This window comes from Rhinatrema bivittatum, chromosome 13 (genome assembly GCF_901001135.1).
Source record: "Rhinatrema bivittatum chromosome 13, aRhiBiv1.1, whole genome shotgun sequence".
NCBI classification, from domain to species: domain Eukaryota; kingdom Metazoa; phylum Chordata; class Amphibia; order Gymnophiona; family Rhinatrematidae; genus Rhinatrema; species Rhinatrema bivittatum.
The window spans coordinates 64,874,981-64,976,707 of record NC_042627.1 but is presented as its reverse complement, the minus strand read 5'-3'; the positions used below and the strand labels follow the sequence as shown (position 1 = coordinate 64,976,707).

Here is a 101,727-nt window from a genome sequence, read left to right as displayed (position 1 = left end):
TTGGTGATAGCGTGCAGTCCCCTCTCTCACTAGAGAGCCTTCAGTCTGGTAACCTTGGGTAGCATGGACTTGGAAAATTAGTGGTTTCAGGTTGAGAGAGGCTCTGCAGCGAAGCCTTTAGCCCTCTCTTGCACTCCTGCTCTCAGCCAGGGAGAGCTGAGCTCAAATACATTTATTTTATATGGGGGGGGGGGGGGGGGGGGTTAAGCAGGAACAAGAAGGAACTCACTAGTGCATTTTCTAACTGGGGCTGTTTCCCTCAGCATTTGGCCTTCTCACTCACATCTCTGCAGAGTTCTGTGAGGGGTGGAGGTAGTACAGGGACCACAGGTTGAGCAGCCTTTTGGCTAGGCCCTGCTCTTCCGATTCTCATTTTTGGCATTATGGTAGGCTGTAGCGGTTAGTTTGCATGTTTTCATTGTGTTTCAGTGCATGCCTACCCAGCTTATTGTGCACCTACTGCTACAGCTCCATTTTGGGTACATGGATGACAGGATGGCTCCTTAGAAGCACATCCTGTGAGTCCAGGTTTGGCATCTTTCTAGCTATGCACCATAGTGGCTCTGGGGTTCACTGCCCTGAGTCATCCACCTCCTGAGAGAGAAGGCACAAACATGCCAGCAGGTCACAACAAGAAGCAATCTGTAAGGTCATTGCTACTATAGCAAAGGCTTGTTTAGGGATATACTCCAGAAACTCTCCTTTGCAAACCACTACAATCATAGACCGTTAAGGTTTCCATTTAAAAACAAGGAAGCTTTAGTGCTACATTCATTCTTTAAATCTAAAATCAGGCAGAAAGTCCCCTCCATTGGGACTACAAAGTAAATGGAATATCCTCCCTTGTGAACCTCTTCGCAGGGAACTGCAGTCACCACCCCCAGGCAACGTAGCTGCTCCAGCATCTCTCAACATGCTTGTTTGTTGAAGGAGCCACACAGGGAAACTAGAAACAAATTGGATAAAGCTTCACCATGGCCCTTCCCACCTTTAACCCAGAATCAGGAGCACCCCTTTCTACTTCCAGCAGCTTCTTTACTGACCTATGATATGGGAAGGCCAACGGGGGACCCTGCATCCCATCCAGGACAGGATCTGCCCCTTCCAAATCAGAGTCCTCCTGGGAGGGATTTTAACCCCCACAACCTGAAAAGCCAGAGGTAGGAAGGCATCAAGCTCTTCTGAGGATGACCCAAAGGTAGTACAACTTTTTAGGAGACTGGAACTAGCAGATCATTCCTTTACCCACACCTTCAGCCCCTGGATCTACTGGAACATCCAGGTCAGGAGCCTCCTCTGCCCCCATGGGAGCCTTGACTCATCCTCCCTGGGCTAGAACCCAAGGGGGAACCAGCAGCTTCTGGACCAGGGAAACCTGTTTCCCTGAGCAAATTTGTTTTGGCCCTGCCCTATGGCCCAGTTGGCTGGGCCTGGCAGGACAGTGAATACCTAGCCACACAAGCTGGTTGGCCATGTAAGCCTCATGCAGCAGCACAAAACCTGTAGAAGACCTTACTGCTCCAGATCCCACAGGGAAAGAGCCAGAAACTGGCAAGGGGCCCCCTGATCATGACCAGAAACTGAACAGGCTGGAGCTAAGCATTGGGGGGAGGGGGGGGGGGGGGGGGGAGTACCCCCTCCCCCCAGTAGCACAGAAACATCTGAAAGCAAATCCAAGACAGCCACCATTCCCATGCTGATCAAGAAAGGATCAGCACCTTGACCACAGCCCCAGAGCAAAGCCAAAGCAGAAGTAGGGGTCTTCCACTGTTGCGCAACTGCAGGGTGATCAGACAAGCCCTCCTTGCCCTCAGAACTGCACAGCTTGAGCTGACTAAGCTATGACCAAAAGGATATCTGGAGCCTGCACTGCCTAAGCAGCCTCATGAAGGGGAGGGATTTGGATAGGAAAATTGGTTCTTACCTGCTAATTTTCATTCCTGTAGAACCACGGATCAGTCCAGACAGTGGGTTGAGCCTCCTGCCCAGCAGAGAAAAACTGAAAAGGTATCCTATATCAGGACAGAGTCTACCCTGCATCCCTTCAGTACAAACGTTATCAAAGCAGACAAAATAGATGAACCAGTATAAGACCAAGCAAGTAAAAAAACTCAAATTGAAATAGGAAATTCAAACATGTAGGAAAACGCTCTTACATAGCTATCAATATAGCAGATAGTATATGAGCTATGAGGCACAGGAAGTAAGGAGACATTTCCAAAAATCTGTCAATGAAAACTTCAAGCGGACATATGAAAAGTAGTAGACAGGGCAGGAATCTAGACTGATCTGTGGTACTACAGGAACGAAAATTAGCAGCTAAGAACCAATTTTCCTTTCCCCCTGTACATAACCGGATCAGTCCAGACAGTGGGATGTACCAAAGCTTCCCTAAGAAGGGTAGGACAGACAGTCCCGCTCAAAGCACCTGCCTTCCAAAGAAGCCAAACACTATCACCTCAATGTACAGGTTGCCAATGATGAGCAAAAGTATACAGAGACTTCCAAGTAGCCACCCTACATATTTCTTGCAGGGAGACAGATTGGCTCTGCCCAAGAAGTAGCCTGTGAATGCAAAGAATGGACCTTTAAGCCCTCTGAAACCAGCTGGCCCCAACAGATATACGCTGACACAATCACCTTTAGCCAACGAGCAATTGTAGCCTTAGAAGCCTTGTTTCCCCTATTGGGGCTGCTCCATAAGACAAAAAGATGAGACTCAAAATTCATTTGTAACCTGTAAATATTGCAGTAGCACTCTCTGCGTCCAGGTGCTGTAGGTCACTGCCAGGCGTGCTCGCAATGTCTTCTGGAGAAAAAGCAAGAAGCTCCACTGCCTGATTGACATGGAAGGAGGACTCAACCTTTGGCAAAAAGGATAAGGTTTTAAAGGAAACTCTGGAATCAGAGAAGTGAAGAAAAGGCTCCCTACAATACAAGGCTTGGAGCTCGGACACTCTCCTGGCTGAGCAAATAGAGACTAGAAATACTGTCTTAAGGGTTAGGTCCTTAAGAGTGGCCCGAAGGGGTTCGAAGAGTGCCTTGCAAAGAACTCAAAGCACCAAATTAAGGCTCCACGAAGGACAAGTAGCCTGGACAGGCGGGTTCAAATGCTTGGCCCCTTTGAGGAATTTAACCACATCCAGATGGGCCACCACCACGTAACCATCGTACTCCCTAAGAGGAACAGAGCAGAAATCTGTACCTGCAAGGAATTGAAAGAAACCTTTCAAGAGGCCATTCTGTAGGAAGGGGAGGACCTGGACACCAGAGCCTTATGCACAGATACTCGAGCGCAGTACACACATTCTCAAACACTCTCCATACCAGACGTGAGCAAGAGTAGAAGTCTTACGGGCCCACAACAGAGTGGATATAACCTCCTCCTTATACCCCTTCTTCCTCAGATGCCACTAGACAAAAGCGATCTGCCTCATCGAAAAATACTGGGAGGTGACAGAGGCGAAGAGGACAGTCCGTTGTGAGGTTCACCAGATCCATGTACCACGGTCTCAGAGGCCACTCTGGCGTGACGAGTATGACCGGGCCCCTGTGGAGTTCTATCCTTCTGAGTACCTTTCCCACCAGAGGCCAAGATGGGAACACGTAGAGAAGAATGTCATGAGGCCAGGGAAGAACCACCTCTTCCGAGCAGTGCTCCCTTCTGCGGCTGAAGAATCTGGGACCCTTTGCGTTGTTCAGAGTAGCTATTAGATTAAGTGAGGGATCCCCCACTTTTGCACAATCAGATCCATCGTCCCAGACAATTCCCACTCTCCAGGATCTAGACATTGACGACTGAGGAAGTCAGCTTGAACGTTCTCCTTCCTTGCAAGGAGAGAGGCTACCAGCCGATCCAGGTAATGCTCCACCCAGGAGAGCAGCTTGCTGGCTTCCAGGGCCAGCTGACGACTTCTGGTGCCCCCCTGTTGATTGATAAAGGCTACCGTGGTGGCATTGTCTGAGAGGACTCGCACTGTCTTCGACGGATCAAAGGCAGAAAAGCCTTGAGTGCCAAACAGACTGCTCAGGCCTCCAGACGATTGATGTGTCACTGGGATTGAACTGGGGACCATCGTCCCTGTGTAGACCGAGTGACACACCACTCCCCAGCCAGAAAGGCTGGCATATGTCATTACAATAATCCACTGAGGTGTTTGCAGGGGCATCCCCTACAATAGGTGAGCGAGAGAGTGCCACCACTGCATGCTGGCGATAGTAACTGAGCGCGGCAGGGGTGTTTGAAACGCCTCAGAGACTGGCTTCCAGCAGGACAGCAAAGCTTTCCTGCTGGAAGCAAAAGCCCAAGGAACCAAATCTATAGTTGAAGCCATAGAACCCAGAACCTGGAAATAGTCCCAGGCCGTGGGAACAGAGAGATAACAGATGTTTAACTTGATCCATGAGCTTGAGCACACGAGCCTCAGGTAACACTTTGCCCATGTGGGTGTTGAAGCGCGCTCCTACGAATTTGAGGACCTGAGAGGGCTTGAGGTTGCTCTTTGAAAAATTGACTATCCACCCGAGGGAGGTGAGGACCAACAAGACTCGGTTGACCGCTGTCACGCACAGGTCCTCCGATTTTGCCTGAATGAGCCAATCGTCCAGGTATGGGTGGACAAGGACTCCCTCCTGCCGGAAGGTCGCCACTACCACCATGACCTTGGTAAATGTGTGTGGAGCTGTGACAAGACCATACAGGAGCGCCTGAAACTGATAGTGGCGTCCCAGAATGTTGAAACAAAGAAACTTTTAGTGTTACTAGCAGATTGGGATGTGAAGGTAGGCGTCCGTCAAATTGAGAGAGGAGAGGAATTCGCCTGGGCGAACCACCGCTATGACCGCCCTCAGGGTCTCCATGCGAAAGTGGGGAACCTTGAGCACCTCTGACTGAGGTCCAGGATTGGATGAAAGGAGCCATCCTTTGGGGACGAAGTAGATGGAATACTGGCCGGACCCCTGTTCCTGTGGGGGGACCAGGATTATGGCTCAGTGCTTGAAGCCGGTCGAGAGTCTGGCACACTGCTGGTTGCTTCCAAGTTCTGCAGGGAGAGATTAGAGGTCCGGGAGATCCCGAGCAAATTCTAAAGCGTAGCCTCTTTCGATCACCTAGAGGACCCACTGATCTGAAGTAATTTTGATCCATTCTTCGAGAAATAGGGACAGCTGACCACCTAAGGCTGGAATGGAGGAATGGGCCAGCCATATCTCATAGCAAAGACTGTGGCGGAGCTTTGGTGGGTGCCATCTCGGAAGGGTTGTCATCCCCAAAAGGAATGAGACCATGCTTGAGATCTAGTGGAGGTGTTTTGTTGGAAAGCTCCTCTTGGCTTGTTGTACCCTACACTGCCCCCTGCAGTGAGAGTGTGACAGAAAAAATGACCTGGACTGTTTAGGGCAGTCCTCAGGCAGCTTATGAACCTTGTCGTCACCCAGGGATTTGATAAGCTGTTCCAGGTCCTTGCCAAAAAGCAACTTACCCTTGAAGGGGAGAGTGCCCAACAGATTTAGAAGAGGAGTCTGCAGCCCAATTCCTCAGCCAGAGAAGACATCTGGCAGACACAGAGACCATAGCTCTGACCTGCACCCTGAGAAGATCGTAGAGTGTCATCCCCACAAGCCACAGCTGCTTCCAGCCATTTCACCTCTGCAGACGGGAGGTCTTAGGTGCTGAGTAATTGTTGAACCTACCTGAGGCTTGCGTGCTGCATGAGACTGCTACAGTGTTGCCCGAACTCCCAGAGCCTCAAAGATCCTCTTGAGATGAAGCTCCAACTTACGATCCTGAAGATCTTTCAATGCAGTCGCCCCTACCACCGGGATGGTGATGCGTTCGGTGACCGCAGAAACAGAGGCATCTACCTTAGGTACCTTAAGCATCTCTAGACATTGATCTGGCAGAGGGTAAAGCTTATCCATTGCCCTTCCAACCCGGAGGCCTGCTTCCGGGGAGTCCCACTCCCAAAGCAGGAGCTGCATCAGCATAGGGTGGAATGGGAAGGTACGTGGCGGAGCCCTCAGTCCCGCAGGACTGGGTCCAGTGTGTGAAGTAGAGACAGTGACCTCTATATCAAGTTCATCCAAGACAAACGGAATGAGTGGATCAAGTTCTTCCCTTTGGAATAGTTGTAGGACCCGCAGGTCGTCCCAGTCAACCGGCTGGTTCAAAAGCGACAAATCTGTGTCCAGGTCTGGATCTGGCAAAGGAGAGGGCGGAGGAGGGGTGCCTGGTAAATCTGGGACTCTAGGGCCCTGCCTGGTGGTGACCCAAGGGATTTTTGCCTGGGGGGGGGGGGGGGGGGGGGGGGGAATTCACTCTGCTTCTCCAGACTAGCCAAAAAAGATCTGTGCACTTTCCCAGGCAAAGGAGGGGTCAGGGGCTGCAACCGGGGAATTCACGGGACTCAGACAGCGAAGGGTTAAAAACTGGCTCTTTATCCCCCTCAGGTCCTGGATTCACAGGGAGATCAGAGGTCAAAATGGCCACCATTCCTGCAGTTTTTCGTGAGGGAGTCTGCCTTGTGACCCACTTCACAGCCCGATCTTGGACTGCCGATCGTGCCACTGCTGTGGAGGGTCTCTCCCCACTGGGCAGACAAAAGGATGGCTCCCCGCAGGCAAAACAAGCCACTGAATGCAGTGCAGGGAGGAAAAAAAAAATCACGCTGTAAGAAAAATGGAGCCAAATCAGCTATGCCTGGCTGAAAACGAGCAATAGGAAGGGAACAAACCCTGCAATGCTCCTTCCCCCAGTGCCAGTCAAGTGCAAAACACATAGTAAGAGGCTTCAGACTTTTTTTTTTTTTTTAAACTGAACAAGAGCAGAGGAAAGACGTCTCTGCTAAGGGACCAGAGGCAAAAGCATCTCAGGGGTCACACTAGGAAGAAAAGGGGGAGTGACTGGACCACTAGTATCACCCCTTTAAGCTAGGCAGACGGTCACCAGGAAAGGGGTCCCAGGCTGAACCACTCAAGAGGAAAATTCCCCCCCGGGACCCAGTAAGAGCTATGAGACAGCACTGTCTCACCTGTTCAGAAAAGTGACTTTTTTTAAATCATATAAGTAGTACTTGCTTGATCCTAGAAATAACCCAGAGGGAAGAAAAGAGAAAATCACCAGAGGGAAAACAGATAATTCTAGGGAACTGCAGGTTCAACTGCCTTCATCTGCTGGAGAAATACTGAAGGGATGCAGGGTTAGCACTGTCCCGATATGGGATACACCCTTTCAGTTTTTTGTCTCCATCTGCTGGACAGGAGACTCAACCCACCTTCTGGACTGATCTGGGTATGTACAGGAGCACCAGATTTACACCCCACAGGCACATACAAGGGTCACCAACGCCCAGCCCTTCCACCTCAAGCAGACAGGGAAGAATCCACCAGGTTTAAAAAAAAAAAAAGTTGCCCAAACTGCAGAACCACAGGTTTTGCACCCATCTTCCACCTGCTGGAGACTGAGAAATACTGAGGAAGTGAAGGTAGCATGTGGTTAAGTAGCAGACTCAGTAAAACTGTCTCCATCTGCTGGAAGGGAGGCAAAACCCAGGAGTCTGGACTGATCTGGGAATGAGCAGTTCAAAACTCTTGGGGGACAGCCTACACACTCCCAGACTAGCTGGGTCTGGGTATGCTGAAGAGGTAGCTTGTATAGCTTCTGGGGGAAGGGAGTTCATTGAGCAACAACTATTAGCTGGATTTAGGCTCATGACTGCAGGGTTCCAGAAGGAGCATTGATGTATGGCCCCCTCCGGCTGAGGACTCACTGTGGTAAGTGGACTAAGTTGGGAAGGAATATAAAATAGTGGAACAATCCAAATGTAGCTGCAAATGAGGGTGCATGGTGCCAGATCCCAGTCTTAACTGAGCTGGAAGCAGAGGTAACAGGAGGAAACTGCTTGGCCCAAAGAAAGTTGTGTGCTCGGTTTCATAAAAACCAGATTATAAAACAGTCTAATGTGGCAATGACCACTGTACTTTAACGCATGAACATTGACTTCAATTAAACTTAAGTCTGCCTCACTGAATTGTCAATGTCGTATTGACAGATTGCCATGCCTGTTTCATTAACAAGGAAACTCCGCTGTGTGGAGATAAGTATTCATATGAAGGAGCGGGAACGCTGAATAAGCTCAGGTTGACCGCCAGGGGAGGACACTTACTTAAAATGAGAAAGATAGATACGGTTCATTGTTGAACAAGAAGTACATGGTTACATTATATAAATACAAATAAAATAAAGAAAAGAAAAATAGAAATAAAAATTTGAAGAATAAAGCCGGTAGCTATTAAGAGGGAATCAAAGTGTTCCCTCAGATATAGCAACTGCACAATACCACGCATCGGGGAGTTTCCTTGATGGTTGGTTGTTGATGTTGACAGTTGAAGGAAACAGGTTGGGTTGGTGATTGCCTGTTTCACTAGCAAAGTTTTAGAATTACCAATATCTGCCCTTAAATTCCCAAGGAAAACAAATTGTTTCACTGAACATTTCCTCAGCAGCACCTTTTCCAAACCCCTAAATACAATAGGGAACAAGTTACAGCACTCCCTGCCTGCACCAGTGGCAAAATATCAACTGGCTTTAGGCAGGGGAAAGATATTAAGTTGGAAAAATACAATCATTGACATCAATTCAGTAACTTCTCCTTCTGATCCTGTGCCAAATTTCAGCAACATGTGCTCAGTAGTTTCTGACTTCCATCATGCAATGGACAAGACACTCATTACATGTACTTATTCCAGCAAAAGCAGCATAGAAACGCCAGCGACAGGACCCTGAAATGCAACACTAGTCCTTGTGCTATAAGTAAATGCCATTTTTCTAACTTTCCTTACATAGAGTGATGCCTCTGCTTAATTGGTTATTTAAAATCTTGTCAGATTGCTTTAACACAAAACCAAAACATCTCCATCTCCCTCAGCATGCTGCAAAATAGGAAGCAAATTTCCATCTCATTGTACTGCAGCATGGGACACTGTAGTCTCCAGCCTGCACAGCATGCACCTCGAGCTGTTCCAGAGAAAGGTTAATACTCCAACTCTATTACAAAGGCAGGGAAGAACTGCAACAAACTAGTTTCACAGAGAAATTGTTCAACATTGCAAGTGTGAGAGTTCAGCAGAAATGAAGTAGCACAAGAGACTCAAAAGGCGCTGGTTGCACTTCACTTAGGTTCCAGGTACTATCCATGACTGCTGTAAGCCTACCACCAGCTGATTTAAAATGCAAGTGACTGGACAGTGTCTCATGCTGCTCACTCTTTCCCATGATGATCACAATCACATCACTTCCCTAATATGGGGAGGCACAGTCCTGAGGAAACGAATGGAAGAATGTAAAAAAGTCAGGCATACAAAAAGCTTTGCTCTAATAGGATAGTACCCATAGACAATAATTCACTAATTTCAGCACATGAACAAACTTGGGTTTAAAGGGGATTTATTTTAATTGTTCCAAATGTACAAAAACAAAAATAGAAAATAACCTCCCACCCAGCTCCCTGATGGAAAAAGTGATTCCCCCAAAACCACAAAAACTGGTCCTTGGATGTTGCCAACTAAGAATTTCATACACAGAAAGTAAACGAGATGAATATCTAAAAACATTGGATGTATCTCTTGCTGAAAGTCTCATTTTAAGATGGTCTGTTCTTGATGCCTCTCCATTCCTACCTAGTTCTTGCCCTCATAGCCTATATATTGTAGTTACTCCCAAAGTGCTCTCATTCAATTTCTGGCTCTTACAAAAAAAAACTTGGTGCTTTTGGTTGCTTGCTAGGATTTATAACTCCTGTTTTCTCTTCTTCTTGGATTTTTCTTCCTCCTTGATGTTGAGAGGGACTGTGGATTCTTTCTTCAAGTAGCTGATGAAGTCACTGATCTCACGACCACCCTTAAGTAAAATGCCAAAAAAGTTCAGTGAATATCCAGATTGGTCATTCCCCCTTAGTAAATTGTGCACTATGAGCAGAGCTCAACATTTATGGTTGAACTGGATGTGAGAAGCTTTGGGACAGATTTCATATTCAAACTGGAGAAGTCTGGTGAGGAGAAAAGCTAACAGCAGCAAGAAAAGCAGAGATGTCCCTAGTAATGGCATTCGACTAAGTCAAAGTATATTATGGATTAGCCATCCTAAAACAACCCTAGTCTCAAATAAATATTCTTTGAATCAAAGCTACTCAAAGAAAACATGGACCTAATCAAAGCACACAATGACATGCAAGTCTAGAGTCTATCTAGATTTGTACCAGGTGCCATTAACAGGTTAATTCTCATTAAACAGCTGAAAATCTACTAAACCCTGCTTTTTTACAGCCTACCCAAATTCTAGTTCATTCAATTTTCCTACCTCATATTTCTTTGGATCCTTTTTGCTACCTGCTGGAGCAAAGTAAATTGTGGGGAACCTGCAATAGAATATATTTATTATTTTTTTTAAACTATAGTTGAAATGCAAGTCAGTACAAGTGTGTATGGACATTAGCCGTGTTGCTTAAGGCAGGATTGTCATCTAGCATAAACATTTAACATTATACTATATGGTCCATATGTCTCCATCACATTATGGAACAAACCACATAAAAATATCCAAACTAATAACCAAATCCTAATAAAGACAGAAGGCTGCTCAATAAACAGAACATAAGAACTGAGCACTCTGGCCAACACACAGGGTGCTTACAATAGTAATATTTCAGTTCAAGTACAATTCTATTTGGGCAGAAACAATATTCATTTGGCCCAATAGTTTAAGTTAAAAGCACTTCAGTACTTTATATGAAAAAAAACAAGCTCATCTAATCTTAATATCTGCTTACCCTCGGACTTCATAGGGAGAAGGCACATCATTGGCTGTGGCATCCATCTTGGCAATAACAATGTTTGTATCTGAAGCAACCTGTTGGTGTATAATGCAGATCTTCAGACCAATTTACTGCAGCTGTTAAATGCTTTCCATTTCTTGGTTACTGGATGGGCTAGGTCTGCCAGGAAAAAGCTTTAGTATCTCCCCAGATTCTCCAAGTTAGATGTACTATGCTTTGTGGGGTTTTTTGTTTTTAAATATCAAATATGGAATATATAAAAATGTGCTCAACAAGGACCAGCTTTTTTCATATGCACCCTTTTCTAGCTTTTATTTGAAACTGATAATTCATTTTCCGAACTTATTGTACAGGGCTATTTTGCTAACCAAATGTTTGCATTGTTTCCTGAAAAGTGCTATGCTCAATTATGAGGGAGGAACACACTGGCAAATCAAGTCTTGTACAGAGGTTAACTGGGAAGTAGCAAGGGGGTATGGGATCTGTTGGAGATACTGACTGCTCTGGTTTCTTGGTTGAATTCACATACTAACCATGTCCAATATTAAGTTTACAAAAAAGGCTCAGAAATACTCGTCTACATGACTTTCCTATTGGAAGGTACTATAATTTTAGTCTGAAAGGTAAAATCTTTTTGGACAAGCATATTCAAGATTAAGAAGTCTTATAGTGCTTAAAAGCAGTTTTCAGAGACTTTTCAGATACAGCTTGTTAGCTGAATGAGATGATTCATAGTTTAGCTGATGTTTGCTAAACAGGAAGTCTACAGTGTTTTTGTATGAGTCACTATAGGAAAGCAGAACTTTTCGTTTTTCAAGTCAATACTTCAGCACACTTCCCAAGTAAACCCAGTCTACATCTGCCCAGAATTAGTACTAAGCAGCATTTAAGTTCTAGACCACCAATATATCCAAGACTTATTTCAGGAATACATGTTTTAAGTGGGTTGAAAGGTTCTGCAGCATGGACCTTTCCTTGAGATGAGCTTTAAGTCTAAAGTCCATTCTTATGCAGAATTGAAGCAATTATTTACATTTAATATCAGAGCAGCCATTATTGCATAGCAGAGGATTAGTGAATTTAGGACAGAAAAAGAGGGGAAAATCAGGAAAAACGGCAAACCAAGGAAAATCACTAAGCAGAATGCAATAAAAAACTGGCATGTGATACATACCTTCTCTGCTAGCTCTTTATATTTGGGTTCTAGATTCTTGCAGTGGCCGCACCAAGGAGCATAGAACTCTATCAGGACATCTTTGCTCTCATCATTGACAATGTCCTCAAAATTCTCAGCTACAATAACCTAAACATAAAAATGTGTTAGTACTAGATCAAATGAATTTTAACCTCATTTATCCTGTCCACCTACTACAGGACAGGAATTTGAGAGTTACAGTATTGGCCTACCTAGTTACCCAGCTGAAGTTCCTCCTCTGGTTTGGTACTATTGGTGAGATGTGCATTCAAATTCCCATATGTAAACACCAGCTCTCCCCCCACCCCAACTCCTTTCCCACCATATCTGTCCTAAGCATGTCCAAAATCTGCCAGTGCTGGCCTCTACCTCCATTGATATGCCATTTCAAGCCGCACCACAGTTTTTATTCTTAGACCAATACTCATGTCACCTTATGTCTTTCTACAATGTTTTAGAATTCATCCAGTCACCAAATCAGTGAAGCTGGTGTACAGACATCGGAGCTCACCATGGCAAAATTTAGTCTTACCTGCTAATTTCCTTTTAAGTTCTTCCAGACTAGTACAGAGAAGTAGGTTTGCCTCTATTTGTTGGTAGAGAAGCATGAGAGCAACTGATTTGACATCACCCTATATTGCAAGGGTGGACAATTCAGTCCTTGAGGGGTCACCAACTGGTCAGGTTTTCAGATATCCCTAATGAACATGCATGAGACATCTGCATACAACTGAAGTAGTATGCATGCAACTCGTGCATATTTTTGTTAGGGATATCCTGAAAACCTGACTGGCTGGTGGCCCTCAAGGACCAGAATAGCCCACTACAGCTAACCACAACCCCTTTCCCCTTCCTTTAAGGAGAGGGCCTTGCAGAGAAAGAAACAAGCATTGATATTGGGGGAATCAGCTGGCCAGAAGCCTAAGGCAGCCTCTCAACTGTGAGCTATAAACAAATATTTTCAGTCATACTATACTATGCTGAGATACTTACAAAGGAATATTACACAACAGGGCAACCACCAGCAGTCTGGACAGGACTCAAGGAAAGGAATTTAGCAGGTAAGATCAGTCCAAACAAGTGCCTCAGCCTTGGTGGGATACTGCTAAGCCTGCTTAAGACACTGAGGCAAAAGCAGCATTCCCTCTGGTTCACACATCCAAAGGGTAATGCTTTGTGAGTGAATGCAAGGATGCCAAATAGTTGTTCCAATGGCAAAACTAGACAAAGCTCTGCCAGTGACTCTTGAAGCAGATTTTTAGAAATGTATGCTGAGCCGATAGTTTGATCTATAGAGAAGCTGACGCTTTAGATGCTGCCTCGCTTTTTTCGCCCAACCAAAAAGGAAGAGATCTGATCTAAAACAGATTCGTCATCTTCAAGTAATGCTACACAATCCTGACATCCAATCTTCAAACCCTCAAGTCCATCTTGAAAGCAGGAAGAGACCACCTAAGTTGACATGAAACTAAGGAACCATATTAGCCAAAAAGAAAAGAATCTCAGAAAAAAAATTCTACAGTGAAGAGCCTGTAGTTCCAAAATCCACTTTGCTGAGCATATTACCACTAGAAAAAGTAGTCTTCAAAGTCAGATCTTTAAAAGGCACACAATTCATGAGGGACTCTAGGTACCGACCAAAGCTGTTGAACATCAAATTCAGATTCAAACACTCCTGGCAGGTCAAATATATTTTGCCTCTTTCAAAGGGCATGAAGTATTTAGCAGGTGAGCTGCTAAAGACAAACCTTGAAGATGACCCCCCTGTAGTGGGCAATAGCTGCCACTTGCACCTTGAGTTTCCTTAGGCCCTCTGTAAAGAAGCTAAAACCATTCCCCTTGTAAGGTACCTTTGGCTATCTGCACACCAAAAACCCTCCACACTAACGTAAGACAGAAGAGGATCTTTTGCAGGCTTGTAAGAGATGGAAACTTTGTCATAACTCAAATGTGTTCTCTCAATAGCCAAGCCATAAGACAACCAGAGCTGGATCCTTGCACAAGACCCCTGGATCTGTGGAAACCTGAAGGTTTCTCCCTCAATTCTCAAAAGATCCACAAACCAGGGACATCTTGCCAATCCAGAACTGCTACAGTAGTCAAAATTTGAATGCTTATCTGTTAGAACTGTGCAAACAAGGAGTACACAATATTCCCACAATTTAAAAGCCAAGTGGGTAGATACATTTTTCAAAATACTCAAACACAAATACATTAAATGTAAAACTTAAGGCATCAAAAAGTGCAAAAAGCGGAATATAAATCTAAATAAATCAAACATGGAACTTCAGGTCACATTTCATTCTTGAATCACAAATGACACTGAGCTGTTAACTAATTATATGTTATGAACCAGTTCCATGTTTGATGCCTTTGCAATTGAAGAACCTGTTGACCTTAAACTATTGTTTCCAAATCCATAATCTGACTTCCTCCTCCTGCCCACAATTGGGGCAAAGGAACAGAATTCCCACTCTCCTAGATCCAGGATGTGATGACAAGAAATCCACTTGAACATTCTCCATCCCTGCCATATGAGCACCTACAGCATCCTCAAGTGCTCTTCTGCCCAGATAATGTAAGATACTTCCTTGGCGACCTGAAACTTCTGCCCTGGTGACTGACATGCATTAATGCATTGTCTACAGGGAACATGAACAACTTGCCTTTGATCAATCACTCCATGAACCTGCTGGTTGACAGCGAGCTCCCCAGAGGCATGTGTCATAATACAGGCTAAGATCTTTAGAAATACCCTCTGTTTTGATTCCTCATTTCCAACCACCAATGCAAGCTGGTCCTGACATCCCCTGAAAGTGAGAGCCTCCTGGAGTATAACTGAGGTGACAAGATTGGAGAGACTTCTGCAAGGACCACATATGCACCTTGCCTAGGTTACATATCCAGGGCTGACTTGTAGATAGATTGGGGTTCGGACCCAAACTGAACTTGACAATTTTTTTCCATGGTCAAAATGCACTTACCTGTTCTTCATATCAAAGCAGATGGCCAGGTACTCCAAAGACTAATAGGTCCCAGCAAGCTCTTTGCTAAAATTTCCAATACCCATCCCAGCTACAAGTGTATTAACCTGATGGAAGTCAGACTGCCCAATGTCTTTGCTGGATTAGCCAACTGCTCAGATATGGATATCCCAAACTGCCCTTTTGGCAGAAGGCTGCCTCATCATGGACTATCACCTTTGAGAAAAGGGTCAGGGTTGTATCTAGACTGAAAAAGGCTTAAAATGGGAGGTACCACTTCATTGTGAAATACAGAAATTTTCCCATAAGACAGGGAGATCAGAATGTGAAGACAGGCATCCAGACAGGGACAAGTGAGGAAGTAGACTGCGCCTGTTCAAAGGCCTGTAGTCCCTGGAAAAACTCCCAAGAGGCGGCCATCTGGTCAATTGTCTAGCCCAAGGGGAACTGGGGTGGGCCCAGCAAGTTTCCCTCTCCCATGGAAGACCCAAGCCAAGGGGTTACTCAGATCCAGAGTACTTCCAGTTAAGGCTGCCAATCCGTCACCTGAATGGGAGGAGCCGGGCTCAGCAAAGTCCAGGGAGGCCAAATCTCCTTGAGCCGATACAAACTGGAACCCAGGTCAGGCTGAGAAGCCCTAATATGACAAGCAGCACAGAGAGCAAGGCGCTTATGTTTCTTGGCTGCCAGCGCCACTGGCGGTGGGAACTGTGCGTTCAATCAGCTCACGCTTAAAAATTTGTGCGCACAAATTCTGAGCAACTAGGCGCATGTACAGCCCTTGTGCCCAGCTTTTCCTGTATCCTGTGCTTACTTTGTGTGTGTAAGTACACGTATGACGTTATGCACGTGGCATGTGCGCAGAGCCAATGCACAGCATGTGCAGACATCCTATGGTGGGCAGTATGAGATGCACAAAGATACACATGCAAGATAGCGCCACCGGCCTACCACCCAGGGGCCACTCAACCCATTTGTAAGCCCACTTCCCTATGCCCCAACAGGAATGACTTCGGTATAGCGCACCAAGCAAGAAGACTTGAGGAAATCTTACCAAAATCCCTCTTCTCTGAAGGTAGTCTTCCTTTTTTTTTTTTTTTTTTTTAAAGCTTACCTGGGCTCAGTTTCTAATTAGTCTATCACCAAGGGGCCCTCTCCCAGGTTTAAGAGCCTCCTATGCAGGACACTATCAAAAGCTGTGCTGGAATCCCAAGTATACAATGTCCAGTTGACACCCTTAATCCAAGTCTATAGCTAACAAAAATTGATAGGATTGTATCTTGTAAGCTGTTGCCAATAGTTTTGTTACTGAATAGTTTGAGCTTTCAAAAAACTTAATATTTACAAAAATCGTTATTCTTTTGTTACCCATCAATTAATTTTTCATTCAGACCTGGATGCAAGCTCCAGGCACATAGCCTGTCTACACTGATAGCTTAGTGCTTTTTTTTTTTTTTTTTTAGTTTGATGGGAAAATTCACTGTTCTCTGAAGACAGCCGTCATCTTACCTTGACTGGCCCATCATTGTTCTCTGGGATAGGCTCAGATTTCAGGTACCTCTTCAACTCTTTATCAAAATAGCTTTGGACAAATCTCTCCAAAGCCTTCCCATCACGGCTGCAAAGCCAAATAAGCACAATTAAACTGGATCAGCAGCAAAATCCACAAATTCAAAAGCAGAATCCCAAAACACTTTGTTTACCTGGTAGATTAATAACTTGAAGAATCTGCAATTAATTACTCTGAGCAACTTATTCAATTCACACAATGTATACAGATTACCTGGTCTAAATATGCTATAAATTGTTGCTGTGAACATCAGGAAATGTGCTTAAAATTTAACATTTTCTGATAAATGACAAAAAAAATAATCAGTGGCAAGACCTAGTGATCAGATTTAGAATCCATGATTGCAAGGCTCCAGGAAGCCCTGGTACATGGCCCCCAGTCAAGGTACCCACAGTATCTGAATATAATCTGCTTTGAAGTGGCTGAAAGATGAAATACAAATCTAAATAAAAATGTCACAATGACTGGATTAAATTGAGGGAATAAATCCCTGGGAAGCCGTGAAGGTTTATGGTGCCAGATCCCAGCCTTAGTTCCGACTGAGCTGGAGGCCCAAAACAGGAACCGACGACTCAAATCAAACCATACTAAACCCTAGCCTCATCAATATGACTGCCAGGACAAAGTTAAGTTATTTTGATAATCTTCTATAGGTTTTTATGACAATGTTAAGTTATTATGCCAGACCTCAACCTTGAGTATACCTGACATTTCCTTTGAGAGCAACTAAATCAAAAGCCAGAGAAGTGAGCAACTATATAACAGCCAAGGCTACAAGGTCTATCTGATATGCCCATTTTCATGTGCTGTTGCAATACTGCAGATCTTACTGTCTTTATCCTCTCGTCCCCTGCCATGCCCGCACTGCCTCCTAGGCTCATGGAACTCCCCAGAGACATGAGCAGGCTGCTAGCCTAGGATTGGCTTTTTTTTTTTTTATAAGAAAAGTGTTCCTCTGAGCTCAGCCCTCCATGGCTGAGAACAGAACCTGGCTACAGTGCAGTTAAGTCCTCACCACCAAGCCTCTCTGCCTGCAACTGCTAATTGCATATTACAGCCAGGTCCTAAAGGCTACCAAAGTCTTTACTAAGGGAGACCACACAGTATCCCTCAGGAGGCATGCGGTGCTATATAGCTGTGTTGTCCCAAAAAAGACTAAGTTGGGTGCGCCGATGGCCTGCAGCAGAAAAGAGGTGCAAAATCATCTTGCGGCCTATCACACAGTAAAAGAAAATGCCTGGGAAGCGGGGCCTAGTCTAACAGCTGTGCCTGTACTACATCACCTCACTGAACTCCCCAGAGATTTGAGCGTGACATGTGAATGCAGAGGTAACTTGTTTTCCTCTGCTGTATTTTTCTTTTTATATATAGCTAAATATTTACCCGAGCTTAGCCCTACTGGGCTGAGCAGAAACTGGTTCCGTCTACTGGGGGAGAGGGCTAAAGCTTTCACCGGCAAGCCTCTCCCGGCTTGCAACTGCTATTGCAATTTCTGGTCTACGGCAAGTCAAGGCTACCGGACTGAGGGTACTCAGAGGATCTGAACGGTATCACCTCAGGAGGCAAGTGGTGCTGGTCTTTCCATTATCTTTCAATTGCTTTTTTTTTATACTCACAGGCACTTCCCTGAAGGGAATTCCATGTCCATCTACTGAAGATGGAGAATACTGGCAGGCTGTCAGGGGGGACTATATGGCTGTGATGTCTGCATCTCCTTGCAGAGGTACATAACCCACTCGTTAGCATTTGGGTAGGTCAACCCTAAGTATTTTTTTTTTTACTCGCTAAATGCTGTCTGAGGCACTGTTGAACAAAGCTTCCTAAAATGAAAGACTGACCTATGTAAATCTTGCTATTTTTACTTTATGAAAATTAAAAAGGCAGAGGGAGAATCAGAAGCCATTTTTTTTTAGGTGGTCCACTTGGGGGCAGTGCGGAGGATGAAATGAGGAAATAGGGCCACAAAAGGAAATCTGGAGCTCAAACCAATCCCTTGGATGCTCCCTGGTCTAAGACCATGCTCAGCTAGGGGACGGAGCACAAGGCTTTCACTGCATCCAATTCAATCCTTTTCAAACAGCCTAACTAGGCCTCATCTCAGAGCAGCAGATAGAGCATGTCCTGTGGAGAGAGAATACTGGCAGGCTAAGGGAAGAACAGGACATCAGCAAGCTTGCTAATCTCTGCCTCCATCTGCTGTTTGGTTAACATTACCCAGAGGTTTGGACTGGTCTTAATGGTTGAAGAGGAAATTGTTACTCCTGAGCCTATCCACCTTTCAGCTTCATCATGACCCCTTTTTCTAGAACTTTTTCCCACTAAAACTGCTTGAATAAGTCTGGATATCTCCAATCATGGCATGAGGGAGGGGACCTGCACTTTTACTCTAGACCTCTACTCAGCAATCAGTGCAGGTGAGGGTGTTCAGAGACCCTGCCCCCTTCCCTCCTGCACAGGCTTCCTACTAAAATCAGAAACCTGTGGAGAATGCCAAGGGCTGTGAGTATGTAACTACTGCTACTGTGGGTGAATGGGGAAGAGTGAGGGAGATGAAATCTAGGAAACTGGGCATCTGTGTGAATTTAAGTGTTAAATGGGGGTCAATACTGGATAAAGCACTGATGTAGGTTAGTTTTGGTCCCTTGTTCCCAGCTAGAGTAAGCAGTAGAAACATCACTAACTACTAGTGTCACTCTTTACAACAAAACAATGCACAGAAAAAGGTTCAGACTCACGAGAATTCTTCCTGCATGACAAACTTTTCTCCGTTAGTAGTCCGGATTGCAACGACAGGAAGTTCACCAGTATTCCCATCCAAACCAAAGTCTGAAAGCTCATGACCAAATGTTTTGCGGCTAGTAACAGCAAAGTTAAGCTTCTGTCCAGCATCAATAAACTTCTTTGCCACCATCATCACCCTGCCAAAGATAAGAGATTTAAGAACATTTAAAGACAGATATAGAACAGCAGACTGTGAGAAGGTGGGGGGGAGGTCATACCTCACAAATTACTTTAGTCAACCAAGGTCCTATCAGAGCAACTAATGGGCTCAACTTTCAAAAGGAAGCTTTACAAAAATGTGTCATTTGATTTTGTGATCTTGACCATCTGCAAGTGCATGCTTCAGTACATAAACATCTACTTGAACTTTCTGAAATGATGAAATGCACTTGTGTGTTCCATGTACTTTTTCTAGCTACTTAGGCATATGTTTTGCTCACTTTGAAAGTGAAGGCTAAGTTTACAGTTCTGTTGACAGTGCTCAAAATTCACCTGATTTTGTCATATTACCATAAAGCTTATTTTCTTAAGCAAAAATTTAGATTTATAAAATCAAGCCTTGCCATCACATTCTGACCTGTAGCAAAAAAATAAAAATCACACACCTGATTACATTTGTGAAAAGTCCCTTTGATTCTGCAGTACATTTGACAGTTAATGCAACAGTTCAACTTGCATAATAAACTTGTGCAACCAAATACAACATGATTAAGCCATTAGGGCAAATGTAACCTTTGGTTTAGTAAGTGTTTACATTTAATTCTGAGCAAGCACTGCCAGTCGAGTGACCTGTGGAAAGCAGATATGAAGAGACCTAACCTGCTCAGTATCCTTTAAACCTATGCAGAAAAAGGAAAATTGGTTCTTACCTGCTAATGTTTGTTCCTGTGGTACCTCAGATCAGTCCAGACTCCTGGGTTTTGCCTCCCATCCAGCAGATGAAGGTAGAGAATGTTTTACTGACACTGTCACTTAAATACTGAGGGACTGCAGGTGGCACCTCATGTTATCTGTACCCAAGCCAGAAATGAAAGAAGCAAAATCAACACCTTGAATAACTGACCTCCCCTGAACAAGCAGTGGGAAGAGGAAACCTTGAACTGAAAACCACCCCCACACAATACTCTGAAGAATGGCACAGGGTTATCACAAAAAAACAGACTGAGTGGACTCTCCAATATTCCCTTTCCTCCAGTGGGCAGGACTCTGGACTGATCTGTGGTACTACAGGAATGAACATTAGCAGGTAGGAACCAATTTTCCTCTCCCTGTATGTACCCAGATCAGTTTGGACTCCTGGGATGTACCAAAGCTTTCTTAAACAGGGTGGGACTGATTCCCACTCAAAGCAGAATTGGCCTCCAATTGTTGCAGGCGCTAGAGTGTCCCGCACCGCCACATGCTTGACGGGCAAGGTGCATCGGGACACCATGAAGGCATCTGAGGGGCCAATAAAATTATAACGCGTAGCCGTTCTCTTCTTACTTCCAGTACCTACTGATCCGAAGTAATCCTGGTCCACTCCTTGTAGAAGCAGGATAATCTTCCTCAGACCGCCACGATGGAGTGGACCAACTTGCCTTCATTGAGAGGGCTTAGCAGCTCCTGACCCCTGTCCAGAACCTTCTCTGGATGGCCTGTGGGTTCCCCCGAAAGGACTGCTGCCATCCTGATACTTGCTTTTGTGAGGAAGCAGACTAGGTTCTGTTGGCATGAAACCTCTCATGGAAGCGAGACCATGGCAGAAAGTTTAGTGCCCCTTATCCTCCAGCAACCTAGTTCCCTTAGAGTCTGCTAGATGCTTCATCAGTTTCTCCAGGTCTTCAAACAGTAACTGGCCCTTAAAGAGGAGATTAGCCAGCTGCGCCTTTGACCAATCATCCACTGACCATAAAAGCGTAGCCATAAAAGCAGTCTTGCAGTTACTGCAGAGACCATATTCCTAGCAGAAGTGCGGAGGATATCAGAGAGCATCTGCCATATAAGCCATGCCTGCCTCCAAGCAAGCATCCTGATCCGCTGTCGGGACAGCGCTGGCCATGTCCTGTGCCTTCTGCACCCAGCACAGACAAGCTCTCTACCTAAGGGTAGCACAGATTGCAGCTCTAAGGCTCAGAGTAGAAACTTCAAAAAGCCTTAACAGGATCTCCAACTTCCAATCCTGAACATCCTTCAAAGCTGCCAACCCTGCCTCCGGAACAGTAGTAGTCTTGGTGCCTGCACATTGCTGCGTCCACCTTTGGCACTTTCCACCGCTCCAAAATATTCTTGGACAGTGGGTACAATCTGGCCATAGCCCTGGCCACCAGCAAGCCAGCCTCCAGGGAATCCCACTCCTGTCAACCAACTTCTGCATCTGCTTCGGCAAGGGGAAAGTCCTTTGTGGTCCATGCAGCCCATCCAGAGGGTTTACCCCCTCCAGATCAGAGACTTCTGGGGCCACTGATCCCTAGCTCTTCCAGAACATGAGGGGGCCGCAATTCATCCTTGCGAAATAACCTGACCATCCTAGGGACATCTCCTTCAGCTAGAGGAGCCTCATCCACATCCTGGTCCCTGGACAGATCCTGTGGGTCATGAGTTGTTGGATCCATGCCCTCAATCTGAAGAGGCATCACCACCCCCAGGCATGTTCCAGCCCCAAAAGGCTCAAAATGCCTCCTTTCCACAGAGGCGCCATAGCCCAAGGCTTCATAAATCTACTTTGGGCCGGCTGGGAGGCTGGCCACTTCGCTGCCAGGTCCAATCTGGAGAGATAGGCCTCATGCATAAACAAAACAAAACCCGCAGAAAAACCACCATGGTCTGCCAGCTCCATGGGTGCTGAACTACCTTCTGTGCCCATTGGCACTCCCACACCCACCCACCCTGATGCCCACAGTGCAAGAGAAAGCAGGGGAGGTGAGTCCCTGCCTTCCCCATCCAAGATAGTGCTCTTGCCACGTGGAGCTAAAATGGCTGCCAACTCCTTGCACCGCCCCCCCCGCCCCCTTGGGGCCTCTAAACCAGGGCCTGCAGCACAAGTGCAAGGCTTGCTCCTGTTTGCCTTGAGGAGATTCTCACATTGAGGCGAGAGCACCTCTCCCTGCAGGATTTCCCATGTGCGCAGTGGGTTTCAGCATGGCACCCGTAGTGCAGTTCTGAGCTAAAAATAAGCTGGAGAAAAACAACCCGGCGCAGCTGTGTTGCTGTCTGGGTTCTGGGTACTGAACGGACAGCATGAGCCACACAAGCCAGCACAGCTGTCGGTAGGGGACAAAAAAAAAAAAGGGAACTCGAAGGCCCTGTCTCAGCCTCCACCGCCCCCAAAGGACACAGAAAAGGATATTTTCTGCTTCTGCAGCAGGCCAGTCAAGGAGGAAAGCCCTCAGGGGGAGCAAGGGAATCATGGACCCCTGGAATCAAGGGGCGAGCCTAGCTGGTGATATCCACCCCCCACTCGTCCTGCTCAAAGGGATGGCTCACTAAGGTGCCTAACACCTCTTCAGTTCGCTTAACTTACAGGAGCCCTGCGGGGTCACCAACCCCAGCTCCTCAAACCTGCTACCAGGGGGGGGGGGATGGTCCCACCAGGACCTGCCTACCCCCTGGAAGGTTATTCTTTGTTCTACTTGATTTTTTTTTTTTTTTTTAAAGAGGATGCCTTAACCCCAAGATCAGGGCAAGACTGCAGGGTCTGCACCACCTCCAACTGCTGGAGACAAATACTGAAGGGATGCAGGAGGCACACCAGGTTATGTGAGGGTGCCCTTCAAGTTTCTCTTTGTCTATCTGCTGGAAGGGAGGCATAACCCACAGTCTGGACTGATCCAGCTATGTACAGAACTGCTGGAGGCAGAGAAATACTGAGGGACTGCAGGTGGCACTCTGTTAAGTAGCAGTGCCTCAAAGTTTTATTCGCCTCAATCTGCTGTTAGGGATGCATAAACCCATTTGTCTGGATTGATCTGGGGTATGAACAGGATTGTGCATTTCTATACATTTTTGTATTTTGCTCTCTTCAGTATTCCACTATTCAGAGTCTAATTTCTCAGGCTATTTTGGTTCTAATCTGCAGTCTTATTTCTCTATTAGGTAAGGGTCAGCCTCCATTTGCCTGTGTATGTGACTGAAGTGCAGCATTTCTGCTAGCGTGTAGTTTCTCTATAGCAGTCCAGCTTGTTCTGTTACTCCAGTAGGTGATGTATTAATGTTCTAGGGCCTGGTGTAGTATTTGCTTTGCTGCTTTTTCATAAGGTTATTTGAATCCTGAACGTCAGTGCTGTGACTGTATGGTAAGTTTCTAGACATTCTTTACAGGAGTTTGTTTTACTTTACAAAATAGCAGTGGAGCGATATTTTTGCTGAGGTGACATCAGAATTTGAATATTTTTTTATGTTAGTTGTAATGTGAATTGTCCTAGCTCTGCCCTGCACATGTTCTGATGATTAATATTTTATTGCAGTTATGATTTCTGGTTTTCTGCAAAGAGGATTCATTTAAAGAATACATTAATTTTTGTTTTATTACATGATTGGATCAGATTGTTTTCTTTGCTTTTTACCTTATATACTTGTGCATTTATAAACTGCAATAAATATAAAATACAGATTAATAAGGAATTTCTAATGCTAAGTGTTTGAAATAATTGAGGTAAAATTTTAAAAAGTTTCATGCATGATGACGGATGCAAACCTCTTAGAAAGCCATTGCAGGGTGCAGTAAATGGCATTTATCAATAAAAATACAACTAGTAGGTCTAAGACCCGCATGCCTACAGTCCACCCCAAAAAAACCCCAAACAAACTAGTTCTGGCTATGCCAATGGTATACACATTACTGTGTGCACAACTCCTTCCTGCACTGGCAGTATATTTACATGTATAAAATGTGCACAAACTGTGGGTAAACCTTTGCACTCTGCCTAGCACACTGGCCCCAGAAGCTTCAGAGCATGGCAGGAGTTAGATTGCCACCTGCCTGTTAGTTCAAGGATTGCAAGGAAAAGGTGGCCTTACTGTGAAACAAAGATCTTCGTGCAAAATCTTAACAGGCACAAAGATCCTCATTTCACCACATATTCCTTTCTCATCTTAAAAAAAAAAAAAAAAAAAGGGGTCCTGGAAGGAGAGATTAAGCTTTAGTATGCAACTTATGTAAAACACAAACTATATTTTAAGGACTGGCAACCCAACATGTGTCATGTGGCAAATCAAAACATTTCTAAAAGTAACCCAAGGAAAGCTGCTAGGGCTGGACTAAATGAGGAACAGGAGGGGAAGATACCGCTTCCCCTCCCAAATTCTATAGTGGAAGGGTGCCATTCAAAGATAAGGCACACAGGAAGCACACATCAAAAAAAATGCAGACTCTGCTTTTGTCCAGGTGAAAGCCTAAAATTAGTCCTACCGGCACACAATTTATTCTACAAATGGGAACAAAGTAGCCCAACTGGATATCAAATAGCTCAATTTGGCAACACAGCTGATGGCAGTGAGTAAATAGGGAGACTGAATTATTGTGTTACCCATCTCCTGTAAGGATGCCAGAATGGGGAGCACTCATTACTTTAGTTCCCATTCTCAGTCCACCTGATAATGCCAAAACCAGCCTCAGTTTCTCTTGGCCTGCTTCAGGAGAGATATAGTAAAGAGAGGGGATATGCCTGATCAGCCGCTGGGGAAGTTGGACTTGGCCATTGCATACTCTGACATTCCATCCCTCCACCACCTCATCTTCATATGCAAGTGGGAAGCATGGCCAATGTCAGGCTGAGTATGGACCTGCTCAGTTCCCTCCCAAACAGCCTGCTGGAGGCCCAGGACTGACCCCTAACTCCTCTACTTTCAGAACAATGAAGGTGAGGAAAGGTCTCTAGGTATGCCAACAGCTTACAAATAGATATCAATGTTTTGGCACTGCCCAGCAACAACACCTTGCTATTTTTATCTTTGTGTAGAGGTTCCTTTCCAAGGTGAACCTCAAAAAAAAAAAAAAAAAAGAAGATTGTGATACTTTCAAACATCAGGACACTGCAGGCTAGCAAACACAAGTATATTTAAAATATACCCCTTCCATTCCCCCTCCTCCCCAAAATATATTAATGCATAGGTGACCAAGGAGTTTAGGTTTCCATCCTAACACATTGGGCTCACCTGTTTCGCCAGTAGTTAGACCCTTTGGCATTCTTCTCATAGTCCACATCATAGTAAGCCACAAGGAGGTCCTTCCCTTGGATCAAATCTTTATTATCCTCTGTTAGATGAGGGCATATCCCAAAACTAGAACAAATATTGAATGAATCCAAATTGTTACCAGTGAGCTGGAGAATGCAAGTGCCGATTTCCTTACATGCTGTAAAATATTGATTTTTGCTCATGATTGTGCTTGAGAGAAATTAGGTTTCCTAGATTTACCAAGAGCAGCATTGTGGTTTCCCTGTTAGTGTACATGAATATATAGAAATAAGTCAATTTTTTTAATTAAACTAATACATCCAACTTGTTTGAGATCTCTGCTTCCTTCAACTCACTCCCTCCTTCACTGGAGGATTTCTCAAATCAAAAGCAACATATCTAGCTGTAACCTCTCAACCATGATATATTAGGCCGTATCATACTTCATTTTCTTTAAAAAAATAATCATTAAAGAGTCAAAGTCAAGTGGCAATTGAGATTTTTGGAAGCCATCTAAATAAGAATGAACTACATATGGGGGCAGATTTTAAAAGGGTAACGTGCACCGAGCCTATTTTGCATAGGCCCAGCGACGCGCGCAAAGCCTCAGGGTGCGCGTATGTCCCGGGGCGGGACAGAGGCTTCCGGCACAGCGGCTGTGCCGGGGGATAGCGCACCGGCAGCTGGCCGGCGTGTGCAAGTTACACCTGCCAGAGGCTCCCCTAGGGCTCGGCTCGCGCAAGGTACACTATTGTGCACGCCGACCCCGGATTTTATAACATGCGTGCGGCTGGAGAAGAGAAAAAGTAGACAGTTCTGTAGATACAGAGGACCATAGTTACCAAGTGTAATCCATTGTACTGTTAAAAGTAATTGATATATTGGGCTGGGCAATAGACTCAATGACAGTGATGCATACTGCCACACAGGGGACCTAGGTTTGATTTCTAGGCCAACCAGGTTTGGGGTTGCTGTGGAGGCTGCCTTCATAGCCTTTGAGGATATGGAAAAATTCAGTTATCAAACTAGAAGCCAAAAACTTTGGGTTAGGTAAGTTCTAGAAGGGAGGTGCAGTTTGTGTCCTCTGGCCAAGGACTGTCACTGCATTTGTGTTTGTAGCAAAAAGTCAGTGAGATTTGTAAGCACTTGGCATATACATTGTATTTTGAGTTAACACTGTTTTAGATCGTGAGATACACATTTCATATTAATGTAAAAACCACAATTAACTTGTGTAATTACAATGATGGTGAAGTAGTATTTTAGTGAAGGATGCAGACTGCATGTATTTTATACCTTGAAAATTTTTTTTGGAGTTGTGCATTCATACCAGAGAGTCTCATTTTAGAGACATCAGCAATGAGTAGTTGGAACACTATACAATTCTCCCTGAAGATGATTTTCTAAACAGTCCCGTGTCAGGGAAGTAAAAGGGAAGATTATTGAAGTTTTTGTACTGGATTTAAATGCATAAAAGAAAATGTGAAAAAAGCACTCATTACAATTGTATGAGACACAGATATAGGGCTCAAAGGAAGGTTTGATTTTTCAACTTGAAATGCCCAGTATGATAATTTTAAAAATCGTTTAACATTTTGATGTTAACTGAGAAGACAGAGTGATATAAAAGGAGGATTTGATTAAATTCAACTTTGATATTTCAAACCATAGTACATACATCTCAGAAAATGGTGCTGCTGTTAGATCATGGTTGCATAGGCAGGTAAGGGAAAAAACCATTTAAGGAGGAAATTAACTCCATTATGGAAGCAGGCAACAGTGATGAGGCTGGTGTTCCTGTTTGCTCTCAGGCCAATAATACTTGGAAGCACTAGAGGCATGCCACCAGAGAATACTGGGGGGGGCAACTATTGCTGAAGGGAAGCATGCTTCATATCAAGGAGCAGCGTAGATGGGTTCAGTCTGGGAAAGCACTTCCTATCCGAGTGCATGTTGTAAGAAAAACCAGAGAGGGGGGCCACAGAAACCACCAAGTGCAGCTGAACGGGAACATTCAAATATGTCCAGTATCTCAGATTCTGAAATGTGAATGTAGAATAAAATTCGCCTACCAAAGAACCAAAATTACTTATATTCTCTATTAAACTAATCTGTACAACTCAGGAAGCTTACTGCATTTCTAATTTCTGGTATATTTTCACTTATCTAATGACCCAGCGAAGAGATACTCACATGTTCTCTTGAATGAAACTCTTAATCTTGTTATTGCTCATTTTGCCATCACTATACGAGACAGTGCTTTCTTCAAATTTGTTAGTCAGATGCGAGGGACGGAACAAAGTGATGCCCCTGCAGAAAGTAAAGAGACATTAGATACTGAATGAATGTAAATGTTACATGGCAGATGAGTACTCCATGCTTTAGCATTCAAGAAAACAAATACCAATTTTTTTTACTTGTGTTTCTGGACTGAGCGTACATGATTAGAGAGTAAATTCCCTGGAAATTTCATTAACCTGGAACAGAAGTGATGAAAGAACTTCAAAAGGAATCTTAATCTTCTCAGGTACAGTTTCCCTGCCAGAAAAACCTAGCCCCAATCACCCCAACCCCCTCATATCAGATACATAAGGTAAGAGACCCAGAGCTGTAACAAAACATTACACCAATTCTGAAAAAGATCCCAAATAGCAATAAAATGGCAGTTAACTTGCTTAGGTAATATGGCCCCCAAATCCATTGATGAAAGGAACTCGTAGTAGGCAAAAATGTACTTTTCCAACAGTTTCAAATTGTGTGACTACAAGAAGAGTTTCATTGTTTAAAAAAAAAAAAATAAAAAAATATACCTACAATCTGGAATACCCAAATGGAATGTTTTAAGAGTCCTTTACCAGTTTAACCCTAATTGCAGAAATTACTTACCTGATCATTCAGTTTTCCTTAGTGTAGACAGATGGACTTAGGACCAATGGGTTTATGCTCCCCTGGCCAGCAGATTGAGACGAGTCAGGTTTCAAAGCTGACATCACCCTAGATACATCCCTGCGGTGACCTCAGCCCTTCAGTATTCTCTTCAAAAGTCACTGGACATACTATTGAAAAGACTTGATTAAAAGATGGATAACTGCATTCAACCAAACATTAAACACTAAACCCCTTGTAAGATTATAGGTACCCTGAATGACAGTTTACCCGTAATCTCTTGAGTAGATATCCACTCCACGGGTGAATCCTTGGAACCGTTCTTGGGCAGCCATGGGTGGGATGCTGAGTCCATCTGTCTAAACTAAGGAAAACGATGTTCAGGTAAGTAATTTCTCCATTTTCTGTGTAGCCAGATGGACTCAGGACCAATGGGATGTACAAAAGCTACTAATGATCAGGGCAGGAGGCTGCTTCCTCCCGGGCCTCAAAGTCCAGGCAATAGAACCCGGAGGTGGTGTGCAACGAGGATAATGTCACCGCTCGGCAGATGTCGACAGGAGACTGAGCCCTGAAGGGGTAATGGCTTTCCTGCCTCCACACAGGCTTCTGTGATCACCTCCTTAATCCAGTAAGCTATAGCAGCCTGCAAAGCTGATTCACCCTGCTTCCTTCCACAGTGAAGGGGATCTGTTCTGAAACTTCCAGATACTGCACCAAAAGCGGTATTCTTCCAAGTTCTTGTGCTTATTTAGGGATGGCAATGAAATGGACTGATTCAAATCAAACTCAGACTACCTTGGACAAGAAGGATGGAATAGTACAAAGCTATAACACTTCAACACAACGTCTGTGGTTCAGAGATGCAACGTGCCAAGCACATAGCCATCAAGGTTAATAAATGCAAGGAGAGATTGTACAGTGGCTGAAAGGAAAGCCCTGCCAAAGTCTCCAATATTAGATTAAGATTCCACAAGGGAACCAGCCACTGTAGGGGCAGCTGGAAGTGCTTCACCCCTTTCAGAAAAACAGGCCATGTTCGAATGAGCTGACAGGCAGGTTCCATTCACCTCACCCCTAAAACAGGAGAGAGCTGCTACCTGGACCTTCAAGGAGATAGGGGTGAAACCTTTAGTCAAGCTATCTTACAAAAATTCCAGAATTAGTGGGATTTTGACCATCCGAGGGTAACACCGCATTCCTTGCACCAGGCCTCAAATACTCTCCAGACCCACACATATGATAGGGATGTAGAGAACTTCTGCGCATGGAGTAAGGTGGCAATTACTGCTGCCGAATACCCTCGCTTCAACAGGTGAGACCTCAAGGGAAAGACTGTATACAGAATCAAGTTGGATCCTTGTAAAGGACTGGCCCTGCTGTAGCAGGTCCCTGTGTGGTGGGAGGCACGGGGGGGGGGGGGGTCTCCACATGTCCACATACCCCTGACACCTGGGTCAATCTGGAGTTACTAGTAGGACTAATCACCTATGGAGCTTGATTCTGCGAATGGCCCTGTCCAGCAGGGGTCACTGAGGGAAGGTGTAAAGCAACTCTTCTTCTGGCCAGGACTGAACGACAGCATCGATCCCCAGGGACCACTGATCTCTTATGCGAAGTATCGGGGAACCTTGATATTGAGAGATGCGGCCAGCAGATCGATGGACAAGACACCCCAGTGATCTATCAGCTGAAAGGCTTTGGTCGAAACACCCACTCTCCTGGATCCAGACTCTCCCTTAGGGAATCTGCTATGATGTCTTTTCCTGCAATGTGGGAGGCTGAGATCTGTAGATGTATTTCCGCCCATTCCCTAAGGAGGTCTCTTGTGACACTTGCTGGCTTTTGGTTCCACCCTGGCGGTTGATGTAGGCTACCATTACCAGGACTGCTTGTCCATGGAGTCTGTGGCTGAATTATAGATGCCAATCTGACTGCCCGGGCTTCCAGGAAGTTGATGTTCCAAACGGCCTCTTGCTTAGTCCAGTGTCCCTGGGTCACCAGTTCCTGACAGTGAGCTCCCCAGTCCCGGAGGTTTGCATCTGGTTGTGAGGACCAGCCAGTTCGGAGAGGACAGGGGTACACCCCAGCTCCGATGAGCTTCCTGCATACACCAGAGCAGAGAGCATACTCCCATTGGTAAGTAGAGGCGAATCGAATAGTCTTGAGACTATGGGTTCCAATGTAACAATAGTAAGTGTTGAAGTGATCACATGTGTGCCCTCTCCCACAGTCCTTCCTCCAGGGTTGCTGCCAAACCAAGAACTTGAAGATAGCTCCACACCGTCGGGCGTATCGTGCTCAGATGACACTTGGGACATCAACTTCCTTATTCATGTGGTCAGAAGGAAGACTTTGCCCTGCTTGGTGTCAAACTGGACTCCCAGATATTCTAAGGACTGGGAGGGCTTGAGACTGCTTTTGTCCCTGTTTACGACCCAACCGAGTTCCTGAACCAAGGAGGTCACCTTGTTGGTCACCCAGAGACTCTCTTCCAAGGACTTGACCAGGATCAACCTGTTGTCCAAGTACGGGTGCACCAGGATTCTCTTCTCAATGCTGCGCTATGACCTCCATAATCTTGGAAAGTGTTCTAGGGTGGTGGCTAGGCCAAAGGGCAGAGCCCAGAAATGATAATGGTGACCCAGTACCATAAAGCATAGAAAAAGCTTTGCTGTTCTTGAAGGACTGGAATATGTAGGTAGGCCTTGGATAGATCCAGGAAGGTTAAGAACTCAATTATACAGCCATTATCAGAGTGTAAGTTTTCCATGCAGAAATGGATTTGTAGATGTCAGCTGACATGAGGTCCAGGATGGGGCAAAAGGAACCCTCCTTCTTGGGTATGATGAAATAGATGGAATGCCTCATTTTCCTAGAGTGCAGGTACTGGATTATAGCCCTCATCCTGAGGAGCCTCAAGAGTAGTTTCTACTGCCTGCTTTTTGTGCTGGGGAGTGGCAAGAGACATGAATACATTCTGAGGAGTGCTGTAAAATTCCAGCAATATCCTTCTCCTATGACTTCCAGTACCCTTTTGTCCGAAGTGATCTTGACCCATCTCTGGTAGAAGAGGGACAACTGACCCCCTATTTCCTCACTCCGAGGATGGGTCGGCAAGTTTTCATTGGGGGTTTGGACGAACCAGAACTTGCCCCTCTCTTGGGTTGTCAATGACGAAAGGCCCGAGACCTCTTAAAGGGCCAAGGTATCTGGAATGTCAAGTTTCTGTAGGGACAAAAGCATTGGGAGCCCCTGGATCAACCCCTTATATGTGACGGAAACTCTTATCTTTTGATAGCCAGGCGACTGGAGATTTGCCCCATTTACTGGCCTGCTTTTCCAATTCGCTTCCGAAAAGGAGTGATCTCTTAAAGGGCATCTTTGTAAGATTTGTCGTGGAGGTTGCATCTACTGACCAATTCCACAGCCGTCTTCTGGCCGCCAACACTGAGGCCACTCCTCTGGCCGAAGTAGACTAGATCAGAGCCCGCGGTGATTGGTTCCATAACTGTTCTGGAATTCACCCCCGAGTCATCCACCTCCTGAGAGAGGAGTAAATAAGAACGAGCTACCGGGGTACAACAAGAAGCAATCTAAGGTCATTGCGACAGCAAAGGCCTGTTTAAGGATGGACTCTATCGTGTTCATCCTTTAAGGCCGCTCCTCCCACTACTAGGATAGTTCGCTTAAGAGATGGGGCACACCCAACGCATCTACATTAGAGAAACAATGCTCTCTCACTGCTGGATCCAGTGGGTACAGAATTTAATTCTTGTCCCCCTTTAAAACTTGCTTCTGGGGCATCCCATTCCAGGTCAATCAACTCCTGGATGGCTTCCAATACTGGAAAGTAGCAAGAGGCTTTCCATAGGGCAATCAGAATGAAGTTCCTCTTTGGTTCTGTCAGAGTCTGCCCCAGGAACTTCCAGCATCTTCAGGGTCTGGGATGCCAGGGCAGACAATTCATCTCTATGGAAAAAATGTAGCATGGTCCAATACCATTCTAAACCAGGGGGAATTTCCCCATCTTCCAAGGAATCTGTATTCTCCATGTTGTCCTGGTCCCTCCAGGGATACCCTTGCTGAGGCAAAGCATGCCTCAAAGGCTGCTGATAGGACAGAGAGGGAGGGCTTACCGGCTGACATTCTGTCCGGAAAGGGGTGAGGTAGCAGACTGCGCCTGTACGAAGGTTTGAAGGCCCTGGAAAAATTTCATCCAAGAGAAGGCAGTCGGGTCCATGCCTAACCCAGGAGGTACTGGGGTAGGTGCTGCTGAATTTCCCTCTCCCACAGATGACCTAGTCCTGGGGTACTCAGATCCAGGGTACTTCCAGTTAAAGCTGTGGCTATCCCATCTGAATGGGAGGAGCTGGGCTTAGCAAAGTCCGAGGAAGCCAACTCTCCTTGGGCTTCCTTACAGTGCTGACAGGTTGGAATTCAGATCAGGCTGTGAAACCTTAATAAGACAAGCAGTGCAAAGAGCAAGGTGCTTAGGTTTCTTGGTTGCTGGCACCACTGGCGGTGGTAACTGTGCATTCCAGTTGGCTCACACGTAAATTATATGCACATAAATTTAGAGCGCCTAGATGGGACCCAGTGAAGCACACGCTCAGTCCATGTGCTAGCTTTTCCTGTATGCGCTTACGATGTGCATGAAAGTATGCGCTATTACATGCACAGTACATGTGCATAGCAGACGCACCTCATGTACCGACATCCTACGTAGGGCCGTACTGCACTCACAGAAACGTGCGCAAGATGGTGCCCATGAAGCAGATCATGCAGTGGGCCTAAAGTGGGGCCTAGCCTACTGGGTCCTGTTCAATCCACTCAGAAGCCCAATTCCTCTTACCCCCACTGAAGCAGAACGACATGCCGAGCACGGAGACCAGAGGAAACCTACCAGAAATACCTCCAATCTCTGGATTGGTGAATTTTCTTTTTTTTTTAAAATCTCTGGGCTCAGAGCTTAACGACTGAGTACAGAGAGTCTCTCCAGCTGCAGGGGAAGGCGGCTTTGGCTGTCACAGCTGTGCTCTGCTTCCTGCACCCGTTGCCTTTCTGCTCCTCAAGCAGCAGAGTCCATGCTGGGAACTAGCTACCAGACCAAGTCACACCTCTGAGGGATCTCACAAATTGCCTCAGGAATTCTCAAATGGGGGAGGGACCTTTAGGTATCACCGCAGGAGGACAGGCCTCAATCTTTTCTCCAATTTAAAAAGTAGAATTTTCTTCCGAAAAGGTACAGCAATCCCCATTGGGAAAGCAAGTCCGCATCTGATGGAGACAAATACTGAAGGACTGAGGTCACCGCAGGGGTGTATGTAGGGTGACGTTAGCTTTGAAACCTGATTCAGTCTCCATCTGCTGGCAGGGGATCATAAACCCAATGGTCCTAAGTCCCATCTGGCTACATGCTAGGTTAAATGTCGTAAACCAAGACATTAATTTGCCAATATCTTGCTCCGCTATCAAGGAACAAGTAGGGTAGGGCGAACTATAACTTCTGGTTCAGATTGCTCAAGAAAATTAGCTAAGTTCTGCATATCCAAGGGAACTTCATTAGAGTTCAAAGGAAGTTGCCTTTCACACGAAGCAAGAGGCAGAAAAACTACTGATAGGAATCTCAGCTTGAGGTAAATACTTTCAAAAGATATCTGCATAAAGTTAACATAGGGTGTTCCCCCATTATTCTAGGAAAATCAACCAGTCTAATATTTAGACAATGCCAACTTTCCAAAAGCTCAACCCTTCTGGACAATGCAGTTCTATCTTTGATAGTTGCCTCTCTGAACTTTTGCATTTCTTATATGTCTCCTTCCAATTTCCAGACTGAAGATTGTAAATTTTTTCATGAATTCCTCATGGGCGTTAATCTTAGAGTCCAAGGAGTTAGTAGGCAGATCAATTTTTGTATTACAGCTTTTTTTAGATTTTTTTTTGTACATATTACAGCTTTTTATAGCCTGTACGAGCCCAGCAATTAGCCCCCATAAGGTATGAAGTGTTACCACTGCTGGTTTGATGGGAGAGAAGTTCACTGGGTATCTGCATTTCTCCTTCCTTGGGACTGTAGAGGTGAAAGAACAGCTTCCTCCCTCTGTGCTCCTTCCTGTGGCACCAAAACACTGACGTTGCTCAGAGACACCGAAAGTGCACTTTGAGCAGGGTCCATCTGAGCTGATGGCATTCTAGTATATATGGGGGGGGGGGGGGGGGGTGTTTGACAGAAACCTCATCCTCTGGTGAAATGACTCCTTCATGATTCTCAACATGAATTTTGCCCTTAAGCCTTCTCCAGGTCTTGCATGACCATTGAGACTGCAGATACATGCCTAAAAGCCATTGATAGCCTTTTTCCTAGGCTCTTCTCCTGACAGTCCACCTTAAAAAAAAAAAAAAGTTTCTAGTGGATACCAGACCATAGCACTTCATTGAAGACTGCAACAGAGGTCACAGCGCACCTTTGAACCTACCAACTTCTTTAGAGCCATGTATTTAAGATGACAGCTTGCTGGAAAAGAGCAAGATTTGGCTGTCAGACGTCTCCAACTTCAGCCCAGAGAACACAGCAGCCAGTGAGTCAGCTTGCCAAGGCAGCGATGAAAAATTAAGATCTGCAACAAGGCAGATAAAAGATACAAAAATAGAGGGTCACACATCTGCATGAGCTTGGACAAAGACTGAAATGTTTAAGGCAGCATGCACAGGAGAGCCATCACATGCTCAGTAAAACTTACTGAGCTTTGAGAAGTGAAGACACCTGTGTCATGGCTATATCAGTCCTGCTTGGAGAAAGCATGAGAAAAATAAAATACCTCAGACAAGTATCTACAATCACCTCAATCTTAACCTAAAAACCTGCATCTATCTACCCATTTCCATTATAAAAGCCATCAAAATTCGTGATCAGTGGAATTTATTCTACATGAGTTGAAAGTCTAACATTATGAAAGATGAATGCCTCCTACAGAATGTTTCCCAATGCTTAGATCTTGGCTCTTAGCACATTGCATGTGATGCCCATCTCTTTCCCTACTCAGGTTTCTGCTCAAACAGAACATTTTCTGGTAAAACCAGTTAAACCACCAGCCAAAAGCTGAAACAGACTATACAAGCTAAGGTAATTTTTGGCTACCAAAAAAAGTAGAAGGCACTACAGAATGGATGACACCACAGCTGATTTGGCCAAAATACTGAAATATAATAGGACTAGGGGGCATTTCATGAAGTTAGCAAGTAGCACATTTAGGACTAATTTCATCTTCGCTCCAATCTTCTGTTCCTTTGAGAACCCCCTAGTTCTCCCCTCTCCCTGTTCCATGTAATTTCCTATGTTTCATGTAAACAGATATGTTTTCTACAAATACCAATATATAAAAGCTGTTAAATAATCGTAGAAAATTCTCACTCAACACACAATTAAGCTCTGGAATTTGTTGCCAGAGGATGTGGTTAGTGCAGTTAGTGTAGCTGGGTTCCAAAAAGGTTTGGATAAGTTCTTGGAGAAGTCCATTAACAGATATTAATCAAGTTTACTTAGGGAATAGCCACCTCTATTAATTGCATCAGTGGCATGGGATCTTCTTAGTGTTTGGGTAATTGCCAGGTTCTTGTGGCCTGGTTTGTTTCTGTTGGAAACAGGATGCTGGGCTTGATGACCCTTGGTCTGACCCAGCATGGCAATTTCTTATGTTCTTATGCTGCTTGAAACTAAAGAGCTTGCTATTTGAAGTAAAAGGTCTCATATCCGTTTGGAAACCCACTACAGAGATCCTTTACAGCTTGTCAACACAAGGAATCTTCCAGAGAATCAAGTTTAGGCTAATAAATGGATTTGTACTACAGGTTTCTTTTAGAAGAATACTTTTCCAGAAGGGTCTGTAGCTCAGGATTTAAAAAAAAAAAAAAAAAAAAGAGCCCACTATGGTTAGCTAGATGAGTCCAATATTTTAAATTTATCCTTACTCCATAAAATAAAACCTTGCTCAAATGAGAAATAGCTGACAAAACAGCTCTGCTCTATGCTCAGAACTTGTGCTACAAAACAGGTCTATACCCATGTTACTTACTCTCCATCTGGTTCGTATTTCTGCAGCAGTGATGCCTCACTGGTGTGTGCGAAACGGTACTTCTCTCTGAAACTGTCAGCTGCTTTCAAGAACTCTGTGTGAGCAGGGCCATACAAATCCCGGAAGAAGCCTATAAGGAACAGAGGGGTTGGTCTCAAGTATCTTCTTTGCATTATCAGGTTTAATATACCCAACATCTCTGCCAATCACTGAATTTATAAATTCTCATCTATGAATTTAACAAGAGGACAATCCTACACAAATGGTATTTATGATGCCCCTGGAATACACCCTCACATTCACTTACACAATTAGGTTCATAAACAAGAATAACTAGACAATGGTAAAAACAGCTGAGGTGTTAGATTCTCTCGCCAGAGGATCTGGGTTTATTCCTGAGTCAGATATTCCACTCCCTATTATACTATCGTTAAATGAGATAGGATATTTACTAAAATATGATTTCATCACTTTGTTTAAATCTAATAGATTCATAAAAGAAACCAGCAGTATACCCCTATCTATTTGTACTTTCTAGGAAATTTGTGAGGTTCCCTTGAAAGGGAGTCTCCTCAATGTTCAAATTAGGGTTTCTCTTAGGAAGAAAATAATATCTAATTGCTGGCAAATCTCTTTCAGCAAAAGACAATACTTCGAGGAACCTATGTAAAGTTTCAATTGGAACTTCACCTACTACTCTAGGAAAATTTAACAATCGCAAATTCAATCGTTTCGTATTGTTCTCAAACATTTCAATTCGCCTGGACAAAAAATCCCTGTCTAACAGCAACCTGAAATTCTACATTTTTCTTCCCCATTTCCTCTAATGATTTAATTCTATCTTCTGTATTATGTAGAGCACTCTGTATCTCAATTTCCTGATTATTTTTCCCAGCAATGACATCCATTTTTCTCTCTAACCCTTTCAAATTAGATGCCATCATGTCCCACAATAACTCCAATGTAACCACTGTGGGGCATGTCATTTATCTCATTTAACGATAGTATAATAAAGATTTTTCCTGATCTTTCAACACTTACACAGTTAAAGAGAAAGAACTTCTTGGCCTTTCGCCAAGAAGCTATTGCTATGGGATATTCGTTTATATTGCGATATCCATGTAAGTGTGTAATTAAAAAACAGCAAGATACTTTCATTTTTTGTGCCTGATCACTTGAAAATTTTTATTGAACAAAGAAAATCAGCCATAGTGTCCCCTATACCCAGTGAATAAATTAAATAAATGCAGGAAGTACAATGCAGAATTTTGCTTAGAATTTGATTGTAATAATCTCCCTTTAGTTATTATGCCTCTGGTTTCCTTTTAGATGTTTGCAAAATTCTATTGATTATATCATAAATTAGATTGAATAGAGTTGAAATTGTTATCTAGTAATTACACTATGGAATATGTATTTACTTCTGTATACATTTGAAAAATCAATAAATATATAATTGAAAAAAAGAAAAAAAAAAAGATATTCCACTCCCTGCATTGGCTGAGGATGCTATGCAAGCAACATTCACAGCCCCTGCTGGAAGACAATCTCCAATTGTCCAAATAAGGATGTACACCAGGACTCCTTTCCTCAGTGCTGCTGCCACTACCACCACTGCAATTTTGGTGCAGGTTCTGGGAGCGGTAGCTAGTCCAAAGGGTTGCGCTCGGAATTGATAGCCCAGTATGGCAAAGCGCAGGTTGTCCTGATGGACTGGGAAGTGAAGGTAGGCTTCGGATAGGTCCAGGGAGGTTAAGCATTCTCCCGGTTGTACCGCCATTATAAGAGAGCGTAGGTTTTCCATGCGGAAGTGTGGTACCTTCAGGTATCGTTTGACAGACTTGAGGTCCAGGATGGGCCGAAATGTTTTCTTGGGAACGATAAAATAGATGGAATAGTGGCCAGTATTGTTGAAGCGAGGGTACCAGGGCTATTGCCTTCAGGTTGAGTAGTCTTGCTAGTGTGGTTTCCACTGCCAGTCTCTTGGAGTGGCAAGGTGATCTCAAATTTGTCTGGGGGGGGGGGGGGGGGGGAGCTTTGGAATTCCAGAGAGTACCCCTCTCGAATGATAGTTAAGACCCACTTGTCAGATGTTCGACCCATCTTTGGTAGAAGAGGGCAAGTCTGCCCCCTATGTCTTCTTCCTGTGGATGGGTCTGCGTCTTCATTGTGGGCTATGGCCTGAGCCTGCCCCTCTCTTAATGTGCTTGTTCTGAAAGGAATGAGACCTTCCTGAAGGGAGAGATGCTTGGGACTGTGCGTTCCTGTAAGGTTTAACACACTGATCCTCTACCCTTGGTTCTTCTGGGGGAGGAGCGCTATGTTCTTTTGTTCCTGTCTTCAGGTAATCAGGGTACTGGGATAACGACCCATTTGTTGGCTAAATTCTCCAGCTCGCTCCTGAACAGGAAAAATCCTTTAAAAGACATTTTTGTGAGGTTCGTTTTGGAAGTTGCGTCAGTTGACAAATTACGGAGCCATAATTGTCTTCTGGCCACCACTGAGGCAGCGACACCCCTGGCTGAGGTGCGCAAGAAGTCTGCGGTAGCATCGGTGAGGAAGAAAACCGCAGGTTCCATCGCTTCTCCGGGCGTGGTTGCATCTCTGGAGAGGATCAAACAGGAACGTGCCACCAAAGTGCAGCAGGAAGCAATTTGTAGCGTCATTGCTGATACAAAGGACTGCTTAAGGATGGCTTTCAGCCTTCTGTCCTGGGTGTCCTTCAGTGCCACTCCTCCCTCCACCGGTATCGTAGTGCATTTTGAGACTGCACAGATCATAGCATCCACTTTAGAGAAACGCATGAGTTCCTTAGCCGTGGGTTCCAGCGAGTATAGGGCTTCCAGGGCCCACCCCCCTTTGAAACTGGCCTCTGGAACATTCCATTCCAGATCAATCAGTTCCTTGATGGGCTCCAACATAGGAAAGTAGCAGGACGACTTACAGAGGTACACCAACATGGGGTTCTTCTTTGGTTCCAATATAGGCTCGGTGCCTGGAAGACCCAATGTCTTTATAGTCTGGGACACTAGGGCTGGTAATTCATCCTTGTGGAAGGATCAGAGCATAGTCTGGTATGGTTCCATCCCTGGGGGAATTTCTCCTTCCAGGGAGTCACTTTCCTCATCTGAGGTGTCTGGATCCTCATCAGGGACACACTTTTTTTTAAGAGGCATGTCTCGAGGAACTCTGGAGGGGCCGGGAAGGGCTTGAGCTTCCGGTAGGGTTTGAGTTAGGTGGGTAGCAGGGGCTGGTTGTGCCTGGACAAAGGTTTGCAGCCCTTTTAAAAATTCCACCCAGGCTAAGGTTCCTGGGTCCATGTTGATCCCAGGAGGGATTGTAGTGGGAGCCCTGGAGGTACTTTCCTGTGGGGGGCGCAGAGTTGGAAATACTTAGGTCCGGGGTGCCATCCTCAGTGGTTCCAGATCCCTCTCCTGGCTGTAGGTCTTGTTTTGGTCTTCCTTGGGTCTGCTCACACTGTAGGCACATGAGAGATTCCAATTCAGGCCATGCGGCTCTTAAGTGGCAGGCCGGGTAAAGGAAGGGTCCCTTGGCTTTCTTGGAAGGTAGTGCCATTGTTTGTGAGCATGTAGGGCTTAAAACTCATCCGTGCGTGGAGTTATGCGCGCGGATGTGCAGAAGATACATGTACGATGTGCGCACGTTGTACATGCGGGCAACGGATTTTGTGTGCACGGCAGTTATGTGCACAACCTAGATGTGTGCGCAGTTAAGCGTGTGCCCTTACTGGCACGCTCAAGTTAGGCATCTCGGGCCTCCAGCCTGCCTCGCGCATACCGGTCAAAGGGGGAAATGGTACAGACGACCCAGATGGCAAGATGGTGACCCCCGAAGGGTCTCCACGTGTGTAGACCCTCACACCGAATTGGGGCCTAGCCAAAGAAGGGCTGCTCAACCTGATTTTAAACCTCGTCAGAAGATCGGTATGGCTAGTCGAGCCTTGGGAGACCAGAGACTTAAAAGTAAAGGTTTCTACCTTACCGGTCTCTGCGCTTACCGGTACATGCCGGGCGGTCTCCAGCTGCGGGGGAGGGGGTGGGGGTGGGGAGAGGGGAATACCTTCACTGCCAAGCTCAAATCTGCACCCACTGCCTTTCAGCCACCCTGGGGGCTAAGTCCATGCCGGAAATCGGCAGTTGGACCAAGGCTCACCTCTGAGGGATATCTGAGTCACCTCAGGAAAGTCTCAACTGTGGGAGGGACAGTTAGGTTTCACCGCAGGAGAAGCAGGGCTCTTAACAGGTAAATTTTCTCATCTTTGTAAAAGTTACACTATTCTTTTTTGGATAATGCCCACATCTGCTATGGAGACTGAGTCATACTGAAGAGCTAAGCATGCTGCACGGGTATATGTAGGCTGACGTCAGCTTTGAAATCTGACTCAGTCTCCCATCTGCTATCAGGAGAGCAAAATACCTATTGGTCCTGAGTCCATGTGGCTACATGCTAGGAAACTACACCATGATGCTTACAGCTCTGCAAAATGAAAGACTGAAGGACCCTGCATGGACGTGTGATATAGGGCATGCTCAGTGTGCCTAGTCAAAGTTCTAGAAGCTGACAAATTTTCCACATTGGGGCTCCACTGATGTCACCCATGTGAGAGAACTACCATCCTGCTTGTCTTCAGAGAACTAAAGCTTGCTCTTTAGAAAATGTATCATCTACCCCAGGATCCTGAAGGAACTGAATAACCCTGATTACTTTTGTCCTACGACTTCACTCGAATCAGCCAATCGAGATATGGATGAACCACTGCCTCCTTTCAGAGTACCACCATTATCTTGGAAAAGGTTCTGGGGCCATTGCCAGCCCAAATGGCAATGTCTGAAAGGAAAATTAGTTCTTACCTGTTAATGTTCGTTCCTGTAGTACCACGGATCAGTCCAGACCATGTGTTGAGCCTCCTTTCCAGCAGGTGGAGACAGACCAAAACTGAAAGGGTATCCTATATGAGGACAGAGCCTACCCTGCAGCCCCCTTCAGTATAACCATTGTCAAAGCAGAAAACAAAACAAGAGTAGGATCAAGCAAGTAACCAAAAAGCTCAATTGAGCAACTCCAGAACAATATAAAACACATGGTATGCCTAAGCGCTCTTTGCATATTCTTGGTGCTCGAACAACCAAGGCTTCCGGTGTAATTGCTCAGTGTTCTGTCAAGAATGAAGTATCAAGGTCAGCGAATCTGCAATTAACAAGCTTCGAGTGGACAGTAAGAAAAAGACAAACCGGGAAGGGCATCTGAACTGATCCGTGGTACTACAGGAACGAACATTAACAGGTAAGAACTAATTTTCCTTTACCTGTACGTACCCAGATCAGTCTAGACCGTGGGATGTACCAAAGCTTCCCTATCCCGGGTGGGACCGAGAGTTCTGCTCGAAGCACTTGCCGCCCAAAAGAACCAAAAACCGGTGCATTCACATCCAGACGGTAGTGGCAAGCAAAAATATGCAGGGATGTCCATGTGGCGGCCCTGCAAATCTCTTGCAGAGAAACAGATTGACTTTCTGCCCAGGAAGTAGCTTGAGAATGTAATGAATGAGCCTTTAGGTCCCCCGGAACCACCCGACCTTGGCAAAGATAGGCAGAGGAAATCGCCTCCTTCAACCACCGCGCAATAGGTGGTCTTAGAAGCCGGTTTGCCCTGATTGGGACCACTCCAAAAGGGTAGTCCGAGACCTGAAAGTCATTGGGGACCTGGAGATAGGAGACAGAAACAAGAAAAACTGTCTTGAGCGTGAGGTCTTTTACCGTAGTCCAACGGAGATGTTCGAATGGGGCAGCACAGAGGGCCTGAGGACAAGATTAAGTCTCCATGACGGGCAAGTAATGCGAGCGGGCGGACGCAGGTCCTTGACTCCCTTCAGGAACTGAACTAAGTCCGGATGGCCTGCTAGGTGATGACCCCCGACCCGTCCAAGGAGTGTGCAGAGAGTGGAAACTTGCACGCGCAAGGAACTGAAGGAAAGGCCCTTGGCGAGACCCTTCTGTAGAAAAGAAAGAACCAACGAGACCGGGGCGGAACGTGCCGAGACACCCGACTCCTCACACAGTCTCAAAGTCCTTCCAAATATGCACGTAAGCTAGAGAAGTCGACTGCTTCCGGGCTCGCAGCAAAGTGGAGATAACCTCCTCCTTATAGCCCTTATGCCTCAGGCGTCTGTTCAAAAGCCAGGCCGCTAGACAAAAGCGATTGGCCTGGTCGAAAAACACAGGTCCCTGCCAAAGCAGACAAGGAAGATGGCCTAGCCGGAGAGGTCAGTCCGTCGCCAGGTTGACGAGATCTGCGAACCACAGCTGCAAGGCCATTTGGGTGCTACCAGAACCACTGGCCCTCGGTGGAGTTCAATTCTTCGGAGAACCTTTCCCAGAGGCCACTGAGGAACACCTACAGAAGGACGTCCATGGGCCAAGGGAGAGCCACAGCATGCACTCCTTCAGAGCCGTGCTCTTTCCAACGGCTGAAGAACCGATTGGCCTTGGCATTGCGCAAGGTCGCCATAAGGTCCAGGTGAGGGGGACCCCCACCTGCCGACGATCAGATCCATGGCTTCTTCCAAGAGTTCCCACTCTCCCAGATCGAGAGACTGACTGAGGAAATCGGCCTGAACATTCTCCTTGCCCACTATGTGAGAGGCCGCCAAGCAATCCAGATGCTGCTCTACCCAGTCGAAGAGAAGGCTGACTTCTAGGGCCACCAGGCGTCTGCCTCCCTGACTGTTGATGTAAGCCACGGTGGTGGAGTTGTCGGAAAGAACCCTCACTGCTTTGCCACGTATCAGGGGCAGAAACTCCTGCAGAGCCAGACGTACCGCCCGGGACTCCAACCGATTGATTTGCTAACGAGCTTGCGACCAGATCCCCTGAGTGGACTGGGACTGGCAGCTGCTCCCCAGCCCTAGAGACTAACATCTGTGGTTACTATCGTCTACTGTGGAGATTGGAGAGGCATTTCCCCAGAGAAGAAGAGGAAGTGAAAGACACCACTCCAAGGCGGTGACGGTAGAGGCCGAAAGTGGGAGATCTACTTGGAACTGTTCCGACCCCGGCTGCCAACAGGATAGCAAAGCTCTCTGTAATGGTCGCATATGAGCAAATGCCCAGGGGACGAGGTCGATGGTGGAAGCCATCAAACCCAAGACCTGAAGGTAGTCCCAGGCCGTCGGAAGAGGAAGTGAGAGCAGATTCAGAACCTGGTCGATCAACTTGAGGGCCTGCGCACGAGAGAGGAACACCTTGCCTGAGTGTCAAAGTGGGCTCCCAGGAACTCTAACACCTGGGAAGGCTGTAGCTTGCTTTTGGGAAAATTCACTTTCCAGCCGAGAGATGCGAAGAGAGCTAGGACCCGATCCACCACCTGTCTGCAGAGAGACTCAGACTTGGCCCTTACAAGCCAGTCGTCCAGATAGGGGTGGACTAGGACTCCTTCCCGGCGGAGGGCTGCTGCCACCACCACCACGACCTTGGTGACTGTGCGTGGTGTGGTCGCAAGGCCGAAAGGCAGTGCCCAAAACTGGAAATCCCGGTTGACGATGTGGAAGCAAAGATATGGAAGCAAAGATATTTCTGGTGATCACGGTGAATCGGAATATGGAAGTATGCCTGTCAAATTGAGCGAGGCGAGTCAATTTGGGGTATAATATGAGCATTATAGGATGCAGTAAAAGTTCAGGAAATTGTTAAGTGAGCAACTGTATGATGGTGATGTATCCTATGTTTGGATAACTTACTGTATCAATACCCTTAAAAATGTTAATTAAAAAAAAAAAGAATGTGCAGATACACCTCAGACTGCAGGTGGCACAGTCATTTATAAGGTGGCATCCATCTGTTGGTAGGGAGAAAACCCCATGTGTTTGGACTGGTCTGGTAAGGACAATAAGTACATCAGTTATCGGAACATGCTCAATTCCATGGACTTTCACTGCCTTTAGCATCAGACTCAGATTCTATTTATGATCATGTTACTTTCCACTCACCTATGACACTTGGATCTTTGTCACTGATGAATTGGTTAAACTCTTCAACAGATCTGAGTGTCACAGAGGCAGGACCTGCTTGCTTCTTCAGCTGACTCACAATGCCATCTTTTGGGGGGGGGGAAAAAAAAAAAACAAAAAACCAGACATTGTTGATTAAATAAAATCACATTATAAAGCCAAGGGCACACTGGCAACATTTTCAGTAGATTCTGTAATCACCTGCACACAGGAGCAAATGAGGATGACATTTATAGAGACTCCCTGTCAAAAGCCAGTCAAAGGGAGTACAAGAGCATGGTTATTACATGTATACATTAATTCAAACCAAAACATGCTTTAGATGCAAAGTACATATAGCAAAGTTTGCATGCAAATAAAAAACCCAAAATATGAAACACTCCTGCATTTCACCTCCTGACCCTTTTCTCCCCCATGGTCAAACACCACACCCATTTTTGGCCACTGAAAGGAGAAGTCTCAGCCTGGGGTATTTACTCAGGCAACTACTTAGTAACCTGGGCAAGGAGAAATTACTACTTACCCGATAATTTCCTATCCTCTAAGGGCAAGTCTATCTCCACCAGTAGGTTATGCACCTCTGCCAGCAGATGGAGATGGTGCAAAAGCCAATGTCACAGCTATATAGTCCCAACCCTCATCAGCCCGCCAGTATTCTCTGGAAAAGCCAAACTGAGGACAAACTGTTAATAATCGAATATAATCAATTGCCCTCATGCTTCCAACCCCACAGGAAGACTAGGCTCAGACAAAAGTAGAAATATGCATTAAACTAAAGGCTAGAAAAACCACTTACTAGTCTTCATCGAAGAGCAGGAATCACATGGTTTGCCCTGAAAAGGGACAACCATAAATACGTCAGCAACCTACGGCAGGTGTGGGATTGACCTGCCCTCTGCGGAAAGGAAGTTAAGTAAATTTCTCCTTCCTTTACATTCTGGCAAGTCAATCCCTGCCAATAGGATGTTCCAAAGCTAATCCTTAAACGGGTGGGAGGCTGCAAGCAGTCCAGTTAAACCCACCCATGCAAATGCAGCATCCTGCCTAGCCCGAACATCCAAGCAGTACTGCTTGAAATAGGTGTGCAAAAATGACGTCGCCACCCGGCAAACCTCAGCAGGCGATAAACTAAATTCTACCCATGATACCACCTGAGCCCTCATGGAATGTGGTCTAACCTGTTTCAGCAAGGCAACCTCAGCAACCACATAGACAGCAGTAATGACTAACCCAACAGGCTATCATTGCCTGCATCACCTCAACAAGCAATCAGATTTCTGAACACATTTGGTTATCTCCAAGAACCGTAGCAAATGGCACTTGACAACAAAGGAACAAAGAATGTACACTCATCTCTGTCCAAGGAGGGCAGGGAAATGGACAGTTTCAAATGAAAAGCCAAAAAAAAAAACCTTGTTAAAAAGAAAAGGGGGCAAAATCCCAATCTTTATCAGAAAAGGATCCTGGCAAGAAAGAGCCTGGAATACAGAGACCCAACATGCCAAGCAGACTGCTATCAGAAAAATTGTCTTCAAGTTAAGCAGTCACAAGGAAAGCATACAGCGGCTGAAAGATCAGACCTGCCAAGAAATCCTGGACCAAATTAAGGTCCCATACAGGTAACGAAAGCCACAAGGGGGGGGGGGCGCGCGCAAATATGCTTAACTTCGTTCAAGAATCTGGACACATTGGGATGGAAAGACAAAGGCCCTCCACTGACTCTCCTGCTAAAAACAAGCAAGAGCTGCAATTTGATCTTTCAAGGTGTTAAGGGCCAAGCCCTTCTGCATATCAAGAATGGGCAGAAAGGTCCCCTCTTTCTTTGGCACCACAAAGTACACAGAATACCTGCCCTCTCCTGAGGTGGCACCGGAACAATGGCGTGCAGATGTAAGCAATGTAGCGTGTCCCGCACCACCTCTTGCACTGGGAGACCACATTCATTGTCCAACCTTACTTCTGCTCACCCCTTGGGAGCCACCGTCCTTGGAATCTGCACCAATCCCAAAAGGGCTACTGTCTACCTGAACTGTTTCTACCATGCTGGCGCAAGGGCTCTGCTCACCCGAAATCTCTAGCCTCTCACAAATGGGTTCGCAGCAGAAAGGACTTCCTAGGACCCTTCCTGTCCTCAGGTAATTTATTGCCTTTTGACTCTCCCAACCGCTTCACAAGCTCTCCAAGTCCTCCCCCCAAAGAGGAGCTTCCCCTTGAAGGGGAGGTTTGACAGCTGGACTTTAGACCACATGTCTGCTGACAATTTTGCAGCCACAGAAATCAGGGAAGCAAACCAATTTGGCAGTGCAATAATAATGGGAGATTTCAATTACCCCAATATTGACTGGGTAAATGTAACATCAGGACTTGCTAGAGACAAAGTTCCTGGATGTAATAATTGATTGCTTCATGGAGCAATTGGTTCAGGAACCAACAAGAGAGGAGCTATTTTAGATTTAATTCTTAGTGGAACGCAAGATTTGGTGAAAGTAGTAACGGTGGTGGGGCCACTTGGCAACAGTGATCATAACATGATCAAATTTAAGCTAATAACTGGAAGGGGGACAATAAGTAAACCTGCAGCTCTAACACTAAACTTTCAAAAGGGAAACTTTGATAAAATGAGGAAAATAGAAAAAAACTAAAAGGTGCAGCTGCAAAGGTTAAAAGTGTTCAGGCTTGGACATTGTTTAAAAATACAATCCTAGAGGCGCAGTCCATATGTATTCCACACATTAAGAAAGGTGGAAGGAAGGCAAAATGATTACCGTCATGGTTAAAAGGTGAGGTGAAAGAGGCTATTTTAGCCAAAAAAAAATCCTTCAAAAATTGGAAGGATCCATCTGAAGAAAATAGGATAAAACATAAGCATTGTCAAGGTAAGTGTAAAACATTGATAAGACAGGCGAAGAGAGAATTTGAAATGAAGTTGGCCATAGAAGCAAAAACTCATAAGAAAAAGTTTAATATATCCAAAGCAAGAAACCAGTGAGGAAGTTGGTTAGACCATTAGATGACAGAAGGGTTAAAGGGGCTCTTAGGGAAGATAAGGCCATTGCAGAAAGACTAAATGAATTCTTTGCCTCCGTGTTTACTAATGAGGATGTTGGGGAGATACCATTTCCGGAGATGGTTTTCAGGGGTGATGAGTCAGACGAACTGAACGAAATCACTGTGAACCTGGAAGATGTAGTAGGCCAGATTGACTAACTAAAGAGTAGCAAATCACCTAGACCATAAGAACATAAGAAAATGCCATACTGGGTCAGACCAAGGGTCCATCAAGCCCAGCATCCTGTTTCCAACAGTGGCCAATTCAGGCCATAAGAACCTGGCAAGTACCCAAAAACTAAGTCTATTCCATGTAACCATGTAACCCTAGGATGGCATGCATCCTAGGGTTCTGAAGGAACTCAAAAATGAAATTTCTGATCTATTAGTTAAAATTTGTAACCTATCATTAAAATCATTCATTGTACCTGAAGACTAGAGGGTGGCCAATGTAACCCCAATATTTAAAAAAGGCTCCAGGGCGATCCGGATAACTATAGACCAGTGAGCCTGACTTCAGTGCCGGGAAAAATAGTGGAAACTATTCTCAAGATCAAAATCGTAGAGCATATAGAAAGACATGATTTAATGGGACACAGTCAACATGGATGTACCCCAAGGGAAGTCTTGCCTAACAAATTTGCTTCATTTTTTTTGAAGGAGTTAAACATGTGGATAAAGGTGAACCGGTAGATGTAGTGTATTTGGATTTTCAGAAGGCGCTTGACAAAGTCCTTTATAAGAGGCTTCTACGAAAACTAAAAAGTCATGGGATAGGAGGCTATGTCCTTTCGTGGATTACAAACTGGTTAAAAGACAGGAAACAGTAGGATTAAATGGTCAATTTTCTCAGTGGAAAAGGGTAAACAGTGGAGTGCCTCAGGGATCTGTACTTAAACCAGTGCTTTTCAATATATATATATAAATATATATATAAATAATCTGGAAAGGAATAAGACGAGTGAGGTTATCAAATTTGCAGATGATACAAAATTAAAATTATTCAGAGTAGTTAACTCACAAGCAGACTGCGATACATTACAGGAAGACCTTGCAAGACTGGAAGATTGGGCATCCAAATGGCAGATGAAATTTAATGTGGACAAGTGCAAGGTGTTGCATATAGGGAAAAATAACCCTTGCTGTAGTTACACGATGTTAGGTTCCATATTAGGAGCTACCACCCAGGAAAAAGATCTAGGCATCATAGTGGATAATACTTTAAAATAGTCGGCTCAGTGTGCTGCAGCAGTCAAAAAAGCAAATAGAATGTTAAGAATTATTAGGAAGGGAATGGTTAATAGAACAGAAAATGTGATGCCTCTGTATCGCTCCATGGTGAGACCGCACCTTGAATACGGTGTACAATTCTGGTCGCCGCATCTCAAAAAAGATATAATTGCGATGGAGAAGGGCAACCAAAATGATAAAGGGGATGGATCAGCTCCCCTATGAGGAAAGGCTGAATAGGTTAGGGCTGTTCAACTTGGAGAAGAGACGGCCGAGAGGGGATATGATAGAGGTCTTTAAGATCATGAGAGGTCTTGAACGAGTAGATGTGAATTGGTTATTTACACTTTTGAATAATAGAAGGACTAGTGGGCATTCCATGAAGTTAGCAAGTAGCACATTTAAGACTAATCGGAGAAAATTCTTTCACTCAGCGCACAATAAAGCTCTGGAATTTGTTGCCAGAGGATGTGGTTAGTGCAGCTGGGTTCAAAAAAGGTTTGGATAAGTTCTTGGAGGAGAAGTCCATTAATGGCTATTAATCAATTTTACTTAGGGAAGAGCCACTGCTATTAATTGCATCAGTAGCATGGGATCTTCTTAGTGTTTGGGTAATTGCCAGGTTCTTGTGGCCTGGTTTTGGCCTCTGTTGGAAACAGGATGCTGGGCTTGATGGACCCTTGGTCTGACCCAGCATGGCAATTTCTTATGTTCTTCATGCCGCCACTACCAAGACCATACTCCTGGCAGAAGTCTGGACCATGTCATACAAGCATTGGCCTCAAAGGCTATCCCCACCTCTAGACTGCTTGCGCTGCTTCAGATGCCATTCCTGAATGCTTGGCATGTGTGCCTTCTGCACCCAGGACAAATGGGCTCGCTGCATCAGAATTCTGCACACAGCTGTCCAAAGGGTCAAAGCTGAGACTTCAAAGAGCCACTTGAGTAGGCTTCTACAGCTTCTTATTTTGGACATCGAGAACCACTGCACCCATTACCAGGATGATAGTCTTTAGTAACAGACATGGCTGTATCCACCTTGGAAGTTCTCTGATTCCAAGGTCTGTTCTGGCAAGGGATATAGCTTCCCCATAGCCCTAGCATCCTTCAGGCCTGCCTCAGGAGATTCCCATTCCCAATCCACCAACTTCTTTACCTGCTTCAGCAACAGGAAAGTGGTAGGTGATACCTGCAGCCCCTCCAGGAGCAGGCTCACCCCTTCCTTGTCCAAGTCTTCCTGGGCGGCTTTGATCCCGAGCTCCTCCAGAACCTGGGGGTGGGGGGGGGGGGGGGGGAGAGAAGATCAATGGACCCAGTTCCTCCCTCCCGAATAGCTGAACCATTCAGGTCATCTCCTTCTTTGACTGGAACAGCACCTGGCTCCTGAGCGTCTGGATCCTGCATGGGGTCTCCCAAAGTCTCCAATGGATCCGGGTCCTGTCCCGGATCTCCCAGGGCACCAACAGGGTCCTTGTCCGGTCCCATCAAACCCCCTTGAAGCTGTTCAGTATCATCCAGGCAGACAAATCTTCCTCCTTCGGGGCATATCTGAGTCCAAGCATATGCAGGATCCTTCCTGACTCCACAGGCCCTCTGGACTTCCTAGGCAAGGGTCTCTGCCTCAGCTCCTCCCTGGATAAATAAGCCTTATGAAAGAAGTACAAACCCTGTGGATAAAGCCTCCAGGACAGAGGAGCAAGATTCCTGATTGGTTTCTTCAAGATCCCCTCCCCTGCTTCCAGCAGAGTCCTTTCCCACAGGCAAAAGTGTGAAGGAAAGAATCCCAGGGCTCAGAAATGGCAGCCTGCACTTCAGCATGTGCTGCCAAAATGGCTGCCGGCTCCTCTGAATCCCCCCAGAGCTGTCCCAGCTGTCTGCACCTTCACGCCATTCTCCAGGGACCCCGCCGAGGCACATTCGTAGCAAAATGAGGCTGCATCAAGGCAAGCTTGCCTCAAACCGCAGCCGTGGCAAAGTTTGCTGCGCTGCATGGGAACTGGCTTGTCGGGGCAGTCGGGCCTAAAAATAAACAGCCTCCGCGATCGACACACCACTGTCCCAGTGCTGAAATTCAGCACTCAACCGAGTGAGAAGGCAGGAAATTCAACCCACTCCTTCTGGCCCAGCAGGAAAAGATACTTACCTGCTTCCCAACCCTGCACAGAGCCTCCACTGCTGCTGATCTCCCTGCTTCCAGTTTTTTTTTTTTTTTAAACTAAATTAGACAAGCCATAACTAAAAGTGGAAAATGAACTATTCCCCTGCTTCGGGAGATAGGAGGCTGTGGAGATTGGGCCCTTTCTCCCTCAGTGGGCCTGGGGGGGGGGGGGGGAAACCAGGATCCCTGGCTATCTAACCCCCCCCTACCCCACCATCAAGAAGGGCTGAGTTTGCACAGGAATTACCAAGCCCCTGCTTGCCATGCTCCACCCAAGGGATGGTCCACAAAGGAACCTAACACCTCAGGGAGCCAATCTTTTTTCCTTCAAACTACAGACTGCAGGTTTGCACCTCTACCATCTCTGGAGAAAATACCGAAGGACTGCAAGTGGCACACTCAGTTATGTAGCAGTGCTTCAATTTTGTTCTCTGCCTCCATCTGCTGGATAAACCCACTCGTCTGGACTGATCCAGGGTATGAAGAGGAACTGGGTTTGAAACTGGTTGAGTGGGAGGCAACAAAAGGGTAGTGGTAAATTGAGGGCATGAGGGGGGGGGGGCATCACTAATGATGTGCTGCTGGGATCAGCTCTTTGACAACTTGCAGTCAGGTGGAATATAAGCTTTTATATTTTTGTGGACAACACTGTGGAAGAATAATCAGGAAGCATTTGCCTTTTGCCAATGAAACCAAAACCTACAACGGGTAGACAAGGAAGGTTTGGAAAATATGAGATGTTAAGGAATGGAGATATCCATTTAAGCTGCAAAAAAACATGGGTTAGATACAATATAGGGGGTGAAATTCTAAGCATGAAAGTGTAGGATTTGGAGGGGTGATCATATCCGTAACCTGGGAAAGGAAAATTGGTTCATACCTGCTAATTTGCATTCCTGTAGTACCACGGATCAGTCCAAACTGTGGGTTGAGCCTCCTGTCCAGCAGATGGAGACAGACCAAAACTGAGAGGGCAAAGCCTACCCTGCAGCCCTTCAGTATAACTATTGTCAAAGCAGATAACCAGTAAAAGATCAAGCAAGTAACAAGAGAACTCAGAAAACTGAAATTAAAACATTGAATGGACTCTGGATATCTATGCAAGAGCGATCATATACATTGTCAAAGAGATGCTTCCGATGCCTTTAACTAATCACAGATGAAAAACATCCAGCATCCTGTGAAAGGAGAAAAAGCTTCGAGCGGACAGAAGGAATGTACAAGGAAGGGTGTCTGGATTGATCCGTGGTACTACAGGAATGAAAATTAGCAGGTAAGAACCAAATTTTTCCCTGTACGTACCTGGATCAGTCCAGACCGTGGGATGTACCAAAGCTTCCCTACGTAGGGTGGGACCAAAACAGTCGCGCTCAAAGCACCTGCCGACCGAAGGAACCAAACACTGGCACCTGTACAAGGCAGTAATGGCTAGCAAATGTATGCAGGGATTTCCACGTAGCTGCCTTGCATATTTCCTGCAGAGAGACCGATTGACTCCACCCAAGAAGTAGCCTGAGAACGCAGGGAATGAGCCTTTAGGCCCTCCGGAACCACTCGGCCTTGATACAGGCCGAAGAAATAGTCTCCTTCAACCACAGAGCGATCATAGGCTTAGAAGCCTTGCTATTTGGGCAACACCACAGGACAAAAAGTTAATCTTAAGATAACGCATTAAGACGGCGAAGATCACCCCCAACCGCACTCGCTATATCGTCAGGAGAGAACATGGGAAGTTCCACCAACTGATTGACATGAAAAGAAGAGACAACCTTAGGAAAGAAAGAAGGTACAGTCTTGAGGGAAACTTATGGATCTTGTTCTCACCCAAAGATTTAATAAGCTGTTCCAGGTCCTCACCAAAGAGCAACTTACACTTGAAAGGAAGTGTGCTCAACTGAGACTTGGAAGAAGAATCCGTTGACCAATTGCACAGCCAGAGGAGACGCCTGGCCGACTCTGCTGAGACCACTGCTTTGGCCTGTACGTGGAATAAGTCGTAGAGAGCATCCGCTCCATACGCCACAGCGCCCTCCAGTCGTTCAGTCTGCTCCGCCTCTGCAGATGGGAGGTCCTGGGTGCTGAGCAATTGTTGGACCCACGTAAGACTTGCCCACTGCATGAGACTGCTGCAGATCGTCGCTCGGACTCCTAAGGCCAAGACTTCGAAGATACGCTTGAGATAAAATTCAAGTTTGCGGTCCTAGACATTGTTCAAAGCTGTGGCTCCCACCACCGGAATAGCGGTGTGCTTGGTGACAGCATACGGAAGAATCCACCTTGAATTTTAAGCATTTCCAGACAGTCCTTAGGAAGAGGATAGAGCTTGTCCATAGCTCTACCTACTCGTAGTCACGTCTCAGGAGCTTCCCATTCCCAAAGAGCAGCTTTTGCATGGGATGAAACAGAAAGTGCATGGAGGTGCCCTGAGTCCCACCAGGACCGGGTCCACGTGAGCTGGCATCGCGGCCGTAACCGTATCCTCCAGAGGGACTTCAAACCCCAGCTCCTGTAGGATGAAGGGAAGGAGCGGCTCCAGCTCCTCCCTTTGAAAGCGGAGCACTCGGGGGTCATCCCCCCTCTAGAAGGGGGGCTGGCAATGACAAACCCGCATCCGGATCCTGGTCTGGAGCCGGAGGTGGCTGAGGCGGTTCCGGGGGACCCCGGCACTACCCTAACTGAGCCTTAAGCATCCAGCGCTGCAGGAGCGAGCGGGGTGGGCGTCTCCTCCTCTTGCAGGCTAGCCAAAGAAGATTTGTGCAGTAACAGCACAAAGTCCAATGAAAGACTTGGCCTGGATTTTCCGGAGGGGGGAGGGGGCACAGGGCTTAAATTGGGAGGAGAAATGTGAAAACCTGGTTCTTCTCCCTCCTGCAGCCGCGAATTGGGAGCTGCACTGATACCTAAGATGGCTACCGTTCCCGTGGTTTGCCGAGTTGGGAACGGCCTGGCCATGCAGCAAGAGGACCACCCCCGGGTCGCTGGCTGAATCTGTGCCGGAGGGACCCTCCCCACCCGGAACAAAGCCCACTGCGGGAGAGCCGCGAGGCAGGCTCCCTGCAGGCTAAACAAAGATGAGAACGCGGCATGACTGACAGGGAGAATCACTGCGAGGCAGGGGAAACAGCTGAGCAGTGCTGCCCTGAGGAGTGAGTGCAGGTGAACGCACCCTGCACACTCCCTTCTCTGACTCAGAGGTAAAAAGCAAGCTGCCGATTTATATTATCTTTCCTTTTGAAGTTATTTATTTTTTTTAATGCAAGGGAATGAACTCCCCTGTTAGTACAGCCGGGGAATTAAACGTCCTGGGGGCCAAGTTAGCTATATAAGGGGAGTGACTGGATCACCAGTATCGCCCCAAATACACAGGTCACTGGGAAGGAAGCCTAGGCTGAGTAACTCAAGGTGCAAGCCCCCCCTAGGCTCCCCAAGAGCGAAGAGACCACTCTGGCTCCTAAAATGACAGAGCTTCTTCAAACTTTTTTTTTTTTTAATTTACAAAGAATACTTACTTGATCTTGTCAAATAGAAAGAAAAACCCCACAGGGGTTGAGGTAACGTAATAAGGAAAGGGAACCACAGGGTGAGCTGCCTACATCTGCTGGAGACAGCAAATACTGAAGGGCTGCAGGGTAGGCTCTGTCCTGATACAGGATACCCTTCCAGTTTTGGTCTGTCTCCATCTGCTGGACAGGAGGCTCAACCCACAGTCTGGACTGATCTGGGTACACACAGGGAACTTTTTATTTTCTGTCACTCATGCATTCACTTTTACACACACACCCAAACACATTCACTTCTCACCCTCTTCCACACATACATGCACTCAATCTCTTCTCACCTTGATCCTCATTTCCCTAGACCCATGGGACAAGCACTCCACATCCTACAGCTTCGGGCTCACTCTGCCCTTGTTTCACTTTCCATGCACGGCCCGACACTGCTGCTATTCCTGCATCTGCATTTCCTTGGTTCCCCGTGGAGGAGGAGCTACACTCCTGCTCATCTTGCTCCTGTTGCACGCCCCACGCTTCTCCTTGTCCTCCTGCAGCATGGCTGCTGACACTCCTCCAGCCATTTTTTCTTCTGGTTTTCTGCAGCAAGGTACCTGGAGTTTTCAGGTGTTGGCCTGGAGACCCAGCAATTCATTCAGAATTAGAGTCTCCAGGCGAAATCTGGAGCGTTCCCAGGTATGATCATATCTGATGATAAGGTGGCCACAGGTGGATAAGGGGATGAAAAAAGCCAGGATGCTTGGCTGTACAGAAAAAGGTGGCAATACTACCCCTGTATAGGTTCCTAGAGAGACCCCATTTGGAATACAGCTTACAGTGCAACTTCACAAGAATATAAACCAAATGTAGTCAGTCCAGAGGGTGGCTACTAAAATAAGTGCTCTTCGTTCTAAAGCATAAGGTGACAGATCTAAACTTGTACATTCTAGAGGAAAGGTGAGAGATTAAAATACCTACTTTTCCATGCATAGGAGGCAGGCCTCTCAACCAAAAGGAGGCTCTAGAACAGTGGTTCTCAACCCTGTCCTGGGGACCCCCCCAGCCAGTCGGGTTTTCAGGATATCCACAATGAATATGCATGAGAGAAAATTTGCATGTTATGGAGGCAGTGTATGCAAATTTTCTCTCATGCATATTCATTGTGGATATCCTGAAAACCCGACTGGCTGGGGGGGTCCCCAGGACAGGGTTGAGAACCACTGCTCTAGAATGAAGGTTCATGGATGAGTGTGAAAAGGGTAGACTGAGGAGTAATTTAAGAAAATTTCTTTACAGAAAGGTTAGTGGATGCATGGAACAACCTCTCCATGGAGTTGGAAACAAGAACAGTATCAAGTCAAGAACACACAGGGGATCTGAGAGTAGGGATTATATTGCTGAATTAGTTTGTGTGGACAGCATACTAGATAGAAACATGATGGCAGAAAGACATGGTCTATGTTACTGCAGTTTGCTTCCTTAACTCTCTAAATCATTTCCCCAGTTCTGCCTCTCCCAGCTTTCTTTTTGCATCACCTAATCTTAAACATACAGTGAAGTCTGTTTCAACTATTACCCCATTTTTCTCCTGTTCTCTCTATATACACAGTACAAATTCTTTACCCTTTCTCCTCTCTGCTTCCTTTAGCTCCCTCTACTTTTTATTAGGAGCCAGCATGTCTCATTACCAGAAGGCAGCACCACAAGAACACAAATGTGACAACAGGAAGAAAGGGTAGTGTGTATTTTTCTAGTTTCTCTATGGAACTGATGATCTTGCATTATGCAGGAAGGTGACTGCAAGAACTGTGGTCTGAACTGTTCAGGTCAGTTTAAGGATACTTTGAAACAGAGCTAGCGAAGTATATCTGGAATGGACACCAGGGTCCATGAGTGGTTACTATCTGAAGTACACCAAATTTTTAACCTCCTCATTTGAACAATAAAGCACTTTAAAGCAGAGCTATTGTATCTTCTGCCAATTTTCATTCTTGAATTCAAAACCAATGAAATAGCAATCATAATTCCAGAAGCTCCTACAAGCCACTCAATCTGGCTGTGAAGCACTGCAGGCGCAAGCATTATATACAGAACGATCAAACAGGAAAGTCAGCTTGGTAGCTAAAAGGCATATTAGAAGCACAGACAGTTATGATGAAATAAGCCTCAGCTGCTGGATCAGCCAACATCCTTATTATGCTGGCAATTAGAGGGCAAATGAAACCTGGTTAAGAACACTTTCTAGGCTCCTTACCTGCTGTCCTTGGCCCATCATAAGCACCTGACTCCTCACCATCTCGGAAAATTTTCAAAGTAGGATAGCCACTAACTCCATATTTGGTACATGTGTTTGAATTTGCTGTACAATCAACCTGGGAAAGTAAAAATCATTCATCAGTAGTCTTATTCAGATGGAACTATCAGATGAACATTACTATCCTATCTGAGAAAGGTTCTGTATTTGTTCTCCTTCCTAGTCAGAAAAGCTTCATATTACATCAGTGCTTGTCTAAACTATTTGTATTTCTGGGCAGCAAAATTCTCTTAATCTTTCCTCCATGGCACTGCTTTGAGCAGTTTTTATTGTCTCCATTTTGGCTAAAGCTTCTTTTTAGCCCTAGGGCATGGCTAATTTTATTGGCAGGCAAAATCAGTCACTTGTTACCAGGATGCCCAAAGTACTATTACAGTATTTCACAGGTCCACCACACCCTCTCAGGAGACAGCTATAGTCATCTAGTTCCCAGCTTTCAATCTAATATTAAGTACACCACAAAAAGTAGCATAATGCATTTTCCCCACATTCAAACATACTTTTCAACTCCGTGCAGAGTTACATCACCAGTAACTCAACTGAGAAATCAGAGGCTTTTGAAACAGCTAGCTACACTCCTTTCTCCATTTCAGGGCTTTCAAAATGTCAATGGAAGCTGTAAAATTATCAAAATGCCTGAAACCAAATGCAAAGGGTAATGACTTATAGTCTGGTTTCTTTAAGTACATTTGCAGACTGGACTGTTGCAGGCTGCAAAGTAACAGCTTCCTGTTGCTACAAGAAATACTTGACAAGTCTGTCCAAATTTCAAATGACTTAAATAGCTGAATAGCTTCCTAGCTAAAATTGTGTACTTTAAATTTAAAATGCCCAGTGTAAATGAGTAGAAAGTGCACAGGCATATTTAAATCCATTCTCATTGATAGTTAAATCTGGCATTTCAGAAAATTGTTTAGTCACCTGAAATCACTTGTGTTAACTAGGAGACACTGTTTAAAAGAACCAATTTCCATTCACTAGAAACAGAGCTAGACTGAAAAGTGCAGGAAGCTTCAAGAACACTTAGGTAACTGGGATTGTTAAAGCATCTATGTATGAGTAGATATTACTGGTAATTTCATATTAAAATGAGTTTACCTTAAGAGTGCAATTTCCAAATAAGAGACTGGCAATCAAAAAAAAAAAATAGATGGCGATAGCTGGATTTTATAAGGGTAATCATGAGAATGAGGTTTGAGATTATTTCACCCTCACCTTTGCAAGTGACACTGTTCCTTTCAGCCTCGTGGCAGCAGACTCATACTCAGGTGCGAGCCGCTTGCAATGTCCACACCTAGAACAGAGAACACACTGAAATTTCCATTCACCTGTTATACACTATTAGACAATGTGTGTACAATACAGTAACCTAAGATATAATATATTTAGCCATTTAAAACATTCAAGTAGATAAATCAAACAAATTTTAGACAAATTACTTTAACATGAAACCTTAATTCTCAACATCTATTGGTAAGTTGCATCAATCTTCAGTTACGTTACAAGTTTGTTGGCCTGTTTCAGGAAGCACTGTTTCTCAAAAGATGTGATTAAAAAATGGAACAGTCTCAAAAATAAGATCACAGAAAGCAATGGGGCAGGTGTGGAAAAGTTTTAGGAAAACCTGAGTGCCAGCGCAAATGTTTAGGGTAAATAAATGAATTATTGCAAAGAAAATTAAAAGCAATTGTCTGCATGCTCAGTTTACTTTTTCCCCCTTCAACTTTCAAGCTCCTTCTCTTTTGTGGTTAGCCTATGCCTTGCAAGTTGTAGAGTAGCTGCCAGGCAGTTCTTTACTAGCCTAGACCCAGCTCCCATATCTGCTGGCCCAGACCAAACTCCCTCTCAAAGTGCAGCTCTTTGACCAACTCCTTTCCTGCACACTGGTGACATGTTTTAGGTGCCTAGGTAATATGGTACTCAGGATTTTTCCAGCCTTGCAGTAAATCCAAGAAAACTGCCACACATTTTGAAGAAACTAATCAGTATTGATACTTTCTTTAATTCTCTGCTGAAAGAACATTAATAAAAGTTGGACAGTTTGCAAAATATGGTAGCTTCAAAGTTCATATTAGCATACCCCACAGTTTGTAATAGTAATAGATATCCTTTTCCAGCAGCCAAAGATTCCTACAAAGTTCACAAAAAAAAAAGCCACCTATCAAAGAACAGTTACAAAATGTAAACAGCAAAACCTTTTGAGACTTTTCTGCAATTATACAATAAAAATTCTCAGTTCTGATGAGAATAGAGCCCAGCTCAATACAGAAGTTTGGTTGTCTTTTAAAAGCACAGTATTAACATTCGATATTTAACCACCAGCTGAAATTATGATCATTTATAACCTGAGGTATACTTTTAAGGATAGAAAGTGCTTAAAGACTTTGAAAACCCCATCCTACTTATCCAAACTATTAAACTATCTCCCTCCCTATACCAAATAAAAGTGTTACTATGATGTAAATCCTGATCAAAATCCTAAGTAGCCACAGCAAAAGTATGTATAAATTATGTTTAAGAAACATGCATGGCCATGTCAAAGAACTAGGATGAATAGGAAATGCAATCAAGTACTAACAATCTAAAGAAGCCTAGTATTATATAAGAGTGTGCCAATATTTTTTTGTGTTATGTAGAAAACATCTTCTCTTTAGTATTTGTGTTTAGCACCATATAAAACAATTTAGTATAACATTTTATGGAAAACACATACATATCTGAAAACTAAGCAGGGAATATGCTACACATCGATGAAAGTTCAGTGCTACGATACTGAACAAAGTTTACTAATAAAAATCAAGCTAGCAAACTTTCAATCTTCAAAAGGCTATTTACTCAAATAGTGATTTGCTTTAGCATAGGGATGTGGATGACAATTCTCACCTACAAACTAAAGAACAGCGAGGAGTTAAAATGGTATCATGAATGCAGACTGCTAGATCTGGAGAAAGATACATTTCTAATAAATGTTTTATAAAAGCTATAATCAGTTGAACTAAGATCTTTATTACAAGTATGTAAATGCATCAACTACCAGATCTGCAAGTTTTAAAGCAGCTGATTTTCAAGGAATAAACTTCCATATTCAAAAGCTTGAACTGGGATCAGAAAAAAAAAGTATAAACACAGCAAGTGCTTGGTTGTCTGATACACAACTCAAGTCTAATACATTCTTATGAGGGCCTGGCTAGAATCTTAGAAATAGTCTGCTGTAATGTTAATAAAGCAATAAAGCCAGGGGGTACAATGTATTTAGGTTTTATAAAAATACTGGGTATGCTTCTGCTTTTGTAATTTTAGTTGCAGAAATGTAACTGTGTGGGATGACCTTATTTGTAAACAAACTGAAAAGTTCATGGCCCCATCATGCTGATAAAGGAAGTTGAACACAAATGCCAAATAAAAAATCCTGCTTGCACAACTACACATACAGGAAAACTTAACCTTTCCTCCTTTTCATATCAACCAATAAGAGGACGACACAAAACATTCTACAGCCAACTAGAAGCAGACACCACAACAAGGATCCACCCAAGACCTCTTCAAAGAGTCCTTCGTAGTATGAGGTATTATGGGAACTGTAGTGCATGAGTCGACATAACACTGCAGAGTCAGGGTTAAAAAGCAATGCGTCAAAACTACAAATCCCAATCAAGCGAATAAACAGTCGCTGCTCTATTGTGATAAGAATACATCGAATCTCACAGAACCACTGACCTTGCTTTTAAGATTTTCAATGCTATTAGGTACATGATGCTCTTGCAATTAGTTTGGTGTGCTTTTTCTCTTTAAGGTTGCCACTCAGCACTTGTTGAAAAAAATGCTTTTTTTCAAGAAGAGTTACTAAGATCAGAAAAATATTATCGCAACAGATAGATTTAATTAGCTCGCAGTACATAAGAACATCCCTATAAACTTCCCGTTCTACTAATGGAGACTACAAAAAAAATGTCATATCGACACTAGCTAAAGAAATCAGAAAATCAAATATAAAATGTATCCATTTCTATGAAGATATTGGACAGTATAACAAACGCTGGATGGCCAATTATTCGCTTGCTTGACATTAGCAAAACAAAATCAGTAACGAACATGAACGCGTCAGAAGGGAAACTGATTCTCAGATTACCTAAACACAATCCACAGGATTTACTCTCATTAATACTCTTTATCATCAAAATTAAATCTTGGCGCGTGCAATCTCGGCAGAGGAGTTACTCCGTGTAAGAATCAAATCTTCACATATGGAATCGCCTAAACAGTTCTTGTAAAGTCACTAAAAAGGAATTAAATGTAATTATCTGTGCGCACAAATCCGCTGCGAAAAAAAAAGCGAAATCACAACCCAAGCACCAAAGCAAGCGAAAGTAAAGTCTGCCGGCAGCCACATCCTAAGAGAGGTAACCGGCCCCCAAACCCTGGCAGCTTGTTACCATGGAGTCTGACCCGCAGCCAATCTGAGCGAGAATCAAGGGTCGTCGGTCAACGACCACCATTAACCCCCTCCCCACCCTAGCACCTCTAAAGCAGTTCTCATGGCAACTCCTCCTCAGAGAGGCGGGAGAGACGCCCATCAGCAGGAACCGGGAGTAGATTCCCGAGTACAGTTAGATCCCCTGACAAAAGCCTTCACCCAACCTCTCGTGCCCCGCGCCCTCTCCCACACTCACCAGGGAGCGAAAAACTCCACAAGCAGAAGGCTGTACTGCTTGGTGACGGACTCGAAGTCGTCGTCGGTTAGGTCCAGCACGTCGGAGGCGAAGGCCGAGCTGACTGCCAGGAGGAGCAGGGTGCAGAGGAGTTGGGTCTGGTAGGCCATGGCGAGGTGGGGGGGGAGGAGGAGGTCACACCGCTTGACGAGAGGCAAGTAGGTGGTCGCGCGCCGGTGCGGCTCCTTCCGCCAACGCGAGCGTTCAGATGCCTGCTCGCGACGCACTGCAGAAAGAGGAAAAAAAAAAAAGCGCTCTCAGCCACGCCGGAAGTAACCACGGAAAGACCCGAACCCGCAGTGTGGCAGGCAGTCATTGGCCCTCTTCAGCTTTACGTCACGCCGGGAACGGTTGGTGAGGGGGAAGCAGCAGCCAATGGTAATAAAGCAAAGGACGTGGGGGGGAGATGGCTGTGAACCGAGGGCGGGCTGGTTAGGTGAGCGGTAGACGAGCAAGCACCAATGCTTAGGCGCGGAGGCAAACGTTCTTTAAGGGGATTGGCTGGGGGGGCGAGGTTACCCAGCGGGCCGGAACAGATTACCTCGGTGCCGGGCTAGCGGGGCATGGGAGTCTTGCTGGTTCCTGCAACCGGGGACGGAATTCCCGTACAGTTTCTTTTATTAGAGCTTCCCAAACGTTTAAGGAGAAGGGCCACATAGGACGATTCAAATCACCGAGCCTTTATGCATAAGGGAACTTTACCCTCCCCTGCATCATTTTTGTCAGCCTTTTCTTTATTGAGATGAGGCAACCACCCTCCAATTGTCCTCGCGCTACAGGTTCTCCGTTTTGCTCTCTATTCCTTCCCAACTAATTTCTAACAAGTGTTTCTTTTTTTTTTTTTACCACCGCTGCACACTGAACCGAAGGTTTCACGGCATTGGCCACAAGAACTCCAAGGTCTTTGTCCTGGGTGGTGACTCCTAACAGAACACGGCATTGTGTACCTGTAATAGAGATTAATTTTTCCCCCATGTGCATTTCTTTGCACTTGTCCACAGTAAATTGCATCTGCCATATAGATGCCCAGTCTCAGGAAGTCCTGCAGTTCCTCACAATCGGCTGCTGTTAACGATTCAAAACTGTTTTGTGTTAGCTGCTAATTTGGTCACCTCAATCGCTCTTCCCTTTTCCCCGATCATTTATGAATATGCTAAATAGCACAGGTACCAGTACAAATCCCTGTGGCACTTCACTAACACTCTTTATCCATTTGAAAAAAATTACCATTTCGTTATACAATTAGTCAAAACTAATTGTCTCCTCACCTGCCTTATCTGCTGTAAAAAAAAAGCATATATATATATATATATATATATATATATATATATATATATATATGTCTCATAACTTGCCATAACTGAAGGGGTCTGAACGCTTCAACCTGACTTCATGACGGGTTTACTTACAGTCTGCAATACAGCTGTAATTAGGACATTGAGAAACTTTCTGTCAGCACATTGCACATTTTCATTTTTTTTGGCTTCGCTGTTCTTATTCTCTGATAAGCTTTCACTGCTGTAACCTAGATTAGAACAATGGATGTATTATGTGATGGGCTGTACTACTGCAGACTCGCGAATTCCTTTCCAGAACTGCAAGTCCCAGCAGCCTCTCCTGCAGAACATGGGAGAAGTTTCACGAAAGTTCCAGGGTGTCTAGGGAGGGGGTCAGTAGCCCCTTCAGCCGGAATATGCTTGCTCAGCAATGCTTAGAACGCATGTGTAAAAGATAAGAACTGTAAAGTGCATAAGAGTCTGCTCCTGGAGGGGAGGGGCATGCAGTTGTACTAAGCCTTTGTCTTAGCTGCATCTTGCTGGCAATAAAAGTCTATCTTTACGGATCAGTTGTCTGGACCTCCTTACTGACTAAAAAAGAGACGGTTACATTTGGCGAGCCAGCCAGGAGGTACCGGGGACGCTATTTTAGCCCCCCAGTTGGTCCAGGGGATTTTGTGGCGGAGTGATCCCCCAGACTTGCCTGGTGAGTGGCCACCGCTGAGTTCAGTGATCAGGTATCTGAGGGGGTCATTCCACGGAGATCCTCTGAGACCTTTGGGCTGGTGATCTGGGAAGAAGGCTTTCATGACGTTCGGAAGAACCCTGCAGGCGAGTATTATGGGAATGATGGGAAAAGTGAAGAATAGCTAAAAGAGTAGCAAATAACCGGTCCATCCGTGAGGGGACCGAGGGGGCTTTGATCACACCCCAAGCGGTGGTTTGGTAGGAATTGCATTCCGAAAGCCACGCGCATAAAAAGAGGAAAAAGAAGTAACGCATACGATAGTGGGAATAGGTTTCTTGTTGTGTGAAAGTGACCCTTTTGTGTCTGACGGATACGGACCCCTTACCTATCCGTCTTCCCTTCCCTCCTTTGTCTGTGATTCTATCCTAATGGGAGGGGGCGGTTCTACTCCATTAAAAGTCAATACGGAACACTATAGGGAAGTGTTCGATAGACATAAATGTACTAAACCCGGAATGATTCAACGATGCACCCATAGGTGGCCCGGTTTGTGTGTAAATTGGCCTCCGGAAGGAACTTTCAATTTCCAAACGGCCACAAGGGTCCTGAAAATAGTTAGTGAAGAAGGGAATCCGGGTTGCCCTGAGGATTAACCGTACATAACTGCTTGGATTGCAGTTATTGAGAATCCTCCGTCGTGGGCAAAGAAGTTAGTGGAGGGAGCCGCCCTCGTAATGGTGGCTCAGGCGCACAAAATGGGGAACTGGAAGTCCCCATTATTAATTAAGGATTGTAATGTATGTAACTGTTATCTGTGAATTGCAAGCACATGTACCAGGGATTTTTTGTTTTTAATTGTTTTAAACCCTAATAAGAAGAGATTTTGGTTTACAGATGCTGCACAAGACTACTATACAACAAATTAATGTACAGTGTTAAGTTAAAATACTGATTTGATTACTGGAGAATGCATTTACTGGTGTTGAAGTTTAGAACTTGATGGCAGTTAAGGGTTAACGGCAGAGATAATTACAGGAGAGAGGAGGGAATCGAGCCAGAGGAAAAAAAAAAAAAAAAAGACGTTGAGCCAGTGCGTAGTGCATTCAACATGGCTGTGCGTTTCAATGCTTGTCTCATATATATTATCTGTTATTTAAAAGTTACATTGGAACGCATGATAAAGTATGAACTCTCTTTTGCTGACGCAGTTTATTTTGAAGCTGTCTCTGGGAAATTTAGAGAAATGATTAAGAATGGGTTCTTTGTTAAAGTTTTTCTTGTTGCTTCTTTGGCTAGCAGTAGTTAAATATGCAGAGCTACTCCCTGTTTTAAGGAACTGGCAAGATAAGACAGCCAAGCATGTGCAGCGCTGACTGTGAGAATTACAGGATGCCGTTTGTAAAAAAAAAAAAAAAAAAACCGGAGAAAACAAAGACTTAATATTAAAAAATTTTGATTCAGTGGCAGGCGCAAGATAAGGATTATTGGAAGTTGTGGGCAAGAGAAAGGGCCACTATGCAAGATTAGGAACAAGAGCAAATATGAGTCGGCCCAAATGATAAAGTAGTAGCCCCCCCACACACACATATATATATATATATATATTGCAATTATGTTCTTTTACCACTGGTGGGGGCTGGGCTCTGGCTATTACCATATGTTCTTAGTGTTTGCAATGTAATTGATACAAGGCTTCCAAGGGTTTGATCATCACTCCTGCACACCTAAAGCGCCCCCCCCTGGATCCTTGCCTGCAGATCCAGGTTGACTTTATTGAATTAACCCAATGCCAAACTTACAAGTATGAAGGAAGCAATGTTTTGCAGCTTCTGGCCCTGCCACTTGGGCTGAAGATGGTTCTTATGGATATAGAACTCCAATCTATATGTTAAATCGTATTATCCGACTACAAGCAGTGTTGGAACTTCTCACTAATGACTCATCGTATTTTGAGATGTATGGGAACAGGGATCAGGAAGAGAAGAAAAGGGCCCGTCCCTGCAACCAGGAACTTAATAATAGAGACCCGACATCCGAAAGAAGCTGCAGAAGGCCGAAGGCTTTGAGGGCATGAGCCTCAGCCAGTTAAAAGCTATAGCAGACCAGGTATGTGGAAATAGAGAAGTGGAAGAGAAAAGAGAGAAGCAAGTAGAGACATGAAGGAGAAAGTGACTGTTAGCCGCCGCTCTCGAGGACACGCGGACGGGAAGGAGCCAAGACAATGGCAGACCGCGAAGAGGAGGGGGAACAAGACCCCCCCCCCCTTTGGGAAAGAATCAGTGTGCGTACTGCAAAAATGAAGGCCATTGGAAGAGAGACTGTGAAGAATGGCAAAAGAAATACGGGAGCCCTGCAGTGAATACTAACGACAAAAATGGACCTGCACCGACACAAAAGGGCCGAGGAGGAAGGAGATCGGACAACCCCCACTGGCAGATGGCGGGGGAGGCGACAAGGAGCATACAGCCTGAAGAGACCGGGAGGGAAGAATCCCCACTGACCCTCTGGTGGAGATCCACGAGGTAACACAACAAAAATCAGGGGCCTGTTGGACTCAGAGGCCAACGATCTGTCATGACTGCACCAATCGGCCCCCCCGACGAAAGAGACTGTTTCTATAGTGGGTGCCTCAGGTCAGGTACTCACTGCCCCTCTGCAGAAAGAATGAACTATACAAGTAGGCGGGACCATGGTATCCCTTATCGGATGGAACCTGCTGTGTAAGCCTCAGACCACATTGAGATTTCAACCAACAGGGGTAGTTAAAGCCTCCTTCGGGGACCATCCAGTGATACTCATCTGTCCCCTCCAAGAAGAATGGAGACTACATCTTCCCATAGTCGAACGAACCATCGAACATCGATATGAAAACAACACCCCCCTCAACAAAAACGAAGACAACTGATGGATAGTTTACCCCAAGTATGGTTCGAACAGAACCCGGGAGGAATAGCTATCGACGCTACCCCCATATGGATAGAGATGAAACAGAATGCACAGGTGATAAATCAACCTCAATACCCCATTCCATATATGGCCAGGCAAGGAATCCAGATACATCTGCAGAGACTGTACGACTTGGGCATTCTCCGGCGAATCCGATCTGCTTGGAACACCCCTTTGTTGCCAGTAAAGAAGCCTGGATCTAATGACTATCGACCAGTACAAGACTTAAGAAAAGTGAATAGTCAAGTAGAAGATCTAGTAGCCCTCGTGCCAAATTCATATTCAATCTTGGCTCAAGTCTCTCCTGCATCAAAGTGGTACAGTGTCATTGATCTCAAAGATGCCTTCTTCTCCGTCCCGGTGGCGGAGGAATGTCAGAAGATTTTTGCTTTCACATGGGAAGATGCAGATACTGGAGTAAAGCAGCAGTACACATGGACTCGGTTGCCTAAAGGGTTTAGGCACTCACCTACGCTGTTCGGTGAGCAACTGGCAAAAGATTTAAAGATGTATCAAGTAAAGTATGGGCCAGTCATACAATACGTGGATGACCTTCTGTTGTTTCGAGAGACGTACCTCGAATGTGCGGTATCCACTCTTCAGCTGCTAAAGACGTTGTACTCAAAAGGGTATCGTGCAAGTAAAAAGAAAGCGCAAATCTGTGAATTGGAAGTAGAGTATTTAGGCTTCCAAATACGTGGAGGAACCCGATGTCTGGGGATTTCTCGCACCAGTTCTATAAGAGATCAACCTGTACCCACTTGCAAGAAAGAGCTCCGGGTGTTCCTTGGAGCTGCAGGATACTGTAGGCTGTGGATTGCTAACTATGCAGTTATGGCCCAACCCCTGTACGACAAGTTGCGGGGTAAAGAGGCAGAATCTCAACCCTTCCAATGGGAAGGAAACGAACTGGCAAGCTTACGTCAACTAAAAGAAGCCTTAATTGAACCACCTGCTTTAGGATTGCCAGATGTAATGAAACCATTCCATCTATTCGTCGATGAAAAGAAAGGAATGGCCATTGGGGTATTGACTCAAACTCTAGAATCATAGGAACGACCTGTTGCATATCTGTCAAAAGGAATGGACAATGTTGCAAAAGGATGGCCAGGTTGTCTTCGAAGCATTGCGGCTGCATGCTTACTAATTCCAGAAGCAGTCAAATTAACTTTTGGACAAACCTTGAACGTAACAACTCCTCATACTATCCAAGGACTACTAGAAACTCATGGGCCAAAATGGATGACTAATTCACGTCTTGTAAAGTATCAAGCTCTGTTATGTGAAACTCCTGAAATTCAAATACAAGACAGCAAAAACTTGAACCCGGCCACTCTTATGCCGGCACCTGAACCAGTTGCCCATGATTGTGAAGAAGTCATGACTACAATACATTCCAGTAGACCAGACCTGAGGGATCAACCCTGGCAAGGAGCTTGGACTTTATTAACTGATGGGAGCAGCCAAATCATTCATGAGATACGTTCTGCTGGATATGCTGTTGTATCCGAAGATGAAATCGTTGAGGCTCAACCTCTTCCCCCAGGAACGTCTGCACAAAAAGCTGAACTAATTGCCCTTACTCGAGCTCTGCAGTTGGCAGAAGGAAAACTGTAAATATCTATACAGACTCTAAATATGCCTTTCTTACAATTCAAGTGCATGGAGCATTATAGAGGGAAAACAACTGAACAATGCATCAGAAGTACGTGAATTACTAGACGCAGTTTGGCTACCTCGCAAGGTGGCTGTAATGCATTGCAAAGCACACACCAGGAAATCAAACCCTATTGTCAAGAAAATCAGAGAGCAGATGAAGCAGCAAAAAGGGGCAACTCGGGAACCCTTCCAAGCAGTATTAATTGCATCGAATCATCAGGCTTCAGGCAGTCCTGGAGCTCATCACCAACGACTGCTTTCGCTCTTAAACTCTGGGCAAAACAAAATACCAAAATTATGACTGCAGTGTACCAGAATAGATTGGTTTTAGATTATCCTCTGGCCCAGGAAGGAGGGTTTGTGGAACATTTAACCTCTCCAATTGTTGTTTACAGGTAGATGACCAAAACAAGGTTATCCAAGACATCACTGATCGCATGGTCAAGATGGCACACGTCCCTGTCCAGCAATGGAATAGTGCTTGGGACTGGACCAATGGATTCCGTGGTTGGTTTTCCATGATCGGTGGATTTAAGAGCTTGTTTGTTATCCCAGCCAGTTTAATTCTGTTTTGTTTTTTAGGACCCTGAATTATTCCTTTCTTGCTCAAACCGCCTTCGTCAGGTGATGAAGGACATTGCTGAATGCAAAACCGCCACGCAGCTTCTGTCACTGTACATGTATTCCTCTGAGCCTATAGAACCTGTTTAACCATCCTCATGTTTTATCCTGGGCCATCTTCCCATACATGACAAGTTCGGGCTACAAAGGGGGGTGGAGCCAATAGGGCCCATCCGTCTCAAACCCGTGAAGAAACCATCGGACTGTTTGGGAAATTAGGGCCCCCTGAGAACTCAAATTGCTAATTTTTCTTGTTTCTGTTTCTTTCAGCTCCACAGTTGCGTTGTGATGGTGTGATACTTTTCATAAAGAATGATAAGTATCAAAGGGGGGAATGAAGGGGTCTGAACGCTTCAACCTGACAAAGGACTTCATGTACCAGAATTCCCTGCTTCATGACGGGTTTACTTACAGTCTGCAATACAGCTGTAATTAGGACATTGAGAAACTTTCTGTCAGCACATTTTCATTTTTTTTGGCTTCGCTGTTCTTATTCTCTGATAAGCTTTCACTGCTGTAACCTAGATTAGAACAATGGATGTATTATGTGATGGGCTGTACTACTGCAGACTCGCGAATTCCTTTCCAGAACTGCAAGTCCCAGCAGCCTCTCCTGCAGAACATGGGAGAAGTTTCACGAAAGTTCCAGGGTGTCTAGGGAGGGGGTCAGTAGCCCCTTCAGCCGGAATATGCTTGCTCAGCAATGCTTAGAACGCATGTGTAAAAGATAAGAACTGTAAAGTGCATAAGAGTCTGCTCCTGGAGGGGAGGGGCATGCAGTTGTACTAAGCCTTTGTCTTAGCTGCATCTTGCTGGCAATAAAAGTCTATCTTTACGGATCAGTTGTCTGGACCTCCTTACTGACTAAAAAAGAGACGGTTACATAACTACCGTAAATAAGCCTCCACAGATATACTCCATGCAATCCATATTTCCTCATTATCCGCTGTAACTTTGTGACAATGTCCGCTGTAACTTTGTGACAATGTCTTAACCCTCATTTTATTGCCTCATGTAAATAATGTTACGTTCCTTTTAACTTCCCAGCTGCTATCTTCTTCCTCCTTTACTTTCTCCCCCCTCCCCCCCCCCCCTTTTTTCTCAAACCTGCCCCATCCCCCTCTCCCTGTTTATTGTAATTTCCTCCTTTCGCAAGTTTATTGTAAACCCGCGTGATGTGCCCGCACGAACACCGGTATATTAAAAGCTGTTAAATAAATAAAATAAATAAAACCTCTATTTTCTGTCTTTTATTCAGTTACCAATCTATATAGGACACTGCCTTCTATCCTGTGAACTCCCAGTTTTCCTGAGGAGTTTCTCATGAGGAACTTTGTGAAATGCCTTGTGCAAATACATTATACTGGCTCACCTTTATCAACATGTTTGTTTATATGTTCAAAAACTATAGTAAACTGGTAAGACATGTGATTATTAATGCTGTATATAAGAAACTGTCATGTTTACTTCATTAATAACAGCACTCAGAACCTAGAAGATAATTTCCCCCACCAGGGGATCATAGATTAACATCAGAAGAAAGTTAAGCATTTTAAACCCATAACTTGAGGTGTGGTCTCTGGGATTCTGTGATGGGACACTAGGCCAGGGGTTATATATATGAATGCGTGGATTTTTAGTTGAACATTAGAGGGTGAGGAGTGTGTTATGTGAGTTCCAAATTTTTGCTTAAGAAGGAATCTTAGCCCACATATTGTGGCCTGAACTAGGGGAAGAACTCAGACTTTCTCTTTTTTTAAGGAGGAAAGAGCTGGAGTATTTTGTATTTTACTTTGAAGGAGGTTTTTCTACACAGCCTTCCACTATGAGAACTGGAAGTGATTGCAACTTGATTTCCCAATTCTTGCCCAATGAGAGATACAGAATTTGATTAACCAACTCAGGGAATAGAATTCACACATTGGGAGTTACAGTTGGATTAGTCACCCTGTCAGAAAAGAACTCCCATGAAGGAATTTTAACTATCACCAGAGCAGAGGGAGCTGTTTGAAAACTTATTATGGAAGATAATCTAGAGTCACAGACTTACCACAAGTAACTTTGTTTTATAGAGCATGAGAAAGGAAAGATACTTGTATGAATTACTATATTGTACTTCTAAAGAAACCTTTCAGTAAAGTTATGCTGGAACACCCTTCTGTTTCCAGCTTGATTATTAATAAATACTGCAGAGCACGAGAGAAGGCCTGTAGACTGTGAGAAAACATCTAGGGACCAGGAGGTTATTCCCCCCCCCCCCCCCCCATTACAGGAGAATCCTATTGGCCTGGGCTATTTAAATGATATGGGATGTGAAGAGAATAATTAATCTTACATCCTATAAAGACCACACTTCGTTCATCTCAAGGGGATCTTTTATCTATTCCATCTTTACAGGAAGCTCACTTAAAATTCAATAGTAATTGAGCTTTTGTTGTATTGGTTCTGAGTGCAGGACCATGGAGGAAGTTCCCAGAGAGAAATGGGATGGGAGCAGGGATGGCCAGAGTCAGCCGACAGACATGCGAGACCTAAGCTTGGGTGAGTCTCTGAGTCGCCTTTTTCTTGTTTATTTGGGTTGAGGATGGTGTGCAAGTTGTTAATCCTCATTGTTCCCTTCGTGAGGGCACTTCCCCAGTCATATTAGAGACTTTGAAGAATGCTATCAAACGATTGAAGAAATCTTTGTCTGTCAAAATAGACATAATAAAGATCTACAAGGGCAAATTGAGTCACATAAAGAGACTCTTCAGACTCATACTGATAAAATTGAATCTGTATGTGGCTGAAGAGTCTCTTATGTGAATCAATGTGATGTAACAAAGACTTGAGAATTTTGAAAATCCTGTTAGAAGGATGAATTTGCCTATTCTAAATTTTCCCAAAGCTGCTATGGTTACCCCCTCAGGATATGCTTAGGAAGTTCTATATTGATGTATTAAAAATTTAAGAACATAAGAAAATGCCATACTGGGTCAGACCAAGGTTCCATCAAGTCCAGCATCCTGTTTCCAACAGTGGCCAATCCAGGCCATAAGAACCTGGCAAGTACCCAAAACCTAAGTCTATTCCATGTTACCACTGCTAATGGCAGTGGCTATTCTCTAAGTGAACTTAATAGCAGGTAATGGGCTTCTCATCCAAGAACTTATCCAATCCTTTTTTAAACACAGCTATACTAACTGCACTAACCACATCCTCTGGCAACAAATTCCAGAGTTTAATTGTGCGTTGAGTAAAAAAAGAACTTTCTCCGATTAGTTTTAAATGTGCCCCATGCTAACTTCATGGAGTGTCCCCTAGTCCTTCTATTATCTGAAAGAGTAAATAACCGATTCACATTTTTTTCAATTTCCTCTGAATCAATTCCCTAGATTAAGGTTTTTTACCTTTCTACCAGGGGGAATAAAGATCAAGCAACTAGTACCCCCTAGGAGCAGGAGTGGGCAAACATTATTGTGCTGGGGCCACACTGCAAGTTATCGAGCGCAATGAGGGCTGGAGGATGGGGTAGGGTGGGGAGGGGCTGGACCCCGAGACAGCAATCAAATCTCCACCACTTGCTGCAGGCATTTCAGCATCCAGTAGGCTTAAGCGCCATCATTTTTAGCACCCAAGGGACCACTTCTATCATAGATCCCAGCGTCTAACAAAACCAGAAAAACCTTCAGCCCAGGAGGTAGAAGGCATTTTCTCAGCTAGCAGACTACCTCACCTCAGTCACAAATGCAGGCCATAAAGTATAAATAGCAGACATAAAAAGTGGACTGGAAACCACCTCAAGCCAGACTCTTATGCAGTGCAATAAATCAAAAACAGAAATATCACCATTCCTCATAAAACAAAGTTAAGAAATAAAAAAAACAACAATGAGGAAACCATACTAATAAAAACATTTCAAAACAGATGACAAATAGAACACCATCTAATAATTAAGAATAAGGATAAAAAAAAAAACTTTAAACATTTCCCCAAAATCAATCAGATATTTCAAAACAGCAGAATATCAAACACCCAATAATTAAAACTAATAAGGAAAAAAAAAAATCCCACCCCCTCTCCATACCTGGAAACTTTTCATTTCCAGTCACCCTGAGACTGTAGTCTTGGATTAGTAGGGGGAAGGAGAGGAGAGACACAGACTTCCTCCTTTCTCATATACACGCATGCTCATTCACACTTCTACCCTCTCTTCTTCTGCTTCCTTCCTCCCTTTTCCCATCCCCTTCCCTGTCACTAAACCCCTTCACCCTCTTCCTTTCCCTATCACTCCCTCCCTCACTTCCACTCACCCTTTCCCCTTGCTTCATTCTACTTCCCTCTGTAATTCACACCTCCCATTCCTCCCCTTCCCTCTGTCACTCACTCGTACTCCCATTCACTCCCCTCTGTCATGCACCCTCCCACTCAATCTCCTTTCCTCTGTCACTCACCCCCTCACTCCTACTCACCCTCTTCTGTTTCTCATTTTCACCCTTTCCCACTCAGTCACTAGCCCCTCTCTCTCACCTACCCACTCATCCCCTTCTCTGACACATTGCCTCCCTCTGTCACTCACCTTCTTCCCACTTATTCATGTCCCTTTTATTTCACTTACTCAGCATCCTCACCACTTTCCCTTCCTTTCCTCTTTGTCCCTTCCCATGCCTTCCTCTCTGTCCCTTCCCTTACTCCCCTACTACTCTTCACAGCAGCGTGGGGCCTCTCCTCACTGGCTGGGAACCTCACCAGCACAAATGAATGGGATCTTTCCTCACTGGTGGCAGTGGGAACCCTGCCAGCGCCAAAGAACGGGGTCTCTTCTCGCTGGCCGGAGGGAGGGAATCTCGCCTGCGCACCAATAAACGGGGCCTCTACTTACTGGTGGGGGGGTGGGAACCCCATCAACGCAGCATTAAAATGCACCGATGCTCCTACCTCCCTTCTCAAGCGTTGAACGTCATCAAGGGCGATAACTTGGCCTTTGACAATGATGTCAGGTAGGCAGATCGGTGGACCACACATCCTGGAGAGTGTCCAAGTGATAGGCGGGCCAGAATAAAAAACCTTTAAGAGCCTACCACTGCCCTAGAGTGCTGTACCTTCTTTTTCTGAGGATCTTTCTGAGCTCTCTCAGGTGTCCCAGATAATTGTGGTTTATTTTCTTTCTTTTCAGAAAAATTGATAAGGTCTAGCCAATGAAAATTATTTTCTAATTTAAAAATAATTTATTTCTAGGTGGTTGGATTTTCTTATTTCCAGATGGTACCAGAGTGACTCAGTTGAAACGAAAATCTTTCCTAAGGAAAAGCACAGACAGTAATTCCTCTAGGAGCATCTTCTTTTTTTCTTCAGTATCCATGTGAGTACCAGGTCAGTCTCCATGATTAGATATTTTTTTGTGTTTTTGATCCTAAATCAATTAGAAGGCTTTCTTTAGAATAGGGAACAGTTAGCTGATCCCTCCCCTTTGATAGCTGAGGTTAGTTAAAACATCACTTGAATACTTTTATGTTAGATTTACTTGTACTGTAATTCTATTCCTAGTGTTATATTTTTCTCTTATTCTATCGTATTTGGTCTAAGCATATGATGTGACTTTTTTTCTACGTTACGTTTCTTTTCCTTCTTTTATAGTTTTGTCAATCACATCTACGGTGTAAATCAAGGTTCCTTGATTTGTTTGTATCAGTATAAATTGATTCATGAGACAGTGTAAGGGAACTCCCATGCATGTTCAGTAAAGATTTACGGAACCTTTGAAAGATGGGTCTGTGTTGGTGCCATCAGATAATGCCACCAGGCCTGGATTTTCCAATAGGCCTAGAGTAGTACAATTTGGGAAAGTGGGGAATAGGGGCAGCAAATTTCCTGCCCCGTGGACCTCTAATCTTGCTACCATTCCTCCTATCACCTTGAGACCAAATCCATTCCAACCCGATTTCTGCCTGAACCTTTTCTTCCCACCACCACTTTACAGACTCCAGCTGAATTCTTAGAAAAAGGCAATGAGCACAGGGATTGAGCCATGTGCTCAAGTCCTGCTCCCTGCATGGAAGCCCAGAGGAGAATTGTAAGTCTACAAGCAGCAGAAGACTTGGAGGTCCACCAGTGGGAAATTGGAGGTCTATTGAGGGGGAGGGGGTAGAAGAGAGGCAGAGGTCAGGTATGTGTGTGGGGGGGGGGGCAGCCTAGGTCAAAATCCATCCCTAGACATCACCCACACATAACGGCTACTTCATGTCTCTCAACAGAGAACATTTTATTATGATGGATACAATATCCATAAATTCACCATCATGGTCTGATCATTCTCGAGTTGATTTTATAGTGGATACTCACATGGAATATCACCAGTTGAAAGAGGATAAAAGGAGTAAAAGGAATCTTTTGTATAAGGTAGCAGCCTATTTGAATCCATTTCCTGCACTTATCCTAGTTAATGGAGATTTTGGAATGCCAATTTGCATGCTATAGTAGATGTGGTTGCTCCATCTAGGCTACTGTTAATAAATTACACCATGGGGCTTATCTGGTAGAATTTGTCTGCATTTACTTCAACAGCAGGTTTGCCATTTTGAGAGGTAACTGAGGAGCATCAATAGGATTGTAAGACCCATATATATATAAATATAAGGATGCTCTTAAAGCTGACAAAAATCCCCCCTGCCACCCTGAACAACTTTGCTCAGCAGAAAATCATTGGAGATAGTTGTAGCGACAAGTAGTGAGTAGAATCTATGATAGGAAGGAAAACGAGACAAACAGGAATATTCAGGGCTTGTCTGATGACATTTTTTGCAAACTTGTTTGACACTAAGAGACTAGAAACTTAATTTGAATGTAAGTTACTTTATGACTCAGGGACTGTGTATATTAGGAAAAATGTATGTAACAGAGCAAGAAAATCCAAAAATGGAATTTAATACATTTCATAGAATGACAGTAGTGGGGCAGGGGAAACTGCTTGAGGTTAGATTCTGAACCTATCCTTTAGATTCCCTTCAAAGCTGGTGAAAAAGAATGAACTATGGTTAGGACCATATTTAGCTAAATTGATGAACTCTAATTTGGAGCAGGGACTATTGCCAGCTTCCTTAAAGGAAGCATTGGTGTGTCCAGTATTTTTAAAAAAAAAGATGCAAGTCACTATTGACCTGTGCCGACTTTACCATATCTAAGATAATAGCAATTTACCATCAAATTTAAGATTCTCTAGCAATGGTTAAAGCTTTCCATTTTAGACAGTCTAGATTTTGGAAAGGTCACAGCACTGAATCTGTTCTTCTTGCTATGATCAACAAAATACAAATGGAGGCACACGAGGGGAGAGATGCACTCCTCATATTTTTAGATTGGTCGGTAGCCTTCTATTCTGTTGATCATGACCTACCTTGTTTAGGATTTGCTGGTACAGTATTACAATAGTTGAAATAATTTTTATCAGGTCTTACCTATAGTGCGAGATGGCATTCAAGCTACTCAACAAAATTGTTTTTGGGTCCTACAGAAGTCCATTCTTGCTCCAAGTCTATTTAGCATTTATTTGGTACCATTAGCAACATTAATACTGCAATATGGAGTAGAATGCCACTTTTTTGTGGATGATGTAGAGCTAGTGACACATGTAGAATCAATGCAGCCAAAAAAGTTTGGAAAACATAATGCCTACTTTAACACTGTTGTGTCTTGGCTTTCCCTGTGGAAACTTAAGTTAAATCCCTCTAAATCAGAGGCTTTGTGGATAAGAAGAATACTTATAACTCTTCCAGCTATAGCTGGTATCACTTTAACCCCAAAAGATATGGGCTCTAGTGTGGAGGTTAAATTAGATTAACAATTTACCACGGAAGCCCAAGTGTCAGCAATAATTTGTATTATTTTCTACCATCTGCATCAAATTCACCAAAGACAGTCAGTTTTCAATAAGAAAGATCTGGCCATTCTTTGACACTGGGTTGCTTATTTTAATATCCTATACGTTGTGTCTCTGGACAAGCGAGGGTCGGTAGCAGGCGGGCGAGAGTGGAAGTCCAAGCAAGGGTCAAAACCAGGGCTAAATAAGCAGAAAGGAAAACAGGCTGCTGTCTGCCAGGCTGGGCAGACAGCAGGAACCCGCTGGCAGTGTGCACTACCAGGGGTAGCTGGTCCTGTTGCTGAGGCACCACAGGGGCATCTGAGGCAGCCTTATATTGGGAAGGGTGCTGTGGGGGTTTTCCCGCCCCAGACCCATTAAATGTCTCGAGTTTGGCACGCGCGCTAAGAGAGGCCAGCAGCGTCCTGCCACGAAGAGGAAGGCAGCATCAGGTGCGCCAACACTGTAGCAGGGTATTACAAATGTGTCTGTGTGGCGATTACAGATGTTCCCAAAACACAGCCACAAGATTGTCAACAGGAGCAAAACGATGGGCCAGTGTTAAACAAATTCTGGCTCCTTTGCATTCACAGTAAAGTTTAAAATATTGATTATGGTTTATCACTGTTTCAAATTAGGGTGGCCGACGCATCTGACAGAATTGCTCTTGCGCTACGAACCTTGTGCTCCTTGTGATCGCAACAGGTGAATTTGCTGGCAGTCCCTTTTTCTCCAGCGATTCACTTGGAGGCGACGTGTTGCTTTAACCTTTAGCTCTGGCTTCAATCCTGTGGAATACACTTCCCTGTGATGTTCAGACAGAGAAAAGTTTTCTCTGGTGTTGGAAAAGAGTCAAGTCGTGGCTCTATAAACAGGTCTTTGAATCCTGAGCATTATGAAATAGGTCATAAGACTGGATGTGTGGGGGGGGATGGGATGGGTTACATTTTTTAAACTGTATATTGTGAACATTTGTATTTCTTTTTTAAACTGAATTAGCAAAAGGCAGATAATCAAGTAAAACTAAATAAAATAAGTACGTGCTATGATTTAATGAAGTGTCTTAACTATCACATTATTCTAGATATCGAGTTCCATTCTCTCTTCCCTGGTGCTGTTCCTGTGCTGGTCCATGTGACACGAAGATGACCACATGATGTGCACTGATAATAGTTCTGCCATCTTGTTGTGTCTTATTGCATTGTTATTTCAGTATTTTGCTGGAAAATGTTATTGTAAAGTATATTACATAAGACTTGTTATACTGAGTCAGACCACAGTTCCATCAAGCCCAGTATCCTGTTTCCAACAGTGGCCAATCCATGTCACAAGTACCTGGCAGGATCCCAAGAGTAGAGAGTTTCCAAGCTGTTTATCCCAGGAATAAGAAGTGGATTTCTGCAACTCTACCTTAATAATGGTTTATGGACTATTCCTCCAGGAATTTGTCCAAACCTGCCTCAAATGCAGATACACTAGTAGCTTTCACCACATCCTCTGGCAACAAATTCCAGAGCTTAATTATACGTTGAGTAAAAAAAATATTTTCTCTTATTAGTAACTTCATTGTGTGTTCCCTGGTCTTCGTGCTTTTCACACAGTAAACTAATTAACATTTACTCATTTCATTCCACTCATTATTTTATAGACCTCTATCATATCTCCCTTCAGCTGTCTCTTCTCCAAGCTGAACAGCCCTAACCTCTTTAGCCTTTCTTCATAGGGAAATTGTTCCATCCCCTTTATTATTTTGGTCACCCTTCTCTGTACCTTTTCTAATTCTGCTATATCCTATTTGAGATGTGGTGACCAGAACTGCACACAAGATGAGGTCGCACCATGGAGCAATACAAAGGCATTATGATATTCTTTGTTTTATTCTCTATTCCTTTCCTAATCTCTAGCATTGTATTTGCTTTCTTGGCTGCTGCTGTACACTGAGCAGAACATTTCAATGTATTTTCAAACGATAACATCTAGATCCTTTTCCTAAGTGGTGACTCCTAATGTGGAACCTTGCATTGTGTAGGTATAAGTTGGGTTACTTGTCCATATTAAATTTCATTTGCATGCCCAATCTCCCAATTTTGCAAGGTCCTCTTGCAATTCCTCACATGCCTCTTGGGATTTAACAACTTTGAATAATTTTGAGTCATTGGCAAATTTGATCACCTCACTTGTTGTTCCCATTTCCAGCTCATTTATAAATATATTAAAAAGCAGTGGTCCTAGAGCAGATTCCTCTATTCACCTTTCTCCAATGAGAAAATTTACCATTTAGCCCTACTCTGTTTTCTTTTAACCAGTTGGCAATCCACAATAGGACATTGCCCCCATCCCATGACTTTTTAATTTTCTAAGAAGTAGCTCGTGAGAGACTGTGTCAAATGCTTTCTGGAAATCCAGCTACACTATATCAACTGGCTCATCTTTATCCACATGGTTATTTACGCCCTCAAAAAAATGTAGCAAATGGTGAGGCAAGACTTCCCTTAGTTAAATCCATGTTGGCGTTGTCCCATTAAACTCTGCCTATCTATACTTTCAACAATTTTGTTCTTTATGATAGTCTCTACCATTTTGCCTGGCATAGACATCAGACTCTGTTTACGGTTTTTTTTCCTCACGCTGTGGAGAATGCACAGCCTATCAGAGAAAGTTTCAGACAAAACAGCTGTAAGAGTTAAATAGCTTACATTCCACCTGTTTACAGCAAATATCCTCTCGTCTAGACCACAGCTGGTAAATATAGTGAAATTTATTTTAATCATTTTCATTGTACAAAAGTTTGAAAAATGTAGGTTAATGTGTAAAAAAAAAAAAAAGTATAGTATCACTCACGCCAGTTATTCATGCTATGGTAAAAAGTATAGGGCAGATATGGAAAGGGCCACCAAGTGGCCAAGATATAGCCAGCTATCTTTAGGATACATTTCACCCATAACCAACCTGGCTAGGCTGTGGCTGAAAGCAGTCTTAAATCTGATCGGCTCAACTTGTCTAGCTAGATTTCAGCCAGCTAGCCCTAAAAATTGAGTGGTAGCCGAGTAAAACAGGTAGGGAGTCTTGAGTTTGGGGAAGGCTATTACAAACAGCAGATGGCGCCGCCACACAATGCTCAGCAGCAGCACAGCTGCTTCAGTGCCCATAACACTCTGTCATGTTACTGCCAATGTGCGGCCTCCTCCGCCCAGCAATCTACAGCCCTGAAAACGGTGTGGCAGCCACTCCCCCCACACAGCCCCCAGCCTGCGCAGAGCCGCAGCTCCATTTTCCACCAGCAAAATGCAGTTCCAGAGACTCTCTCACTACCCCACTCCCCCATTCTGTCATCCCTCTAAAACATCCCTTTCCTCAGCCCCCTTGCTCTCAACTGCAGCCCCCACATCCACAATGCTTTTTCCACTCCCTTCTCGCCCCTCTTCCACCCGCCCCCCTCAAGGCTAGATCCCTTTGAATATTGATCCTATTGTAACATGCTGCTGATCCCAGGCTGCTACACCCTGGATAGTGTCTCTTCCCCTTGTGCCACCGTGTCCCAGCAGGGTTGCCAGCATCCTGCTTTGGGGCTACTTTCGGTGGCCTAAACCAAGACTAAGCAGCACTCACCAGTTTTATAGGCCCAGCCTCCAGGACGTCTTGCACTGCAGACTGTTGCCATCACTGCTACACTGAAATAAAAGGGAGCTCAGTTCCCTTGGTGAGTGTCTGAGCAATAGGTCCTGATCCTTAATCCTGTGTAGTTTCTGATTCTGCTCATCGGTGATGTTCCAGCCCTGCCTCGCTGTCACATCAGTGGTCCAGTTTATCCTTGGTGTTCCGGCCTTGTTCCTACCCCCCTTTCCTGCATGCAGTCGGGCAGAATCTTGCCTGCTGAAATTCTGGACCAGCCCCTTCCCACCGGTCAGCTGCTGCCTATTGGAGCTTAACTAGTACTGTGCGCCAGTTGGGCTGCATCAATCCAATATCAGCCTCAAGGGTCCAGTCACCCCGAGTTGTGACAGCGCTAGAATTATTTTTGTTATTACAGAAGGGAAATTCAGTTTTAAAAAGTGCTTGCCCCTGTGAGCAAAATGGAAACCATCCGGCACTTTCTGTGACTTAGCTCGAACCATATTTTTCTGTCCCATACTAAAGCAGAATTGCTTACCTGTAACAGGTGTTCGAGGACAGCAGGATGTCTGTCCTTGCACATGGGTGACATTCGATGGAGCCTAGCATGGAAAAATGTCAAAAGTTTCTAGAACTTAGACTGAGCTTTTGTGAGCATGCCATTATACCACATGTCCATGGGGGGGGGGGGGGGGGGGGTCCCTTTAGTCTCTTAACGTTTCTTCATTGCTAAATTATTTATTTTTTTGGGAAACTAGTTCCACAGGGAGGTGGGTAGGTTTCATGAAGATGGAAATCTTGTTGTCCTCAGAGAACACCTGTTACAGGTAAGCAACTCTGCTCTGTCCAAGGACAAGCAAGATGACAGTCCTCACACTTGGGGCAGCCTCTAATGAAAAAAGGGAAAACAAACAACAATGCCAACACTCTTGTTGGCAAGAAGCCTTTTTTTCGCTAACCTATGACAGGCAGCCTGGAACAGCAAGAACGGGCCCTTGGGAGGCCCAGTGAGACTGGCTGTGCAAACCGTGCAATTGCACAGGGTGGCACTCCTGGGGGGGGGGGGGGGGGGCCTCAGGAGCAAGGAGAGGCCCATGCTACAGCCAGTGGACCCAATCCCACTGGTGACAGCAGAATCAGAAAGCCCGTGCAGGCCCCAGCAGGCTCCATTCCACCAGTGGTGGAAGAAGACCATTCTGCAGCTCCTCAAGTAATTCAACACTCATCCCGCGGTGAAAATACAGGAAGTGCTGGCACTGCAAGTGTTGAATTATCACGGGGCCAGCATGCAGGAGGAGGTGCTCTCCCCAAGGAAGATTTCAGGCTGACGGCAGCAGTGGAGGAATGACAAGTGTGAGTGTGTGTGTCCCAACCTGCCAGCAGATGAAAGGAAGATGAGGGCCTGGCGCTGCTGGTAGATCCCAAAAAAAGAAGAGCTAGAGATGCCTGCGGGTTTTTCTGAGAGACTTGTGTGTGTGCAAATATAGGAAAGTACTGATACAATTCACTGAGGCTTTGACTCTGGAACATCTTATGTATCCATCTTTCATGATCTAGCTGATGCATTTGATACCGTCAACCATGAAATTCTGCTTTCTCGCCTCAAGAATATTGGTTTCTCTGGATCAGTCATGTCATGGCTTTCATCCTACCTGGATAATCTAATTCAGCAAGTACATTTAAACTCTGCTACCTCTTGGTTTCCTCTCCACACTGGCATACCTCAAGGTTCAGCCCTTTCTGCTGCTTTATTTAATATCTACATCACCCCTATTTGCCAGCTACTTTCCACTTTAGGGGTCTCATCGTATGTATATGCCAAATTCTCTTTCCCTACCTGGAAATCATGGCATTTCACATCCCAGTTTATCACCTTGTTCTCATTACTTCATAACAAACTCTCCTTGAATCTCTCAAAACAGAAATCTTAATACTCTGCAGCCCCTCATTTGATATCCCTAGCTACATATCTGTTAATAATATACCCATCAAGATTTCCTTCACTGCCCGCTACCTTGGCATTCTTCTTGATTCCAAACTTGACATGAGAGCTCATGTCAAATCAGTAGTCAAATCAACCTTTTATAAACTATGTCTTCTCAGGCACATTAAGCCTTTCTTTGAACCAACTGCCTTTCGAACAACATTGCAATCTCTAAATCTCGGCCTTCCGCTTACCTCAATTAAACCTCTTCAGCTTTCTCGAAATGCAGCAGCACGTCTCCTAACACCAGCCTTCATGATCATTTTTCCCCTGTCCTGCTAAAACTACCCTGGTTACTGATTTCCTGGAGGATCAAGTACAAAATTCTAATCATCCTCCTACACAATCTCATTCACAACAATAATAGCCCCTGGCTCTCCACAATTCTTCACCCCTTCACGATCCCAAAACCATTCCCTCCTTCAGATCCCCAAAGCAACGAGACTCAACATAACAAGAGAGCAGGCTCTCTCCATTGCTGACCCCATTTTATGGAACTCCATACCCAACTCTATAAGAATTCTAAATAACAAGCAAGATTTTAAGAAAGTTTTAAAACATCACCTATTTAAACAAGCTTTCAAAGACCTTTTTTAATCTTATCTGTCTATATTTGCTGACATGACTTTCCACCTCAATCTGTCTGTATTTCCCCATTACCCTGTTGATGTCTACTCATTTTGATTGTATGTTAATGTAACTATTTTACATGTATATAATGTTCTATAAACTAAATTTATTATGCTTGTTTTATTGTAAACCGCCCCAAACCTTGGAGGATGCGATCAACAAATCTTTTTAAATAAACAAAACAAACAAACAAACAAACAAATAAATAAATGAGGAGAAAATTTGTGCACCTCACTCCCACTAATCCATGACAATCTCAGGGTGGCTAGAAATCGAAAGCTCCCAGGTATGGAAGAGTGTGAATTCTTAAAATCCTTTTTAGTTTTATTTTCTGGGTTGAATTTGATGTTTCTGCTGTTTTGAAAGATTTATTTGGCGTTTGGGACATTTAAAAAAAATGTATGTAAGTTTTTAAGTATTTGATCTTTTATTTGTCATCTGTTTTTGGATTATTACTATTATGATTATGTATTTATTTTATTTCTTGATTTTATTGTTTGATCTTTGAGGAATGGTGATGGTTCTGGTTTTTATTGTTCCACTCCATAGAGAGTCTGGCTTCTTGGTGTTTCTAGTTCAGGTTTTGTCACATTTATATTTCTACTTTATGGTTGCTTTAGTCTGTATTTGGTGAGGGTCTATTTATGTTCTGCACGTGTGATTGAGGTGAGGTTTTCTCCTAATAGGAAGTGTAGTAGTGTTTTAGGGTTTTTGGATGATCAAGCTCATGCACAACACACGTTACAACTGGCCTAATACCATATGGGTTCCAAGTGTCTTTTTTGCAGGGATTTCTGGTTGGCATCACAGCAGTGCATGTAAATATAATGTAAGTGATATTTTTACCTTAGAATAAGGTACTGCAGGGGTACATGTACTAGGGCTGACGTCAGATTGAAATCTGATCCGTCTCCTGCTATCAAGAGTACACTATACCCATTGGTTCTGAGTCCATCTGCTACACGCTAGGAAAATTACCTTGCACATTCAGCAACTTAATGCTTCTTACTTACTTTCATGTTGCAGACCTCAGTGAGTTTTTTCTTTTTGTACCTTTCCCACAAACATTCATAACCAACCAGTGCCTTACTGAATCTCTGCATCAGTTTTCTGTGGTTGAATGAGAAATGATCTAGAAAAAGCTGAAGAAGTGGTCAAAGGTTTGACAATTGAGATTCAATGCCAAGAAGTGCAGAGTCAAGCATTTGGGACCTGGCGATCTGAAGGAGCCACGTGTTTTGGGAGGCAAAAGACTGACAAACCCGGACTGGGAGAGAGACCTTGGGGTGATAGTGTGATGATGTGAAAGTAGAGAAGCAATATGATAAGGTGGTGGCTAAGGCCGATGGGTTGCTAGGCTGCATAGAGAGAAGTACAACTAGCAGAAAAAAAAAAAAAAGGAGGTAATATGCTCCTGTACAGATCATTGGTGAGGCCTGACCTAGAGTACTGCATTCAGTTCTGCAGACCTCATCTCAAAAAAAGGATAAAGGACTGAATGGAAGCAGTCCAGAGAGAGGCAACCAAAATGGTGTGGGATCCGCCCGCAACGCATTATGAGATGAGACTGAAGGATCTTAATATGGAAATCTTGGAAGAAAGGAGATACACCACAGACTTTCAAATGCCTAAAAGGAATTAATGATGCACAAAAAAAAACATCTCTTCAGATGAAAAGGGAGCTGTAAAACTAGAGGTCACGATAAGAAACTCCAAGGGGAAAGGCTCAGGAACAATGTCAGGTATTTCTGCATGGAAAGGTTGGTGGATACATGGATTGCCCTCCTGGAAGAAGAAGTGGCGAAGAAAAGAACGGTACTGGAATTCAAAACGGCATGGGACCAACAAACAAACAGAGTCCTGCTGCCCTGAGAATGGAAATAAAGAATTGAGGTAACTTTTCTGCTACACATATAAGGCCGGATTTTAATACCTACACCTGATTTTATAACATGCGTGTGCAGCCGTGCGCATGTTATAAAATCCGGGGTCGGCGTGTGCAAGGGGGTGCGCGCTAGCGCACCTTGCGCGCGCCGAGCCCTAGGGGAGCCCCGATGGCTTTCCCCGTTCCCTCCGAGATCGAAAGCAGAGCGGCCTCTGAGGGAACTTTCCTTCGGCCCCCCCACCTCTGGTAAGCGTAACTTGCGTGCACCGGCCAGCTGCCGGTGCACAATCCCCCGGCTTTGCTGCTGTGCCGGAGGCCTCAGTCCCGCCCTGCCCCTTTTTTCAAGCCCCGGGACATACGCACATCCCGGGGCTTTGCGCGCGTCGCTGGGCCTATGCAAAATAGGCTCGGCGCGCGTGGGGCTTTTAAAATCTGCCCCATAGTTTACATATAGGCTTGGGAGTGGTCTGCACGGAGTGGTAGTTGCTGCTATCCTTAACAGAAGGCAACTTTGCTCTCCGTGACAGCAGGGAGAGTGTGTTTGTAGGGGGGGGGGATTGAATTCAGAGACTACCAACGCTGGGCCCCAACTTTTACGGTCAGGGTTACTGATACACAGACACGGCACATACTCTCTTGTCTCTTATTATTATTCTCATTAGACATTACCAGTTGTAGCAAATTCTGAGCTGTTGCGTGTGTGTGCGCTGAAAGATTAAGAGCTCCATCTAGTGGCCATTCCACAAAGCCAATTCTCTTGAGTGAGATTAGTTACTCCCAGGTGAATGTGGAATATGCATGCACTCTGCTCTTTTAGTGTAAACAGAAAAACAGCAGTGAATGTGCATTCACTATTGGAATGGGGGTGGGAGGAGATGCATCTGTAATATTAGTCTGAAAAACCAGTGCAGGGATCCGAACCAATCATTTAAATACCACTAGTGTTAGTACATTTCATATTGTTGTGCATAAAACCTTGCAAAAAAATGCTCAGTTTTCATGGGTTAGCAGAGAGTATTTTTCAAGCCTTGCTATGTACAGTTTTCCAAAAAGACCTGGTAGGTACACAGTCGATTACTTTTTGAAAATAAAAATGTGATACCTGGAAAATGGGATTGCCCACGGAAAGCAAATTCGCCAGTACCATCCCCGTACAAATGCAGATGTGCTTTTTGGGGAAATGTGTTACAAACATGCAACAGTAATCCCTTCACTTGAAATTACAGTTTTGTCTGCGAATGGCAGAGGAATGCCTACAAGAACGAGAAGAGAAGCGGAGACAGGCAGGCAAGTGGAACGGGGACGAACAGTCCCAAGGGGCAGAGAGAGAGACCAGGAGGAAACAAAGAAGAAGAGAAATGAAATCGGAGGCTTGCAGAGAGGCCATCGTCTCTGAAAATCTGGCTATTTACCAAAGTTTTTGGCCTTTGAATGGAGGGACTGCTGGCTCTGCCTTCCTAAATCCTTAGCCATCTGCCTCCCCTCATTTGAGCCCCTTCTTCCTTCTACGACCCTGGATCCCTCCGTTAACTTTAGCCCCCTTCAGACCACCTCGCCTTCCCTTCACCTTATGCATTTCTTTCTTGTATGATATGATCTTGACTGCTGTTATCTATGATGCCTGCTTGTTTCACCACATCCACGCCCTGGCCTTAGTTTTGTTGGAAGGTCTCTGTTGTACAACACGCCGTGAAGTCACTGGCTGGAAAAGCATGAAATAAAATCAGTATTTATGATTATAATGACCCAGTGCTCAAAGGGAGCCTGAAGGCACAGTCCCTAGGTCAGGTTAGCAGGACCTTAGTTCCAGTACAGGAGCAACTATTGTTATTTTATGTTCTTGTTCTTACGCTCACCTCATTGTATTTATTTTCTGCATTGTTCTTTCTGGTTCTGAATCCTACACCCACAGTCTTCCATCAAATCATTGCCATCACTTTTTTAAAATTCTTATTCTAATCACTGAATGTTCAAAAAAGACAGGCAGCAAGATTTGCTAGCTAATCAAACTAAAAAAAAAAAAACGTGCAGCAGAAAGTGTCAGAATAAAGAGAATGCGAGCCTCGCTGCACAGCTCTACGTGGATATCTCGCCACATTTCTTTAAAAGAGTGAAGCCATATGAATACCAAACACTGTTGCAACAGATAAATTGCGAGGACACAGATTAATTACTTTTCAGACATTTGTAATGTAACACATAGTAACATTCAGTAATTAGCTGTAAAAATTCAGTGCAGAAACGTTGCATGGAGTATATATATAGCAGTAATACTTATGTACATTTTGAGAGGGTTCAACTGAAACTAGCTGCCAGTTAAGAAATATTGCAAGATCCCATTATGACCTGGAGCTTAAAACTCTTCATACCAGGTGCGAAAACGTGGAGCTTTCACTTTTGCAAGTTATAGATGAAAGGAAAATGTGTACTTTTCACACATTCTAAAATGGCCAGCTGCTGGTCTTATTTTCACAAAATTCCACAACTCATTTTGCCTTACCATGGCAAGGTTTTATGGAAGGTGTTGCCATTAAATGTGACAGCAAAAGTTTTTCCAAAACTTAGTGAAAGTCTCACAAAAGTATTTTTCACTCTCTTGCTAATTATTTTAGAATTCTTGGTATTCTGTGATCTTAACTCTTCCAGAACAATTACACAAGCATTTCCCAGGCCACAAATAAAATACCTGAGTATGCCCTGCGAGATATTAATAGAAGGTTGGGTTAGTTGTTACAACTTGTGATTTCACATTTAAAATATATTTTATACAATTTCTTGACTTTTTTTTTGGGGGGGGTGGGGGGGAAATATTTTTCTTTTTAGATTGTTAATTATGCAGTATGTTGGAGATCAATAAGACAGGGCTGGAAAAATCCCAGTAATCAGGTCACTTGTGTGCTTAAAATTCAGAAAAATAAAAAATGAGCAAAAATATTAGAAAAAAAGAACAAAACAAAATAAGCAAAATAGCAACAATGACAAAGAAAAGAAAAACCTCTCTCTGGCTCTTAAAAATTCTTGAATGGTGCCTAAATTTACTAAATATATATTTCCAGCCCTGCGCTAAGATACAGGGTGGCCCATGGAAAAGTAGCCTGCCCCCAATACCAGTGCCACACAGGCAGGCTACTTTTCCATGGCCCACCCTGTATTTATATACAGCCTTTGAGTTGGTTGGGCATAGGGTTCTGGAGCTCCACTTTTTGTTGGTGGCATAGATGCACCCATGCGTTGAGATTGTGGTTGATAAACTATAAATTCAGCATCCCGAAGCAAAAATTAACTTTTAGGAGAGTTTACACGTTAAAATAAGAAAAATCTTTTTTGTCTTGACTTTTAAGTGTTGCTTTTATGCTTCATTAAACCAAGCTCCACAACAGCTGTTCCTGTGATGAACACCAAATAAAGTACAATGCAGTGGCCAAACAATTTTTTGACTATATTAAATACAAAAATGTATTAAAACTGAGGTATGTTCAGATAAAGTTTAAAAACTACACAAAAATTAAAAACAGAAGATGATGTCAGGCCCGTGATTTAGCTGGGTCGCTGCAACGTGGGAGACTCAGGATGGCGCTCCCTTCCATCGGGCCTTGTCTCTGTTGTGGAGGTGCTGAACACTGGCTCTGGATGGGAGAAACGACAACAACCCGCCACCATCAAAGTAACCCCATACTGATGGTGGTGGGGGTTTCACTCCTCGATGAGACTTCCACACCAGCCTTTGGCCATGAGAAAAATAAGTCTCCCGTGTTAGGCATCTTTGGAACAGAGAAAAATACTTAAAAAAAAAAAAACCAAGGAAGGTTAGAAGAGTTGACAACGGAGTTTCATCTGCTCACCTCAGCCACTTTTTAAAAAAAAAATATCAAAAATTGTCTCTTTAGCTGGCCGTTTAATTCCGGTTCTGTCAAAATCAAGTGTTCTCTTCAAGTAACAGGGTGAACTGAGCTTCATTAACAGCTCCAGCAGGTACATCTGGATTTGGAGATGGCAGGTGAGAAATTTTCTCCAAAGAAACTTCTAGATAATTTTAAAAAAGGGACAACACCCCTCTCCCCATGGCCCAAATTCCCTCCTCATCACATTCCTTCCTTTTAGCTCTTCAAAAACATCCAGCACCAGAGGAAGGCTTATTCAATTTGTTTTTCTCAAATTAAGGACCAGAACCTTCCAATCTACATGGCCAATGGATTGCTGCAGCCCACTGCCTCAAAGGCTCCCATGGCTTCAGTGCTGAGGATATCAGAACTCCAATATGGCGGTGAAAGCTGGAAGGATGCATGCGATTTTCCTTGCCCTAGCGGAAAGCCCATGTGCAAGCCTCCAGATCAGTGAACGGTCAGGAAACAGTTTTTGACGTAAGGTTCATTTCCTTAAAATGGAAAACAGAAGTAGGGTAGACCTTTTAGTCATGTAAACTAAAAAAAAGACAGCATTCATGGAAGCGATGTTAGAGGGGGTACAGATCACTAAGCAGCTGATCATTTCTGTTCCTCATTTCTTCTGTTGGTGAAGAGGTAACAAGCCAAGAGTTCACCAGCTGGAACCAACTGCTCATTCCAAAAACTGCAACATAGCCATAGCGGAGAAACCCAGCAGTATGAAGATGACTTTAGGCAAACGCCACTTAGGGGAGTTTAATTCATGTGGCAAAATCTCCAGGAAGGTGATGTAGACAAAAGTGCCAGCTGCAATCCCCTCCAAAACACTCTGCACCATGCCATTCCATTCACTCTGATTCTGCATCACGGCAATTCCCAGCCCGACACCCAAGGGAGACATAGCAGCAAACATGACCATGGAGAGCACAAACCAGCGCCTTTGCACTCTGCTCTCCAGCAGCAGGAGGGAAAGACTGAATGCAATAATGCTCTTGTGTACAATGATTGCACTGGTGATCTTCAGCACTTCCGAGTTCGTGTCCTGCAGGCCAATGGCCAGCCCTTCAAAGACGGAGTGTAGCGAGAGTGAGAGGATCAGGACGAAGGACCGGAAAGCTGAGTGAGCCTGAAAATCCACATGAAAATGGTGCCTCATACCTTCTACATCCTGCTCATTGATGGGGGGGTGGGAGCGGTGGTTAGGGTGTCCATTGGATGAAAGGAGCGGGGTGGCTTCATCCGACCTGTTTTTATTACAGTCCAAGATGATCTGTTCAGCAATCAAAACCAGAAGGAACCCAGCAGCCAAGATGAATTCAGGAAGTGGAAAGTTAACCTAAAATAAATTAAAATGTAACATCCTAAATTACTGCTTATGTAGCAAAGAAAAATAAATATAAAATCTCAACATATTTCAGTTTAACTAGTCAGCTCAAACATTTGAAGCAGAAGTGTCTCACTTCCAAGAATTCAGCTAATAAGGAGCAGTTAGATAGTGTGAGAAAGAATCTGCATCTTCTGTTCATTAAAGGTCTTTATAGTCTATCCATGTTTTCAAGTCAAAAATCTAGCAAATTACTAGCTAGACTCATTAAAAATACTCAGCCCAGATGCTGTACTACAAGCATGAAAGATGTTCGTGGTCATGAGTTTAGAGAGCAAGAAAATATCACAAGAATTTATTTAGATTACTATACTCAACTACACTCCAAACAAGAAGCATCAGATGTGCTTTATAGCAGATTTGTATCTGAGCTTCAAACAGAGTTCTTGACGCTCTAGTTTCTATATTAGAGAAATTACTTACCTGATAATTTTGTTTTCCTTAGTGTAGACAGATGGACTCAGGACCAATGGATTATGTGCTCCTCTGCCAGCAGATGGAGACAGAGTCAGGTTTCAAAGCTGACATCACCTTAGATACATCCCTGCAGTGACCTCAGTATTCTCTTCAAAAGCCACTGTGGACATACTATTGAAAAAACGATTTAAAATCTGATTAAAAACAGATAACCGTAACTGTACTCAACCAATGAAATACTGAACCCCAGTAAGATTATAGATGCTCTGATCTAGAGATTGGATGATGGCTTAACCGTAATCTCTTGGACTCTATATCCACTCCACGGGCGAATCTTTGGCACCGTTCTTGGGCAGCCATGGGCAGGATACCAATTCCATCTGTCTACACTAAGGAAAACAAAATTATCAGGTAAGTAATTTCTCAGTTTCCTAGTGTGTAGCCAGATGGATTCAGGATCAATGGGATGTACAAAAGCTACTCCTGATCGGGGAGGGAGGCTGCCCACGGTCCGGTTAACACCGCCCTTACAAAGGCTGCGTCCTCCTGGGCTTGAACGTCCAGGTGATAGAATCTGGAGAAGGTGTGCAAGGAGGACCAAGTCACCGCTCGGCAGATGTTGACAGGAGACAGCAGTCTAATGTCCGCCCATGAGACCACCTGAGGCCTAGTGGAATGAGCTTTAACCTAAAGGGGGTAATGGCTTTCCTGCCTCCACATAGGCTCCTGTGACCACCTCCTTAATCCAGCGAACTATGGTAGCCCACGAAGCTGGTTCGCCCCACTTCCTTCACCGTGAAGGACAAACAGGATGTCAGTCTTTCGGATCGGTTCTGAAACTTTCAGATACCACACCAAAAGCCTACTGATATTCAAATGGCAGAGGCGGTATTCTTCCATGTTCTTGTGCTTACCTAGGGATGGCAATGAAAAGGACTGATTCAAATAAGACTCTGAGACTAGACTACCTTGGGCAAGAAGGATGGAATGGTACAAAGCTGTAATGCTCCTGGAGTCATCCGGAGAAACGGTTCCCGACACGACAATGCCCGTAATTCAGAGATGTGACGTGCTGAGCATATAACCTCCAGGAACACCATTTTCAGGGTTAATAAATGCAAGGAAAGACTGCACAGAGGCCGAAAGGAGGGCCCTGCCAAAAACTCCAATACTAGATTAAGATTCCACAAGGGAATCGGCCACCATAGGGGTGGCTGAAGGTGTTTCACCCCTTTCAAAAAACAGGCCATGTCCAGCCATGCCCCTTAAACAGGAGAGAGCTGCTAGCTGGACCTTCAAGGAGTTAAAGGTCAAACCTTTATTTAAGCTGTCCTGCAAAAATTCCAGAATTAGTGGGATTTTGATGGCCTGAGGGGAAACACCATATTCCTTGCACCAGGCCTCAAATACTCTCCAGACCCGCACATATGCTAAGGCCAGACCCGCACTCTCCAGACCCGCACATATGCAAGGGCCAGACCGTAAGACAAAATAGAGTTGGATCCTCGTGAAGGACTGGTCCCTGCTGTAGCAAGTCCCTGTGTGGTAGGAGGCACAGGGGGGTTTCCACCAGGAGTCTCTGCATGTCCACATACCATGGATGCCTGGGCCAATCTGGAGCTATTAGTAGGACTAATCACCTATGGCACTCAATTCTGTGAAGGACTCTGCCCAGGACGGGCCACTGAGGGAAGGTGTATAGCAGCTTCTCTTCCGGCCATGTCTGAACGAGAGCCTCGCTCCCCAAGGTCAACTGATCTGTTCTGCAACTGAAGAATTTGGGAGCCTTCGCATTGTGAAATGTGGCCAGAGGTCGATGGACAGGAGACCCCAGCGATCTACTACCAGCTGAAAGTCTTTGGCCAACGGTGCCCACTCTCCTGGATCCAGATTCTCCCTGCTTAGAAAGTCTGCTCTGATGTTGTCTTTTCCTGTGATGTGGGAGGCTGAGATCATCTGCATATGTATTTCCACCCACTCCATAAGGAGATCTATCTTCTGTGACACTTGCTGGCTTTTGGTTCCACACTGGCGGTTGATGTAGGCTACCATTGTTATGTTGTCCGACATTACGTGGACAGCTTGACTCTGGAGCATGTGGCTGAATTGTAGAGATTGTAGATTGTGGCCCAATTGCACACAATTGGGCCACAAATTTACAGACCTGCGCTGGTCGATTTTAGAACAGGCACACAAGGGTACCCGTGGTGGTGACATTCAGATTTATCTCAATCGACGTGAACATTTTTTGATTCATCGGGCCTCAACGAGAAGATAAATTGGTACTCGCTTATTTGAGTCCCATTTTGACTAGTATGTTACACTATTTGCTTCTGACAAAATTTATCTGTGCCATGTGATAAATATTCATTGATTTGGTTACTCTCAATAATTGCTGTAGGGTTACCCCCCCCCCCCGCCCCCTTTTTAATACACGACCTGATGGTGGACTTATGTTTGCCGTTCCTGCATATCAGCTGACGACCGAATGGAGGACTTGCCCTGCCGTAGTTTCACTTCCGGCGTGTATATATTTAAACCGGAGGATCCGCCATGTTGTTTATTAAATTGCGGTCAAGAACACTGACCGCTGGTAAAAGGAATTTAAATCAAATGGAACCGTGAAAGAATTGTTTTGGAGACCCTTTCTCTGGATGTGCCGTTGCCCCTGAAGCAGGACCCGGTATGGTCCAAAACACGATCGTGTCGGGACATTTATAACAGATGAGTACTTTTCGTTACATCAGTTTCAAATATAAGGAGTCCACTATTTTCTAAGTAACAAAATTGTTGCAGAGTGTTTTGCGCTCATTGTTTCCGGTTTTGTTCCGTACATGGAGATATTAATTTGAGCATTTTATTGGCAATTATTTGTTTGGGTCTAAAAAAACTGTCTACAAGGTTCTGGAATTCATATTGGTGATAAAATTAGTACCAGTCACTCCCTTGTTTTTTGATGTGAATTGTAGATAAGCCAATCTAATTGCCCAGGCTTCCAGGTGGTTTATGTTCCAGAGGGCCTCTTCCTTGGTCCAATGCCCCTGGGTCATCAGTTCCTGACAGTGAGCTCCTCAGCCGCGGAGGCTCGCATCTGTCATAATGACCAGCCAGATCAGAGGGGAAGGGGGTACACCCTTGCCCAGATAAGCTTCCTGCAGCCACTGGAGCAGAGAGCATACTTCCATCGGTAAGGAGGCGAATCTAATAGTCTTGAGATAGTGGGTCCCAACATGACAGCAGGGAGCATTGAAGTGGTTGCATGTATGCCCTCGCCCATGGCACTACTTCAAGGGTTATCACCATCAAACCGAGGACTTGAAGATAGCTCCACACAGTCAGGCGTATCGTGTTCATCAACAGACGCACTTAGGACATCAACTTCCTTATCCGCATGGTCGGGAGGAAGACAATTCCCTGCTTGGTGTTGAACTAGACTCCTAGATATTCCAAGGACTGGGAGGGTTTGAGACTGCTTTTGTCCAGGTTTATGACCCAACTGAGTTCATGAAGCAAGGAGGTCACCCTATTGGTCTCCCAGAGACTCTCAACGAACTTCACACATTATTTTATTAAGATATCTTTTATTCCTACTTGTTAAATTTTATCTTCTATTATTATTGTTTGTAATTTTCTTTTATTGTATTTTTGCTATGTTAACCACTGTGAAGGCTACGCCGAGACAACAGTATATAAACACAAATAAACCTTAAACTTTGCCCGGATCAACCAGTCAACCAAGTACAGATGCACCAGTATTCCCTCTTTTCTCAACACTGCTGTTACGACCACCATAATCTTGGAAAATTTTCTGGGGGCGTTAGCCAGGCCAAAGGGCAATGCCCAGAACTGATAATGGCGACCCAGTACTGCAAAGTGTAGGAAATGTTGATATTTTTGCCAGATTGGAATATATAGGTAGGCCTCAGATAGGTCCAGGAAGGTTAAGAACTCTTCTGATTGTAAGGCCATTATCATGGAACATAGGGTTTCCATGTGGAAATGAATCACTCAGATGTCGGTTGATGCTCTTGAGATCCAGGATGGAGCGAAAGGAACTCTCCTTCTTGGGTACGATTAAATAGATGGATCACCAACCCTGGAGTGCAGTTACTGGGATTATAGCTCTCATCTTAAGGATCCTTAATAGGGTAGTCTCCACTGCTTGCTTCTTGTGCTAGGAGTGGCAAGGAGATATCATGAATATGTCCCGAGGAGTGCTGCAAAATTCCAATGCATATCCTTTTCATACGACCTCCAGTACCCATTTGTCCAAAGTGATCTTGACCCACCGTTGGTGGAAGAAGGATAGTCGACCATCTATTTCCTCGTTCCTCGGGTGGGTCAGCAAAACTTCATTGGGCGGTTCAGGACAAACCTGAACCCAAGCCTGACCCTCTCTTGGGCTGCCGACTCCGAAAGGACTTAGACCTCTGAAATGTCGAGTTTCTGTAGTGGCGAAAACATTGGGAATCCCTGGATCAACCTCTCATGGGCGAGAGGTGCTGTAGGAGGAGATTGTAAATTACCTTTTAAAGGCAAAGGTATGATTGCATTGCCAAGTCTGCTGCCCATCTGCACAGCCATAGAAAGCCTTCTGGCCTCTAACTCCTGAGGCCAGAGCCCTAGAGCAGTGTTTCCCAACCAGTGTGCCTTCAGAGCTGATCAGGTGTGCGACGGAAGAGGCACCACTGCCTGAGTCTCAGATCCAGACCAGCACCTGGGGGGGCTCTGCTCTCAGTACCTCACAGCAACAAGAGACACCAGCAATGGTTCTTAAACATGTAGAAACTTCTTTCTTAGAAATGTATAGTCACATATGCCTCCCCTTCCTAGCTTCAGCATGAGCACCGTGTACGGAAATTAATAAGCACCATGCACAGCATGGATAGCTGAGCCCCACTATGTTCGGAACACATATCTTCCCCCTTCTGAGCTTTCTTCTTTGAGTCCTTTCAGCCTCTGTCTTATCCCTAGGCTTAATGAGACAGGCAGAACATGTGCTGAGCCGTGGATGTGTCTTATTCTGAGTGCTGGGAGCAGCAGCAGTGGAAGAGCTCTGGCAGCCACATATGGCAGACTAGGTAACTCAGTGAGCCGGCTGCCTGTGCCACACCGACTTCTCCTTTCTCTTGCATTTTTATGTAGAGAGAACTGGTCCTTGCGGATGGGATCATGTGTGTCTTGGCCCCCTCCACCCATCTTTATTTTAAAATTTAAGAGAGGCTGGCAGGTCTTTCAGTGCTCCCTTAACTCTTCTTCTTGCCATATGAATCCTCTCCATTTCTGCACTGCCTGCACCCTGAAGGTTAGTGTGCTACACAAAATTTTTGTTAAAGTAGGGGTGCCTTGGGCTTGAAAAGATTGGGAACCACCACCCTAGAGGTCATTCTCATTAGGGTCATACATATTAGCCAAAAATGCTATGGCTGATTCCAGGTGGGCTAATTCTGAGCCGACTGGGTGCTGCTGGATCCAACGTAGAGAGGTTTGGGCCACATAGCCCCTCACAAATGGAGACCTGCAGGGCCACTGCATTTGTTGTAAAGGCTTGTTTCCTATCTTGGAGATTCTTCAGCCCTGACTCCCCTTCTACAGGCGTAGTCGTCTTCCATGTGTCTGCTGCCACTAATGCATCGATGCAAGGGATTTTCAGGAGGCTGTTCTTTTCTTCCTGTGGCAGGGGGTAAGACTTATTCAAAGTCCTTCCCCCTTTTAATCCTCTGTGTGGGGTGTTTCATTCCGTAAGAACCATATGCCACAGCTTTAAATTCTCAGCATTCTCACTGAAAGAATGTTCCCAGCCATAGGCTTCCTTCCCCAAGCAACAAATGGCACAGCCACTACTCTCCACCTCCAGGGATGCCTCTGCTGGCTGCTTACGCCATCCCATCTTCCTCCCACTTCTGCTCATTGAGCTAGCTTGGGTGTTTTGGTTTTTTTTGAGAGCCTCCACCAAGCAGAAAAAGGAGGGGTAGGAGGAAGAGAACGGAAAAAAGAGAGAGTGCAGACCTGCTGGCCTTTTTTTTCTTAATCTAAGGGCTTCAAGGTTTTTCAAGATCCAGGAACTGTTCTCTAGGGACTCCACAGACCTCCTAGGGATAATGGATAATCATCCAGAGCTCAATTAGGGAAGGCCCTGGGAGAAATGCTCCCACTGGGAAAATCAAGCCCTAGAGGTTATTATCCCAGGAGCAACTAGGATTCAACCAGGCAGGGCCTCACCTAGGCTCTGGGAGCAATTGTTCTCACCTGTCCACAGTTGCTGGAGACAGATATCACTGGGATCTGACCAGGACCACACCTCCCTTGTAGCTCAGATTCATAAAAGAGGCATGTCCTCTGTTTCCATAAACTGTGGAAGAGTGAAATCCTATACGTGATGACTGGTTTAGCAGGAAGCATTGCTTATTGTGTTTAGTTATTGATATGTTGCTATATGCGTCTTTGCTGCATTCTCTAAATAAAAATTTCAAAAACTATGAAGGTTATTTTAAAGTAATTTATCTTGAAAGCACCAAAAGCTGAAGCCCACAAGGGCTTATAAAATTAAATATACATTTTCTTTTTTAAAAAATTCATTGAAAGGGACTACTCTGCAGGGTTCTGTTTGCCTAGGCACACGGGACATTCCACAGGTTAGGGATGGAAGCCCTAAGTGTTCAAGTACTGAGGAAACTATTTTTTTTTTTGCACAAACATCTGATCATCGAAAGAAGACCAAACAGAATCAGTCTTTACCCAATCAAATGTAATCACAAAGATGTGCTGTTCTGAAAGTCTATTCCCATTTCAGTGGCAAGGCTTTTCCATCGAGGGATCATGGGAGTTTCAACTGAGTGCAGATTTGAGAGGAGATAAAACGTGCCACCTACCGTTATCTGCTGTCTCTGCAGTTCCTCGCTTATGTCAGACAAAAAATCAGGGATGATATCAAGCAGGCAGGCAGCGAGGAACACCCCCCCGGCAAGGCAGCTGATGAGGCTCACCCACATCCGATGGGCTTCTGTTCCAGGGAGCAGAATAAACAGATAACAAAGACAGAGAGATGGTGGATGCCTGGATTCTTATACCTCAGCCCATCGCTGTTTCTTTTCATTATCTCCCTGCCACTAAATGTCACTTTCTGAACACCTGACCCAAAGGTTCTGTGTACGCCGCTGCTCAGTTCAGTAGTTCCAATCAGTTTACGTTCTCTCCATTACTGCCCAGGGTAAAGGGACTGACCATGTGCCGGTCATTGTCCAGTCACATCATGAGTCGTAAAGACATAGCCTGAGCAGAACCATTCATTTTCAATGAGCAGTAACGGAGCGGGTACAAGCGATTTGAACTAGATAACTAAGAAGATAGGATTGGAAGCTTATAAAATAGTTGCTTGCATGGCACCTGAGAATCTCTTTGACACAAAGTGACAGTTAATAGTGTGGAAGTACTTTGGGGGTCGATGCAATTATGTGTGCTGAAAACTGACTTTTCAGCGCCCGCTTTTTAAAAACACACGCATGGCGTCCACAAGGGGAGGCGAGCTAGGAAGGAAGCGTTAGGGTCGCTTGCACAAACTTAGCGCCTCCTTCCTAACGTGACCCGGTTATGAAGACCGACGCCGGTATACTCGGCCTTCATAACTCGGCGTCTGAGATGCACATTTATTTTTTTTGCATGCGGAATGAATAAGTAATAGGCTCACTCACATGCATTTGCATGTGATGAGCGCTATCTCATTCACTCCGCGTGGGACGCGCATTAAATAGGCGCTGATCCCCCTTATTGCATTAGGGGGTGGATTAGCGCCTATTTATCCCGCGTCCGACTGCGGGTTATACAGTGCGCTCGGCCCCTTTATGAATTACTTCCAGGTTTGGGAGATTCCAGAGTGTCTGAGGTTCAAGGCTAGCATTCAAGGCTAGATCTGCTGCAGTTAGCTTTGATTTTACAAAATCAAAGCTAACTGCAGCAGAGAATCTTCCTTTGTAATCAACCTCAGATGCATTTTAATCTACTTCCTGTGAGCAGCTCCAATTTTTTTTTTTAAAGATCTCCCTGTGCAGGAATCCTCCAATTAACCACAGTGGCCTTTGCATTTTAAAGAGAGATATTGCATAGTCTTTGGTGCATTTCTTCAGTGTTGTCAACCCAGTCTTCAGATAAGTTTTGTCTGGTCAGGTTTTCAGTTACCCGTGATAAATATTCATGATATAGATTTGCATACATTGGAGGCAGTGCCTATAAAGATATCTCATGCATATTTATCACGGGTATCTGAAAACCTGGCTTTCCAGGAAGTACCCAAGAAACAGGCTGAAAAATGCTGCATTATTAATATTATGATTTGCATGACATACATAGTGCTTTACAGAGACACATAATGGACAGGCCCTACTCCTTGGAGCTTACAATCTAGTCAAGACAGATACCATACCTGTTCCAGTCAGAGAAGGGGAGAGACAAGAGAGTACGGAGGGCATAATCCAAAGCCTGTCTTAGAAGGCAATTTTCAGGCTAGGTATGGTCCGGTCCCTTGGGTAAGAGAAGCACACAAATCACTCTCCATACAACCTAGCGGCACACCATGAAGGCAATATGATTTTGGAGGAATATTGAAGGGTACACGTAGTACACTAGACAAGATGGGTGTGGCTGAAGGATCACAGTAGAAAGAAGTCCAGTGAACATTGCCTTATTTTGGTGGAATCCACTTTTCTCCTACAGCTCAGTGAGTGAAGTCCTGGCCAATCTGACTGTTAGTGAACCAAAGCTGCCCAACAAGATCGGACATTCTCAAGGTGTACAATGTCTTTCTATACTCAGAATTTTATTGAACAATTGAATGGGGTCTATAGAAGATTGTAACTCTGTAGAAATATAATCAGGAAAAGGGAATCTAATCACTAATTGCAATTTTCTCTCATTACACAAAAGTCATTTTTGTGACTGTTATTGAGGGGCACAGGTGATGGGGCAAATGGTGTAGATAAGCAGAAGATGTTTACTACAGATGAGCAGCAGTGTGGGAGGTGGAAGAGGAGGAACAGGTTCAAAGGAACCATGAGGGTAGAGCCATGACAGGGAGGAGGAAATGAAGTTGGGGATATTCACAAAAGGGCAATGAGAAGAAGTGCAGAGGAGTAATAGGAGAAAGATGTGGAGGAATGGTAGTAGGGGTTGGGAGGGGGGAGATCATGATATGAAGGAAGGGGTGGGACACAGACAGTCAACTTTTATTACCCTGTCACACAGGGCCTGGGCACACTGCCACTTATCTCCCCCACGGTAGCCATCATCCTTCTGTGCCTCTTCCCTCTGCCTGCCAACTCTCTCTTCCCCATCACTTCCCACATCTTTCCCTGCTCCCACCACTTACCTACACTTTTCTGTTGCTATAATTCTCACTCCTTCAGGTTTCTGTACTTGTCCCAGTCCTCAGGCAGCTGTTCCTCTCCACCTCTTCTGGCTACCACTCCTCTATACCTTAACCCAAACACCTGCTGTTCCTCCCCCCAGGCCACTGCAAGCAAAATAGTCCCATAACAGCAACTCTCCCTACTGTACTTTCCTTGCCACTCCTCTAAACCCGAATCTCCCCACTCATCTCCTCCTCTGTATTTCTCACTCCCTACCACTGCTGCTATTCTCCATTTCCCACTGCAACCAGGCCTGGATTTAGGTAGGTGGCTAAATTTTTGTCCCTCTGCCCCCCTCCAAATTCTGTTCAGACTACTGAATTTGATTCCACTGGTCCCTCCTCCTGGACCCTATCCCTTCAAGGTCCATCCTTTTACCCCCTGCAGCTCTTCAGCAATCTCATGAACATGAGGGCTCTAAGCATGCTGTAAACCAAAGGTAGTTAGATGGACCCTGACTCAGCCTGCTCACGTCCCACCCCCAGCCCCTTGGGGGGGGGGGGGGGGGAAATGAAGGCCAGATTTATGAGAATGGTGCCATGTGCTGACTCAGTCCCTGTACTGATTGTATTCTCTTTATAATATGGACAAAGCCCTCATGTTCATGGGGTTGCTGGGAAGGGAGTCAGGTGTTAGAGGGCCACTGGGGAGAGAGGAGGGATGGACATCAGAGGTCTTCAGTGGACATTGGAGGGAGGCTGGAGGGCCACAGGGGGAAGGAGAGCATGAACTCCTGTGTGAGGAGAGGAGGATGGATATCAGAGAGGGAGATGGAATCAGGGGACTGGCAGCTGGAGGTGTGATGAAGGAGAATAGAGGAATAGGGATCAGCTTCCAGGGAAGGGCCAGCACACTACAGCTAATGACTAGAGGTGGCATGAACCAAAATATTCATTTTTCAACTGCTACTTCTTCCTCCTTCCCTCCCTCCCTCCCTGGTTGAAGTTGCCAGCCACCTCTTCACCCTTTATGATATCAAACTGTCAGTCATTTATTGTGGTGATAAACCTGTCATGCACCCCGACACCTCGTCAAGGTATTTGGATCTAAAGTGCAGGCCTGTGTGGAGGGTAACACAGCACCGGATTCTGAGCTCTCGAGATAATATTGCAAAGAGCATGGTCACTCTAATCCAGATGTGGTAGTGGTGGTCTGGACTGATACATCTCTTTCACCAAGTCTCCGTAAAACGCAGTTTTAAGAAATTATCTTAAGAAAGCAAAAGATTTACCTGTCCCGGCAGAGTCCTGGAACCATTTCACCTTGGATGGTCCTAAGCCACAAATAAGAGTCAGGAGAAGCAGTCCACACATGCATCCTACTTTGACCTGCAGTAAGTACTCCATTAGGTTACACAGGACAGACCGTGCAACTGGTTCCGAGTTCTTCCAGGCAGGCTCTCGGGCGCTGACAGATAAACTCGTCTGAACTCCGCTTGCTGTTAAGAAAGCAGGTATTCTGCAGCGATTTCCCGTCCTGCTTTCTTACTGCCCTTCCACTCGAGACATCTGGAATACACATAAGGAGATTTGGGAGGTTTGACAACGCCAGTCCAGACTGCTTAAGCCTTCTGTAATTAGCCTAAGACACAATCAGGCTCTCTGTGGCTTTTATGGTTTGATAACTTTCTCTAGCTGTGATTGCCCACCGGAACCAGACCAGATTTTCTTTCTTTATCACATGTCGCCTGCTATTTGCACAGCCACCCCCGCTGTCCAGCTCTCCACTGCGATTGGCTGCTAGGAGCAACAGGGTGGAGACTGAGAAGGAGGGCTTTCTTCAGGCCGGGCAGTGGGCGTGGCCAGGATACAGCTGGGGATTATTCTATTCAATTCCGAAAACTTTATTATCTTGCCAAGTAAGGTAAATAGCTGCAAAGAGAGAAAAACAATTCCAGGGCGCTGGCGGTGTTGAGTGTCATGACTAGTCAGGTTATAGATCTAGTATCTGATTCACTAAGGTTTTTTTTCCCGTAGACCCAAAATGGGAGAAAAGCCTTAATGAATCTGGCCCCTAGTTTGGTGGCAGAATGCGATAGATTTTGCCACGACAA

At 44.7% G+C, this 101,727-nt stretch overlaps 2 protein-coding genes and 1 long non-coding RNA gene across 3 annotated transcripts; 1 reads left to right on the top strand and 2 right to left on the bottom strand.

Moving 5' to 3' along the window:
• Nucleotides 1–9,425: 9,425 nt before the first annotated feature.
• Nucleotides 9,426–61,726, bottom strand: PDIA3 (protein disulfide isomerase family A member 3). Its single transcript, XM_029574836.1, has 13 exons — nt 61,414–61,726; nt 57,959–58,037; nt 56,684–56,801; nt 44,482–44,589; nt 36,477–36,606; nt 27,709–27,825; nt 25,495–25,620; nt 19,314–19,496; nt 16,518–16,626; nt 12,004–12,132; nt 10,824–10,903; nt 10,355–10,412; nt 9,426–9,895 (listed from the first exon to the last, which is right to left on the bottom strand). Exons 1-13 carry the CDS (start codon nt 61,560–61,562, stop codon nt 9,785–9,787), a joined length of 1,497 nt encoding a protein of 498 aa, XP_029430696.1. The 5' UTR covers nt 61,563–61,726; the 3' UTR covers nt 9,426–9,784.
• A 9,372-nt stretch (nt 61,727–71,098) lies between these two features.
• Nucleotides 71,099–85,896, top strand: LOC115075455. The gene is made up of 3 exons (XR_003852519.1): nt 71,099–71,184; nt 73,861–73,984; nt 85,815–85,896. It is a non-coding gene; the product is annotated as an uncharacterized LOC115075455 (long non-coding RNA).
• A 1,472-nt stretch (nt 85,897–87,368) lies between these two features.
• On the bottom strand, nt 87,369–101,432 carry LOC115075197 (zinc transporter ZIP1-like). Its single transcript, XM_029575442.1, has 3 exons — nt 100,906–101,432; nt 97,146–97,276; nt 87,369–89,808 (listed from the first exon to the last, which is right to left on the bottom strand). Exons 1-3 carry the CDS (start codon nt 101,018–101,020, stop codon nt 89,146–89,148), a joined length of 909 nt encoding a protein of 302 aa, XP_029431302.1. The 5' UTR covers nt 101,021–101,432; the 3' UTR covers nt 87,369–89,145.
• Nucleotides 101,433–101,727: the final 295 nt, after the last annotated feature.

Bases quoted from the DNA above. Each gene is read 5' to 3' on its own strand.
- LOC115075197 (XM_029575442.1), bottom strand. From the start codon at position 101,020: ATGGAGTACTTACTGCAGGTCAAAGTAGGATGCATGTGTGGACTGCTT. The intron at 97,277-100,905 runs GTAAATCTTTTG...TCCCTGGAACAG, and splicing joins CCAGGACTCTGCCGGGACAG to AAGCCCATCGGATGTGGGTG. The intron at 89,809-97,145 runs GTAGGTGGCACG...AATTTATTTTAG, and splicing joins TGCAGAGACAGCAGATAACG to GTTAACTTTCCACTTCCTGA.
- PDIA3 (XM_029574836.1), bottom strand. From the start codon at position 61,562: ATGGCCTACCAGACCCAACTCCTCTGCACCCTGCTCCTCCTGGCAGTC. The intron at 25,621-27,708 runs GTGAGTATCTCT...TATTTGTTCTAG, and splicing joins AGTTTCATTCAAGAGAACAT to TTTTGGGATATGCCCTCATC. The intron at 16,627-19,313 runs GTGAGTCTGAAC...TTGGCTTTGCAG, and splicing joins GTCATGCAGGAAGAATTCTC to CCGTGATGGGAAGGCTTTGG.